This window comes from Sesamum indicum, linkage group LG8 (assembly GCF_026168435.1).
Source record: "Sesamum indicum cultivar Baizhima isolate 11 linkage group LG8, ASM2616843v1, whole genome shotgun sequence".
Taxonomy (NCBI): domain Eukaryota; kingdom Viridiplantae; phylum Streptophyta; class Magnoliopsida; order Lamiales; family Pedaliaceae; genus Sesamum; species Sesamum indicum.
Window position 1 is genome coordinate 19413635 of NC_142664.1, and position 139920 is coordinate 19553554.

Here is a 139920-nt window from a genome sequence, read left to right on the forward strand (position 1 = left end):
ATCTTGAGGTGGGCATGTCAGATGAGCACAGGATCGTTGATACGAACAACCTGCAGTTCAATGATTTTTTGATAGAAGCGACGTAAGTATTGTTGGAAAAATATTTGGTTTCAAGTAATCAAAACGACGTTTTGAAATAGTACAATCGGATTTAAGAAATCAAAAGCAATAAAGCCACGTTGGAACAGATAATATAGAGCAATCACAAACGCTATTTACGACAAGAAATTTAAATAGAAAACTTACAACGAGAATTGTATCGTAACAATTCTCAGTCCAATTAAAGTCATTAACTTAACCAAATCGCAGAATAGCTGCTTGCCTTGAAGAAAATATACGCCCCGTATCAACAGTGCACCGGGTGCAACGTAATTTCTCCCAGGATAAGATGGTTACAGTTCTTCGGTTTTAGCACTATACCGAAGAACACCTCGAACAATACTCAGAAACTTATCGAAACAAGAGACTCAAATACCAAAATTTGAGAATATGAATGCCTAAGCAAAAAGAGGGCACACGAGAGTGAATAGAGGGGAAATTGAGAATTGTTTGTTGTGTTTTCAAATGCAGAAAATTCAGCTTTATATAGAGGCTGATTCCTCCAAAAATGAATGCTGAAATTCATGGCCTTAATGGCCTTCAAATCAATTTTGAAGGTTACAACACATTAAACCTCCACTAACGGCAGAATTGCAATCAAACCTAATTAAAAAAAAAATTGAAACAGCTGCATCAGTAATGAAATGAAACTCATTCAAATCTTTGAATTTCAAAACAACTTTTGAAAAATCTCAACAATCCCCCACAAATTCATGGATTTGATCTCAAGTTTCCATGACTTGCTTTCAACAATGGTACCTTCCGGTTTGAACCACTGTCTAAGTTATCTGACGTCAGTTATCACCAGGTCAAATGGAACTAAGCCTTAAATTTAAGCCTGTAAGTGTGACAACGTATGTCAGTAACAACAAGCCACCAGCTTTGTGTTGATCTTTAGAGTTGACACTTAGGCCATGTGTCCTGATTCTGTTCATGAATGCTTTCAGGAATAACCCAATTCCTTAGTTGCGGCCAAACAACGACATTCATTTAGTTGGGCGTCTCCAGGGATGCACTGCTAGCATCTCGTCTTATAAGACTTGACCCCATTCAGAGTTAGACTCTTACTATACTTGCAGTAGCAGCACCTTCCAGAATTCCAGGGGATAGACTCCAGATACAAAGTATCAGTCTATTTGGTGCTCTGACATACCCTTACGACTTGTTGATACCACATTGAACCTTCTTTGTGGGATCTCCACTCAAAGGTTGGGTTGTCGTCGTAGATATATCACTAATGGGTTTTCAGTCCCATCCCCAATCTGGACTTGTGAACTTGTGACAGATTCAATCCTTTCGTCAAAGGATCAGCCACATTGTCCTTTGTTCCCACAAAGTCAATGCCTATTACTCTGTCTGACACTAATGCCCTTATAGACTTCAGTCTAACTTGGATGTGTCGTTTGGTCTTTTGATTGTATTTACGACTCCTCACCTTTGCTATTGTGGTTTGGCTATCACAATGTACAACAATCGGTGAAAGAGGCTGACTTACAATGGGAAGTTGTGATAACAACCCAAATAGCCATTCTGCCTCGGTACCAGTCGTATCTAACGCACATAACTCGGCTTCAAACGTAGACCGGGTTATCAAAGTCTGTTTTGCAGACTTCCAGGAGACTGCGCCCCCACCTAAGGTAAAAACATATCCTGAGCACCCATTACTCCCGGAGTTTTTGGCTATCCAGCTAACATCACTATATCCCTCAAGAACAGCATGGAATTTGCCATAATGTATGGCCAGTGACACCGAGCCCTTTAAGTACCTTAGTACTCTATCCAAAGCACCCCAATGAGTTTTGTCAGGACAACTAGTGTATCTAGCCAGCTTAGAGACAGAAAATGATATATCTGGTCTTGTGCCATTTGCCAGATACTGTAAGCTCCCAATAATTTGGGAATACCTTAGTTGTGCAACCGGAACACCACTTTCATTTTTGAATAAAGCTACAGAAGGATCATATGGTGTTTTAGCAATTCTACTGTTTTGATAACCAAATTTCTCAATTATCTTCTCAACATAATGAGATTGAGAAATGGTTATCCCATCAGTTGACCGAGTCAACTTGATACCAAGAATCACATTAGCCTCACCCATATCCTTCATTTCAAACTTGTTTTTCAAAAATGACTTGGTTTCGGTAATAATATCTAGACATGATCCTATTAACAGAATATCATCCACATACAGGCATAGAATTATCATTTTATCTCCTTTAACCTTACAGTATATACACTTATCATTCTCATTCACAGTGAAGCCAAATGCAAGAATAGTTTTATCAAACTTTTCATGCCACTGTTTGGGTGCTTGTTTAAGTCCATATAGAGACTTAACAAGTTTACAGACTTTATGCTCGTTACCATGAGCTACAAACCCCTCAGGCTGATCCATGTAAATTTCTTCCTCGAGTTCACCATACAAGAAGGCTGTTTTCACATCTATCTGGTGAATCGGGAGATTATACACCGAAGCAAGTGCTATAAGCACCTGGATTGTAGTCAATCGAGCTACCGGGGAATAGGTATCGAAATAGTCTATTCCCTCCTTTTGTTTAAACCCTTTAGCCACCAATCTGGCTTTAAACTTATCTACGGTCCCATCAGGTTTCAGTTTTCTTTTAAAAATCCACTTACATCCAATAGTAGTACACCCCGGAGGGAGATCGACTAGCACCCATGTTCCATTGGAAACAATGGAGTCCATCTCACTTTTGACAGCTTCTTTCCACTGCTTGGCTTCTGAAGAGGCCATAGCATCTTTGAAAGTTATCGGATCATCCTCGATGTTGTAAGTGACAAAGTCACTTCCAAAATCCTTGACGATCCTAGCTCTCTTACTCCGTCTAGGTTCATCTGACTCCTCATGAGTCTGATTAGAACTACTAGGACCAACCCCCACATTTGACATCTTTTCCACATGTTCAGGAATAGATGTGGAGGTAAGTGAATCATCAAGCGAAACATTAGAAGGTATTCCTGTTTTTAAAGGAAATACATCTTCTAGGAATACAGCATCACGATATTCGACTATTGTGTTGACCTCAATGCCTGGAATTTCTGATTTAATAACCAGAAATCTTAAGGCATAACTTGTCTCCACATAGCCCAAGAACACAGCATCGACAGTCTTAGGACCCAATTTCTTTCGTTTGTGTTCTGGGACTAGCACTTTTGCTAGGCACCCCCACACTCGAAAGTATTTCAGGCTTGGTTTCCTACCTTTCCACAACTCGAAAGGAGTACTCGTATTGTGTTTCAGAGGGACTCTATTCAGAATATGGCAAGCCGTATTCAAAGCCTCTCCCCACAAATACTTTGGTAACCCAGAGGTTAGTAGGAGACTGTTAATCATGTCTTTGAATGTTCTATTCTTTCGTTCAGCCATTCCATTAGACGAAGGGGAATAAGGAGGAGTCTCTTCATGAATAATGCCAAATGTTTGACAATATTCATTGAACTTACTCGACTCATATTCTCCTCCTCTATCGGACCTTAGCCTTTTAAGTTTCTTACCAGTTTGGGTTTCTGCTTCATTTTTAAACAAAATAAATTTTTCTAAGACTTTATCCTTATTTTTCATGAGAAACACATAATAGTATCTACTGCAATCATCTATAAAGGTGATAAAATATCGTTTGTGGTCCCTAGTCAAAACTCCATTGAACTCACAAATATCAGTGTGAACTAAATCAAGTATTTCTGAATCCCTTTCAATTGACTGATAGGGTTTCCTAACTTGTTTAGCTTCTACACAAATTTGGCATTTGTGATTTCGTTCAATATTTTGACTAGGAATTAAATTCAAATTCATCATTCGTTTGATCGAATTGAAATTTAAATGACCTAACCTACTATGCCACAGAGTAGAAGATTCAACATTCAATATAATAGAATCAGAAACATCAATTTTATTATTATCAACTCGAACTTTGAACAAGCCATCATCTAAGTAGCCTTTACCAACAAAAATACCAAATTGCTGAATAACAACTTTATTAAACTTGAAAACCAATTCATATCCTTCCCTAACTATTACAGAACCACTAATAATGTTTCTTCTGACAGTGGGTACATGATGAACTCTTTTCAGCGACAGAATGCGCCCTGAAGGAAACTTCAAGTCCACGCTTCCTATCCCAAGTACTTCAGATGTACTGGAGTTCCCCATGCTTACTGTCCTTCCACTGATGGCCTGATAAGACACAAAGAGAGATTTATCAGCACAAACGTGCACATTCGCTCCAGTGTCAATCAACCAATCATATGGTTCGTAAATAGTCAAGAGTTCGGGTTGTACAGATACATACCCATCAGTTGCTCCTAAGGTGCTAGCTCCGCTAGAACCTCCCACAACCATGTTGACAACTGCCTGCCCAGTCTTGGCCTTTTTATTAGGACAAAGCTTGGCCCAGTGTCCAACCTGCCCACAGTTCCAGCATGGTTTGTTTGCTTTTGGTTTCTTATTTTTGGAGGCCTTGCTTTTATTGATGGCTTTCGAGTTCGTGTTAATCTTATTCACTTTTGGTTTCCCCACTATGAAATTGGCCCTTGGTTGATGTTCAACAGGCATCTTGTGCGTTTGATTTCTATGTTCTTCCTCAATGCTGATAGCAATCATAAGATCATCTAGAGACAATCTCCCTTTTTGATGCTTGAGTGTCATGCCAAAATTTTCTCAAGATTTGGGAAATTTGTCCACTATAGACATGACCAGAAACTTCTCGGGAAGCTTCATCTCAGCATCAGCCAGAGCATGCTCAAGGTTGATAATCTCATGAGTCTGTTCAGCCACAGACCGGTCCTCAACCATTTTATACTTCATGAACTTAGAAACAGAATACTTTTCGAGCCCTTGCTCTTCAGTATTATATTTCCGGTCCAACTCATCCCACAGAGACTTAGCAGTGTAAGAATCAGAACAATAGACATCGAAGAGCGTATTTGACAGGGCTGACAAAATCGCTCCTCTGCCTATTTGATCCCTTTCTGTCCACTGCGCTATCTCAACAGTTTTGGGATCGGTATCAGTAGGTTCAGATCTGATCACCTGAATCACTGACAAAAGTCCTTTCATCGTCAACCAAATTTTCATTCGCTGTTGCCAGCGTTTGAAAAATTGGCCCGAAAACTTATCCGGTAAACCGGTCAAGTCGACCTTTTGTGTGATCGGAATTGCAACAGAAATCGGCTCGGCCATCTTTTAGTACTTTAGGAAACTAAAAGTAATATTTCAAAAATGCTTTTGGAAAAATAGCGTTTTCTACAACAGTTCCAACACAAAATCCGATTTTTCAAAACCTGTATATTTTCTTCAAGATTGTTGGAAAAATATTTGGTTTCAAGTAATCGAAACGACGTTTTGAAATAGTATAATCGGATTTAAGAAATCAAAAGCAATAAAGCCACGTTGGAACAGATAATATAGAGCAATCAGAAACGCTATTTACGACAAGAAATTTAAATAGAAAACTTACAACGAGAATTGTATCGTAACAATTCTCAGTCCAATTAAAGTCATTAACTTAACCAAATCGCAGAATAGCTGCTTGCCTTGAAGAAAATATACGCCCCGTATCAGCAGTGCACCGGGTGCAACGTAATTTCTCCCAGGATAAGATGGTTACAGTTCTTCGGTTTTAGCACTATACCGAAGAACACCTCGAACAACACTCAGAAACTTATCGAAACAAGAGACTCAAATACCAAAATTTGAGAATATGAATGCCTAAGCAAAAAGAGGGCACACGAGAGTGAATAGAGGGGAAATTGAGAATTGTTTGTTGTGTTTTCAAATGCAGAAAATTCAGCTTTATATAGAGGCTGATTCCTCCAAAAATGAATGCTGAAATTCATGGCCTTAATGGCCTTCAAATCAATTTTGAAGGTTACAACACATTAAACCTCCACTAACGGCAGAATTGCAATCAAACCTAATTAAAAAAAATTTTGAAACAGCTGCATCAGTAATGAAATGAAACTCATTCAAATCTTTGAATTTCAAAACAACTTTTGAAAAATCTCAACAAGTATCCTCGTCTAGAACAGTCGGGCTGTGGCGGCGCTTCCGGGAGAAAGATCAGGAGCGGAAATAGAAACTTCCAGTTGTCAACAGACGTTCGCTTATTCATCTGCCACGTTTATGTTTATTGGATTATTCATATGCGAATCAACATTAGTTTCGTGAGATCATCAAGGCTTATTCATTAGCACACTTGATGAGTCAATAGTCATCTGTCGCATACTGCATACATCGAGTGAGCGGCGCTTAGTGCATATTTCATGGAGTCATCTTAGCTTTTGTTGTTGTTAGAATAAATGATTAGAAAGTCAATTAGATTCGCTACTCTATAATTTTTTAAGTATTTTTTTTTTATTTTGTAATATTGAATTAAATGAATAAGAGTAAGTATTCATTTGGCCATACTTTATTGTTCTTAGTCCTGTCATTTTCATATATTGCAATAAAGCCCACATATCACTAATTAACCAATAAAGTTGGGTTGCGCATTTGATGACAAGTATAAAATCAACTTTCGGGGGTTGGATCTGAAATCTTCCAAGTTGAAAATCTCGAGAATGAGCATTGAGGATTCTATTGAAACTTACACTAAGTATTACATTCATATGATGGATTTCGTATTTCATAGGCGACAGATGTATGATGTCTATGTAATTTTAGTGGGTGGTTAACAAAGATTGTCAAGCCGACTGAAGTGACTTGCGGGGAGTCGTCATATGAAAGCCCGTAAGACTTGGTTGCTGTGACTTGAACCCCTCGACTCCGATAGTATGGGGTTTAGTCCTCAAATTTGAGGAATCACACAGTCTCATATATGAGACGACTATTATATAGGGCTTGGTAAAAGATAACCATGTTTTGATGTGGTTATTATAAGCTTTGTTCCAGTATAGTCAGAACATGTATAGAGATTGGTGAATTCCAAGAGAGGATCCATCGCCTATCATGAGTCATAGTGATCTCCTATGCGTTCTGATGTGTATTGTGCTCCTAGGAGTCTGTGGCCACAGCCCATAGTGGTGATCAAATAAGAAAGTGTTTTTCTATGTTGATCAAGTGAAAAAGCATAATCAGAATATTGAGTATAAATGTCTAGTCCAGGATAGGAACCAATGACCAATTCCATACTCTAAACTAAGATCAGGAGATGGCCGATGGAAGGATCTTACCCATATGACACTCAATAGCCCTAAGGTTCACATCATTTTCACTTATTCTCTAGTACTATAGACCATTGTTAGACGGTTATTCATAATGATGGGTGCTTTCGAATTAAGTGTTAATTGAAATTGATTAATTAAATATGATTAAATTAATCTAGCGCAAAAATATTTGCCAGTTAAATTGTGTGCTGAAACAAGTGTAGGTTTTAGCTAATGGTGAACCTACAGAGTCATACAAAACACCACTAGAAGGAAGTAGTAGAATTAATTCTAAAAGGATAAATTAATTTAAAGAGTTCAAATTAATTTGAGAGATTAAATGATGTGATTATTTGAACCGGAGAACCCATGTGATGGGAAGTCCAAGATTTAATTAATGAGATTAATTAAATTTGAGTTAGATCTAATTAATTTTATAAGATCAATTTTAATTGAACCAAATGAATTAATTAATAGAATCAATAAATTAGAGTTTTGACTTGGTAATTTAATGAGATTAAATAAATCGTATTAGACTCAATTATTTGATGGATTAATTAATTGGGCTATGGGCTAGAATTTATTTGATAAAATCACATAAATTCCATATGGGCTTTTACGAATTGATTGGATTAATTTTATGAAGGCCAAACCCCATAGGTTTAATTTAATTTTTGAATTAAGCCCAATAGGGTATATATATGCGTGTAGCCCTAACTTGAATATATATATATATATATATATATATATATATAAGTTGTAAGGATGAGGGAGTTATTGCTTGAGTACTTATGGTACTAGTAGATTGTGTACTATGGGACACACATTGTACCTATTTTTTACTTGACATACAATGTATACATGTATACATATAACAAATACATGAGTTGTCTCTTGTTTGTGTATAGTGTATGGGCTTGTGTATATATTATTTTGTATATGATATAAAAGGCAACACTACTCCTCCCACACTTATCATCTTGACAACTTCTTCTCCCTCTTTTTCTCTCTATTCTTGTTCTTCTTGAACTAATTTCAAGTTAGAGCAAGGTCCTCTTGAGTTTGATATACTAAGTTAATAGTATAATCAAGTCTCTTATACTACATACACTTTACTTCTAGCAAGGTTTGGCGTTGCTGGTTTATGTTCAACGACATACTCATCACCGGTCCCTCTGTATTTGATATCCAGCAAGTTAAGTAACATCTTCATGAGTTATTCACTAAAGGACATTGGTACAGCTCGTTACTTCCTCGGTCTCGAAATTGCCCGCAGCTCCAGTGGTCTTTTTATGGCTCAAAACAAGTACGTGATGGATATCATATGGGATACTAGCTTATGTCATGCTAAATCTGCAGCCACACCACTTCCTCGTGGGTTGAAACTTATGGTTTCATCTGGTGCTTTACTCTCCAATCCCGATGCATATCGATGCCTTGTCGGTCGCCTACTTTACTTAGATTTTACTCGTCCTGATATCTCCCATTCAGTGCAGCAACTTAGCCATTTTCTCACTCGCCCCTGCGACCCTCACTAGAAGGTTGCGCTGCATGTTGTCGGCTATCTGAAGGGATGTCCTTCCAAAGGACTCTTCTTTCCTTCTCGAAATTCCTTGGCTTTGAGGGCCTACTGCAATGCCGATTGGGCGACATGCCCTGACTCCAAACGATCACTGACTGGCTTATGTGTTTTCTTAGGTGATGCCTTGGTTTCTTGGAAGACCAAGAAACAGTCTACGGTCTATCGTTCCACGGCTGAGGCGGAGTATTGCAGCTTGGCTGCGACTGTTTGCGAGCTGCGATGGTTGTCCTACATTCTGCATGATCTCTCTGTGTCGGTCATTCTTCTTATTGACCTCTTCTGCGACAACAAGGCTGCGGTCCACATTCTTGCGAATCCTGTCTTCCACGAGAGCACGAAGCACATCGAGTTGGACTGTCATTTGGTCCCTGATGCCTACAAGGAAGGCTTCATTTCACCTTCCTTTGTTCCTAGCTCCCTTCAGCTCTCTGATGTTTTCACCAAGGTTTTGCCCCTTAAATCCTTTTGTTTGCTCCTGTTCAAGTTGGGCCTTGCTCACTTCTCTTGCAGTCCCACTTGTGGGGTGCTGATGACGTATTACAACAACCAGCAACTCAATTGCAGCAGTCACAGCAGTCGCACTCTGCAAATATTGAAGGCAGCATTGAAGACGATGAAGATGTTGAACTAATTGATGCTGGATGAAATGAAAAAGTCGCACTCCACTGTCACACTTTTGTTTCTATTTATTGTGTAGATTACTGACGTGTATTTGACTCATTTATTCCTCTTGGCATTGGGCCACGTCATTGCCCAGTTGGTTAGTTGGTTAGGCATCCGTTGTATCAGTTCGCTATGTTTATACACTGCAAACAATCTTCACTCTGTTCTGTAACAGTTTTTCCAGAGAAATTGAGCTTCCATCCATGGATTTCATTTATCTCCTTTGCTGGTATTTTACTTTCTGCAAATCTCACAGAAACTTACCTGTAATATCAGATAATTGCATATGGACTAGAAGAAATTTTCATTAATTATAACCTTCCGGTAAAAGAAGTTTGATATCTGAATGAATTCCAAGTCTTCATTGCTCAAAATATTGATTCTGGTTTATGATAAGAAACTCCATAAATGCACCATCACTTCACCACTTCAAAATCTCTGCTTCTCATTCCATTACATAAAAAGCAAAGATAATTTATTGCTACTTAAAACTACTAAGAGAAACAAAGCAACTCAAACTATTTAAGAGGAGGTAAGACTGCAGCAGGACAGCAACAATCAGCTCATGGCTAGATTCAGTATACTCCGGTATTCGTTCCTGTTGTTCCTTGTGTGCAATCTGATTTGGAGGTGCTCAAGCGATGCCGCAGATGATGAAAGGCAGGCAAGGATTTTTCAAGTATACCTCAATAGAGATTTAGTATCAATGAGCTGATTAGGATACCATGAGTCCTGTTGTTGAACCCAAATCCTGATTATATATGCTACTCTTTATCGGGTTTTATATGTTAACGGTTGGTGTTTCTCGCCCAGGTTTACATAGTTTACATGGGATCCCTTCCTCGAGGGGATTATTCGACTCACGAGAGTAACAAGCTTCAAGATCAGCACATTAAAATGCTTCAAGAAGTAGTTGATGGCAGGTGACAATCATTTCATTAGTATTACCATCTTGAATTCTATAGAACGACAAGACTTTGTGATTTCAAAATCTTCTTCTTCCTCAGTTTTCTAAGCCATGCCTTAGTTAGAAGTTACAAGAGGAGTTTTAATGGTTTTGCTGCCTCTCTGACAAAGAAAGAACAACAGAGGCTAGCCAGTGAGTTGGTCATTAATGTTCTCTTATCCTTTTAATGCGTACATTATGCAAGATGCACTCGTTCAGACATTTTGTAATGAATTTAAAAGCTTCTAAAAAACTTGTGCAGGCTTCAGTGAAGTGGTATCAATATTTCCGAGCAGAACTCTCTGGCCTCAGACAACGAGATCATGGGAATATATGGGTTTAAAGGAAAATGTCAATCCAAATCCCAACACTGGAAGTGACATTGTAATAGGTGTTCTTGATTCTGGAATATGGCCGGAATCTGAGAGCTTTAGTGACAAAGGCTTCGGTCCTATTCCAGCGAAATGGAAGGGAGTTTGCAATGGTGGCAAAAATTTTACTTGCAACAAGTAAAAACTCTCCTCCCAGATTATAGTCTTTGTTGCCTTCCAAGAAGGAGATGATGCTTGAAATATGGTTGTACTATACTAAATTTATGACATCTGCTTGTTGACAGAAAGTTGGTAGGGGCTCGTTTCTACACCACCAGTGTCACTGATGGGGATTCTGCCAGGGATCTTAATGGTCATGGCACTCACACCGCCTCAACAGCAGCCGGAAACTATGTGAAAAATGCAAGTTTATATGGCATTGCACAAGGTACTGCTAGAGGAGGGATCCCTTCAGCAAGAATCGCAGCATACAAAGTTTGTGGGGAAGGGTGCAGGGATGCAGATATTCTAGCGGCTTTTGATGATGCCATAGCTGATGGAGTCGATATCATTACGATTTCAATTGGATCAACAATAGCAATCAACATTAGATATGACAGCATTGCAATTGGATCTCTTCATGCAATGCAAAAGGGTATATTGACTGTGCATTCAGCAGGAAACGGTGGTTTTTTCCCAGGCTCAGTTATCAGTGTCGCACCATGGCTGTTTACTATTGGAGCAAGCAGTATCGATCGTGGGATCGTCACCAAAGTCTCTCTTGGAAATGGAAAAACAATAGTCGTAAGTAAAATCAAATAGCATCTTGAATCACATCTGTACGACTGAAAATTTTCTTAACAAAGTGATTTGGTCAGTTCATGTCTCATCCTAATAATGTTCTTATTAACAGGGCAAAGCAGTTAACCCATTCAAAATGAATGGAACCGAGTTTCCCCTAGCGTACGGAAAAGATGTCACGAGTGAATGTGATGAAACGCAGGCCAGGTACATTTCAGCCATTTAAGTCCTTTTCCATAGTGACTTTTAGTTATCAAAATAACTCTTGTCTCAATGCAGGTCTTGTTCTCCAGGGTGTTTAGACAGCAAGCTGGTAAGTGGCAAGATTGTGTTATGTGACAGCAGCGACAACGTAAAGGTGGTTTTCAGTGCCGGTGCTGCTGGAACCATAGTAAAATCAGGAGTTGCATATGATGTTTCCTTCATCGTTCCCCTGCCTGCATCGCTTTTGCTTATTGATGATTTGAAATTAGTCAAAGACTATATCAACTCTGCAAAGTTAGATATCCAACTTCGACTCTTTACTCATAAATTGATCCAGTACTTAATTTTTGAGCCACATACTTTACTTACATTATTCTTTAACATAGCGCGGCCAAAGCATTTATATCAACCAGTGAATCCATTAAAAACACTAATGCTCCTCTGGTAGCTTCTTTCTCTTCAAAAGGGCCAAATCCCATCATTTCAGACATCTTAAAGGTACAGGACTATTGTCAAATTACCTGCATTTATATTAATTACCTTCCATCATATATTTAACGCATTTGCCGATATGCAGCCAGACATAACAGCACCTGGAGTGGAAATCTTGGCTGCATATTCACCACTAGGTTCTGTTTCAAGCTTTGTCTCCGATAAAGGTTCTGCCAACTACAGCATTTTGTCGGGCACATCTATGTCTTGCCCGCATGCTGCAGGGGCCGCTGCATACGTAAAATCAGTGCATCCAGATTGGTCACCTTCTGCAATAAAATCGGCTATTATGACAACTGGTAATTAATTCACTTCTTTACACAAAAAACACGAACTTTCCATATGCAGTTTTCTGGTTGTAGAAGCTAAAAGAAACATGAATTTGTTTCTGTTTCCAGCATGGCCCATGGATCCTACAAAACATAAAGATGCGGAATTCTCATATGGATCCGGCCATTTGAACCCTATAAACGCAACAAATCCAGGTCTCGTGTACGAAACAAATGAACAAGATTACATCAAACTGCTGTGCAACATTGGGTACACTATAGAAAGTATTCGCAAGTTATTCAACAACGATAGCATTAACTGCCCGAAGCAAGTTGACGCGACAACTAATGACTTCAACTACCCTTCGATATCTCTCCAAGTGAAAAACGGTGTGCCATTTTCAGCAAGCTTTACAAGAACAGTGACAAATGTCGGCCCTGCGAACTCAACTTACACTGCTAGAATCAACAAGCCTGCTAACTTCAACATCACAGTAGAGCCTGGCACCCTATCTTTTAAGCAGCTGAACGAGAAAAAATCGTTCGTTGTGACTGTTAAAGGGGATCGAATAACATCAATGTTTTCTGCTTCACTGGTGTGGTCTGATGGTATTCACTCAGTTCGCAGTCCAATTGTTTTGTACTAGAAAAGACTTCTTGTTGGCAAGTAATTATGCTTATGTTCACCTCATGTGGCTTGACAATTTGCAAAAGTTATGTCACACTTAATCTGCTTGGATTATATAGCAGACTTTCTTGTGTAATAAAAATACATTGAGGCACGTTCAAATGTATAGCTATCAGCTCTAATATATACTTAATGATTTCTAATTGAGGATAAGATCTAATTATTTCCTACATATATTTATCATCTGCCCAAACTTAGATGGCTGATGTAGAATTGCCTGAGTGCAGAATTAGGACAAACCACGGCGTAAACGACCACATTTTGACATGTCCAACGAGCATTGCTGACCTACAAAACAAACACTATGGAAACTTCCATTAATAATAACCTTCTTGTGGAAGAAATTAATATATGCACGATTGAAGTGTTTCATGCTCATGGTATTATATTAGTCTCCATTAATGGTGTGAACGAGTAGAGCTCGAGTCAAGCTCGAGCTTTGAGTAGTATGGCTCGAGCTTTGAGTAGTATGGCTCGAGTTCGAGCTCGAGCTCGTAATACCCTACTTTAAAATATACTAAAAAATTAGTTGTTTTTTTTAGTAGTAATATAATTAGTAAAATGTACCAAAAAAAAAATTCATACTGAACAATTTAAAATTATAGAAAAGTATCCATTATTTGGAATAATGCAATTGAAATGCATAAAAATATTTTATAGTTGAGATTAATATATGTCACAATTTGCAATAAACTTATATATTTATAAATATTAGTATTACATTGATGTAACTATCATTTTACATTGTTGAACTACATGGATTAATCGGGTCATCAAAATTCAAATCAAACCATTAGATATGATCAAACTTGCAGAAAAATATATTTGTTAAAGTTTTAGACTTATTGGTTATACGGATGTCGAGATATCGTACTCGGAACATAAGAGTAATCATTCAAGATGGTGTATCGTTGGGTCATGCCATGTAATTTTAAATCATACCGTCTAATATGATCTAATGAACACAGTCTTATATATATTTAAATTTGGTATCAATCGTGTACCCAAATTTTAAGATATCGTAATTATTGATTAAACTTTTTGATCTCATTATATGTAATAAAACAATTAAAATTGTTCAATCATCATTATTATTATTTTTATATTAATTCATAGGAATCACTAAATTTCGACATAAATTTATAAGTAATAAAATAGATTGCATAATGCATAGTTTGTATCTTGATATAAATATAAAACTCAGAAATAGATAACAGAATCATAATTGAATTACTTGTCAATTTAAAAAAAATATAACACAATCAAATATAGATTAAAATATAACATAAAGTTTATATGTGTCATATTAAATAATTATTATATAAAAAATATTATAATTCTTAAATGTATAAATAAAAGTACAATAATATTATTATCCAAAATAATATGTATGATATTGATTAATAATTATAATATATGGTCAATTTCGAGTATGAAATTGATAAAGTATTGAATATAAAATTAAATATATAAAAAATTTAAATATAAAAATATATATAAAAATAAAAAAAAATAGAAAAGGCTCGCGAGCTAATGAACAGAGGCGGTCAAGCTCGAGCTCAGAGCTCGAAAATTCAAGCTCAAAAGCTTCACGAGCCGGCTCAATTCGTCTACCACCCCTAATCTCCATAAATGCACCACCAGTTGACCACTTCAAAATCTCTACTTCTCATTCCATTTTCTAGAAAGCCAAAGAAAATTTATTGGTATTTAAAAGTGTCTCTTATGGGTATCTGATAAATATGCTAGAAAATGACATAAACACCCTTCATTAAGGGTATTATTGTCTTTTTACTAGAGGATCCGCGCCTCTCCTGTTGGGCGGGTCGCGAAGGACCCGATCCGGATCGAATAACAACTTTGAAGACCCGGACAAGCATAGCCGTCCGATCAGGACGCGAGCCAGTAGGATAAAGCCACGTGGCCCAGTCAACAGTATCCAGTTGTGCTCTATAAATAGAACCGAAACGCCGTAATTAGAGGTAACTGTTCTGCATTTATTGAGATCGAACTTTGTGATCTTCTACTTTTCTCTCGATTAACCTAACTTGAGGGTCGGAGGGTCATTGTCGGGGAAGTGCCCGACGAGCTCACTGTTCTTGTCTTATTCTCAGGGATCCCAAAATCTGATCTTGGAGAAGTTAGCAATCCGTGACGAGTTCGTACTTCTAAATCGCTGAATTCGAGCCGGATCAGTCTCTTACTGACACAGCAAATCATACTAATTATTCAGGACTGAAATCGTTGTTCTTTGTTTCAACAGTGCCAAGAAATGGCTAGATTCAGTACATTTGAGTATATCCCTGTTTGTTGTGTGCAATATTAGGTGGAGGTGCCTGAGTGACACTGCAGAAGATAAAAGGCAGGCAACCCACTTTCCTTAAACCTTCAACAAAAATTCTATACCCTCAGATTTCATATTCAGTGGCAGTATTAATAAAGCAGAAACTTACCTGTAATATGGTAAATGCTTATTTCCAAGAAGCTATGGAAGTTGCCTGCTAAAAGTCCTGAACCTGTAATATCAGAAAATTGCACATGGACTAGAAGAAATTTTGATTGTCCAACACCTGCTAGAAGTTTTCATTAATTATAACCTTCCGGTAAAAGAAGTTTGATATCTGAATGAATTCCAAGTCTTTATTGCTCAAAATGTTGAATCTGGCTTATGATAAGAGACTTCATAAATGCACTATCACTTCACCACTTCAAAATCTCTGCTTCTCATTCCATTCCATAAAAAGCCCAGAAAATTTATTGCTACTTAAAGCTGCCTCCTGCTAAGAGAAACAAAGCATATCATGCTAACTATTTAAGAGGAGGTAAGAGTGTAGCAGGACAGCACCAATCACCTCTTCTTTGTTCTAACACTGCAAAAAGATGGCTAGATTCGGTATGCTTCAGTATTCATTCCCGTTGTTCCTTGTGTGCAATCTGATTTGGAGGTGCCTGAGCGATGCTGCAGATGATAATAGGCAGGCAAGGGATTTTTGTAATATACCTCGATAAAGATTTAGTATCAATGAGCTGATTAGGATACCATGATTCCTGTAGTTGAACCCGAATCCTGATTTTGTATACTACTCTTTGTCGGATTTTATATGTTAAATGTTGGTGTTTTTTTCTCCAGGTTTACATAGTTTACATGGGATCCCTTCCTCGAGGGGATTATTCGACTCACGAGAGTAACAAGATTCAAGATCAGCACATTCAAATGCTTCAAGAAGTAGTTGATGACAGGTGACTATCATTTCTTTAATATTACCATCTTGAATTCTATATAATGGAGAGACTTTGTGATTTTAAAATCTTCTTCTTCCTCAGTTTTCTAAGCCATGCCTTAGTTAGAAGTTACAAGAGGAGTTTTAATGGTTTTGCTGCCTCTCTGACAAACCAAGAACAACAGAGGCTAGCCAGTGAGTTGGTCATTAGTGTTCTTTTATCGTGTTGATGCGTACATTATGCAAAATGCACTTGTTCAGACATTTTGTGATGAATTTAAAAGCTTCTAAAAAACTTGTGCAGGCTTCAGTGAAGTGGTATCAATATTTCCAAGCAGAACTCTCTGGCCTCAGACAACGAGATCATGGGAATATATGGGTTTAAAGGAAAATGTCGATCCAAATCCCAACACCGGAAGTGACATTGTAATAGGTGTTCTTGATTCTGGAATATGGCCGGAATCTGAGAGTTTTAGTGACAAAGGCTTCGGCCCTATTCCAAACAAATGGAAGGGAGTTTGCAATGGTGGCAAAAATTTTACTTGCAACAAGTAAAAACTCTCCTCCCAGATTATAGTCTTTGTTGCCTTCCAAGCAGGAGATATATGCTTGAAATATGGTTGTAGACTACTAAACTTATGACATATGCTTGTTGACAGAAAGTTGGTAGGGGCTCATTTCTACAAAACCAGTGTCATTGATGGTGGTTCTGCCAGGGATCTTAACGGTCATGGAACTCATACTGCCTCAACAGCAGCCGGAAACTATGTGAAAAATGCAAGTTTCTATGGCATTGCACAAGGCACTGCTAGAGGAGGGATCCCTTCAGCAAGAATCGCAGCATACAAAGTTTGTGAGGAAGGGTGCAGGGACGCAGATATACTAGCGGCATTTGATGATGCCATAGCTGATGGAGTCGATATCATTACGATTTCAGTGGGACCATCAAAAGCAATCAACATGAGATCTGACAGCATTGCAATTGGATCTCTTCATGCAATGCAAAAAGGTATATTGACTGTGCAGTCAGCAGGAAACAGTGGTCTTTTCCCAGGCTCAGTTAGCAGTGTCGCACCATGGCTGTTTACCATTGGAGCAAGCAGTATGGATCGTGGGATTGTCACCAAAGTCTCTCTTGGAAATGGAAAAACAGTAGTTGTAAGTAAAATCAACTAGTCTGCTGAATCACATCTGCGCTATGGAAGTTTCTTAACGAAGTGATTAATTAAGTTCATGTCTCATCCTAATTATGTTTTTATGAACAGGGCAAAGCAGTTAACCCATTCAAGATGAACGGAACTGAGTTTCCCCTAGTGTACGGAAAAGATGTCACAAGTGAATGTAATGAAACGCAGGCCAGGTACATTTCAGGCATTTAAGTCCTTTACATTTAGTGACTTTTAGTTACCAAAATAACTCTTGTCTCAGTGCAGGTCTTGTTCTCCAGGGTGTTTAGACACAAAGCTGGTAAGTGGCAAGATTGTGTTATGTGACAGAAACAACGGCATAAAGGTGGCTCTCAGTGCCGGTGCTGCTGGAACCATTGTAAGGTCAAGGGATGTATCTGATGTTTCTTTTGTCGTTCCCCTGCCTGCATCAGCTTTGCTTATTGATGATTTGGAATTAGTCAAAGACTACATCAACTCTACAAAGTTAGATATCCAACTTCGACTCTTTAGTACTTAATTAATTTTTTAGCAGCATACTTTACTCACATTATTCTTTAACATAGCGCGGCCAAAGCATTTATATCAACCAGTGAATCCATTAAAAACACTAATGCTCCTCTGGTAGCTTCTTTTTCTTCAAAAGGGCCAAATTCCATCATTTCAGACATCTTAAAGGTACAGCCTAATTGTCAAATTTACCTGCATTTAAATTTATTACCTTCGGTCATATATTTAACACATTTGCCGATATGCAGCCAGACATAACAGCACCTGGAGTGGAAATCTTGGCTGCATATTCACCAGTAGGTTCTGTTTCAAGCTTTGCCTCCGATAAAGGTTCTGCCAAGTATAAAATTTTGTCAGGCACATCTATGTCTTGCCCGCATGCTGCAGGGGCCGCTGCATATGTAAAATCAGTGCATCCAGATTGGTCACCTTCTGCAATAAAATCGGCTATTATGACAACTGGTAATTAATTCACTTATTTATACAAAAAACAGTAATTTTCCAATATACAGTTTTCTGGTTATAGAAGCTAAAAGAAACATGAATCTGTTTCTGTTCCAGCATGGCCCATGGATCCTAGAAAACATAAAGAGGCGGAATTTTCATATGGAGCCGGGCATTTGAACCCTATAAACGCAACAAATCCAGGTCTCGTGTACGAAACAAATGAGCAAGATTACATCAAACTGCTGTGCAACATTGGGTACACTATAGAAAGTATTCGCAAGTTGTTCAACAACGATAGCATTAACTGCACAAAGCAAGTTGACGCGACAATTAATGACTTCAACTACCCTTCGATATCCCTCCAAGTGAAACACGGTGTGCCATTTTCAGCAAGCTTTACAAGAACAGTAACAAATGTCGGCCGTGCAAACTCAACTTACACTGCTAGAATCAACAAGCCTGCTAACTACGACATCACGGTAGAGCCTGGCACCCTATCTTTTAAGCAGCTGAACGAGAAAAAGTCCTTCGTTGTGACTGTTAAAGGGGATCAAATAACATCAATGTTTTCTGCTTCACTGGTGTGGTCTGATGGTATTCACTCTGTGCGCAGTCCAATCGTCTTGTACTAGAAAAGTCTTCTTGTTGGCGAGTAATTATGCTTATGTTCACCTCATGCGGCTCAACAAATTGCAAAAGCTACATCACACTTAATCTGCTTGGATTATATAGCAGACTTTCTTAAGTAATAAAAATTCATTGAGGCACCTTCAAATATATAACTATCAGCTCTAATATATACTTAATATTCTTATTGAAAAATAAGATCTAACTGTTTCCTACATATAATTATCATCTGCTCAAACTCAGATGACTGAGTTAGAATTACTTGAGTTCAGAATTATGACAGACGATGGCATAAACAACCACACTTTGACATGTCCAACGGCATTGCTGACCTACACTACAAACACTATGAACGCTTCCATTAATAATAACATTCCTGTGCAAGAAATTCATATATATAAGTTGAAGTGTTTCTGCCTCATGCTATTATATTAGTCTCCATAAATGCACCACCAGTTTACCATCAAAATCTCTACTTCTCATTCCATTTTCTAAAAAGCCAAAGAAAATTTATTGGTATTTAAAAGTCTCTTACTGAAAACACATAGAAAATCATACTAGTTATTCAGGACAGAAATCATTGTTCTTTGTTTCAACAGTGCAAAGAAATGGCTAGATTCAGTACATTTGAGTATTTTTCCTTTTTGTTGTGTGCAATATTACGTGGAGCTGCCTAAGTGACACTGCAGAAGATAAAAGGCAGGCAAGGGACTTTTTCTAAAACCTTAAACAAAAATTTACCACCAGACAACGACTTGGGATTTTGGGGCTTAGTATTCATTTCAAATCCTGTGATGAAGTATAAGGCTACCTCTATTCTATTCTTGAGCTATTCGAGATTTCCTTCAGGATTAGTCTACTCTTTTTTTTTTTTTACTAGATTAATTTGACTGAATTATAATAAAAAATCACCCCATCAATTATTTACACTAGAGCGCCTGTAAAGCAGTCATAAAATTATCCGTTAACTAATTATACTAGTTGGATCCACAATAACGGCAAAAGTTGCTATCTCACCTGCAGAAATGTAAAGCAGCTTAAGGAAAAAAGCATGCAATTGAACTTACGTCAGAAGCCAAATATGATCGGATAGTGATTCTCTTCAACTGGATCACGCTCAGTGAATGACATGCTTTTGCTTGATCATAAACTCAAAGGCATCGGAGCAAAGTCATTTGTACAGGGATCTTCAGACCAGGTCATCTATCTTTCAGTTGCCATCTTGGCCCACGATTGGTTGCTTGGGGCTGTCTATTGGGAATGTGATCCGATTCTTGTATTATCTCAGAACTGCTGAGCTTATAAAATGTCTCAAGAGCTTTTGTAACAAATGGGCGCACTATGTTTGCTTCCATAGCAGATAAATTTTTGAGCCTGAGTGCGTAAGTAGGTTCCCTCGAGATAATTTCCAAGCCAGTCCCAATTTTATGAAACCGCACATCCTTGATGTCCTCAATGAGGGATCTTACCATGTAGATATCAGGAATGTCCTCCCGAGCATGATCAAAAAGAAGCTTTGCTATTTCTATATAATGGAATGGCAAATGCTGAAACTTGTCAAAATCCCGCTCTGCTTCCAACACTAGCTAACTTATCAACAGACATCCATTCCGGAGACCAAATAGTGCACTTGCCTCTCTTCTTCAAGGCCACCGCTAACCAAAGTGGCACTTCAGTCGCTATTTGCGGTCTGAGCGGATTCATCCTCAGGAACAGTAACAAATGTTGGCCTTGCAAACTCAACGTACACTGCAAGAATCGACAGACATACAAACTGCAGCATCACTGTGGAGCCTGGCATGCTTTCACTTAAACAGCTGAATGAGAAGACATCCTTCATTGTGACAGTTGAAGGGAGTCAAATGAGATCGATGAATTTCACTTCTCTGGTGGGGTCTGCTGGTTTTCATGTCGTCCGAAGTCCACACATCGTTTACTGGGGAAGTCTTGTTGCTGGTACATTAAGCTAATGATATTCATATCCTATTTGTCTAGTTTTACACATGCCTGTCTTAGTCTTATTGGAAGAACATACTTCATTAATAAGACCACATTGAATCATCTGGAATACAAATTGGAGTGACAGTCTTTCTGCATAATGAAATCACATTGAACCACCTTGATCCGTTTGGTTCTACTTCTGAATAATCGCTTCATTTTAGGATGGGCTTCTAGATATGAACAATTGGATAAGTATTTCTAGATACTTTGAAATGTCTAAAAATATATTTGTATCCATGGAGTAGGAGTGCAAGAAAAAGAATTCAAAACCCACTAAAAAACAGTTCTCCCAGATTATCTAAAGATGTGACTCACACTAGAAAGCATGTGTATGTCGCAAGTCAGTTTTTCCCCCAAACAGAATATAAGATCATAATGCATGCCACTAAACATTAAATCCGACAAAACAAAAAATAATGGTTTTACATCATTCCTGCTGTGACATTGTTCAAGAATCAATATGAAATAAGAAAAAGAAAATGTACAAATACATTATTAGATTGTATTTCAAGACATAAAAGAGGGGATTTTCTTCAGATGCACTGGGCTACTCCATGCGTTCTGCCAAAACAGTTTATACAGCAATATTACAGAGTATATCACTCGCCCCCTTACTTTTATACAACATACTAACAAATATATACATATAATAATTTTTGGTAAAGTATACATACAGTTGTTAGGAGCATATGCAGCATATGCAAGGCTGTGAAAACCCATCGCTTAGCTCCAATTTGGATGAGTAATCCAGTTTCAAGCCTCACACTTCAATTTCTCATTTTACCATGAGATGGTCTTATTTTCTGTTTCCTTTAACTAAGTTGAAGACCATTTCGGTTCAACAAAGGCCCAAAGCCGGATCCTGAAGCAGCAAACATGAGGACTGTAACAGCATTTGCAGAATAGTTTTGAGATGTCACTAATATACCTCTTCGATAAACTTATATAGGCTGGAGACAATAACTCAAGTTCGCATTTATTCATGATGATACTTCCCAAACCTTGTAATCTCTGCCCTCAATGGCCACAGACCAGTTTTGTGCACCATTTGAGGGTTCAAAATGACCAGGTCCAATCTTCATTGCCAACTTTTCATCAACAATTGCTGCATAAACATCTCTCTCTGCCTTGACTATTTTAACCTAAATCAAGAGCAAACATTGAAGAAAAATAGGTGGTCAGGAGTTTTATTCTACTCTGGGCAGTGGGCAAACAAAATAGCCAAGAATTTTATAAATTCTAATGAGAAAAAGTGAATGTTGAAGAGGCAAGATATCTGTTCAGATTGTATTAAGCAGAATTACAATGGTGCAGTAAGTGGTTTTCAGGATATATTAACAATTGATTAAGAGATCTGCGGTACCAGAAGAATCAGTTTCAGGTCAGGCTAAACAATCAATTGCATATTTTAACATGCAGTAGAGATTATTTAGTCTCTGGAATTAATGTTGATTTTAAAAAACTAGCAATAATCTGATCCAAAACCCAAAAATTAGTGCATATACACAAGTAGCATCAGTCTCAATCAAAGTAATATCATGTTATCAAATGATGTGATGCCATGACGACCACACAGAAATCGCACATTCCACAAAAGGTAAAAACAAGAAGGATGAGAACTTCCAAAACTTACTGTGCTCCGACAGTGGATCTTTTGACGCTTTCTGATAGAGATGAGTGCCAATATTTGGGATTGATATTCGGAGAAAATGTGATCATAGAATACCGATGGTGTTCCAGGGTGAGTTAATATATAGGCATAACCTTGCATTTCTTTTCCACCTGGGAATCTCCAGTGACCCTTCATTAAAACAAAGAAAAATAAATCAGGAGAAGTAAAATGGTTTGTGTTTTCATTAGTAAAATAGCTCCGAGAATTCAAATATCTGAAAATACATGAAAGAAATCAAAGATATGTTCCAGGGGGGTCCATATGCTAAAAACAATGAGACAGACGTACAAATAACATCTACCTGTTGAAGAATAGAAAAAGAACCTCTTTAACTCTAGCAAGACAATGTTAATTAGCTAAACCAGAACAAAGTCTAGACAACTCAATTAATAGTAACAGCCGCCAATTTATGAGCTACCACACATGCAACAATGAAGCACAAAGTAAATTTGTGTGGATATAAAGAGGTTCAAATGGTATGGATTATGAAGAGCTCCAACCTGAGTGGAACCAGTATCGTGATTCTCAATAAAAGTAACAGCCCTAGATGGCCACCATCCCACCACTCCTGGAGGTTTTCCTTTCTCATCTGATAATCGCCAATACTCACATCTTTCAAGTGCCTATAACCCATAGCAATTCACAGAAAAATGGTTACACAGTGCACTGGAATGTAAGACTTTATTTGAAAAAACAGGAAAGATATATGCTTACTGAATGAAGAACTCCTTTTGTCGTGACATCAAATGCACCAGCAGTTCCATTCGTAGCATTAATCCAATCTACAATTCTCTGTCTATGTGCATCTTGATTATGATCCATCTCACCGTAAGTATAACTAAGAGAATCCCAGAACTCCCCCACAGCAAAGTAAGGTTCGCTTGCTTCCAAGTAATCTTTGACGTAGCCGCCCCAAAAACCCCGCACAAAATCAAGCCTCCATCCATCATAGCCAATTTCTTCTCTGTATGTCCAAGTACCAGCCAAAGTCAATGTAATCATCTTGTGTAACACCTCATTTGAATATACATTTTATGCACTTTACTATAAGTTAGCATAGAACATGTTACAAAAAGATGCAAGGAAACTAAACTGTCAACATTTCATACTCTGTAGTGAGATTTTCAACATTGCTCAAGCGATGTGAAGAAATTCCAGGCATCAGCATATAATAGTGCAGTCAAAAATCAAAATGAAACATAAATATTTAGGCTTAAATTAGTATCTTCAACCCAACAGCTTTGAAAATTTGAGCACTTAATTTCCTTCTTATTAAAACTTGACATGAACATTGAAGAAAGGACAATACAAACTAAAACTCGATTAACTAACCTTAACCAGCATAACCATTCTTTGATATCCTTCCTCACAAACTCTTGAGAGTGATCAATGTTAGGAGCCGCATGGAAGTTATCTCCACTACTCTTATTGCCCCTTCCCTGTGGGTCATGAAACAGAGACAACAGTTTAGAGTTGCAGCATAATACAGCAACCAACGTAGGAGGTTTGACAAACATGGATTTTCATACCATAAGTACTTCAAAAATGCTACATATCAAAACCAACGTCCAATTCCATCATAGATCGATACAAGCTAAATGGTTAATAGCGTCAAAATTGGCGGTACCTATATGCAGTATTAACATGACAAGCCTCACTCCTCGCCACTTTCAAGGAAGAAAATAGTAGTGCCTTAACGAATGTTTTATCATAGACCGAGAGGAAAGGTTGAATAAGTAATGCTATATTGAATTATAAAGGTGAGCAAAGAAAAATCCTAATTAGAATATTAAATTTGTTGACTTGAGAAAATATGAAAGGAGTAATTAAGACTTCCTTTTTCTCTTCTCTTTCTATTTGAGCTGGATGCTGGAATATTTTGACTGTAATTTTAGAAACATGTCGGAATTATTTATTTATATTTGAGAACTCCGGAAAGGTCTTTTGGAAACAAAATTTCTAAATGAAATCAAGTAGGAGGATATCATACCTGGAAATGCGGATCATCAGCAACAACTGCACGATCATCCCAGTTTAACCGACCTCCAAAAATATTCCAGACACCATTCTGATTCTTATATTGTGCACAACGGTGGTTTAAGACAACATCCCCAAGTACCCTTATACCCACTTCATGAAGTCTCTTCACAAGAACTTTTAATTGATCAAGGTTCCCATACCTACAAACATCATTATTGTCATCATTATCGAAACAATTATCACCAGTGGCGGCCAAATGGTTTTATTAGTAACTAAAGCTGTGTGAAAAGTAAGTTGACTCCCAAGATACAAGTCGTATGGTTCCTATGGTGAGTTGATAAGTTCGTTCTCCATGCAGCTAAGCTTATCAGTGCATTTGATTTTTAAATCAGAGGAGTGAGATTATTTTTCTTTCTCTTCCCATTCATGGAACTAAAGTGCAGGGACAAATATTAACTGCACATACTAGTTCATACCTGGAGTTTAAGTTGTACAAATCCCGGGGCATGTAGCCTTCAGGAGACACGGAATCAGTAGGTGGAGGTAACCATATCACAGTAAAACCAAGGGATGATAATTCCGAGGCTTTTTCATGAAGCTCCATATACCAATTTCCTGATTTATGAGATTCCCAATTAAATCCCTGGCACAGGATTTCATATCCTGAACCAGTCCCTGAAGATATTTTTACAGGGGGTTGTAAATCCTCATCTTCTGACAGATTGGTATCTATAAATGTAGGCATAGAACTTCGAAAGATACTATAGGCTTCTGCAGCAAGCTTCTCAATTTCGTGGAGAATGCTCTCTTGTGCTTCTACGCTTTTTGTTTTTCCATGTTTTTCAGAGGAAATGTCATTCACTAAATTCCGTATCTCATTAATGATACCATCTGCGTAGGCTGGACCTGCTTGATTTGAATCAGAAGTATCACCAAATTTCTCTGAAGAGCCAAAATCCTTAAGCTGTTCCTCATCTTGAGAATGAGTTAGGCCAGAATCTTTATCTGTAACCACTGACCTTGTCAAGGGTATGAAAAAATCATCCCCTTTGCAATTTAACCACGTGTTTTCGTTCAGCTTCAGCACAAAAACAAACGCCGAGAATACATCATCCAATGTGAATAACCCCCAAGAACCACATCCATCATCTTTTTGCTGCAATGGAAAATCATAATATTCAGTGAATGTAAAAAATAGAGCACCTATTCACTGATTCAGTGAAGGAGATCAGTGGATAACCAACAGAATTGTGGTGGAGGTTACACAAGCTAATAAGTAAAAACATGGATCTTTTGTAAGGTAAAGACATCCTTCTTGCCTGTGCCCCTACAATTGGAACTGCTTCCATGGTTAAGAATAAATCATACTCTTTTCTAGGACTTCAGAGGAGATTTATCTGGGTACAAGTCAAAGAATCATCAAAAGTAGGACATATAGACAAAAGATGATATTCGTCTACAGACTATGCAGATAAAAGGCATTCAGTCTTTCGGTAACCCGTCCTTAATTTTTTACATTATAACAAAGCGTGCAACTGCCAAGCATCAAAACCATTTCATCCCCAAGAGGTTTGGGGTGCTTGTGATTAAGATCTCATTTCTTGGCAAAGAAAAATTTGACAATATCAATTATTCAATTCCACCAACATGTATCCTGATGATAAAAATTATAATATCAGGAGGCATAAGTTAAAGCGTAGCTGGAGGTAGGGGCAGAGCTCAAGAGACTAAAGTCATCTGTCAAAGGTTAAAGTTAATGTGGCATCTTGCATAATATAGACTCATAACTCCAGGAAAGCTGTTCGAGTGTCATTCTACATTCGGTTTAGTAGGGTTGGCATTTAACAAGAGCACAAGAAGTGAAAAGAAGAAATAAACCAGATAAAAGGGCCACATAAAGTAAAGGAAACCTATTTCCCATGTAAGCCATATGTTAGCATGATTGACAATATTCAGATAATATCTAATGGGTTAATTTTTTTTTTGTTTGGTAGCAGTCAAGCATAAAAGTTTCCTCAAGTTCATATGAAGTGCTAAAAGTAAAGTACATCGAAGTATAAATTGAACTTCATTGCAGTAAGACAGTGTTTAATACTTAGATTTACCTGCAAGAGAGTCCGCAGAGCCTTATTCTTGAACATGGTTGTTTCAGGAGGATATGGCTCAGGCGGGATTTCCCAACTCTTACTTTCATCTTTGTGAACACCCCAGTGTAGGACTACATCTCCAGGTAAATCAGTTTCTATAAACAAAATATTTTTGGCTCTCTCGAGGCAATACCTCACAGATATGCTCATTGCGTTATCAGTAACAAATTCTTTAAAGACAGAGTGCTCCTCATAAAAACCTTGAAGAGGCCTCTTTTGCAAGTTAGATTCTACAATGTCATCCCCTTTATAATCAGCAGTATTGGATTTAAGAATCACGCTGGATATTTGTCCCAAAGCCCCTGCAAGAAGAGATGAATTACTTAATTGCCAAGCAATAAGGAGAATGCAAGGAAGTGGGACTGGAAGAAATTACAAAAAGCAGAGAGTACTATGACATTATCCTTTCAAACCTCTTCTCTCAATGGGATTAGTAGCATATATAAAATTATTTTAGACAGTAAATATATTTTACAATCAAATCAACTTTGACCAAAATAAATCACCATATTTACCCTTGATCCACCTACCAACAAAACCACTTGAAGGAAAGGCTTATCAGAGTGTATCTAGCAAGCCTCGAGTAAAGTATCTCAAAATGAAACAAAAAATAAATAAGTTGGATAAATATAGTAACTTGGAGAGCATCCCACCATGTCTAGATACAGATAAAGATAATGTTATACATACAGCATAGAAAATCTAAAGCAACCTGGCCATAGTCCCAAGCTCTTCTTGGCTCCTAAAATATTGCCATCATCTTGAAGATAATCAATTAGAGGAATTTTAAAATCCCTTCCTCTATGCTGATACCAATTCCCACCTTCTTCATCCTAGAACGTTAAGCAAACATAAAAAGGACAAGGTTGTATGAGCTTTAGAAGTTAGTAGGACGAAATTTAAAATGATTAATCAGTTAATGAATGAAACAATTCAGCCTAGCAACATTAAAGCTGAATGCACCTTCAGTACAAAATTTATAGCTGCAATTGAACTGTTTGTACTAAAGTCAATCTTCACTTCATAAAATACTTCTCCTTCCGATAGTGCAGGTGATCTTCCAAGAGGAGTCTCAATTGCATAATCCTGAAAGGTATACAAGTACGTGTAAGAACATCGAATAGATAGAAAACATAAGAAATAAATCAGGAACTACGAGTTAAAAGAATCAATAGTTACCTTAATGGGAATAGAACCTGGAGGTCTCATATCGAGAGGCGGTTGATCCCATTCGCTGCAACAATGAGAAAGAAAAATATTCATCTACGATTATTGTACTTATCCCACGCAAAAATCCATCATGATGCATTAAGTAAACACACTCAATTATTGTCCGAGTAGCAGAATCATCAAAAGACAAAGACTACAGGTCGTGCTTGTAAAAGTAGATATATTGTAGCATCATATATCTGAGATCACAGACAACTTAACTCCTATATATTTACTGGTCACAAGTATGTATGCATATTTATAACATAAAAATTCTATGAAGTACTACCACTAACCTAATGCATACCTGCCAACATCACCAACGTAATTAACTCCCCAGTGAAGAACCCACTTTCCAGGTAAATTACAACCCACGGTAAGCTTCCCATACTCTTCATTTTCTCCATGGTCTAATCTGATTGTTATCTTTCCTTCCAGCTGTCATCCCAAAAACAATTCAAATTGTACCAATTAATATCCACATTTAAACGTAGTATACTCCATTTCATAATTTCAGGCGTAGCAATAACAACATCAACAGCAAGTGATCCCGATAATCAGGGAAACTAATTCAAACTAAGGAAAATAAAATATTTAACTGAAAATTTCAGAAAAGTTTGAAGCTTTGATTGTCTCCCACGTCCTTTATTTCAATTATGATTCCAGAAGAGCAATTTCCGAATCTGCACCTTTTCTCCTTCTTGGCAGGTCCCCAATATTCCCAGAAAAAAGACATAGTATAGTGGATATCATGGATAGCTATAAATTTGCAAAGAAATCAAAACCGCAGAAAGAACCCAAAGAAATACTCAAAATCACACTTAAAAATATTTAAGTTAAAGCCTTGATTTATCATTTCCTAAATCCGTAAACAACTTTTCTTCTCTATTGGTTGAATTCATCAAGAAACATGCATAAACATGCAAATTTTACAAAACCCATTAGCACAATGCGCAAAACACAAATAAGGATCAACAGATAAGCACATAACTACACAAATATAGGCCCTTCCACAAACATGAAAGTCCAAAAATCCGACACCTTTTCAGGTCTCTGTAAACGGAAAGTTTCTCTGAAAGTGACATCCGATGATTCGGAGGTTTCAACGACGGAGGATCCGGAAGAGCTTAAAGCGTTGAGCGGGCAGGAATGGCGGGTGCCAACATTTCCGCGGCTGTTTGGGGTCTGCCTGCAATTTAGGTGAAAAGGTTGGCGCCTCTGGGAAATAAGCTTGAACTTTGAGACAGGTTTGAAAGACGTAGCCCGCCGGTGGTGGTGGAGGAGGAGGAAGCGCGGGTCTGTCGTAACTACAGACATTTTCTCATGCCTCAGCAGAGATGGAGATGGAAATGGAGTTATTTGCAGATATTTACACATATAAATGTTCTTTTTTTCTTAATTTATAATATATATATATATATATATGTATGCGAGGTGGCGCAGATAACACTATTATATTATAGTTCTAGAATTTTCAGTTATGGTTCTTAACTTTTTGTAATTATAAAATCGCCCCAAATGTTTCTACGGTTCATGTAGAGATTGAAATTTGAAGTGATACCTGCTATCCTACAATAATTACACTAACCTCCACTATGATTCTGGATATTTACAAATTTTCCCTCATTACTATCAAAATTACATGTTTCCCTCCAATTTATCGATCGTCAATCTCAAATAATTATTTTATTTTTAATTAAAAAAAATCAATAATTTCTTTTTTTAAAAAAAAAAAAGATTGAGCATTTTCCGTCAAATTTAACTAACATTAGTCAAATGGGGATATATGTAATACTGATCGTAATGGAATAAAACTTGTAAATACTTATAATAGTAGGGGAGGATGGTGTAATTAACTCAAACTTCTGTACTAATTTTAGCTTTTTAACATAATTTAGAAAATCGATAAATTATTCAAATTTTGCTATTAAAATGATGTGTTAATTATTATTTATTTTAAAGCTAAAGTCAAAAATAGATCTAATTGTAATTGTCCATTTAATCTACCATCCAAAAAAAATCTTACGTATTGCTAAAAAAAAAAAAAAACCCTTAATGATGCAGAGAAAATCAAATGCTTACTTTTATTTACTTTTAAGGCAATATTCAATCTTCAAAAAAAGTAAAGAATGTCGATAAAATCAACAAGAGACGTTTTTTCTAATTCTAATATTATGTGACTGTATGGTATATGGTATGTGATTGAATAATGTGTACAATAGTTATTTTTAGATATATCAATGTTGACGAAAATAAAATCCCAAGAAGGGGAGGTATTGGTAATATGGAGAAAGGTGAGGGACGAGGCTGCAAATTGATGATTAGAGTCCAAAAGAGAGTGCACTTTTCGTGAGAAAATGGGATCTCAGTGCACATTGGATCAGCCAACCACATCCACTTTTACGTGGATCCGAAGCCGCCTCCTCACTCCTTTCACTTACAACTCATCATCCCTATAATTTTTATTTTTTTTCTTTTATGTATTCTTGTTTAAATTTATATTAAAATTATTAATTTTTGTCGCACGTCGTTCTATAAATATATTTAAAAAAATGTGATTTCAAATGAAGAAAAAATAAAAAAAAATTATATGTAAATAATGGTAAACTGAAAAACTAATAATTAGTAAATTTAAAAATAATTATATTGTTCGGATAGAATTATTTAATTATTATTTAAGAGAAAGGACTATTTGAGTGTGTCATTTTCATCCATGGCACTCCACTAGCAAATTAGGTACTGCTCATATATAATTTAGTACAATGTACAATAATCATATGGAAAACAATCCTAGTGCATAGCCCAATTGCTTTGATATTTAACGTTAAATTGTGATAGAAGATATATTTTTATCTGCTCATTGTCCGGTCGATCGTTAAATGTAAATCATTCGAGTAATACTCAGAGTCAAGATATGTGGAATTCAAATGAATTGTTGAAAATTTGAACCATAAAGTAGTCGTTATGATGCAGTCACCACTTAATAAAGATATATGTCGCGGGCCAGACAATAGTAATAAATCATATAAACTATTAAGGGTTTTTTCCATTATAATAAGGGAGCGTTTACAACTGCTTAAATAAATACTTATCAGCTAATTGCAAAAAAAAAACGAAAAGTGTTTTGGGAACTCTCCGTTTTATTTGGAAGTCTGAAAGAGATGCATAGATAGTTGAAAAGTGTTTTGGGAACTCTCCAATAATTAATGAAGTGTCTTGAAAAGCTTCACCAATCCCTCTATAAATAGAGGAGAAGTGATGTGCTCTTGACTAGTAATGGCAACAAGACGGATTTGGGATGGGTTAATTTGCCCGGACATGATAATCGCCCCACTTTGTAAACGTTGTCCCCTTAAAAACCAGGCTCCGCCCCACCTCCCCGTCCCATTTCACTCGGTTTAAATTTTTCATAATTAAATAATATCAATTTAAATTTAGTAATTTAACATAATTTTTTTATTGAAGTATATAATACAAATAATACATTCAACTAATGTTTTATTTTTTTCAATAGGTACTATAGTTTATATTTAAATACTTTAACATAGTTTCAATATCAAATTAATTGCATAAGACAAAGTATACACTCAACTAAATTTTTATTTTTTATTAAGTAATATCATTTTAAATTTAGTAACTTAACATAGATTTTGATCTAAATAAATATATAATACCAAAAATACAATCAAGTAATTTTTTTATTATTTTAATAACTAATATCATTTTGGATTTAGATACTTTAACATAATTTTTCTTATACAATGAATTATATAATATTTCACCAATAATTAATGTCCAATTTAAACTAACATAGTTTTATCCAAAATGGATTATACAAATATACATTCAGCTATTTTTTTCTATAAGTAATACTAAACATCATTGTAAAATTAGGTAATTTAACTTTTTTTTTCATCAAAATAAATTATATTATATAAATAATACATCCAACTATTTTATTTTGGTATTTTATACATAGAGTTGGATGTATACTAAATTATTTAAAAATTTACCTATAATATCATAATTTTCTATTAATAATGTATTACATATATATAAATAAATAATAAAAAATATTAAAACAATAGACCAGGGTGGGACCGGTACAAAATCCGTAACCCGCCTGGATCAAGTCAGATAAAATATTTTAGGACCCCAAACCCAATAATATGAGTACTAAATTTGCCCCGATCTACCCTGAAAAATTGGGTCCAATTATCATCCCTACTATTGACACACACCACATAAGACAGAAATCCATTTTGAGTGAAGAAGTTTGAGAAATCTTTATATCTCTCAAACTTGAGTTAGTAAGTGAGGTTTACAAAATAGTGAGAAAAATTCTATTGTACCCTATCCTACTTGGATGAGAATTTCTTTTATAGAAATTTTAAATTTTTGTTAGAAATATTGAGTGTGATCCTACTTTGATATAGTAGAAGTTTCTCCTTTGTAAAGTTGGGGTCGTTTATACACTTTCTTAATTTCTTTTGTTCATATTTTTTGGTCACACAAAGAGGAAAAAGGTTTTGTAATCTTCCACTGCTCTCATTTCTGTCTTGTCCCAACAGTGGTATCAGAGTCACTGGTTCAAATTGTAGCACCCTTTATATTTTTCCTAAATATTATACTTAAAAATAACCCTATTTATATACACATAAATATACACATAATCCAGGGATAATATATACACGTAATCTCAACGTCACAACAAACATAATCAATCTACAAAATTTGATCAAATTGCATTTTTGGTTCCATTAGATAGGGCCATTATCACTTCTAGTCCCCTGCTTTACTTGGCCGACACTATAGTCCCAAAGTTTCCAGAGTTTTAACAGTATTGGTCATTTTATCAAATTCTTTTGCTTTTCTTTGATAATCTACCCTCAACATTCTTTTGAAATAAATTAAGTCCTCATAAATTCATACTTTGTTATGGCCACCTTGTTCCGGGTATTCCAATCCTTGGTTTTATGGATTTCCTCCAACCTCTACCGCAACAAATGGTTTGTAGGCACTTGGCTCCTTTAGCAACAAACATCACAATCCTATTTCGTTTCTTATTTTAGGGTCTAAAAGCACTCTAATATAGGGACTTAATATAATTTTGGACAAACAAGTTGAATAGAAGCCTTACTTTTATTGAAGAAATATAAAAATTATTATATAGATATTATATCCTTCGTTGGAGGAGACAACTGTTTAGTTTCTCATATGATATAGGACTTGACTTGTTGGGGAAACCCCCATAAACTTAGAAATTTGAAAATACAAAGACTCAAAATTTGAAACATTATGCTTTGAAGAGTTGAAGAGGATTTCTGACGATACCCATATGTTTCATTGTTGCTTTATTTATAGGCGTCCACGGACTTCAAATCTAGACTCCAAAGTTGTTTTTTGATGATGTCACTACGTTTGTCATCATCTTATCTCTTTCGGATGATTATCACCGCGTCCTTTCCAGCTATTAGTCATAATGGTTTGTTGGCCATGTGATTGCTAGTTGGCTTTCCTATTTTGCTGACTATTGGTCTTAGTTGTTTTTTGCTGATATTCTTATTCTTGATTTTTTACATCTTTCAATCTTTACTTCTTTTTGTAAAAATTCTTTCTTTTTTCCTTGTCCTGGTTTGGTTTGAATTTTGTTTGTGTGACCAAATTTTTGTTCTGAATATGGGCTTCTCTTATTTTTCACAGGAAGAGTATATATGATTATGCCATTGCCAACATGCAACATGTTACACATTTTCATCCTCGTACCTTCGGTCGCTGGTAGCTTATTTTTCTAGATTAATATCCCCTTCTTCTCAAATAAACTTTTATGCGGACTCAATGCTCTTTCCCGTCATGGAATTTAACAGGAACGATTCATTCATTTTGTTTGAGAAAATTTTGAATGGATACTTGACTTTGTCCATCTCAGTGAGACAGACCTATAATTCCAAGCTCTTCTGGTAGAGATATCGTTTTCACTAATAGTTGATACTAGGGGAGCTTCTCCTGAGGCAGCTTTGATTTTTTTGAAAGCCACCATGTTTGATCTTTGCAACTTCGTAAAATGAAATGTTGGATGAAACCCTCTTCCTATAGTTTCTGGAGCAACTACTACGAATTTTTATCTCCAGAATATCGCCTCTCTTTAGGTAGGGGTTATTTTTCCATGAATCAAAGACCGCCCACTAGTCCACTTTGGAAGTTTTGAAATTTTTTAAAAACTCAGTGACATAGTATGACCTGAAGTTAGAGCTCCAAAATTGTACCATTCTCTGACCTCCTCTGGTCTGGTCCCATGCAACACCCAAACCCTGTTATATTTTTTTGAATGTTTTGATGATGATCTTGTTTGGATTTATTCCTTCGCGAAAAATTAATTTTTCCCACATGCGCAAGTATTCCTGCCAAACAGTAGAATAAAAAGATATCAACTCGTTAGTATTAGACCTAGAGGTGCATGTCATCGATCTAAGGCTAATCTCTCCTTCTTTTACCCTAGAGGTGCTAGGTTGACTTGAATCATCAAGAGCTTGCACTTCCTGTGACTTAATCGCTTCCGCTTCACCAGAGTTTGGCGATGGCCTTGTACAATTGGTACTTGAATCCGATGCTACAAGTTTAGATCCCTGTACTCTAAAGGCATGTTTAAGATAATGCTCCATCAACTCGTGAGTCATCCCGAAGGTAATGCCTTCCGAATTGGTTCTTGTAAATTATTCCATAGCGAGGTGGATGCTAATAAGGAACTCCTTATGGCGATCTGGACTGTGTCTAGATCAGCTCGTTGGATTTGTCCTGCAACTTGGGCATTCACCACTAGTTGCCCGAACTTTTTGTCAAGCTCCTTGAGGTTTTATCAAAGGTGCCTGAGTCTCAACATGATGGCGTTTGCTCAGATGCCTCCATCTCTCGTCATAAAATCTACAAGAACATTTTCATGAGATTTTATAACAATAATATTACAATAATAATATTGGCATTCAGCTTGCCATCTGATAATACAAGCTTTCTTTATCTTTATTCTAATTTATTTTTTAAGAAAACTTTAATATTAGTATTATCAACTTTTAACGTAAATTCTTTAGCAAGTAAAAATAAAAGTCATTTCTTTAAAGCCTTCCAAATTGCAAAGAATTCATTCTCGTTAATGTATCAAACTTTAATTTGTTGTTTTGAGAACAACCCTCTTGTATATGTATAAGGTTCTTCCCTTATAGTTGTCTTTTTTATGACCACTACTGCCCATCTATAGTCATTGGCGTCTGTGTAGACTACCATTTCGTACTCGTCCTATGGTATAGCAAGCTTTGGTAGGTTATTATAAACCTATTTCAGCTCACGGGCCCCTTTTGTGGGATTTCTTCCTATTTCCACTTTGAACTTTCTATTTCCTTCAAAAGTGGTTGGAAATCCTTCCTATATCTTGCAAGATCCTTAATAAAGATTCTTGCAAAATTAACAACTCCCCAAAAAATTTGTAATTTCTTCTTATCCTTGAGTGCATTTGAAAAATTGTGGATTTTCTCCACAATATGCTCCTACAACTTAATACATATTTCGTCAATAAAAATTCTTAAAAATTCAATTTTATTGACCTCTATAATAACCTTCTCTATGGCATGCATCAGAAATATTTCAAAATATTAAATATAGTCTCTTATATTTTTAGATGCAATCAAAATGTCGTCAATGTAGATAAATATAAACTCAAAATAATCTTTAAATAGGTTATTCATTTTTTTTAAATATCTAGGGTGCATTAGCTAAACTCATTGGAAGTACATTACAGATATAATTATCCTTGTGGTGTGGATAACGCTGTAAATTTCTTTGATTCACTCTCCATCTTAATCTGATAAAATCCAGATTTGCAATCAAATTTAGAAAATACTTTTGTACCTTTAATGCAATTAATTAAGTGCTCTGTAATAGGAATGTAATAACCATCAAATTTTAAGATTTTATTAATCCCTTGATAGTTAATAACCAACCTGAGTTTACCTCTTTTTATCTGACCATGGTTTCTTACTAGAAAATCAGGGGGCTACTGTAAGTAGAGACTCTAGGGATGAGTCCCAAACTGATATCAGGGGCTACTGTAAGTTGCCTACCTAGGCTTGAAGATCAAGCAACTCGATGTTAAAATGATATTTTTTCATGGTGATCTTGAAGAAAAAATATATATGGAACAACCTGAAGGATTCCAAGTTTCTAGAAAAGAAAAATTGGTATGTCGACTTAAGAAAAATCTTTATGGGCTTAAGCAAGCACCAATGCAATGGTACAAAAAGTTTGATTCTTACATGATCCGACATAATTTCAAAAAAACACTCGCAAACCACTGCGTCTTTTTGAAGAAATATCTTGAAGATGATTTTATCATACTTCTACCTTATATAGATGACATGTTGATCCTTCGACATAATCGAAAGAAGATTGTTGTTTTCAAGAGAGCCTTGGGTGAATCCTTTGAGATGAAAGATTTGGGACCAGCCAAACTAATTCTTGGAATGAAAATTTATCGGAACGGGATGAAAAGGTTGTTGTGGTTTATAGGAAAACTACATTAAAAAGATACTTGAAAGATTCAACGTGAAAGATGCCAAGCCGGTAAGTACACCTCTTATTGCACATTTTAAGTTGAATTCAAGTTCCTTTATGAAAAAGAATGGAAAGAAATGAAGAAGACCCCATACTCATCTGCCGCAGGCAGCCTCATGCATGCAATGATCTGCACTCGACCAGATATTACATACGTTGTTGGTGTTGTTAGTAGATTTCTGAGTCGCCCTAAAAAGGAACACAAGAATTCAGTAAAATGGATTTCTCGATATCTCAAAGGAACTACAAAGAAATGCTTGTGCTTCGGCAAAAGAAAGCTTGTGCTAGAAGGATACACAAATGTTGATTTAGCTGGAGATAATAATTCCAGAAAATCAAGATCAGGATACTTGACTACTTCTGGAGGGGGAGTCGTCTCATGGCAATACAATGCAACTACTGAAGCTTGCAAGGAGATGCTTTGGTTGAAAATTTTCTTACTTTAACTAGGTCAATAGCAAGAAACATATGTGCTATATTGTGATAATCAAAATGCTATTCACTTAGCCAAGAATCCAACACTTGGCTCTCGATCAAAGCATATTGATGTTCATTATCAATGGATGGGGGATGTGATAGAAGAAAAGCACTTACAGTTGATAAAGTCCATATGAGTAACAATTGGTAACATGTTAACCAAAGTGACAACGACAAAGAAATTTGAATTTGCTGCCAAGGAGCTAGTTTGGCAATGGCTTCCAATTAAGGCGGAAAGGGGAAGATTTGTTGGATCCCTTCTTAATTGTGGGAGTCAAACAAGAAATTAAAATGATGCAATTTTTCATATCCAATTCTAGAATTTTCATATCCAATTCTAGAAACTCTCCATTATTCTTGAAAGTCTAAAAGATATTCATAGCGAATTGAAAGATGTTTTTTGAACTCTCCGTTTTCTTCGAAAGTCTAAAAGACATGCATGGAGAATTGAAAGGTATTTCAGCAACTCTCCAATAATTATTGAAGTGTCTTGAAAAACTTCACCAAGCCCTTTATAAATATAGGAGAAGTGATGTGTTTTTTAACACACACCATATAAAAGAGAAATCTACTTTGAGTGAAGAAGTTTGCAAAATCTTTATATCTTTCAAACTTGAGTGAGTAAGTGAGATCCACAAAGTAGTGAGGAAAATTCTATTATAATCCATCCTACTTGGATCAAAATTTCTTTTTTAGAATTTTATTTTATTTTTTGTAATTGCAACTCTTTGGGCCCAATACCAAATTGTAATTGGGCCAATACTATGTAGCCCAAAAAGAAGTTTGAGATTTGGGCCACTTAAGTATTGGCATTGATGAAGAAGCAAGAGCCAGAGCATCTTAAGGAATTCAAACAAGCATATGCTCCCCTCCTCCATTCACAATTTTTAGCATATTCTTTTGGACAATATTATTTATTTATTTAATAAAATTTCATTTAAGGAGAATTAGCATATATTATATATAAAAAATAAAATAAAAAAATATTACCTATAATAATTCCTCAAACGTTCGATACTGCCAGGTGTTATATTAAATGTTGTTAAGGACAGTTTGAAATTTTAAATATCTAAGAAATAATTTTTTCTTTTTTTATTTTTTAAATTTGTGCTAAAAACCAATTTTTTTTAAAAAGAAATTAGAGAAATAATGAAAATAGAGCAATTAATTAATGAGCTAAGTCATAGTCAAAGATGACTTTTGCTTTGTTTTTGCTCATCACAAGTCGCAGCTGTGGAAAATCAACGGTCCAGACAAAAATCTGAAATTTATAAATTCTGAGATGAACGGCTGAGATAATTGGACGCATTAAAATAGGGTCTGAAATGCTTTTTCCAGCGATGTAGAACTAACTCGCTCTAAGTAGTCGATATGCACTAAGCTAAGCCAAAGCCAAAGAAGCAAATAACAAAACCACCACCGCTTCCTCTTTCTCTCTCTAGAAAATTCTCTCTCTCTAAGTTTCTCTGTGGAAAAGAAATCCTAAGCAGGAAGAGAAAATGGTGTTTGTGAAGGGTCCTGGGCTTTACTCTGACATTGGCAAGAAGGCCAGAGGCAAGTGATTTCTACGGGTTTCTGTCTCTGTGTGTGCGTGTTTATGTTATAGTATATATTTGGAATATTAGGATTGTTTAGGTGATTTAGATGACGAAATGAATGTTTTTCCTTTTCTGTTTTGTGTTTGTGTATTTAGATCTTCTTTACAGGGATTATCAGGGGGACCAGAAGTTTACTCTCACTACTTACACTTCAAATGGGGTGGTGAGTAGTTGTATTTCTTTTCTGTTTTTGCTATTTTTGTTTTGTTTCTTGATTCTTCGTATTGAATTCATTCGTATGTGTTTTTTGGAACAAAGATTCAGCTGTAAAGAAGTGTTTTTTCTTATGTTGTGTGTTGAAAGTAGCCCGGATAAAATATTTCGTTTTGTTCATTCTTTTCCATTTTGATGAGTAGTTTGTTGAGTCTTTGATAAACGGTTATATGGGAAATGGTGGAAAGTATTTAATTTTGTGTTTTTCCCGACCCCCCACCGTCCCACGCAGTATTTCTTATCTAAATTTTTGTTACCTTGGAATGGATTCAAATGGAGTCATGCATGTTCTTGTGTGGTATTTATCGGATTCTTGATCGTTTATTTACTCGAGTACTTGTTAAATGCAATTGCTGTTTGTGGTGATTGTTTTGCATGCACTGGAAGTGTGAAATACTCTATATTGACCCGTTGAAAAACTCATTCATTATTTGGACTGTATGGCTGTGGTGGATTCTGCTAGGATAATGGTTTTTATTTTTATTTTGATGAATGGTTGTATTTTTCATTTATTTATTTTTCATGTTCATTGTTTTGATGGTTGTGGTACAAAAGCTACTCGTTGCATATTTGATTTGTTCAGTGTGTCATTTTCTGATTTTTTAGATGTTGGTTTTGTCTTATAGGCTATTACTTCATCGGGGACTAGGAAAGGTGATCTGTTTTTAGCTGACATTAACACTCAGCTGAAGAACAAGAACATCACAACTGATGTAAAAGTGGATACCTACTCCAATGTAAGTCCTACTGTTTTCCTTGGTGATATCAGTTGCTTTTACCCAAAAATCCTGGTTGCTATATGCAGAGCTTATATTTCGAACAATTGTTTAATGTATCTGTATTTAGACGTTACTCCGGAGACTGTAGGCTATAAAATTTTTATATGTTTCATTATTGTTTGTTTATTAATACCAGGAGGTAAAGAAATAAGTTGATGAACTCAGTTCGGCTCTAGCATCATCTTGGCCACCTCAGAGCAACCGTTGCCACAATTTTCTAAGCTCTAGTGACTTGTGACCCATAGAGTTGAACAACTTTTTTTCCTCCATCTAGTGGATGGGATGTGAAAATTGGCAATCTCAGTGTTTATAAGGGAAAATTTGCATTAAAAGGAATACACTAAAGGAAATCATGCTTCATATAGAAGATTGACTATGTAATCCCTATTTATATTAATTGTTTTCACATCTAAGTAGTTACTTTTCCGGTCCTCAGGTCCTTGAATGTATTGAGGTTTCTGTTGTCACCCCTTTTTCCTTTTTCTGATCGTAAATATATAATTTCTTGTTCAGTGTTTGTCTCTTGTCTAGATGCGGAATATTTCCGTGTAAATGGTGAGATTAGCTGATATAATTTAGATGTACTTGAAACTTTGATGGCTTTTTGAATGATCTTAAACCTAATATGTATGCTTGGAGACTTTTCATATTATAGCATGCTTGAAGCTGTGTTTGTTTTACTCTCCAGCAGGCTTGGTTCCTTGATGTTCTTTTGACATTTATCGACCAGAATATTTCCTACACAATGTTGTGCATGGACTGATCTGTGATATGTGCACCAACTAGATATTTATACATGTAATAAAATCAATTCGTCTAAAGATTTTGTCCACATATGGAAATCCTTTGAAATATTTTACCATTTTTTTACTGTCTTCGCATAGGTCCTCTCCTTTCTTTGTCCTTTATATTTGTTATTCAACTAGATTTGCATAAAGGCAAGCTTTCTGCAATTAGATGATTAAAATATCATTGGATGTTGATATGTTGAATTGGATCAGTTTTCTTGTGTCATTCTTTACATCCTATTATCTTGATTGACAGACCTATTTAAATTGAATGTATATTTATCAAATCATCCTCTGTTTGTTTAGGTTTACACAACCATCACTGTTGACGAGCCTGCTCCTGGAGTGAAGGCTATCGTTAGCTTTGTTGCTCCTGATCAAAAGTCTGGCAAGGTGATTTCACCGTTTTATGTGGCAAATGATATCAATATTTTCCTGGTGTTCTTTATAGCCTTCTGGATTCTTCAGCGCTACTGCTGTGTAGATTGTAGTCTGATGGGATAGAGATCCAATGTCTTTTTCTGGTGATTGTGGTAACAGGTGGAACTTCAGTATTTTCATGAGCATGCTGGAATTAGCACTAGCCTTGGACTGACTGCAAAGCCCATTGTCAACTTCTCTGGTGTTGCTGGCAATCAAAAGGCTGCTTTCGGGACTGATATCTCATTTGACACAGCTACGGGGAATTTTACTAAATGCAATGCTGGAGTCAGTTTTACCACTACAGACCTAATTGCATCCTTGATGCTGTGAGTACCTTTAAAGTTGAAACAAAACAAAATGAAGTAATCCTTTTTTTGGTTTGGCTGCCAATGATAAATTGTCATTTGCTGAAGGCCCTGATCCATCTTCATATTTCCAATCATTACTTATAACATTTACTCGTGGAAGACTCTGCTATGTTTTTGCCTTTGTGTTTGGCGAAAGGGAGAAAGTGTACTTTGCATGTTGTCTGTTGCTAGCGAATATTGTTTCAAGTTTTTATTGCCATATCTGGTGTGGGACTATGGTTGATCATGTTTACTAGAAAATATAGCCGAGCATGAGACGACCTTCGCTAATATTTTTCTTTTTCGACCTCTGATTTCTACAGGAATGACAAAGGTGAAACCGTCACGGCCTCTTACTTCCACACAGTAAGCCCGTTGACAAATACTGCAGTCGGGGCAGAGTTGACGCACAGCTTTTCGACCAACGAAAACACTCTCACAATTGGCACACAACATCTACTGGATCCCCTGACCTCTGTGAAAGCTCGAGTGAACAACTACGGCAAGGTGAGCGCTCTCATACAGCACGAATGGCGTCCAAAATCTCTCATCACCATTTCAGGTGAAGTCGACACTAGGGCTATAGAGAAAAGCGCAAAGGTGGGACTGGCTGTAGCTCTTAAACCATGAGATCCAAACTTGTCCAAGTAAAAGTTGACAACATTTCTTTAAAGACACAGAGAAAGCAATAAAGTCAGATAGCGTTCATTCCAGCAATGCCTCGAGCTTGTAATAGCTGTCTCATTTTTCTTGTGTGTCATCAGTCATGGTTCTTTGGTTGTAAGAATAATTCTTACTCGAGCCACAAATCTGGCGTCACATTTTGACTCACATGCATGATTGTTTAATTATTGTGCTGAGGCTCTAATTTAATGGTTTTGTTATCAACCAACTTGTGCATTACCATGCATCCTCATCCAAACATATCATATTTATTATAGGGTTAATTACTTTTTTGGACTGCACATCAATCAAAGTGTATTACATTTATGGTTGATTAAGTGTAGATTTTTTCGAATTATATTCTTCCTTAAAAGAAGTTTTAAAATTACACTTACATCTTTTTTGAGAATTCATTGTTTATACCTGATTCTTTTTCGTTAGGATTTGAATGAAAAATATTGACGTTGATAAAAAAAAATTATATAAATTTCATATATAGTTTTACTTATAAATGGGTAGATGTAAATATAAAGTGAGCTTAATATTATTATATTTTTTTTCTCTTGTAAGTATACAATTATTACACATGAATGTCTAGTAAAGAGTAAAATCTAAAATTTATGTAATTACTTTGTTAACATCAGTATTTTCGGTCCAAATATTAATGAAAGAGCGTAAGGTATAAACTTGTGAACTCTGGGAAGTGTAGTAAGTGAAAATTTGAAATTTCTCTAAGAAAAAAAGTATAAATTTCATAGTTTTAAAGATGATTAAAATAAAATTAATTTTTATATCTATCATGGTTTAAAAATGAAAATTTCTGACATGTATTGATCTTGTAGATGAAATTGAGTTTGAGGTTTAGTTGGAGTGGAGAGTTGACAAGATAAAGATGCGGCAGCTCTGATACAGATAATGATGGCAACACATTATTATATGTATGTCATCCTCTATACTCTATCCTCATCCCACCACCATTATTCACCCAAATTCCTCACCTAAATAATTTTTTATTTATTTATCCTTTTAATTTATTCATGTTTCCAATTTTACTCAAAAAATAACGTTTTTATATATGTAGGCACACTAGAGTTTAATAATTATTTCAACTTTTTGTTAGCATAGAATTCTGAAAAAATAATTTACTATTAACCATTCTAAGTATTTAGGGAACAGTTGGTGGCGTACACGTCACTGATTTCATGCACCAATTCCAACTGAAGAGGTAGGGAAAATACTGTGTAAGAATCTGTGTTGAAGACTGAGAAGAGGAGTAGAAATTGATTGGAAATGATGCTGAGATTTCAAGCTCCTTCTCTCAAATCTTCTCCATTTCTCCCCTCACTCTCTTCTTCATCATCTGTTTTCCTCCCTAATTCCCGGACTGATTTCATTTCCCTGGAAACACGGAATTCGATTTCCATTGGAAGAAGACCCAATCGGGTTTCTACCATTTCAGCTTCCAGTGATCATCATGGGTCTAACCAAGATCGTAATTTTCGGGTATTCCTTCACTACTCTCCCTCAATCTTGTGAATCATTTATTTATACACGAATTTTGGTGCAGGTTGTTTTGGGGTGTCACACTGGTTTATGTGTGTGATCATCGACTCCGCAAGAATCAGTTTTCTAGTATTTTATTGTAAATCGTGTGGTTAATTACCCTAAAAGAAACAGTATTTTTATGCATATGAACTTATATATGCTTGAGTTTGTTGGGGTTGTCTTGTTCGCATGTATCTCATGAAATTGATCAATTCTGTATGATAATCCTGTTGCATGTCTCCATGGAGCTATTCTTGATTCAAAGTATGATAGGGAAGGGACACAATCACGAGGTTTACTTCGTTGATGTTCTCTGAGGAAAAGAAAGGCCAACAAACAGAAGGAATCTTATTATTTTCAATGGACGGGTGAGGATTCTGCTTCTGGTTTGCAGGGAGGGGAATCTTTCTTCAGGAGCATCTTGGCAGCTATGGAGACTGTTTATCTGAAGAGGAATCCCACAGCCAAAGCCATCTTGGAGCTTGTTCGTTCTGTTGTTAATGATCGCATATGCTATGATCATTTTGCTTTTAGGACATTCGGGGTACTGTATTTATGTTTTCTCTTTTTCAACGAAGGGTATTCTTTTGTTTTTTCTTATGTCCAGGATTTTTTAACATCTTACTTACTAAGATAATCTCATGTATGGAGAATCTTTGAGGAAAGCTTAAGCATTGCAATTGTTTTTACCTCAGGTAAATGGTCATGGAATCGATTCTATGGCTAAACTTTTCCTGGATTTTGGTTATGTCCAAAGAGAAGAGTTGAGATTCCCAGCAAAGAAGTTGAAAGCCTTTTGGTTTTCACCCCCCAATGTTCCAAATTCTGATGTTGGTGGAGGTGTTAATGGACCCTTACCAAGGATATTCATATCCGAACTTCTTGTTGATCAAATGACTCCAGAAGCTCAGGTTATCTAGAGTTAGTTCGTTGTTTGCTTAATTGCTCAGGATTTGGTTATGTTGCACAGAGGAAATTACATTTTTTAAGCTTATCATATAATTCTTGTAGTCCTGTTGATTAAAACTTTGTTTATGTTATGCCTACTCCTGTAAAGTCAATGTGTTCCACTTATCGCTTCTTGTTTGCAGGAAATAATTGAAAAATACACTAAATTATCGGGAAATGGGAAAAGGCATGCAGCTTCGGCCAGTGCACTGGGATGTTTGACATGGGAAAAGCCCTCATACTCTGACTTTCAACAGTTGGCTAGGTATATAATATCCTTAATATGTGAAAGAAATTTGGGTTTTCCTGCCTGTAGAAACGAGGACCAATACTAGTTAGGATTTGTGTTGCATTTTTACTATGTTGCTCTGATGGAATAAGCTTTCAGTTACCTATTTCATATCTGAACATTGTGACTGTATCCTGTTTCATGTCCAATTCAACTGCACTTGCTACTCAAACTACTGGATAACTTGTGAATTTCCAGGGAAAGTGAATATGCTGCCTGGACTCTTGTCAATGGATATGCATTAAATCATGCCACTATATCTACTCACCGGCTCAAATCACATTTAAGAAATATCAGAAATCTTAATCAGTTTATCGAGGAGAATGGTTTCAAGTTGAACTCTGAAGGAGGCTTCTTAAAGGGTCAGTATGTACTAATAGTTATGATTTTGTTTATTTCTCAAAAGTTAAATGAAATGACATACTATTTCATCTTCTGTGTTCCAGTGAGTCCTGATGGTCTCTTGTTACAAAGTTCGACGGTGGCAGATTCAGCTTCCTTCGAGTTTGCTGAAGGAGTCACAGAGTCTATCCCACGCTCGTACATTGAGTTTGCTGAACGTCTTGTCCTTCCTCAGTTCAGAACTCTACCAGAGGACAAGGTTTATTTAGCGTTTAACTGAATATTTTGCTGTTCTCCATATTATTTGATCTTTGATCTCTTCCATAACTAAGAAGAAACAAAAAACAAACAAAAGAGACTTATGGGTAGAAGTTCACTAATGTGTCCTTAAACCTTCTGCTGTGTTGCATAGATTGAAGAGATCCACAGACGAGACGGCTTTGAGGTCGGAAATGCTGACAAGATATTTGAGAGCACATCCAAGGATCAGCTTTCCAGGAAGGTGGCTTGAGACAGAGAACGCCATGTACTTTGCTTTGGCACAAAACGATAGTTCAAAGACATCTTAAGGATCTTGATGGCTGAACTTTGTTACATTGTACATAGTCCATAAACTGCTTCTCTGATGTGATAAGCCCTCTATATTCACCGTAAAAAGTTGAAGGAGAACAATACGCTAACTGTTTTCTAGGAAAGTGTTCTCAGCTCAGAGCTTCAGCAGAGGTGAGCATGTGGATTTGCTCTTTCCTACCCTCATCCTCCTGTAAACTCCTTAAAAATTTATACATAAAGGCGTTGCATGCAATTTGCCAAGATGTTCTTGGACTTCAGTGACAGAATGTATGCTGCAGGGAACATTACTCTTTCCAGATTTTGACTGGCTGCGTTTATATGAAAATTGATCTGGTTAGTCTGCTCTCTTAAGGGTCGGCGTTGGGATTTTGTTTGTCTTCCAGTCTGAATCTCCATTATGCTTTTGACCATCAAAGGATTCTTCACCAGACAAGTTTCATGTATACCAAAAATTATGATGGGAAACAAACTTGCAAAGTATTGTTGAGACACTACGCTGAAGTAGCACTAAATTACACAAACCTATGTGTCTGAAAACTGATCACTGAAAAATCAACCAAACCATTCATTCTTTTAGGAAAAACACTAAAGAACGACAAAAGGTGCTGTCGGTGGTGGTTCTTTTTTTTCTTTTTTTTTTGGTGGGGGTTGGTTAGAGATTGAGGATGGATTTGACATGTAAACATTTACTTGATACACTTCACCTCCGTTCTCATTACATTGTCTCCAAGTGGGAGTTCTGTCCCTCTTAAGGTCACATAACAATAGAATCCGTATCTTTTCCAGTAATCCGACCAGAGGCAAACGACATACTTCCATATTGGCCTTAAGGACAAAAGAATGGAAGGCTGACCCAATTCTATGGTTTACTGTTTGGTTTTGGTGAATTGTGAGCAAACTGATGATACGGTGAAGCATTAGTACCACTTGGAATTGAGAGGCTTCTTGGATTTTGCTGTCCGTTTCTTGAGAATGAACCCTGAGTTCTAAGGCTATTTTTCCCATTGGGGCTGGAGCTGGCCCGGTCAGCTTGCATCGTCTGGAAGTAGTAAGATGAGCTAGCCATATCCTTGAGGTTTGGCAAAGGCTTCAAAGCTTCAACAACTTCACTCATCAGAGGTCTGGCTTTGGGATCCCGACTAAGGCAGCGGGCCGCCAATTGTGCAGCTTTTTGGGCACCTTTAATCGAAAAATGGCCTTCTAGCCGAGGATCTATCAGACGATAAAACCGTCTCCTCTCACCCAGATGTGGCCTAGCCCATTCCACAAGGTTATGTTCCCCATTAGGCCGGTTTTTATCCATTGATCTTCGGCCCGTGAGCATTTCAAGCAGGACAACACCAAAGCTATAGACATCACTTTTTGATGTAAGATGCCCTGCGACAGAAAGAGATAAAAGTCTATCAGATCAAAAGCACGACATTAAGAAAATGCAAAAGTCATCACTTATAAGAGCCAAAAAGAATCTCTACTAGAGGTCATTGGTTCAAGAGGAACACACTGTCGTAGATAATAGTACAAAATAGACTAAGAGAAAGATTAACAAAATTTAAGATATCAAGTCAGACCAATGCAGAATCAAAGTGCAATGCAGGTCAGGGGAGGTAGGAATTTCTCACTACCACACCCAAAAGTCAACATCTGGATAAAGCCAGGCAATGTGTATATTTAGGAGAGTGGCGCAGCTCTGCTTGTAAAACTTGGATTCAATAGTTTTATCTCAAACTTGGTCAAATGTCATTTCTCACACCAAGAACCACATTCGATCTGCTTCTTCCATCTCCATTCTTTCAGCTATCTTGATAAAATGTTTCAATCCAGACAAACCAGTAACCATTGTTTCTTCTCTCATAATGTTGCTCGTATACAGGAGCATCACTAAGTGCGGAAGCAAGATTGCAATATAAAACAAAAAAGTTTACCTGTCATGACATATTCTGGGGCTGCATAACCGTATGTTCCCATCACACGAGTAGAAACATGAGTTTTTCCTTCATCTGGAGCATCTTTGGCAAGTCCAAAATCAGAAAGTTTTGCATTATATTCCTGAAGAATAAGTCAGAGAGTCATGTAAGTCTCTAGCAAGCAGTAAACATCCAATAGGAAGGTTGTGAGGTTTAGAGTGTTGAGAACTTACAGCATCCAGCAGGATGTTAGACGTTTTAAAATCACGATATATCACCGGTCTTTCGGCTTCCTCATGCAGAAAAGCTAGCCCATTTGCAGCACCTAGAGCAATTTTCATTCTGATAGACCAAGGAAGTGGCAGAGACCCTACAATGAACCATGTTAGGATTTTGCACCATATATCAAAATATCATTTTAGCTCTAGCAAAGAAGTGAAACAAATGCAATATTGATGCAGTTTCATACTGCCTTTTGTTGTGTAAATGTCAAAGATTCCAACCCAAGATGTTAAAATATGGCGAGAAAAGGAAAGATGAGCATAAAAATATGATCCTGAATAGGATATTATACGAGTCTTTCCTATAATCAAGTCCACTGGTCGCATGTAAGAACCAATAAAAAGGTTAGGCAGGCAACTGAGACTATTGCTTGGAAGTGATAATATAGATTAGCGGCTGCAAGGTATCAAACAACAAAATCTAATAAATATAGAAAGCGCACACAGATCTCATCACTAGATAATGTTTATAATTTTCCAACTAAACTCGGGAGAGAGCAAGTTATACGATAAAAACTCTCCCAAGACAATCCTGCATGACAAAACATGAACTTCATGATCCATTAACACAAAGTGCAATAGAAGATGTCTAGGTACAACATACTTCTGAATAGATGGTTCTCCAAGCTTCCTCTAGGCATGAACTCATAGACAAGCAGCCTCTGATCATCTTCAATGCAGTAACCAATTAATTTAACCAAATTAGGATGAACAAGGTCGCCCAAAAAATTCACTTCAGCCTACCAAATAATAGAAAGTCAAAATAAGCCAACATAAGGACTGATAAAACAGATAATAGAAACACTTCAAGAAAATCAAATTGAGAAAGGGCCAAACCAGCCATTCTTTGTGACCCTGAAGTCCATCATGATTCAGGGTTTTGACAGCAACAGTAAGTCCTGTCCCTGGTTTAACGGGTGCTGTACCATTCTCTTCAATCCATCCCTTGAACACACAACCAAATCCCCCTTCACCAAGAAGAGATTCTGGTCTAAAATTTCTGGTGGCCAACTTAAGGTCATTAAAAGTGAACTTCCGCAGCCGAGAAGAAACTTTAAGCTCCTCCTCAAGTTTGGTGCTGGAAGAATTGCTTTCAGCATTGCTTGTGGTGGTGGAAGGGATTACAGTGGCAACTGGTTGGTCTCTACTGGTATCATTTGTAGATTTAGTTTCTGCACATATGCATAATGAAACAACAGATAAGAAGATATAAACTTCTTGCATGATAACTCCAAACTATACTGTTACAGATTAATTAATTACGCTATACCAAATGATGACAGGAACTTTTTGAGTGAACTACATGGAGATAAACAATCTAGTAACACTACAATAAGACAACACATGCGTGGATAACCAGAACACTAGGTGCTGAAACAAGTTATACCACCAGCTTAACAGTCTCTTTCTAACAATTACCCAAAAGTGTCAAAAATGTTGACTGAGGATGCTCAAGCAACGGGGCATACAAACAGATTGATTATATTTTGGATTCCTAAAATGTATGGTTTTGAACATACATTTTAAATGCCAATGGTAAGGTGAATGCATGTTAAAATGAAAGTAAGTAGAAAATAAACACCAATAACTACCAAAACATATAAAGCATATGCTGCAATTATTTTGAAACAAGGTTTATAAAATTCAATTTCCAACAACAGAGGATAGAATACTTGGATCAATAACTAATCCAAATAAAATTCACGGAGACCAATAATTATGCATTCTTCCAGTTATGCAGCTAGGTTCAATTCAATGCAATACATTTCCACAGCCATATACAATTTGGCTGGAATTTCATCTCACCATTAATTATTTTTCTCATGAGCTCATATATTACTTCAGCAGTCAATGTAATCAACTACCCTTGGTTGTGGTTTCCCTCTAAATTTATTCAATAGCTCTTTCTTACAGCAGTCGTGGGCCTTCTTTGAGCATGGCCAAACAACATGGAAAGCTTCTCCAGTTTTACTTCCTACTTGTGTTGCATCTATAATTTCATGTAGTTATAGAAAATTTTTGCCAGCGGCAGCAAGACAAGTTCCCAATAGTCCTCAAACACCCACAACTTCCAAATTGAATAACCTCGATGACTCGTGGAATGAAGAAGCTCATCGAATTGAAAAGGAAAAATGGTCATTTTGTCTAAGATACACATTGAGAAAAGAAATATAAACATGTTTCCCAAGTTAATGATACCTTGCTAACATCCGAATATTACTTTCAAACCCCAAAGAATCTGACTTATAGTGGTCTGGAGACCACCTAGAACTAAAGACTCTGAACAATCTAAATCACTCCGCCAATGTTGCAGCCACAAAATACCCATTGCTTCCCCACCCTATTCTCTTCCTTTTTCCAGGAAAAATAATTGATTCGAACCGCAAAAACAAACCTTGCAAACTATTAAATGTCCATATGATGGTCAGTTTCTGTGAGATGCCAGCTCAACTTCCATAGATCCAAAAGATGATATATTTTTGCTTCGCCTGCCCCTTTCCTTCTCTATTACTCAGCAATCAGTATAGTTTATCAAAGCATGTTAGAAAATGTATTTAGTACAACTTGCAAATACAGCAACTACATACCACTCCGAAACAACAGGAAAATAACTTGTTTAAATAAAAGAAAGAATTTTGAAGCTCGCATCAAGCTGCACTGGAATCTAAAATGAGCAATAACAAAAGATAAATAGAAAGTGAGGAAATTACCGTGGGTGCTGATGCCACTAATAGAGCTATCAACTTTAGATCTTGAAGAAATACAGCAGCCAAAAAACCTTAACCTGATGCAACATCCAGTCTCCTCCACAGCTTCATCATCTTTTTTCTTCCTCCCCTTTGATTTCTTCACATCCCAAGACTCCACTTTTAAGCCATCATCACCTAATCCCATCTTTTTCAGACCCAAAAATCATCAAATGCCCCGAGAAATCCGAATTTCCAACCACCCCCCACCTCCCTACTATATAAAATTATACCAAAATAGTCCCACAACTGAGTCCAATTTCATAAGAATTCCCCAAAGAATCACCTAAAACAGCTCAAACCCATTTCAGAAAATAAGTCAAATATAACAAAGGGAAACCTGTCTTCCACTTGCAAGAAAACCCAAATCGCCAAACGAAAAACAAAATACTTTCTTCCCCTCAAGAACCGATTTTTATTCAAAAATCCAACAAAAATGGGGGGGGGGGGGGGGGGGGGAAGGGAAAAAGAAAGCGCAAAAGAACAACCCGAATAGCTGAAAAGATTACAGAATATTCTTTCCACTTCAACAGCTAATTCCTGATCAAACACCCCGATAGATAGAATCGACGAATAAACTCAGACCCAGTTGAAAGGAAGAACTGAAAATCACACTGAGTGGGGAAAAAAAAGCTCAGTGATTGCAGATCACATGCTTGACCTTCAAAGCAGAGAACTTTGCTCCTCGACACTGTGCAACAAGCAAAGCTGGAATCAGATAATACAAGTATAATAGTGACAATAATCCCAGTTCCAAAAAGTATTACTATCACTTCTACGCCACCACCCCAGAAATGCCTCTCTTGAAAAAGATATTGAAAATCTCAACAAAAAAATACTCGATAGATGCTGACCAGTTCAATGCTCAAGAAACAAATAAATTATATATATCCTGCCACTACACACACACACTCACATATATATATAATTATGATAATCAGCAAAAATACATTTTAGAGGATATCTTGAGTTGTTTGTTTGTGCTATGCGTATGTGTGTGTGTATATATGCAATTTAATATATGATGATGATGATGATCTCTATACCAAAAGTTGAAAAACGCATTTGACACTAAGAATTATGAGTACTTACTTTTTCATAGAATCTAATAAAAACACTAATAATAAAGCAAATGAGGAGCTGCCCGGCGGGCAGGAAATTCCAATTCCAAAAATAACCTTCTATCCTACTTTTTCTAATGTTCTTGAAAGTGGATGCCACCTAATATGGGAAATTCCATGTTCTTTCTCTTACTTTTAAACTTAATTTAATTAACTATTGTTGGAAACAATTTTATTTTTCTAAAAATGAATTTGTTGATGTTATGTGATAATCATGTAGATAATTATATATGATTAAATTATTATATCTTTATGAAATTATATTTAATATGATTTTATTTAAATAGTATTTAGATGGTTTATCTTATTTAAAAATAAAAGAATGTAGTATTAACTTGTCATATGTCAAAAAATAAATGAGAAAATGTGATTAGTCAAAAAAGAAAAAAAAGAAAAAATCCAATCGAATGAAAATAATGGAACTCATATAAAACTCCAAGAAGATTATCAATTCACCAAAAATTTCAGCCTAAATTCAACGTGACATCAAAATTACTATTTTCTTTAATTGTATAGTCATGAATAATATTAATAATAAATAATATAGATTTAGATATAATAATAATAATAACAATAAGAACAACGGTAATTATTAATGTATAGAAAAGTATTATTTTCTTCAAATATTATTGCTATTAATTTTTAGAAAAAAATGTAAGTCACCCGACTATAATATTGCAAATAAATAAATTATTTTTTTATAAAAAAAAAATTATCTCTCTATGTATTTTAAATACAACAATTTATCCCTTACACAACGAATAAATCATTTTAATTTTAAAAATACAGAAAATAAATTATTATTATTATTATTATTAATTATAAAGAAATAATCCATTCATTTACAACATTACATTAAATAAATTATATTAAATTAATGTATAGCCAAGGTAGGGGTTAAGTTGGGAAATTGGAGTTGTTGTGAGAGAGGGAGAGGAAGAGGCAGAGGGAAGGCAGCCAGCCGTGAGTTTTCACTTTTCAGGGTGAGAGAAGTGGAAATGGGCGGGCAGGAGAGATAATAAGAGGCGGGAGCCACCATCACGGTGAGGTGTCAGTTATCCTTGCATGGATTTTCTCACTCCCCTCGGCGGCGCGTCGACTTAATCATGCCCTTCCTCCTTTTATTTTTCTTTCTCCCAAAACAAAAGCAAAAAAAGGAAAAAATCAATATTTATTTTTTTGTATATATTTATTTTGAGTTCTCCTTTGATGAATGTTTAGGGCATAGAGGATTTTGCTTTGTGAGTATATAATATAATAAATGCTAACTATCTAAATTATATATATATATATATATATATATATCCTATCAAGTTCCTAAAAACATTTCATTCATTTATTTTCTCGCACTGCAAAGTAAGCATTATGATGCAAGTGCTTATATTGCTTGCTTGCTTCGGTAAAAGAGGATATTACATATTTTACCTAAGTTTTAGACCATTTTCAATTTTAATTATTAATAGTTCAAATTTTGGTTTGGTATGACTCAACACTTCAATATCTTTCATGCTACAGTCCAGACCATCACATCCATAAATTTTGTTTTACATCCAACGTCAGGTGCTGGGAGATGTATCCGTAGATCATATCATAAACAGTCTTCTGTAAATAACTGCAAATTAGATTGCAGCTGCAGCTCAATGGATATTAATGCCGGTAATATTCCAATGCGGCGTATAAATAACCTGGTGTAATTTGATGTTATCGGACATTATTGTTACGTGCGCAAAGATATATTCCAATACGACTTAAATGGATATGGATTAATTCGGATGAGTATCCGCCAATACTTTGAACTATATCGAAATTTTATATATATCACAACGATGTATGTGCGACAACCAGATGCGCCACAATTTCCTAACAACCTACTGACTGAAAATTTCCCAAATGTTAAAACATAGCAATTACAGAGCAAATTTTCAGGCTGGAATTCCAAATGTAGAAGGAAATAGCTAAATATTAATCACAATCTATGATTTAGGACAACTGATAATGAGAAGGCTTGCAAGAATAATACATACGAAAAGCTACACATCCACATTGATGGAAGAGAACTACTGCTGACAAACGATGAGTATAATCAACTTCAAAGCTGGTGTTTCTCATGAATCTACCATTGGAATGGATGGACAATAGTTTCTCCATCTACTCTACCTCAGACTGGATCTATGAGTCTCAAATCAATCAAAGGTTTCATCAGTATGAATCCTACCATCAGATGCAAACTGGATGCTTCGCATACACGGATCAGTATTACCCTGAACTTGCATGTGGAAATGTATATGAAATAGGCCATATATCAATCCAGAATTACACAACATGAGAGCAAAATGCACGAGCTTAAGTGGACAAAACTGGAATAACCAACATGTTTAGCTCATATGAAGAGAGAAATACGCAGCAGAGTCATGCAGCAATTTTCGTGTATCTTGCCAGAACCATGATAAGATCAGTAATTTAATTGTGATAGTGACTGCCTTAGAATATACCAGTGGCAATGCTCGAAGTTGCATTTATCTTCAGAGATCGCTCAGGTACATAGGTAGTACCTGCCATACCAAAATAAAAGTCCATTTGTCAACTTAAGAAACTGGTATTGGCAATTCTATGAATAATGAAGTAGAGAATTTTAACAACCATTCAGTCTGTAGCATCAATAGCTTTCTTCAAATCTCATAGTTGATAGAAGACTTCTACAGTTAATGGGAGCGGTTGCAAACCGGCTTCTCATCTCAGACAATATTTTTTTTGCATATGTATTTTATACATAAGCTTTCGTCCAAAATACATTTCAAACATATTTCACAACTCTAAATTAGGGCAAAAAAGAATACAACATCGACTCTAATTATTACATTTTATCTCTTAACTAACACCTTCTGTCCGTCACTTAACTATCCGCATCACACTTTATTGCATATCCAAACATATTAAAAATCTATTTTTTATCTCATTCGAATTGGTCTCATCTCATTTATTCTCATTGACACGCGATGAGATGTCAAGCAACCCCACCAACATATCTCATTCTTCTATCAGCCGCAAAATCTCATAGAACTACACGTGTTCTTTAGACCAGAAGTTTATACTTGTACATGTCTATGTCTAGCTCTTCTAGGACACTAGTGAATGTTGAAACCAAGTTTTGATGGATATATGCATTTCCAGGCATGCGTGTGAAGTTGATCGATAAGAAAGTACCCCACTTGAGATGCTATGAGTTAAATTACTCTTGATAAAGAACTGGCGTAGTTGTAATTGATCTAATTATAAGTACCATTTCAGGGAAAGGAAAGTCATGCAAGATATATGATTGAATCAAATCCTAAAACACCCTTGGAAGACCTAGCTATGATAATTAAAGAAGACCAAATAGAGATCCATAACCTCTCAACCACAAATACCAATGTTTACAGAATTGACAGCATTATAAGAAGAAATCAAATGTAGCTGAAAGCTGCATCTCCCAAGAGTTCTGGGGAGATGATGACTGAACTGAAGGCTTAAGATAAAACACCAAAAACAGCACATACATTAAATTTATAATTATGAATAGGTACCATAAACAAACAGCTAAATGGTAGAAGAAATACAAGAATCAACCTAAGTTTAGGAGCTTTAGGTTAAAGCACAAATATCACATTTACCCATTTGTCATTAGTAAACCATATCCTTCATACATCACTCCTGTTATCTAAAACAAAATTCATATTGATAGAAAACTGCATGTTTGTCATTTTTACACAAAATTGATAGATAGACTGGGGGCGAGAGATGACCGGGAACAATTAGAATATTCTTTTACCTTTCTCCTTAACCTCTATTTGTAGAGAATCAAGAGTGATTATGCCATCAGTCAAAGGAAGTACTTCAAGCTTGACGGTTGCTGTAGATTGAGAAGGGACGTATCTGGTGCAGAGAAGAATAAAATCTTCACTGACTGAGTAAGTTGGAAATGAAAAAAACGAAAATCAGAGATAATATACCCCAGTGGAACTCTACTCTGCAACCATAAGTGGGTGCAATCTGGATCACTCTTTGGAACCACATCTGATACAGGGAGAGTTCGCTCATTATTGGAAACTGATAGTGGACCATCTTCCACTTTCTGTCCTTGATTCAGAGTGAGAGATGTCTGCCGATGCACCATAACAGCTCCTTGACTATCGATTGGGCTAAAAGGCGAGCAGAATGAATTACTCAAGGGCACTACAGAAGGGGGAGAAGTAAATGAAGCTGGGGCAAGGACTGTTAATGTCAGATTGTCGGATGTCATATTTGATACTTGAAGTGTTAAAACCTGAAAATTTGAACCACTTAAGATGAAGCTGCAAATCAATATCGTAAAAAAAGATCACAGTAATTCTATAGAACCTGAACTGGAAGCTGGTTTCCATCAGATCCAAGAGCTTGTCTGGACATTTCAGATGCCACGGAGATCATAAGATCCCTTGACATACGAGGCCGCCAGCTTGTTGGCTGCTTAAAGAACAACTTTGATTCTACAAAACATGCAGACAGAATAAGAGTACCATAAACACAGGGCTCTTCTTACCAAGCTATTGCAGAAAATCATGTAAATTCTGATTCCATACCACTATAATTGCATCGACATGATACAAGAACTGCATACTGATCAGTAGGTGATGCACTATGTTTCCCTTCAGATTTGGAGGATTGCCAGCTTGATGCAGCATTTCCAGCTGGTAAGCGTGATGGTCGTAGGTTACCATCAGTGTGACCCTTGCCATGCTTCCAGTAGCTACTTGCCAGTTTAAGAATAAAAGAATGTTCTTCACCTCTCCTGCCAATTATACACCACAACAATCGACCCCTTAAAAATCGAGATCAAGCAACAGCTGTAAACCAACAGCAGTAGACTAGATTCTTTCGCAGGACATACACAATTATCTGCAGATGATATATCGGTTGCTTTTGGAGAATGAATAAATCTCATAATGGATCATGTAGAAGTTTCCTGCTTACATTTGGCTGAGCAATTCCGTTTCGAGAAAATAGTTCACATCGGTACCTTGTGTCAAAACTTAATAATCTCTCCTCAAATTCCAAACTCACCATGGACTCAAGTAATTCCATCATCTCCCTTCCAGAAAAGCAATTACCAGCAACATATTTTTAGCAATAATTTACAACCATAACATGTTACTGCTGTTTTGACACAGATCAGATTTTGGTCATATATGTAGCATCTGGCTTGGGTTGAATTATGAAATTCTCAACCTGAAGAGGTAGACTAGTCCTAGCACCATAGAGAACTAACGCATTTTATGTGGAACACCTCACAGATTTGATATGCTTCCACATTGTAGTTGTTACCTGTATCTGAATTAAATGATAGATTTGCCATCTAAGGAGCACTAGGATCAAAACTTCACATTTTCGTTCACAAATGTTTGAGAGATATGGTGAGAAAGACTGCAGTCCTGAGGCCACATTACCAGCAGCAAAATTGTCCAGGCCTCAGTCACATACAGCATAAGATACTAGCCCCAAAGACCAGTTTTTGCAGGAAGCAAGACATACAAGATTTGTTATATCTAATAGGTAAATCTCCATGTTCTCAAATAAGAATTTTAAATGTTTCAGCATAATTGCAGTAAATTACAAAGAAATGTCAAAATTCTTTACATACGTAAGCAGTTACTAAAATACCAAAGAAGAAAGTTAATTAGACAAGTTTATGCAGGTAAAAGACAAAACCTGAGTGCCAAATTCGGTAAACTGCAGTTGTTCCCAGATTCGATGCAAGCCATAGGTAAGAAAAATGGTGGTCCACTTTTTGATGGCTCTTCAAAAACAATTGCGACAGCATCTATAAACACCACAATATCTGGCACATGTGCAGGCGAAACATTCTGCAAAGAAGTTTTGATATCATAAAACCCTAAACGGAGTATCACATATTTCATAATCAAGCCTTCTCGGGTTTCTTTTTTTTTTGGTTGAGAGTACACTTCATACTAACTTACTAGATAAAATGGGAAGCAAGTGAGTGAGGTTAGGGTTGTGCAGGGGCAGGGATGTGGAGGATAAAAGAAACTATACCTTTACATGGACACAAAGAAGATCATCTGTGTTGCAATCAACAGAAAAAGTATGAATTTCTACAGGTTGAATTAATTCTATTTTTCTCCTCCACCTTCTTCCAGGTGTATAAATTCCTTCGAGACCACACCGAACAGAAAATCTCTCTTGTTGCAAAGGCACACCACGAAAAGATAACAATCCCTCATTTCCACTTTTTCCACTTTCCACAAACTTATTGAATGAAAACTGATTCCAATCTTCCGGGTCAAATGTAGGTTTAACATTGGGAGTTGTGACAGCTTGGGGTGGTGTCATATTTGGTGGAAGTGAGGACATAGAATGACTTCTGAAATGACCAAACGAGAAAAGCTGAGAACTAGAAGACCCAGATACAGCAGGTTTTGTGGGTGTGCTCCGAATACTTGAACTAGAACTCAATGTAGGAGGAGATAAAGGACGAGCTGGAGGAGGAATAGAATTATCCAAAGGAAGCAACCATTTTAACAATTCATCAGAAGGATCTTGATTCCAAGAAGTAGGAATATCCTGGTTAAGAGCCAGCTCTCTTTGTTGATACTTTTCGAACTGAAGTATCTCCAGAATGGGATCCTTAATAAACTGAACACCAACAGTTACCTGTAAAAGTACCTGCATCCTTCCAAACAAGAAAATGAAAGTCAAATAAGTTGTGGTACATACAATTCAAGGCTGCCACTGAGAGAGAAATAGGGAAGATCTAGAATAGTTCGTGTATTACACAGGAAAAGCAGTTAAAGCTTCACTATGCAGGTATTGGAATGGAAAATGTCACACTATGCACCAAATTTAAAAAATAACATTTTCCTATTCTTCTTTTGGAACATGACATTTCATACATGAACCAATCCAATTTAGTGCAAAGGCACCACTGCCAGCTGTCTGTAAATGTAAAAATGTGAGACAAATGATGGAGGCAGCTAGTGCAGCTTTGTGTAGGAAACTAGATGTATCGCAAACTGCAGGAGTGACCTTTTCGATAACCAACATAGAAGCAATTTCACGCATCTAATTTGCAATATGCTTGTTTATAGCTCAGTGAGGAAGCATAATCATGCATGGTCCTTCCATTCAATTCAAACAATCAGAACAGACTAGCTGACACAACTAACATAACAGAGCAGTTTCTTTGTAAGGAATAACCAGCTAAATATTAATTACAGAACTAGGATGTGACCATTACAAAAGATGTCCCAGCTCACACTTCAATAGTATTATCAAATATTCCAACCATCATATAAGATTTTCCAGGGACATAACATTGTGCAATATGAGAAGAAACGCAAATATACCCTGCTGATAGATTAGCAGGAAAAGATATAACCTGCAATCAAGAATCAGAGTTCATCTATAAGATGACTCAATGCCACCAAGTTGTCCATCCGGCTTCCATAAAAATGAAAGAATAACAGAGACTATAAATTTTTCTAAAGTTTCTGTGAAAACTCACCACTATGTCTCCATTTGCAAGGGACCAGCACTCAGCACCTCTGGCCAGGCCCCCAGATGTGCGGGCATCAAAGTTTCCTCTGTCAATCACAGCATTTATAGGATTCTTGTTTTTTGTGGTAGTTGCAGTTTCTGAAGAATCTCCTGTCAATTGTTCTTCAAGTGTGGCAGAAGATTCAAGACAGGCTTCTAGAGCTCTTCTGTTGGACCAAAGTGTTTCATTTGACTCTGCAATTCGGGCAAAAAAGTGCGAATTTTTAAATCTTTGCAACAACTGCTTGGTCTGTCTTTCATGATCTTCCATCCTAAGGAGAGATTCACCAGTTGAAACAACCTTATGTGAATCAATCTTCCCTTTTGTCACAGTTTCATTGTGCTGGATATCTTTATCACTGGGACTTGCATCCACTTTCTCGGAAACTGAATTTGTTTGTCCTCTAACATTTCCATTTGCTTTCTGGGGGCTTTTCCCATTTTTATTCATGACAGCAGCAACTTTAAATGGTGTAATTATTTCTGTATCCTGCTTATAAGCAGACAAACATGCAAGAATTCGGATTTGTTCACCTAAGATAAGGACATACATAAACCTGTAAGGAAGCGAAAATCACAGAATAGAAACATAGAAGTGAAAAGTACCCATAAAACATCATTATGGGGAAAAAGGCCACAAACACACGCACGCAAACGGATACCTGGAAAAACAAAGCTGCGATCCAGGGAGCGAAATGAAAGTATATCTGGTGCCTCTGTCCAATTATCAGGAACTTCTTCTGAAAAAAAACAAAATCATGAGTTAAAATAGTTCATGTATTCCAAACATTTCATTAAAGCAGCAGCTCCAGTAAAGCTCTAAATAAACTTCATCAGCACATCCAACACACCGCCACGTCGCCCTACACATTTGCAGGAGGCAAGGTTTCCAGCTTTTCATTTGCCCTCACTTCGAAATCACAGCTGCCCCCACCATGACAAAGCATCCACAACCCCTGCCGGTCACTCCAGCAACACCAAACCAGATCATATCATCTTTCTCACAGCCACCTTTGTTTCCTTCTGCCACCATAAAGACCACCTTGACCTCCATCCACATTTAGAAATTTACCATTGCTGTCACTACCACAACCCAATTACAGCCTTATCTAATCTAAGGAGGTGTTGATTATTTAGGAATCTAAGATAGAGAATAGGTGATGTTGAGAAAGAAATCAGATAAAAACAAAGGGAAAAACGAAATAGATGTGTCCAGTGAACTCAAGCTTGAGCTGGAATTAGAGCTTATTGTTCACAAGCTAGGGTCGAGATAAATGCTTCTGCAACACAATCTGGCTTGAGCTAAGATCATAAGTTCGACAAGCGAAAGTCCAAATTTTGTAGGAGGGGCTTGAGCTCTGCTCCTCTCGAGTCCTAATTGTAAGCACATCATGATAGGGGGCTATTCAGCGTGGTTATGAGAAATGCTCCAGGTATGGTAAGAAAGAATTTTCTTTCTTGCTGCTCCTTTGCTTCACGCATGGTAGGAAAATCTTTTTCTTTCTTTCAATACTCCATTTAGTGACTGTAACTTCAGAAGTTCCTATTTCTTTTACCCACTAAGTAAAAGACTTGACACGAAAATGGAAGGTCATACCCAATAGCAAACTCCTAGTAGAATATATCAAGTAAGAACATACAAAATAGAAAAGTTAGGGGCAGAATGTTCAGTTTACTTTAGAGGAAAGGAATATCAGGCATATGAATCATACACTTGACTACCACTAAATTTACGTATGGATGATCTGCTACAGATCTGAATCACTTAACATTTCTACTATCCAAGCTGGATTTCAATAAACAATGATCCATACCCATTGGCGTCCCAAGGCCCAAGATGTCATTGAAACTGAACACAACCAGATAAAGACTTGAAGGAGATCATCAAAGAGTCCACTAACAATTTAGCTTCTCTCAGGAGCGGTATGAAATGAAACTATTAATATCTAGTTTCCAAGACAAGGATCAAAGGATAGACTTTCAGGCACAGTGCTTGGTTTTCAGGTCACGTATACGAACTATATTAAATGTCTTTGAGTCAACTAGGCACATGGATTAGAGAAGTAATTCTATAAGAAAATTTTTCATCTTAATCAATATGTGTGAAACAAGGAGAGATGTCTTGACTTGATCTAGGTTCGTTCGTCTAGAATATGAAACATTTCTGGAAGGTAGAACTTTCCTAGTAAAATTATAGTTATTCTTTCTCTGCATCCAATGGTAGACGACAAGATTATTCCTTAACTGGCATCAGAGAAATGGAAGACCGAAGAGAGTGACTTGTATTATAAAATTGCAAGTGTCAGAACTTCTGATCGTAACTTCAATCTTCACCTCTATTTTAGGTTGCTACATTTTCTAAATAAGAGATCTAATGATTTCATCATTACTATGATTAGATAATAACTATTCAAGACTGTCATATTAGAACAAAATAATTAAATCATGATGATGAAATCAATTACGAGCAAGCAAGATGTCATACTATACGGAATAATTATCATGCCATCAGCTTCTGTAACATCTGTATGGGTATCAACTTGAGAGTTGTTCTTTCCACTTGAAACTGCCATGCTGCCATTCTCGTCCCTAGACTCGTCACTCTCTGCATTTCGGGTTTCAGCGGACGTACTTCCGTTATACGGATCTTCAACAATAAGACCTTCTAATGTGGTAGCAGCTTTTGAGACATAATTTGCCTCTACTTGAGCCTCTTTAACAGACTGCATCTCAGGAGTTGCAGTCTGGTTATTAGACCTCAGCATCAGAAAATTCATATTTTTTACCAAGAAATTTTCTGCAACATCAGAAATGATGAAAAGTTATAATTTCAACTGTTGCCCAAGTGCCGGAAAAGAGACAAAAACAAGATACGAATAATTTCTCCATCTAGAATCAAGATTAATATAACAAAATTTTACTTCAAAAATCCCATATGCATATACTCCGTAAGGAATACCATGCTATCTAACCAAAATAGCTGATCCAAACTCCTAACATCCAATGTCATACGTACGCAAATGAAAAACTTAATCTTTTCCGTGTAACATGTTCCAAAAATGCATTTCCTCGCACCAAAACCTAAATTCACACAAACGAAAATATCATAAACACGCAACTCAAAACCAGAAGACAAAAATCAACTTCAACAGATAAAACCCCTCGCTTCTGCAAGACAGACCTAGGTCTTCAAACTTCAACCATTCAATTGCATAAACAAGTTGCATACTAATACTTGCAAACCAAAGGACAATTCCACACCCTGAACTGGACGCAAACATCAATTTATCCCCTGAATAATGAAAGTCATCGGCAACTCACCTGATCGGAGATTAACGGTTCGTCGGAGCAGCGGTTGACCGGTTAGATTAGGAACCGGGATCACGGATGTCTGCAGCGACGATAAAGTGCGAGATTGAGGGCTGGATCTGCTGGGCAGCGGTGGGGTAGCTGAAGTAGAATCAGCCTCCCACAGTAGATACAGTCGTCTTCTCGGTACTTCACTCTGCCATTACCATGTTTAAAAACTTTTCTACTTAAATTCAAATATTCACTTTTATTTATTTAAATAGAAAAAACAACTTTGGATATATCAGTTCTCCCACAGTCCAATCAAGTCAAGATAGTATTTAGTCGAAAAATAAATTTTTCATCTGAAAAAAAAATTCAAATGTATTTCATTATTATCAAAAAAAATGGATAAAATGCAAAAATCCTCCATGTTTTCGTGAAAATGCTAACCCCCCCCCCCATAATATAATAATAGATTGTATGATATTCTATGTTTCATAAACTCAGCTAACCCTCCCCCCTTGTCACTTTCTTGAGTCTTCCCTATTTGATAAGTACGTCTGAGGGATTAATCTTGCCAAGAGAGGATTCCTCATATTCATGTATGTCGGAAACTGAATTTATCATGTAGCTATACACAGACATGTACACATTTTTCTTCAAAGATCTATGCATATAATCCTCTACGTTCAACCTATGATACCCTATTGCTGCAATTGCATGACAGCAAGGGTATCCGTAAAGCTGGACATCTCACAATTACAGTGTCTGCCATTCAAATATACCATATGATTCTCCATATAATGTCTCACCCCATACTTGTTGTCGCCAGCCTAATTAGGAAAACAGTGTATGCTCTCACTTATTTGCTTATCAATCTTTCTAATAATGTTTGGACAAACCACCCCTTTGTACTTCTCCATCCCTTCTCTATTAATTTGTATCCTAGTCATGCATCTTCTTATCCACTCAAACATATCAATAATAGCAAGCTCTTTAGCCTCTAAGATGTAGCTATTAAATGATTATGATATGTTGTTAACAATTACAGCACACTTTGTTTGTATGGAAAAAAACATGATGTGATAGAATGTTTTGTAGCCAATCATGTGGAGTGAATTGATTAGGTCTTTTTGTCCACGCCATTTCAATCTGTTTCATCACTTTTAAATGTTGTTTCACATTATATATAGAAGCAGTTTTCCAGAACAATTTTTTTAGCTCATGCCCCTTAAACTTCACCTTTAAAATTGTTGTACTGCGCGTCAAACAATACCTATGTTCAGCATGTGGAGCAAGTGTATCAACTACATCAAATAACCCCTTCTGCCTGTCAAATATGAAAGCCCACCCCCTCTCATCAGCAGACCTAATATTCCTTAGCAACAGGTTCAAAAACTACACCTAACTATCTACCTTTTCAACCTCAATATATGCAAATCCTATTGGAGATATGTTATCATTCACATCCCTTCCCACAACTGATAATATTGACCCTTTTACACACCTTTCAAAAAGCACTCATCTAACCCAATTATAAGTTTGCACCCATTCAGAAACCCTTTCCTTAACCCTGAAAAACACACATACATTCATTGCAACACAAGGGGAGTCAAAGCCCTGTCAACCTTCAACAAGAGTGCTAGTAAGGTTGTGTTTGGCAATTGTGGCACAATAATCATAAAGTATGCGATATCGTTCTTTTATATATGCCCTCACCAGTCTAATGCATGTCTTTTTGCCCTATACGCCTTAAATAGAGCATTAAACCTGAAGCTCTCTTCTGATTTTGTTTTTAAGGGATTCTAAACCCTCATTAGGATTATCCCTTACAGTGTCTTAAATCCTCCTGCCAATGTATTTATAATTAGTCTGCTTGTTTTCAATAGTGTGTGCATAATTGTGAATTCCTTTGATTGATTTTATCTGAAATGTGCTTGTTTGCAATTCACAACCCTTTTTACATTTGACAGTGATTTTGTGTCTTTCATTTTTGTTCAAATGTCAAATTCCACCCTTTTCTCACAGCCCAATCCCTCAGCACATTTTTTAATGTTTATCTTGTTGGAAACCGCAACCCAACAGTCAATTCTCATCTTATTATCATGCCATCTAGGATATTCTGAAACATCCTCATCTGAACCCCTTAAGGAATGCACTCATCCTCACTGTTCAAGTCACTAAACCATCCATCCCCCTCCACATTATTTTCTTATGCCAGCCTTTTGTTTTTTCTCAGCAACCTTCTTCCTTTTTTTTTTATCTTTCAAAAAAGCCTTAAGTGTTTTGTACAACTTTCTAGCATGATCAAGAGGCCTATTAGCAAAAATGTCATCATCTTATGGAATCTCTAGGTCCTCAAGCATCCAAGATGGACATTCAGATGCAGACGATGAACTAGAACTAGATTCAGGCTCTAATTCATCATCTTGTTACTCAAATGTAGGACCATATTCATCATTGGGATGAGCATGAGGATGCTGCTCACGCCCCCCCCCCCCCCTGATTAGCATCCATGTTTTGTTCTTCATTTTCATCATTCAAATTCACATGCTCCTCTGTTTCTGTAATATTTTCATTTTGGACATCTTCATGATTTTTATTTTGAAATTCGTAATTATTTTCCCTCTCTTCCATACCAGAAACAAGCTCATTAAAAGGGATTGAGGGCACTTTTTCTTGAGTTGTTATAACAGGGTATCAAGTGTCAACAAGGGACCTTCCTTATCTTATATGTATATTGGAATAATAGGAAGATTTTTATAAACCCTACTTAACTCAACTATACCTTTGTGCCCATGATCTAAAGACATCCCAAGTAAACCCCAATAGACAAGAACATATACCAAATTTTTGTCCCCCGTTTACAAAACACTGATTGAAAATCAAAGAAGTGGGTGTTTACAGATTTACAGGATTCACTTCTTGTTGTTGGTACCCTATCTTATATCTATATGTCATAAACAAAAGATTATACTTCCAAGAGCTTTTGAAACACATATAATTGTTGTAGCCTTTTTATATCTTTGTAAACACATAACTGTTGCATCTATTTTAGTTAGTCATCACCAAGTGAAAATGATTACAAATGTTCAAATAACCCAAACATAATTAAAAGACCCTAAAATCAAATTTTTGTCCTCCATTCACAAAAAAACTAATTAAACAAGTGGGGGACCAATTTCATTGCAAAATCTGCCAAAACCCTCATTTTTCCAACCGTTCAAAAAATCCCAGGTTTCATACAAATGGGGGACTAGATTTCTGATCAATTCTTCATTCCAAACACTACAATACAAAATAATAAGCAAAAAACTTGCTTTTTTTGTGCCTCTTTTTAGATTCAAAATTTTCAATTTGCTCTATCCTTTGTCACAAATTCCTTAAAAATATACCGTGCCTTTACCCACAATGATGTAAACCAACTCTATTTATGTAGTGAAAATCACAAGCTTCCTCCCAAGAATTTGCCCTAAATCAAACCTAAGAACCCTAGAAACTTTTTCCCCATTTTCTCTCTATTTCCTCTTTCTCTCTATCTGAATTATTTTCTGTGAAAGGAGTTATGTGCCAACCTCTCAATTTTACTGAAGGGCATAACGGAAAGTTCACTCTTTTTTCTAGAACAATTACTCATCAAAGTTAAAAGGGGAGAGTGTGCTGAGTTGTATAAAACATAAGGTACCATTTTACCTATTTACATATCATGGGGGGAGGGGGGTTTAGCATTTTCGGCGAAAACACAGAGGTTGTTTGCATTTTATCTCAAAAAAATAGGACAAATTGCATAACATCCGCACTGTATTTTGGTGAATAGTGTAAAATCCCCCTCTATTAATTTTATAGGGGAAAAACTCCATGTATTAGATATAGCAAAAAAGCCCCTTTTCCATTATAAACTAACAAAGAGTGATTGACGCTCACCTATATAGTAAGTGGGCTTCGCTTTTTACCCTTTTTAGGGTTACTCTATGTATGCAAATGTCCATTTTACCCCCTGTTTTTATATGTAAAAATATTTCACCGCTTCCTCGTCGTCTCCCCCTTGCTGCCGCCGCCTATTGACCTAAATCTGGGCGCCGGCGATGCCGTGGCAGTCGCCCCCTTCTAAGGGGCGACATTTGTTGCTCATCATCGCCTAGATTAGCACGACGCCGTCGCAGAGGCTTCAGACCCCGCGCCGCTGTATCTGTACATATATACATAATTATATATATTACTTATATAATTATATATAAATAAAAAATATATTTTTAAGTTATTTTAGATATGGACCATTAATTTATTAACTATTGAAGATCAAGGACTACTATAATAAGAGTATAACGGACAATTCAGCAAAAAGTTTAACACCGTTAAACCTAACTTACGGAAAGGAAGAGTGTGCATAATTTTCAAAACATAGGAATTTTTTCGCCTATTGTCTTAACAAATGGGAATTTTCAACCAAATTTTTAAAACACAGGAATGTTTTTCGCAATTTATCCAAAAATATATATCACATCAACTAAAATAATTATATTTTATTCGTACGTACATAGTATTTTTTACAAATCAAATTAATTATTATTATTATACTTTTATTCTCCAGCAATCACAAAATTCTAATAGAATTTACGTCTCAATCAAATTCAATGAATATCGAGAATTCTCGTTTAAACCAAACTCAATTGATATCATTATTCTTACTGAGATGAGATAAAAACACCAAAAGTTATAAAAGTTGTGCAAATTCAATCTTGAATTATCATATTTTTTATTTTTTAATATAGTTACCTAATAATTATGCTGTATTTAGTAAAATTCACTAATTTAAGTAATTGTAGATTGTGAAAACTTCAGTTAGTGTAGCACCCTCTTCGCTACAAGGGTTATATCTACCATAAACGTCATACTTATAGTAATCCTTATGTTTACAAATATAAATGCACAAAATAATTTAATCCATATGTATATATAACCCCAACGTCATAACAAGCGTAATCAACCTACAATATTATATATGCACATCAAACACCACAAGTAGTCCATCATAAGTAATCTCTACGCTTACATTCTCTCTATACAACAAAATGTGATTTGTACTTTAACTGACAAAGAGGAGAAAACAGCATACTGGCCTGACCTGTCGGAGTATAGCGCGTAGACCTATTCTTCAACAGTCAGACACCTCAAAGTCTACTCCTGAAAGAAAATATCAGCAGATGGATGAGCATGTCACTCAGTAAGTAAATAACCAGCCCTATCCATATATACATATCAAACACAACCCAAACAAGATAAACAGGCAACACGCATGGGATACAATCAATTTAATTCCAACATAATCAGCTTTATTACACCACATGACTATCTCATAATAAGACAATCAACCAAACTCCATTTTTTTCCTAGTTTGCTTACCAGAAGGTGATATTGTGTTTTTTCCATCAACTCAATCTCACTGTTATATAAATTCAAGTGAATCCCCTTGACAGTCAGCTCATCAATCTCATTTCGCATCATAGCTATTTCAATTCGCATCATAGCTCTTTTATATCGCAGCATCGTTCTTTTCATATCGTATCAAAGCTCTTTTCATATTATAGGCTTTTCAACACATCAAGGGATATTCACACCACAATTATATTCAATTTCCACCACTCCCTCATTTCCACATATCACAATTCTTGTAAGCAACTAGTAACGTAAAACAATATATTAACATATTTTCATTCCAGACATCCACAATACATCAAACAACAAACATAATATTTCAACGCATTTCCTCATTCTACGTACACAATATCGTTTATCAAATCAAATCATCCATCACTTATATACTTCAGATATTTCAATGTTAGCATGAATCACAAATTCATATAACAGTAAAACCACAAATAAAGGAGACATATATAGATAATACCAATTATTTACTTACCTCTCCTTACAACGCTTTTATCTATCCAATAGGTAGTGGTTCGGTCTTTTTACGCTACCCCGATCCTATAATGAGTTATACCACATACAGTTAATATATCGAGAATATCGTAATTTCTTTAAAGTATAATATTGAATATCATTTGTACAATTTCTAATAATTCTTTAATATTCATTTCTATCGAAATACAAATCTTCGTTTTTCCTCTTTATTAACATACCATTTATTAAATATAATTTTCGAAATATTTCTATAAATTTTCTATCAATTTCTCGCTATTATACTCTTTAATCGAACAATAATACGTATAATTGAATATTTAGTTAATAATTCCGATGAAATTGTATAAATTAGCTATAGTTATATTCAAATCTAATGAATTTAATAATCTAATTAACCAACGATATCATTTTTATATCCGATTTGATATTTAATCCGACACTATTTTAAATAGTCAAACTCGTAAAATATTCCGACTAAATAGTACATCGTTTAATATAAACAATATTTAATAAAAGAACTAATTAAATTATATAATTATATAAATTAATAGAAAATAAAATGACAATTTTCGTACCTCTGTTATTTTTCGTTTTCGGCCGATAATTGAAATTCTCACAATTTGCATTTGTGTGTATGTTATGTGTGTATACAAAACAATAACAAGAAAAAGAAAGAGGGGAGTGAGGTGGTGGGAGGTGGGGCCCTCAATTCTCTCTCTTTCTTTCTTCACATGTATATATATATATATATATATATAACTTACTAATATATATATATATATATATATATATTATTTACATATATATAATATTATTATTATTTTGTTTAATTAATTAGACTTTTCTCAAAATACCATTACGTCCCTCCTGAATTTCCTTAATTAATATAAGTTGCTCCCAAATTTTATAACGAACTCCAATTTAATTCGTTCAAATTTTATTATATTCCAATTATGACCCATAATTTATTTACTAATCACTAAGTTTCATAAAAATTTACCAATTAATCCCCCAATTATACATTATAATCTTTGGGGCGTGACAGTTAGTTTCTTGTTTGATAGAGCAAAGGTATTATCAATTGTAGTTTGTGAGTGAAAATCGTTTTTCCATTTTTATTTTGTAAACGTATAATATTTGAAATTAAAGTATATATATATATATTTCATATGGGTGCTTTTATTTCTAAAATAAAAAATTTGATGACTGCATTGCAATTAGAGTTGAACCACAATCACGTTGACGATGTTTTTATTTTTATTTTTATTTTTTATTAATAAAATCCATATTAATAATTAATGTTTCATTTGAATTTGTGGATTCTTTATTTATTGTGGAGTCTTAAAACTTGCAACCTACTTCAAACTCTCATTTATGTTAAGAATTTTTTTTGTTGAGGAATTTTTTTTTTTACATTTTAAATAATAATTATAAATTTAATGCATGATTAAATACATTGTAGTATTGTCTCCAAAATGATTTTGTTAGACTTTATCTTTGGAATGAAAAAACATAATATATAAAATTTAAATAAAAATTTTAGAATTAAGTATGTATTATTGGTATATTGTCCTCAATTTTCAAATTTCTCATGAAATAGGAAAAAATTTGAGTACAAAAGATTTAAATAGTCTAAGTTGAAAAAAATTGCAATTAAGAGTTAAATGCATATACTAACATGTTGAAAATACATTCATTAGACTTTTATATTCGAACTGATAAATTTTAATAGATAATTGAAGTAATAAAAAATACGAATTAATTATATAGTATTAATATATTGCCCTCAATATACCAAACTGTTACAGTATTTTCGTTAAGTAGAAAAGTTTCAAATATTTTTACTATGTAGCGTTAATAGTAAATATCTTTAATATCAATGGTTTCATAAGTTAAAAATTATTTTTTAGTAGTAATTATTGATTAGATTTGACATATATTATATATTAAATAATATATAACATATACTATAAATAATTTTTTTTTTTAAAAAAAAGAGAGAGGAAAGAAGAAAAAGAAGAAAAAAGAGAAGAAGAAAGAGAACAAAAGAAGAAAAATACTTAAAAAAAAAAAAAAAGCTGCTGCAAAATATTTTGCTTGGCTCAAAACGAAGCAAAATACATATACACCTAGTCAAGGTGTAGAAAATACTAAACCAAACATGGATTTGGTTTTGGTCATCTCAGAGATGGGCCTAAAAGATGCACTAAAACACAAATCCAAACATAGGGATAGTCATCTCGGATAAACATTCTAACATACAAAAACTCCAAAACAAAGCAATTCTTCATCTGAATTTCCATTTTGATTCAACATTTGTTTACTATAATTTGAAGATGCATGAAATACTTCTTCAACTGCTGTAGTTCTGAAGGCCAATTCATGCAAATGGATGAAACTTAAAAGACCTCAACTTCAACTCAAATGCATGATTTTGGATTACAATCTGGCCTTCAGGAAGCCACACCATTGCAAGTTCAAGATGTGTCAGCTACAGGCAAAGCCTCTATAAGGAATTTACAACATGACTTCACCTTGGATTAATCCTATGCAGCTTGGTGGCGCCCCAGGTGCCCGAGATCTGGTGGTGACCAGAATCTCTTTCTCTTGGACTTTGCCGCCCCTGCAGCGTCCGAGAACAGCTACTTCAAGAACTGGTTCCGCTTCAAGGGCCTCTTGAATTCTTACAAAATTCTGGTGATCAAGAATCAAGTATCACTGCAGCTAGTGAAGAACTATGCTGCAAACGACAACCTTTTCTTTGAGCAATTCGCAAAGTCCATTGGTTGAGATGGAAACATTTCTCCATTGACAGGTTCAAGGCGAGAACTGCAGGACAACTAATACATAGGATGCACACAAACAATACTAAGGTTGTCCCAGTATCTGTGTTGTATTCGGTTATTTTTCTTAACCTTCTCTGCTTCAGAAGAATGTGAATGTTACTACATTAGAAGCATTTATGCTAATGAGACCCCCTCATCAGTCATTAGAGAAAACTTAATTTAGCAGTAGTTGAAATTATTTAAAGAGAAATAAAGGATTAATTTAGCTGGGCAGTAGTTGAAATCATTTAAAGAGAAATTAAAGATCACCAAAGAAGTACAAGAAAGGAAGTTCCGGTTAGTATACGGACATCCAATACCTTTTCTAAGGTACAGCATTTCTAACTTAGTTTTACGTGGATCCGTGTCTAGTTTCTGATATATGGCCAAACAGAAATAATGCAACCAAAGCTGTTCAGATTCTCCATGTTTATACTTCATCTAGTTCCATGGACTGTAGCATACATCTTCCTGTTGTTGTTGGTCTTCACGTCACTCTGGGTTGCAGCATCCAACAAGATGATCATCCGATGTTCCTGGAGAAACAATGTAGTATATTCAAACTAGTGGGGCAGATTGTTATTTTGATATTTTTTCTGAGATACACATGTGTTGGCAATAGATGGTATCGGGCAGCAGACTAGAGCAGGCCGTGCACCAAAGTTTGCTTCCAGAGAGTGTTTACTCTAGCCTTGACATCAGAAGCCACTTTTCTGGTCTGATCAGCCTTGGCCCTTTTTGCTACCAAATCCTCTTCTGCTGCAGAGATCTTCTGTTCCACCAAAGAAATCTTCTGCTGCAGATCAGAAAGTTCTCTCTGATAAACAACCAACTCCTTCTCCAGGCTCCCAATGGATGCATCATGTTTTGCCTCGTCTTCCTTAAACCTCAAGTATTCTTGGAAACCGATCTTGGTTTGAGAAATATATTCTAGCTTCTCACGAAGCCACCCAACATTCAGTTTCTCACGCTCAAAAAGACGAACTTGGTCAAGCATGTCATTGAGCTCTATATTTGTGATATCTAAGAATGAAGTCTGCTCTAGTCTTCTATAAATAGCACATAGACGTTCAAGGAAGAATGCAAGAATGGTGTCAGATCCAACATCACTTTCACTAGTAATATCACCATATTTTTCGAAGATAACTCTAAGCAATGGAGCAATCTCTATCTTTACCCTGTGCCCGTATATGCAGTCAAAGGCAGGATCAATAGCAGACTCAACTTCCTCAGGATCATCATCTAAGTCCTCTTGGAGCCTTCTTGCAAACTCAGTGAGGTTAATGCTATGAGAAGCTCTGGCTTTTTCTAGGAACATAGTCAGTGGTGCTCTTTCTGGTCTTTCCTCACCATGGGGCACTCTGCAACTTTCGCTTACAGGCCGATGCACGTCAAGAACGTCTTGAGGTCCTTGACATTGTGAAATCAAATTGGTATTGAGATTATCAAGGTACAGCCAATGCTTACTAACAGGAGCAGACTGATCAGTAGATCCAGGTGAAACAAACTTGTCAACATTCGGTGCAGCATTATCCTTGCTTATCAACTTCAAATCGCCAATCTCATACCGATACCGCAACGTGCCTTCATCTGGACTTGAAATGACAGCTGAATCAGAGACGACCTGCATGTACTGAAACTGAGACAATGTTGCCTAGCATCATATGAATTTTGCACGATTGACATCAAGAGAGAGCATTTTGTCGCCATGGCAAGTCAACTATTGCATCATTATCAGAGCTAGACAAGACAGAATCCAAACCTTGGGAGGGAAGCACAGATCAAACAAGAACAACATAGAGATGCACAAATCAAAATAAATATATCATAAGCCAGTGCATTAGGTTTCACATACTGAATGTCGAGGAGGCTGTTGTGAAGTAATTGAATCAACTCCATCGCTTGTGCCATCATTTGTTTCATTCAGAATTCTTGTTGCCTGGGTCACGCTATGAGACTGACTGCTCGGAATATAGACACTTCGAACAGGATGCCTCAGAGTAGCACATTCAGCAAGAAATGCTCTGGAGCGTCTCGTTGGGTATCTGGGAGATGCTGGAGAAGCTGCTACAAATTCCTATTCAAATAGTGAAAAAAATTGGAAATTCAGACATTCACAGCATGTTTTTGCTGTAGCAAGGATTGTTGCTATTTTTCTTACCTGATGATCATGGGAAGTTTTTGGGTTGGTGGAGCTATGAGAGAGACGGCAAGAATCTTGATGAGTTTCTTCAGCAGCAGCTGCTTCTACTCCTCCTCCTCTCTTTCTTCTTCCCCTTCTCCCTGGCGCCATTGCTATGGATATTTTCTTGAAACTTTCAAACAGGCTAAGACATTCCTTCTTCTTCAAACCCTCTCTCTCTCGGTTGCTAAAACTGAGAGAGATACGGACATTGATACGCGTGTTGCTGTGTGATTGCATGCATTTGAAATGCAAAAGGGAAGGAATGGCTACTGCAGTCTCAGTCTGTACTGAAAGGTTTCTCTGACACAATACTTTCCAAGGGCCTGATTGCAAGGGGTTATTTTTAACCCTGTATCAGTTTTTCTTGAAAATAAATCAAAATTAGTATTTTTGTTTTACAGTTTCAATTTATAAATAATATTTTAACCTAGTGATTGAGTTATTCCCATGAAAATATTTGAGATCATGAGTTCGATTCCTACCAAAAGTGTCAGTATTTATCTCATTTTATATGAGTGTTTGTCCCATTTTATATAAGTAATTATAATTTATTTACAATCATATTAATATAATAGTTGAATCGATAGTTATTATAATTTGTTGGGCAAAATCTCACACCTGATCCCATAAGATATGATGATTTTAAAAATATCCCACACTCTATGAAATTTTAAAAATAGTCCCACGTTCGATTAAATTTTGCAAAATGAGGACAATTTGATTGCATATTTGTCCCGCTCAATTAAGACAATTTCTCCTTGGCTATGGAAAAAAGAAGTTTGTTATTCACGTACTTGTTCTTTATTCCCTAAAGTCCTCATTTCTTTCTTATTTCTTCTCCATATTTACTTGATCAATTAATATATATTAAGAGAAATTATCACTTTTTAACATATTGAGATTGAGATTAAGACAGTGACAAAATATAATGATAGCAATTAAATATATGGTCATCAATTGTTTGGCCTAGTCACAATGACAAAAAACCTGTATATGCTAAGATACTGTTTCTGCCTGCAATCCATTGTTTATGTATATGCAAGCCTACACTCAACAATTTAACCAAAAAAATTCAAAAAAACAGGTAAAAAGTAATAGTAACTTGGAGAAATAATTTGATGACTGCAATCTTCAAATTCAAAGTCTTTTAAGGATTCAAGGTTGCTTCTTCTTCTCCCTCTGAATCATGGTTTTTGTTACGGCTTGCTCCAACAACAGCAACTGCAGCACTTAAGCTGGACATAGTGACAAATTTCCTGCCACCCTTCTGTTGGAAACCCATAGATTGTACAGCAGTTTAGAATCCATTTTCTTTCAACTCTCTTCAGTTTTCATTTGCAATTTGAATGTGAATGTAACAGCAATTTTCTTTTGCAATGCTGATTCAATTTTTGATCGGTTTCTTGTGGGGGGATTAATTGCAAGTATATTCTCTTAATTCTATCTTTTATGGCTGCATTTTGGCATGCCTTTATATTTCTCACTTGAAGCACACAACAACTAACATCAAACTCTCATTTGAGATTTCTTTCCTTTTCTCTATCGGCTTCTATAATCTCTCTTTTAAGATGTGAGCTATAAAATTTTGATTACGAGCTTCTGAATGTTTAATCAAGGTGTTTTTCGGTGTAGTGCTAAAACTGAAAAAACTGTAACCGTCTTATCCTGGGAGAAATTACGTTGAACCCGATGCACTACTGATACGAGACGTGTATTTTCTTCAAAGCAAGTAGTAATTTTACGATTCGGTTAAATTAGCGACTTCAATTGGACTGATAATTATTACGATAATTCTCGTTGTAAGTTTTTGAATTTAATTTTCTTGTCGTAAATAGCGTTTGTAATTGTTTAATATTATTTGCTCCAACATGGCTTTAATTGCTTTTGATTTCTAGATTTAATTATAATATTTCAAAACATTGTTTCAATTACTTGAAGCTGAAATTTTTCAACAATCTTGAAGAAAATATACAGGTTTTGAAAAATCGGATTTTGTTGTTGGAACTGTTTTGAAAAATGCTATTTTCAAACTCGTTATTTGAAACGCTGCTTTTAGTTTCCTAAAATACTAAAGATGGCCGAACCAATTTCTGTGGCAATTCCGATCACACCCAAGGTCGACTTGACTGGTTTACCGAACAAGTTTTCGGGCCAGTTTTTCTTTAAACGCGGGCAACAACGAATGAAAATTTGGTTCATGATGAAAGGACTCTTGTCAGTTATTCAGGTGATCAAACCTGAACCTACAGATACCGATCCCAGAACTGTTGAGATAGCGCAGTGAACAGAAAAGGATCAAATAGGCATAGGAGCGATTTTGTCAGCCTTGTCAAATACGCTCTTCGATGTTTATTGTTCCGATTCTTACACTGCTAAATCTCTATGGGATGAGTTGGACCGAAAATATAATACTGAAGAGCAAAGTCTCAAAGAGTATTCTATTTTTCAAGTTCATGCGGTAACAAATGGTTGAGGACCTGGTCTATAGCTGAACAGACTCATGTGATTATCAATCTTGAGCGTGCTCTGGCTGATGCTGAGATGAAGCTTCTCAAGAAGTTTCTGGTCATATCCATAGGGGACAAATTTCCCAAATCTTGGGAAAGTTTTGGCTTGACACTCAAGTATCAGAAAAGGAGATTGTCTCTTAATGATCTTATGATTGCTACCAGCATTGAGGAACAACATAGAAATCAAACCCACAAGATGCCTGTTGAACATCAACCTAGAGCCAATCTTATAGTGGGGAAATAGAAAGTGAATAAGATTAACTCGAACTCAAAAGTCATCAATAAAGGCAAAGCCTCCAAATATAAGAAACCAAAATCAAACAAATCATGCTGGAACTGTGGGCAGATTGGACACTGGGCCAAGCTTTGTCATAATAAAAAGGCCAAGACTTGGCATGCAGCTGTCAACATGGTTGTGGGAGGTTTTAGCGGTGCTAACACCTTAGGAGCAACTGGCGGGTATGTATCTGTACAACCTAAACTCCTCACTATTTACGAACTATATGATTGGTTGATTAACACTAGAGCGAATGTGTATGTTTGTGCTGACAAATCTCTCTTTGTGTCTTATAAGGCCATCAGTGGAAGAACAGTAAGCATGGGGAACTCTAGTACAACTGAAGTACCTGGGATAAGAAGCGTGAACTTGAAGTTTCCTTCAGGGCGCGTTCTGTCATTAAAAAGAGTTCATCATATACTCATTGTTAGAAGAAATATCATTAGTGGTTCTGTAATAGTTAAGAAGGGATATGAATTAGTCTTTAAATTTAATAAAGTTGTAATTCAACAATTTGGTATTTTTGTTGGTAAAGGTTATTTAGACGACGGCTTGTCCAAAGTTCGAGTTGAAAATAATAAAATTGATGTTTCTAATTCTATTATATTGAATGTGGAATCTTCTACTTTGTGGCATAGTAGATTAGTCCATTTAAATCTCAATTCAATCAAACAAATCATAAATTTGAACTTAATTCCTAGTCAAAATATTGAACGAAATCACAAATGCTAAATTTGTGTAGAAGCTAAACAAGTTAGGAAACCCTATCAGTCAATTGAAAGGGATTCAAAAATACTTGATTTAGTTCACACAGATATTTGTGAGTTTAATGGAGTTTTGACCAGGGACCACAAACGATATTTTATCACCTTTATAGATGATTGTAGTAGATACTATTATGTTTTTCTCATGAAAAATATTGATGCAGCCTTAGATAAATTTATTTTATTTAAAATAAAGTAGAAACCCAAACTGGTAAGAAAATTAAAAGACTAAGGTCTGATAGAGGAAGAGAGTGTGAGTCGAGTAAGTTCAACGACTATTGTCAAACTTTCGACATTGTTCATGAAGAGACTCCTCCGTTTTTTACATTCGTTTAATAGAATGGCTGAACGAAAGAATAGAACATTCAAAGATATGATTAACAGTCTCATACTAACCTCCAAGTTACCAAAGTGTTTGTGAGGAGAGATTTTGAATACGGCTTGCCATATTTTGAATAGAATCCATCTGAAACACAATATAAGTACTCCTTTTGAATTGTGGAAAGTAGGAAACCAAGCCTCAAATACTTTCAACTGTGGGGGTGCCTAGCAAAAGTGCTAGTCTCATAACACAAACGAAAGAAATTGGGTCCTAAAATTGTCGATGTTATGTTCTTGGGCTATGTGGAGACAAGTTATGTCTTAAGATTTCTGGTTATTAAATAAAAAATTCCAGGTATTGAGATCAACACAATAGTCGACTTTTGTGATACTGTATTTCTAGAATATGTATTTTCTTTAAAAAACAGGAATACGTTCAAATGTTTCGCTTGATGATTCACTTACCTCCATTTTTGGATTGATCAAATTTCGGGCTATATTTGAATTGATCAAATTTTATATTTTGGATAAAGAATTTGAAAAATAACTTTCGAATGACTCCATATAAAAAAAAAAAAAATCAATCAATATTCAACAAAACATAATTCAAATTTAAAGTTGAATAATTTGAGTTTGAATTTAGAGTTATTCAAATAATTTGTTCTCAAGATTTGAAATTCGTGATTATATTCATCAATTCAAATATAACCTACATATAACATTCATTTGAATTTTTTTTCTAAATTATTCCCACAAATTCAAATCATTCTCTCCAAATACAATTTTGTATTAAAAAAAAAGTCTAAAATAGAAAACCTAATCCAATTAATAAATTGGGGAAAAGAAAAAAAAAAAAAAGTGTGGACTACACAAAGCATGGATTACGTGGATGGATAAGTCTTAGCCTACACTTGATGTTTGCTTGTGCTACTTTTGTAGTAAGAAAGGTTTATGTATTAATATTTTACTTTTGACTTTCCCTTTTTTTTTTTTCCTAAATCAGCTTAAATCCAACCAAATTAGGTCAGATAGAATCAAATTAATTATATATACATCCATTATATGATTGATTATTTTTAAATAATATTAATTATTTTTAATAATATATTAATTATATAATAAATTTATTGTAACTTATTATATAATCAATTCAAACTTAACTAAATTCAATTAGAATTAAAATTTCTCGTTCATATACTATGACCCAATTTAGCTACAAACCAAACAACTTCGGTCATTGTTGGAAGCATAACCCCCCAAATCCATTATTATAAAATTAATATTTCATCTCATATTATTTCCAATAAATAAATAAATATATATATATATATGATCGCATATTAAAATTTATATTATTTTTATATCTATAAAGCGTATATCTTATATACATGACGTGTTTATATAAGAATACAAAATAAAAATGGATTAAAAAGTATTATTGCACATAATTTTTAATAAAAAGAATTTTTTATCTCGTTTATTTTGGGTTTTTAATATTTTATTTTTTAAAAAAATAATTATTTTATCTCAAAATATTATTTTTTTCTCTTTTATATTTTCTCTGTATTATATTTAAAAATTATATTTATTTTATTTTATTCATCTCTATATTTTTATTAAAAAAAAAACCCTATTATCGTACCAATTTTTTGACGGTACAAAGACTGGAAAAATACAGTCCCACCTGCAAATAAACCTTCACCAGAAAACCCCCCACCCCAAAATTTATGAACTATGATTTTTGCCTTTTCTTATTAATATCTAATATATGTGGTTGACAGAATATTTTTTTTTTATTAATTTGTTTCATTTACTTGCAAGGTGGCTTCTTGTTATTGGTGGAAATAAATAATTAAGATATTTGAAATTCGACTTCGAAAATAATGTTTGTTTGTGCGACCTATTTATTAAAAATATTTATATAAAGTATTTTTTAAAAAAAATTGCTATTTATACTAATTTTTTCAATATATTTAGTATAGAAAAATATCTATACTATATATTAAGTAGGGTGAGGTAATCTATAATAATTATCATTGGTTGACGACATGTATATGCATTAAATAAAATACCTTTAAGTATATTTGATATAGATAAGTACCCTATATTGATTGGAAACGAGAAGTTTAAGTGGCTTATACGTTCTTAAACTTCCTCTCTCTAGTCACCCGACTTTTCATAAAAAGTTTGTGATGCTTGTACAAAGTCAGAATGAACAATACCTCAAGCAACAGGGCACTGATCGTATCTCAAGCTACATTATTTGCTGTCCGTTTTGAAAACGAGGCCAGGAGTTTGAGCAGTTTAAAAAAACCTTAATGCCTCCTCTCGTAGCTAGACGTCTTTTCAAGATAAAATCGTAAGACCCACGTAATACGCTATACAAAAAAACGGAAAAATTATACACATATCGAATAGGGTTGAATCACTAGTTTTAATCATTGTTTATGTGTGTGATATGCAGTGAATACACAGAAAGTTGGTATAATAATTTTACCCAAATATGATATAAGCAAGAGGAAATTAAATAAAATGCCGTAGCTATTTATATCAGCTCTGACATATCTTAGTCTAAGAGAGTATCTGTCTGAACTTATGAACTGCTCAAAATATCTTATATGATAATTTTAAGCTTATAAGTTTTAAATATTTATTTAACTAATTTTTTTAAAAAATTATAAAATTTTAAAATAAGATGTTTTGGATCTTATAAACTCTTAAAGAAAGTTAATTTTTTTTATACAATCTTATAAGTTATATGAAATTAATATATTATAACACAAAAATATTCCAATTCATACACTTACTTTTTATCTCTCTCACACACACACGCGTGCGCACACACTCTCCTCTCTCTCTAGGATTTAAAGATTTTTTTTGCTATTTAATTTTTTTAATATTTGAAAAAGAGAAAATAATTTATTATTAAATAATAAATTATTATTAGTTAAATAAAAATAAAATTCATATTAATATTATATTTTCTGAAAAATATAAATTCAAGACAATATAAATTATAAGGTAAATTACATTTCATCATCCAAACTATACACATTTTACACTTCGTCATCGAAACTATTTTTTGTGTCAATTTACCATCTCAATTTTGTGAATTTTACACTTTGTCACATATGATCGTCTTTTTTTTTTTCTACTGAAAAAAAACACATGATGTGCATATGTGAAAAATATCACATGTGTACTGCAAGTGATGAAAAAACAACAAACTTGATTGAAAAATAATTATAAATAGCAAAGTGCAAAATTTCGTAATGTTAAGATGGTAAGTTGACACAAAAAAAAATATTTAGATACCAGAGTATAAAAATGATCTAGTTCCGATGTTAAAACATAATAACAAAAAAATATCAATTATGTATCTATATTAATATTTGACTAGCATGAATGTACATATATATATATTATTTTTAATTAAAAAATTTAGGTAATAATTTCGTCATTTCTTTTTTGTTATTGTAAAGCAACTATCTATTAAATATTTATTTAAAATTAAACTAATGTGTACTATTTATAAAAGTATTTTTAAAATTTTTTAAAATAAAATATGTCAAGAAATAATAAATTATTTGATTATAATGGTATAATATTTATTTTAGTCATTTTATTAATTAAAAACTTTTAAGATGTTTTCATATCTTATAAGCTTTAATTCAGTCGAGGAAGTGATAGTATAGTCTGATTTTATTCCATATTTTATTGAATCGAATAAATACTAGTAAAAAATATTAATTTATTACATTTTATATTTTATCTAAGGATTTAATACAATTTATTTTTTTATAATATTGCAAATGAACAAATTACCCCTATGAAATAATAATAACAATTTATCCCTTATATATTTTAAAATAAAATAGGAAGGTAAATTGCTTCATTTTAAAAATATAAAAGGAAAAATTGCTGTAATTTTTAAAATATAAAACATTAGCTATATATATATTTTATAAGGAGGTAATTTGTTAATTTGCAATATCACATGGGATTGTTTGCATTTTTTTCACTATTTATCCCTAAATAAAGTTTTTTATCAAAACGCAATTTTCTTTTAATCAAGAATAGAGAAGAAAGAAAAAAAGGGGAAGAAGGTAGTGTATGATATTATATTCCATTTCTGAAAATGAAAGGTCGAAAAAAAAAGAACAATAGTCTCCTCATTCTTGATACACACATTATTGGTGTGATTATTTGTTTAAGTTAGATTATTCGAGCTAAAAATCTGGCCCATTTTGTGATTCTCCATAGTTGCGGAGCTCAACACTCCAACTCTCCTCTGTTTCTCTCTCTCTCTCTCTCTGTCTCTTTACACGGATTAAGCATTCAAGAGTTGTTCCAAAGCGATTGATGGGCATGTCTCGACCCTTTTTGTTCATTCAAATCAGTAGTTCAATTCAGATATTTTTTGCTATTACAAAGATCAACTTGTGTCCCTATTCTTGTTTTTCTCCTCAATTCTGCAGTCTCACACTAGGAGAGCTGTAACTGCAGTTACTACACAAAGTACTGTTCTTGTATGGCAAAAGCACTCAATCATTGCTTACCAATATTTAATAGAGCAGTCTCCTGTTATTCTGTCTTTTTTCATCCACAAGTTTCTGAAAAATCTATGAGCTTTCTTTGATAAAGTCAAAATCTTTTCCTGGTATCTGTGTTGCTGTGTGGCTTTTGTGGTTTTATGGGTTGGAACTGTAAAATCTTGAGTTAATTGAGGTTTTGAGAAGCTGAAAGTGACACATGGGCTTGGGATTACTTGTTGCTCATAAAGATTCAAACTTTGAGGGGAAATTGCTGAATTTGATATGGAACCACAACTGGGATTCATTGAAAAGTCGTTTGATTTGAGATACTCAGATTTGGTGAGGGAAGCTCTAGATGAATTGCCTGATTGTTTTACCATAACTGATCCTTGTATTTGTGGGCACCCTATTGTCTTTGCTTCAAAAGGGTTCTTGAAAATGGTGGGTTATTCCAAAGATGAAGTGATTGGGAGGAACGGAAGGATATTTCAGGGGCCTGAAACTGATAGAAGATCGGTTATGGAAATTCGCGAGGCGATTAGGGAGGAGAAGGCTATAGAGATCAGTTTGTTGAATTATAGGAAAGATGGGACACCATTTTGGATGTTGTTTCAAATGTGTCCTGTTTTCAGTAAGGAGGATGGTAGGGTGATTAACTTTGTGGGAGTTCAAGTGCCTATTTTGAGGAAGCTGAGGCTCTCCGGAAATGGGATTGTGAGGAGTGAGATGAGTTTGCGCGAAGCTGGAAACGGAGCTCGGGAGATTCTGTTCAGGTGTTGTAGGAGTGAAGTTTGCTCGGATTCAATTTTGGAATTAGGACATGCGTCGTGTCTGGAATCAGTATCAAGTAATGATGATAGAGGTTTGTTTTTAACTACCTTCTTTTTGCCTGGAAAGAAGATATGGTATGAGTATCAATTTTGTTAAGTTAGTAAAACCTCGGGTACTTAGATTGGTTAGGTAATGCTTTGTAGCTCTAGTGTTTTAGTTTTAGTTAGAATCTTGATGGTTGATGCTGAACTGATTGCTGTAGTTCCTAACTGTTGTTTCCGTTCAGGAACATGGAATATTGTTGTCATTGAATGCCATAACTTTATGCAAAATAGTAATTAAATAGAGGCCTTGCTTTTCATTTGAATCTTGACTTTTGTCTTCATCTCTTTCAGTTAGCGATAGTTTATTAACCGATCAATTATACGACATTATTTTTCATGGATTTATGTTATCCTCTATGATCTAACATTCATTTGATTGTATCGTTGAAGCCTATTCACCACCTACATGCCCTCTACAACGAGTCATTCTGGAAACACTCTAAAATTTACCAATTTAAAATATTGCAGAATTTGATATTAATGAGCCTTGCGAAGCAAGTGAGCTGGAGAAGACAAAAGCCAGCACTGCAATTAGTAACATTTTGTCCGTGCTTACACACTACAGTGAGCTGACAGGCAAATTGGTATGCAGAAAAAGATATTGCTTATCTGGGAACAGACAGCTTGGTGCCTCCTTAAATATATGTCTTGGTAGAATCAAACAAAGCTTTGTATTGTGAGTTTGTTCGTATTCGGATCCTATTTCAGTTAAATGTTGTTTTGGTTAATGGCATCTGCTCATATTACTACTACTTTTCTTGGTAACATGCTATGCCACAGAACTGACGCACTCTTACCTGACATGCCTATAGTTTATGCAAGCGAGGGATTCCTTAAACTGACAGGTAATTAAAAATACCAACTGATCTGCAAGGCTCTAACTTTTTATCCATTCAAATGAAAAGTGTTCTAGCATGGGAAGTCTGAATTCTTTTTATGCTGAAAATCTGAACTCATATTTTCGAATGTTAACCTTTTGCTTCCTTTTGGATAGGCTATTCTAGGCATGAAGTACTGGGGAGAAATTGCCGATTTTTGAGTGGGACTGATACAGATCCGACAGCTCAATTTCAGGTGAGGTTGCAATCTTTCATAATTTATATTCTTTATCTTTTTAATGTTTTTGACTTCACTACAAAAGCTGGACTGTCTCTAAGATACTGGCTCTTCTCAAACTCGTGAGTAAATTGGTTACTGTTTCAGAAAGCTTATGTCCTATCCCCACCTCTCCTCCCAAAGGAAAAACATAAAAAAAAAAAAAATTGAAGACAAAGTAGAAAGTATAACTTCTACTCTATGTTTGCAGATGAAGGAATGTATTCAATACCAGCAAGCTTGTACAGTACGTATCCTAAATTACAGGTTGATGTCTGACACTACTTGTTAGAGATTGTTTCTTTTAAAATTCTTCTCTTCTTACCTTACATCTTGCTTGCTGCTTCCAGAAAAGATAGGACTTCATTTTGGAATTTTCTTCACATCTCCCCAGTGCGGAACGCTTCAGGAAAGGTAATTTTGTTTGCACATAAAGCTTTTCCTTTTGTAAAGCTTTTACTCATCATCATTTTTCAATTGTTGTGTCTTTCTCTTTATCAGCTGATTTCTTTCATTTGCACTAAAGATTCCCTTTTTGCAAATCATTTTAATAATTCTCATGATGTTTCTGTTGGACAAGACATTCATGTGCAATCCTAATAAAGCGTATTTTCCCTGAAAAGCAAGTAGCTGGGCATAGTTGTCCTTCGTCATATAATGGTGGAGATTGATTTTGACCTATACATTATTGAATGCTCAAAGAAATGACTGGAACAAAGGGGAGCTCAGACATGATTCACATGCTAGTATTCTAATTGGTTTTTCTTACTTAGGATCTGAACAGGCTATGAATACAATCTTGAAGTTCAGTTGTACTTTCAATATTTCAACATGTAGATGAAGAAATGAAGGATTTATAATGCATACTTCCTACACCATTCAACTCCGTATCACACATCGGCTATCAATCTTGCACTCTGTTGGTGAACTACACATTCGACATAACTAGACAAATAATGAGATGATACCAAGAGCATGAATTGTTTTTTTCTCTTTCTGGATTGTGTATTTTATTGTTGAGGTGTCGAATAAAATTCATCTCTATTTCAATCATTCTTTTTTAATTATTATTTAGACTTAAAAGTTACCTTGTTTTAGAAATTAGCTTCCAGTATTGAATATCATCTTGTTAATTTTGGATAGTTTGGTCGTACATTAGTAAGCTCTTATGCTAAGCTACGTTGAAAAACGAATGAGACTTCCATTTGCTTTTTATTGCTAAATACTAAATTCTGCCTATTTTAAGAACCTTGTTTCATTGTGTCTCGATTTGCTTGGAAAACACATGCAGGTGGCATTCTTTGTCGGAATACAGATAGATGATCATTGTAAGAATCATGAGACAAACAGTTTGAGTCCTGAGATGCAGCAACTTAGTGTTGTTGGCGCTGTCAAAGTTGCCGTGAGAAGCTTGTCGATGGGTGCCAGTACCTCCTAGTCGGTAAACATTATTTGTTCACCTTGCCATGTGTATTATGCTGTGTAGTCCGTTTTGGTTGCGCGATCCCTCCTGCAGTAGATGTAAAGGAGATTCCCATAGTTAGGTTGCATTACTGCTGGATCTTGTTGTTTGTGCTTCAAGACATCTAAATCTTCATTCTGATGATAATAATGAAATTTCTGTGATTTCACTCAATTTGAAAGCTTCTTGCACTTCCTGTTGTAGGCAAAGTCCTCCACACACACACACACACCTGCGTTTGCGTATATGTATATCTTAAGACTCCACTGGAGTATATATATATATATATATCTTAAACCTACAAGACAACATCATTAATCATGAAGAAAGAACAAAGAAGATTATGCTGGAAATGCATGAGATCAGAGTAGTTCTCCATTATATTTCAGCTTGGGGTTTGGACTAGCCTGAGTGTAAGTATACAGTATCAATGACTGCACCGCTTACCGTACGTTGTTCTGACATGAAACAGAGGCTTCTGCTGTTTTACATTGTGGGTGCACAACATCAAATCTACATTTGCATATAAGGTTACTCTGCATGCACCTCCAACACCAAATACTGCATCCACTGGCTGTTATATGGTGTTTGTGGTGCACCGGGGAGTCCCGAATCATTTCGTCTGGATTTGGATGAAGTGGGTTTTACTGGGAAGCATCAAATTCTTTTAAAGGATTCTTGATCTTTACGTGCTAGATATTGAAAAATTATCATCTGCACGAGCATTTTCATGTTAAAAATGAAAATCACGTCGTGTCAGTGTAATACTAATATTGTCTTTATTAAAAGTTGAAAATGGTGAAGGTATGTTGAATGAGAATGATCAGTAATGCGATTATGAAATGTGCACAAATCGTGGTTTTATTAGAGACAACGGTTCTTGATCTGCAAAGAATGAGAAATTCAAGGGAAAAGAAACTACAAGCAAGTTCCATTTGAACAGTGAACTAAAATCATTTTGATAAATCAGTATTACATCAGTGAGATTTGACACGATCTTACAAATCAAGAACTTAGATCAAATCTTATCTACATCCTCTTGCTGTCTGATCTAGCAAATCTTCGAACATATTTTCCTCCGGAAAGAGTTCCCCTGGTGCTCGATTCTCGGCCCGTTGAGGGACATGAAATCTCGGCATCATTTGCCAGCTTGAATTCCATGTTTCTGCTGTCTAATTGTTGTTTCCTAGGACTTGTTTTGTGTTGATCTGTACTTGTACCTTGTAGCCCAGAAAAGATACTGCATGAAGTTCAGTCCACTTAACGAGCACAATAGCCAGTAGAATCTGTCGAGGTGGTAGTCATTCAGGTTGCTGCCGGAGAGCCATGGCTTGTGCCTGGAGCCGCCTGTGACACCGTTAACTATTGATACAATGACCGTACTCAGGTAATATCCCATTGCAAGTGATGCAAAAGATAAAGAAGTCGCCAATGATCTCATGCTGAACGGTGCTTCTGTGAAGAAAAACTCCAGCAGCCCTGCTAAGGTGAAAAGATCAGCCGAGCCAAGAAACAGGTACTGAAACGCGATCCAAAGAAACGTAACAGGCAACGGCTTGGTGGAGTCGAGCAGTCCCGAGTTGGTAGCTACTCTCTTACGCTTGACTTCAACCACTGCAGCCACAGCCATGGCTATAATGGAGAGAACTAGGCCGATTCCAATGCGCTGGAGGTGAGAAATGCCCATCTCGGATTTTGTCACTCGACGTGCAAAAGGGATGATCACGTGATCGTATAACGGTGCAAGGATCATTATGAAGACAACTGGGAAAACAGGAAGAGAGGCAGGTGGGACGTTTAAGGATCCGAGTTTCGTGTTCATGGTGGCAGCTTGTTGGACCGAAAAGGTGGAGAGCTGAGCAAGACAGCAGTTGAGGACTATGGTGCAAGCAAAGATGGGGAGGATTCTTACGACAGTCTTGACTTCTTCCACTTGTTGTACAGAGCATTTCAGCATGGCATAGCCCGGTTTTCTTACCACTGCTCTATTGGGAAAATTGAGGCTGTCTGATGGAGACTCACATGATTCTGAGACTTTGATGTTATCTTCTGCATCTATTTCCTCAGACAATGGGTTTGGTGAAGGGCTTGTCGCCATACTTGCAATAGCATTGCTTGAACTTCTCGGCGTAAAAGTGTTCAGTACAGACGCAATGAGAACCTGTCGAACAGATCAGAGTACTTCAGCAACAATAAAACTAGTATTGAACTTCAGCGCAATGGCTGATGAAACGGACTACCCCAACGTACCTTGCAGATCGTCGTTAGTGGACTTCCAAGTGGAACCTTATTCCTATAAAACGTCGAACCACCTAGAAATATCGGGACAGACAGCAATATTATCAACGTGGAAACTCCGAACCCCCATTGCCATCCCATGTTGTCTTCAATCCAGACAACTAAGGTCACTGCAATAAGGGCACCACACGAGAGTGCAAAAACGAAGTAGTTGAAGAAAGTTGATCGTTGTTTTCGTCCTTGAGGTGTATCCTCGTCAAACTGCTCGGCTCCATGGGCCGGCAACGAACCCTTGATGCCTCCCACTCCAAGGGCCACTAGATAGAGGCCTAAGAAGAGCAATGCAGCCTTTGCACCATGAACCTGCTGGCATGGTATGTCTGGTCTAGCATTGTCACATTTTGGTGGTTTTAAGGAAGCCGATTGCGCTTGCACCGTTAGTATTACGAGACCCTGTTTATTATATTATTCAATACATTCAAATATTAAACATTAATTAAACATGTCGATGATTCAAAAAATAAAAAAAAAATAAAATACACTCCTTTCCTTTGTCTTTGATAATTTAATTCAATTAAATCCGATGTTTAATCCATTTTCCACATAACCCTAAATTTTGTAAATAACGAAATGTGGTTAATTTTTTCACTATTACTTTTCACATCTTTAAAAAAATTAACGTTAAGAATAAAGGACCTCATACTACATAGAGAAGTTTACAAACGTTTAAACACTACGAAATATAAATAAATAAATAAAAATAAATTAATCTCAGCATTATAAACAATTATAGTAAATCAATATTATGTATCATGCACGGTTAAATAAAACCAACGTAAAAAATTTAATTTTTCGCCATGGTGAAAATATTTGCCATGATCATTTAGCTAAGGTGTTAATATTTTAATTTTGCTAGCAGAAACAACAACTTGACAGCGTCCACGACTCGACTGCTGAATTTTTTTAAAAAAAAATTTGTGTCAAGTCGTGAACGCTAATTTGTTAATACATTTTAAATAATAAATAAATAATTAACCCCTATAATTTTTACTTGTAATTAGTTTTACATTTTGTCTAACCCAAATCACACTTCTTCTAGTAGGTGTGGCTCCCATGGGTTGTCCCTATTTTCGTGGCTCACATGAACACCCCATCAAATCCATGCTACAACCATCACATTTTCGGATTGAGTTTTTTATTATAGAATTTATTTTCCTATTCTATTTAATTTAATATACGCATGTTACATATTTAAAAATAATATCATATATTTTAATTAAAAAAATTATACAAATAACGTGTGCATTTTTAATAGAATAGAAGATAAAATAAATTTTACAAATTCAAAATTCCATGTCGCATCCCCTACTCATTAGAAAAACGGAATATTATCCATACTACAAAGACCCTATTTGAATATTGGTAATTCTTGAAAATAAATTAAGGACAAGCAATTCAAGCACTCTTCAAACGCGTACCATGTCTCAAGTTATCGACTCCCTAAGTCCCTCTTACAATGATTTGCAAGACGAATTATACTACTGAACGCATTTCGGGTGTGGCAAAAGTCACTTTTACCCTTCAATTTAACTATCTTCTCTTGGACAACATGTTTTTTTATGATCAATTCAGTAAATACGTACAACTATAAAGAAATGTGGTCCTCCTCCAACTTTCCATCCTCGATATGTCTGTTTCGTACTCCAATATCTTTAATTTTTTAAATTTCATAGTTCATTACTCATTTCTTAACCCCCCACCCCCAAGAAGTAAAAAGAAAAGAGAAAAAAACCTCAAAATAATTAAGAATAGTGTGTCCAAAGGGAGGCCATGTGATGAGTTGTGAACATAGTATTTATTATGTGTGTGTGCATTAATGTTGTAACAAATTCTAGTTGACTAAAATGTCACCATGGAAACGTCGTCGTTCTCCCTGCGTATAAAAAGACAGAAAAGGACAAGAGAAATAAAGATTGTAACAAACTCATCCATCCACCAACTGGGCAGCCTAGTAATAGTAGTAGTGGCTGTCGCAACTATTTTTGTCCTAATTCAATAATTCATCAATCTATCAACTCTATAAGATTCATAAGTTTGACACAGAGATACTTTCATACAATTAATAATTTACAAATTATTTAATTTCATTTTCCATTATGTAATTTTCATCACTAATTATTAAATTGCAGTACGTATCTGTATTTCAAGTACAAAAATATAATTTTTTTATATTCTTTTCTGATTCTGTTGTATGCTGTTCAGCACCGCGATCTAGAAGTCGGCCATGTTTGTATTTCAAGTGCAAACGTAAATTTTTTGTTGTTTGGCCGATCTGAGATTGAAGCGCCGGCCAAGATTTGCATTTCAAGTGCAAAACACAAAGTTTTGTGTTGTTTCATTGATTATTCGATAATCACTTATGAGATTATTCTGTCTAAATTATGTATATTCTGATAAAAATTATAATATTACCTAATTATACATTATGCTTATTAAAAAACTTGTTAATTCATTCACTATATAACTAAATTATGTTTTTGCATAATCAATTATGATATTGTGAGTCCAAATGTCGCAATTGAATTTTTTTTAAAATCAATTATTCCAAAATTATTATTATTTTTGTAATCAATTTTCTAAAATCAAACTATTAAAAACCCAAAGTTTCATCTCAAAGTGTTATACAATAAAGTATAATATTAATCATTAATGTAATAATGATCAGTCTTTATCCAGACGTACTAGGAAATATGTAACAAAGCATATTTATCCCAAAAAAACAAAAAAATATAGTCTTAATAAAAAAATATATGTTAATTTTTTTTTCTTCAACGACACGTAAAAAATTAGTCATAAATAAATAAAAGATAAAAGATTAGTGAATCAAGGGCAAGTACGTACTAGGAATTCAGTAGCAGCACTGATCAAGTAGATGCGGTAAGTGGTTAAAAAAGCATCGGAGAAGAAGCCACCGAGGAGGGCGAGAAGAAACGCCGTCCCCATAAAATTGGTGACGGCGTTGGCAGATTCCGACGGAGAAAAATGCATGTAATGCGTGAGGTACAACACCAAGTTGCTTGCACTTGCCAAGTATGCCAGGTTCTCCAGTACCTCCACAACTGTTCCACATATTCATTACCAATATATATATATACATATATGTGTGTTGCAAGAACATTGCAAGCACAAAAACGATGTCGTTTCAACTAGTTCTTGTTGTTGAATGTGAGTGTTTATTAGACATAATATTATTTGATTGATGAAAAGAAAATATAATTATATCTTGGAGCAAATTAATATAAGAGATTTTAATTCAAATCGGGTCGGATGCAAATCGCACAAACGACCGGTAAAATTAAATGTAATTATAAACTAATTACTGATATATATATATATATAATTATAAGTTGTTAATGGTTGATCAGTTCATGCAAGAATTCCAACAATAACTCCAATCCAATGAAGATGTCACTTTTACACGTTCACTGTGTGTGTGTGTGTGTTGATGATGATGTATGAAAGGAGACAACATATATATATATATATATATGATATGATATGATATGAAGATGAAATAGGTGGATGTGTGTAAATGAAAAGAATTACCCAAAACAAAGAAGGCAGGGGTGATGCCACCATGTGTGCCCCTCAAAGCAGGTTTCCCCCTCCAATCCACATATCCATCCCATCTTGATCTGCTGCTACTCTCCACTTCCTCCTTATCATCCTGTTCATCATCATCATCATCATATATAACCACAACATGCATGATCAGCTGCAAGCAATTAACATCACTATTACTGTACTACTCATAGGTTGCATCACCATTTCATTTCATCCATCCATCCATCTCTACATAGTTACAACACTACTACCACATACTATGTATGTATGTATGTATGCAATGAAACACGTATAGTGTGTGTGGGAATGAATGAATGCAAGAAAATAGGAGAAATTATATATAGGTAAGGAAATCACCATTGTTTGATATAGAGCTTGATGATGATGAGTTGAGAGCTGTGTGTGTAGAATTATAGTATTCAAATTAGGGTTGAGATGAAGAGAGAAGAGTGATGATGATGATGGATGGAGCAAAAGGGTGTGGGCTTTCGGAAGATTAATGGACAAGATTGAATGCATTCATATTCCTTTTATAATCGCCACAACTCATCAAGAAATAGATAACAAAAAAAAAATTAAAAAAAAATAACATCTACATACATACATATATAGGCTTAAAGGCAATTTTCGTCTCCTAATTTCAGTTCATTCTCGTTTTAGTCCCCTAAGTTACTAGGGTTCTCTTTGGTCCCATAAAACTGAAAAATCTCAATTTTGGTACAAATTTGGTCGGAAAGTTGAGTCACTCGCCGGAAAAAGTCACATGCCAGGCATGTAACTTTTTAAATTGGGGCTTGCATTGTGATTGGTTGAAAAAGATGATATGGTAAAGATATAGCTTGAAGTTAGGAGCCTAAAATGAGAATGGTTTGAAGTTAGGGGATGAAAATTGCCTTTAAGCCTTTTATTTTCAGTCAATCGCAATGCAAGCCCCAATTTAAAAAGTCACATGCCTGGCAAGTGACTTTTTCCGGCGAGTGGCTCAACTTTTCGATCAAATTTCTACTAAAATTGAGATTTTTTCAATTTTATGGGACCAAAATGGAATCTTAGTAACTTAGGGGATTAAAACGAGAATGACATGAAATTAAGGGACGAAAATTGCCTTTAATCCTCTATATATATATTATATGGAGTACTTTTATTTTCTTTTCGTTTCTGACCTAATTGTTACTTGTGTTTGGATTAAAGGGAATAAATTGTGAATGATTTGATTGGGGAAAACCTAATCTAGGAAAGAATTTTTCACAATCTTATTATCTAACCAAATAGAAAAGAACACCTTAGTCGCATTTAACCCAAAAACTAGGACAACAAATGTGAAAGCGTTACTGCCCCCACGCTCACATTTATGGCATACGCGTTCTTCACATGTCACTCCACACAAAACTATTTTCAAATTGTTAATTGTATGGTTGTGCTCACACAGTTACACAAAAGTGCATCAAGATACAAAGATAAAAGGAATTTATTCTTGAAATTCTTGGCTACACCTACACGCCTTCCATGGGATCCCCTTCATTACCCACAATTTGTCGCACACGAATCTACAACCGCCATCGCAGTTCACAACGAATCAAACTATTCGATGCTCGAGTTAAAATCGATTAGCTAATAAAACGTCGCCATCGACGTGTGTGTATATAGATTTTCTTTTTATTCCCATAAAATCTTCTTGATTACCCTCAATTTTTCGTAGACGAATCTTCAACCGCAATCGCAGTTCATAACAAGTCAAAAATTGTTCGATACTCGACTTAAAATCGACTAGTTAGTGAAGCATTATCATCGATGTGTGTGTGTGTATATATATATATATATATATATAAATGTATGTGGATAGAGTGGGGTGTGTTTTGTCAAAATTATTAAGTGTAAAATATGGGAGGATGGAATATAATCTAAGCTTGTAATTAATAAAGTGGAATTAGGGTATTTTTAATTATAAAAAATTTTGCTTTTTTTGGGGGGTCAAAAAGGAAGAGTGAAGGTAGTGAAAAATATTGTCTTTATGCCTACAAAAAGAAAGGAATTCTACAAATTCTCTATAGTTTACCTCAAATGGCTAAAATGTGAAAATTCAATGAACTTATATATAAGTTCAGTGAATTTTGTGTGTTGGGATGATTTTGAGGTCGAGTCTGAGTTCATTGGCAATTGCGGAAAATGGATGCAAATGGACGGACCTAGAGAAATAATTTTTATTAAAAAATAAAATATTAGCCCTGAAATATTCAGTAAACCCTACCAAAAATAATAATAAAAAATCATACATGATAAATCAATACCAAAATCGATGCTGAAATTTACATGAGGTTAATTAATATTTCGCTGTGATTTTAGCTGTAATCGAAATATTTTTCATGGTTTTTCAGGACTTGCAGGAACAATTAACAGCTAAATTGTTGCTGCTCAGCCATGGTATTCTATGAGTTTTTACTTTTAATCTTGATTATTAATCCTAATTAGAATTTAAATTACCTAACTATGATCGTTTTGTACTTTGGCTTTTAGTATCTTTTTTTTTGTCAACTTACCATCTCAATTTTACGAAATTTTGCACTTTGTCATTTGTAACTATTTTTTCATCAAAAAAACATCACATGCAGTGCACATGTGATATTTAAAGGTTATGTGATGAGATATTTTTTACATATGCACAGCAAGTGATTTTTTTCTGATAAAGAAATCAGCAAAAAAGAACAAAATCATATATGGTAAAGTGCAAATTTCTTAAAATTGAGATGACAAGTTGACATAAAAAAAAAAATTTAGACGTCAAAATGCAAAAACGGACATAATTTAAATGATAAATTATAATTTATTCTTAACTATAAACTAATATACTAATACTTGTCGTATAATTGATGACGGTGGTCAAACCTAACTTATTAATTTATATTACAATCTTAATGGGGAAGGACAATGAAATCATAAAGTAGTTGTAGTTGAAGGGTTGAACATTCTTTCAAACATGATAAATGTGCATCATTTTAATTTCAAGTTGAATTACTTTACATGTCATATCACCCCATAAATGTGCCTCCACACATCCAATCAATTCTAGGTACAAATATTATTTTCAACAATAAATTGATAAATGCTTATTTTAAACTCTAGCCCACGTCCCCTATATATATATCTCTGAATGGCTGCACAATTATTTGGTAAAAAACAAATAAAAAAAAATGATTGGGTGTATGATAAATTGGTAAGCAAAACAAGAAAGTGATTGTAAATTTATTGACAATAGGAAACAACGTAAATTACATCAAACACTTTTTAGTTAAATCTACTTATCTAAACATTCATGTCGGGATGTAATTCAACACGTTCGACAATTGTCATTACTGATAAAAATGTAATACATTTATAGTGACATCTATATATATTTATCATAAATATATTGTAGCAACGTATGCATGTCGTTAATTATTAATAGTTACAACTTCATACATAACTTTTTAAGCCGTATCAATTTTTTACATAATATGCATCACTGTTAAAAAAAAAAAGGATTTTTAGTTAATTTAATTAATTTATTTATTATTTTGAAAAGAATAAAATGTAATTAATTGATAATATTATGTTTAATAATTTCTACACATATTTAATTTTATTCTTTTTTATAGTAATAATGTAATAGTGACAAGAAATATACGGAATATGTTCAGATTAAATTTGTTCGAAGAAAATTTATAAGTTCATACATCTTATAAGACATATATTCACTAGTCGATAAAGAATCGTCGGTTCGAGACTTTGTTTTTGCTTTATGGGCCCATACTACACTTCAGCAGCCCAAGTAATAGTTTTGAAAATTGAATTAGGAAAAGCCCAATTAATGGCAGAGAGGCCCTCCCACCTTTATATTTTTCTTAGTTCAAGATTTTCCTTTATTTTTAATTTTTATTTATTAGTGAAGGAAAAATATTAAATAAAACTAAGAGTTAGTTACATCTAAAATCCTTCCAAAAACATTAAAAAAAATATAATTTTTTGTTACTATTAATTACTATAATAAAAAACAGAAAATCATAGCAAATTATTGATTTTTTTTTTCTGTAAATGTAGCTAAAAGATTTGCTATAGTTAAACCATGGCAAATGTCGGCTGTGGCTACAAACTATAGTGAATATTGATGAATCGTGATAAAAGTTTGAATTTTTGTTTTGATTTTATTTAACAGTGGTTAATAGTACTGTTTTGCCATAATTTTTAGACATTGGTCATTTCTCATTCAACATTATGTATAATTGATTATCGAAGGTACATAAGTTATTTTTATACTTGTAAGGATGCAAACGTAATATATATAGAGTCAAGATGGTATAGTGGTAATAAGACATTGTATCGAATTATTGTCTGTGCAATTTTTATACATATCATTTAAAAAATATTTTTTAAAAAAATTATTAATTATTTAATAAAGTATATGCAAAATAATTAGTTAATATCATATTTGTAAATAAATAGTAATAAAAATAATTGAATGAATTTTTAAAAAAAAAAAAAGCTACTCAAAGATAATGGGGGAGTGGGAAGTTAGATGGACGGGGCGAAAATTAATAAATTAAATAAAATATTAAAATTGACATACCAAAATAGTCGAGACACTAATTCGCCCCTTTTCAATTATATATAATATAGATATTGAACGATATATAAAATTAAAAATTGTGCTCATTAAGTAAATATTTTTCGTACAAATTCAAAAAAAAATAGTACAAATATAAACAGATAATTTTTAAAAAGAATATAAATATAATTTTATATTTTTAAAAGAGGTCTGCTTACAATTTTACGCCTTATATTTTATACTAACCAATAATAAAATCACATTATATGCATATGTTATTTTCAACTAACCCAAATATTTTAAAAAATAATCCATACATACAATAATAATAATAAAATTTTATTTAAAAAAAAAAGGATTTCAAGTACCTAGGAGATCTACATTGTCATTTGACTTAGAAAACAATTGTGTAATATTGGGATTCACTCTCTGCATCCCAATGCAAAGTTTATTTATTTATTAAAAGGGAAAAAAAAGGGGGGAGGGGAAACAATCGTGTGTTTTGTGGCAGGTATGGAAATGAAACGTGATTGGGCAGGCTCTATACTGCATGCATGCAGGGTGTTGGTGATTGGCCCGCAGGATTGGATTGCAGGAATTGATTCTCTGATGTTTTGCTGAAGTTTAGGTGCTTCAATCACAGCGTCTCTCTGTCTTCTAGGTACTTGAAAAAATCTCCCACCCATCTTATGCTTAAATCTTTTTTTTTTTTAATTGTATATATTTAAATATGGTATTTTATCTCAAATTAAATTGTATTTTTGATCTCGTTATTAAAATGTAACATTGAAATAAATATTCAATTTTGGAGAGGGTAATTTAGGACACCCAATTTAAATTTAGAAGGTTTTTCTATTTTTTATTTTTGACTGTATTGTAATTCAATGGAGAGGGTTTAACCCACGTAAGTCTCCTATTCAATGGTGAAATTTACACAAACATCCACTGGGCATATTGTATTAACACCCCCTCAAGGGAGCATATCTGTAATTTTATAAAAGGCACGTGGTGTTTGTGTCAGGAGGCATAACCTCAGGGGTGCTAATGTAATTTATCCTAAATTTGATACATATATATATATATATATGACTCGTGTTATGGCCTCATCTGTAGGTATAACAACTAATAGCGAAATCATAATTAATTAATATTTGACACAATTTTTTACTTTTGGTCATAATAATTAATAATAATAATAATCGCACATAATTTATAGTAAGTATTTATTGTATTATTCAATATTAAAATTTAAAATTGATTTAATATATCAATATTTTCAATCAACAAATGCATTTAAATGAGATAAAAAAAAATTATTATAACAGTAGACATACATTCAAATTGGCATGATTTATGACTAATTGAAATTAAGCACATGCTAAACAAAAGTCAAAAGTGTGTGCAATAATTGTACTAATCCTTGGAGATACGTGAGATGTTTGTTAATCAACACAAAGTGTTTTAGGGCATATTTGTCCGGCCGGTGACATTAAATTATTATGTTTGCCCTCACTAACACATGATTCACTCATTTTTTCTCACACGTGGGATTATTAATTAATAATTTTTTAATATATTTTAAGAAGTATGAATAAAAAAATTGGATAAAAATATATATTTACCCTCGATTGATTTATTATAGGACAAATAAATCTTTTTATGATTAAATTATCCTTATACATCTTCACACATTTATGGATGTGATGAGATATATAATCACCGTTATAAGGATAGTTTAGTTACAAAATATTTGTTTGACTTACAATAATCAGTAATAAGTTAATCGTGGATAAATATCGATTTCATTCAATACTTTTTGTTAATATCAACAAATTTAGTGAATTTTGATTAATCGAAGGACCTAATTTTTAGACGAAAGCAAATTTTCAAAGTATAAATATAATTTTTCAAACCAAATGAATTTACGTAAAAATTGCACCTAACTTCAGGGGAAGGAGAGTATAATTATCCTTCTACAATGTCCCAAGCCAATCACTGACTCAATGCACCAAGCTTCAGGATAGGTGGCTTGTGTGGGCTCGGCGGCTCAAGCCGGCAGAGAAAATATAGGAGTGATGCATTTGCTCCGAATTGAGGTTATGAAATTTTATAAAATATTTGTAATTATAATTTTATAACAAACATTATAATTTTTTTAAATAAATAATATTTAAAAGTAAATGAATAGTTTCTTATATTTTTATTTTTTTTCTTTTATAAAAAAAGAGAATTAGCTTGCAAGTTATTATTGTTTTGTCCCTGAATTTTATAATTAGTATTTTTAAAAAATAAAAATATTTTTTCTACTTTATATATCATTAAATATTTTATAAGATGATATGAGTTCGAATTTAGGTCAATTATAAAAGATCTTGAATCTAATATTAGTTAGAAATCTGGAAAAATACCATTTTTTTTGTTTCATAAATTAGGTCTGTTTCATTTTTTGTCCCATTTGTTATAGGGTTAGCAATTTTGGTCCCGTAACTTACAAAAATTATCACTTTTTTTCATAATCCACTTTTTCATTAGTTTTTTTAACGGAGATGGTCACGTGCTGTTAACTTTTGTGTGTTGGAGGGAAAATTGCCACCCCTTTTTTTGCCCTAATTTTTTTTATCTTTGATTTTTGTCTTCAATGTTAGTTATACTTTCCTCCAATATTTTTACCAAGTAAGAAATGGCGGTAATTTTCTCTCTAACACACAAAAGTTAACGGCCACATGCATATCTCTGTTAAAAATTAACGGAAAAGTGGATTGGGACTAAAAATGATGATTTTTGTAAGTTACTGGACCAAAAATGCTAATTCCGTAAAAAATGAGACTAAAAGTGAAACGGGCCTAACTAATGAGACCGAAAATACCATTTCTCCTTAGAAATCTTGCCAAATTGTCTTGCTACTAAATGTTCAGAATAATACTAGCTAGGAATTCTCTAGTTCTCACTTATAATGATTAAGTTAGTAAGTTGTAAAAACGATAAATTCTGTAGGGTAGAAGAATTGTACTTCCCATCTAGGAGCTTATATTTGTCGACGTGATCAAGTTGCATGATTTCACGTAAATCATTTATACAATCTTAACTCAAATAGTTAAGGTGAATTTGTATATACTCGAATTTGGATAGTGTTCGATTTGATACATACTCAACCTGCACGTGGATTTAGGATCTTCTATGATGCAAAATATGTTTGGGTTCGATTTCACCAGAAATATGGGTATTGTCTCACTTTATGTGAGTTTATTATATTTTTTTATTATTTTTAATTATATTGATGCATTAATCGAATTAATGTGTTAAGGGGCGTTCTATTGGGTTAATCGAACCAAATCAAATTCAAAGTTCTATTAATTGAAATTTCGATCCGCCTAAATGACGTACTAAATACGGAACAAAAGTATTCGATTTGATTCGATCAAAGTTGAATTTATTTTGATTAGATTTTTAAACTGATTAATCGAAATTTATAAAAAAATATTATAATGGTTAAATTATTTATTATAAATTGTTAATAATTGTAATAATTGATAATGTATTAAGTGTAAATTTATTATTTTTTGTTATAAATATATATTAAGATATTTAATATTTATTTATTATTTATTATTATATTAATATATATTTCATAGTATAATATATATTCGGTATTCAGTTGGATTTGATTAACCGATATAAAAAATCAAAATCAAATTCGATCAATTTTCAGTCGATTAGCTGAAAATTACACACTCGTATAATTTATTACTTGATTTATCAAAATATTAATACAATAATATAGCTACTACTTAAAAAAAAGGTATTTGGATCACAAAATATTTAAAAAAGATTATAAATCATCCAAATATAAAATTAAATATAATGAAATATACCTAAATAGTTTAGGTATCATGAGATTTTCTTGGGGGGTGAGTCATCAAAGTGTCCCTAAATACCAGAGCTGCCGATTGATGGCGATTGATTGGACATGTTGCCTTTGTTTTCTTCTGCTCCTTGTCTTCTCAATTTTCTCTTTCTTTCTTGCTTTTACTCATTTACCCCTCTCTTTTATTTTTTATTATTTTATTAAGAAAATTCTTTATTTAATTGTTATTTTCAGAGTTCGTCTTCATCAGTTAAAATAAAATTATAAATAATGAATTTGCAAATGTAATACACCCATAAATCTACCCACAGAAACAAATGCGTCTTTAGACATTATCAAATACATTTATTTGGCAAAGGTAAAAGTGCTACTTTCCCAACCTATGTGCTATCCCCCTACATTCTTGTTTCTTCACTTAACGATTAAACCAAGTTTGAAAAATTGGGCATACAAAATATATATTGAAAACAAATTGAAGATATTTGCCCATACTACCTTTGCCATAAACCATCAATTTCAGACCAATGGGCACTAAATTGTGTGCTGTTCGGATACTACAACCCCCCTCCTTCCCTTTTATTTTCTTTTTTTTTAGGTGATCTTGAGTTCATTGAACTCGAGACTAATCCCTACTTACGATTCATTGTTATTGTTGGCTTGAAGGAATTTTGCAAGCGATGTGGCTTGCACAAAAAACTTCTGGCTAAATAAATCGACTCCATAGACGTGAGCGTAATGGGACTTTACATGCACTATAATATTTAGCTTTATGATTACAAAAAAATAAATATTGGATATAAATTATACAAATTTAGAAGGGGTTGGGGGGAAGAAAATTGGGAAATTTTTGGATTTATATTTAAAACTTTAATAATTAAAAGCCAAAAAAAACTTTTTTATTTTTTTGGCTTTTCCTATTTATTGCAAGGATGAAGGGTATTTTAGTAATCTGAAGCTGTATGAGTTCCAGCGCAACAAGTAACAAGGTGCCTGTTATAATCCTCATCAAGCATTCAAGCTTCTCTTCCCATACGCGCATCTCTCTCTTTCTCATCTCTTTCTCTCTCCACTGCATAGTTTTCTTCACTCGAATTCGTCAGCCTTTCTCTCTCCTCTGCTCTGCTGCTGAGTGATGGGTCTGAGCCCTCGTTACTCTTACACTTCCCACATCAACATTATGCTCACCACCACCTTCTTTCGTCACAAGCCTTAAAAGAAACTTTCAGCGACTGCTCACGAGTTTTTCCTGTGCCTGACAAACGTAGATAATGTTCCTCTGAGAATTTCGCCATAAAAATTTCAATCTTTTTCAGTGAAAAGCCATGGAGGTCTACGATGATTCTCGCATCTCAAATGCTTTGTTAAAGAATGAAAGGCTTCCTTGCACTTCTGAAGTTCTTGATTCTCTCTGGGTTCAAAATTCTTCCCCTTCTTTTCATGGTACTCTACTTTTTCTCCCACACAAAAGTTGTATTTTTTCTCTTGGGTTTGTTTGTTTGTTTGATGCTTCTTGTTTGGTTTCTGGGCTCTTTCTTCCCTTTGATTCTCAGCTTTTCTTGCGCATTCCCCATCACTATGTTGTTGTTTTGTGGGTAGTCAGTTGTTTGCTTGTGTACATTGCTTTGTGCTGTTGAATTCTTGATATGAAAAAGTAGCTTTTGTTCATACTGTTTGTGATCCAACGATGTCAAGTTTTCAAGTATTTGATGAGAAATTGACTATGGATTGCTCTGTTTCAGCCTCTGCATCCATGGTGAACTTTGCAAATGTCCAAGGAGAAACCAAAACTGAGAGGCCATTCCTCCCACAGATAGATACCAAAGCAGAGAATTGCAATGAGGGCGCCCTTGACGGATGCAGCTTCCACCACCCGGAGAAGAAACGGCGGCTCACCCCGAATCAAGTTCAGTTTCTTGAGAAGAGTTTCGATGAGGAGAACAAGCTTGAACCTGAGAGGAAGCTTCAACTTGCTAAAGAACTCGGTTTGCAGCCTCGACAGGTTGCAATTTGGTTCCAAAACCGACGAGCCCGGTACAAGACCAAGCTGCTGGAGAAAGAATTTGACTCCTTGAAATCGAGCTACGATAGGCTAAAGGCCGATTACGACACCCTTTACAAAGAGAATGAGAAATTGAAAACTGAGGTAGCAATTTTGTCCTCTCAAGAACTCAGAAGCAGTTCTTGCACCAGTGTTTTCTAACGAGGTTTTCGTTCTATCGAACAGGTTAATTCGCTGGCGGAGAAGTCGCGTTTGAGAGACAATGGGAAGCCGAAGACGGAACAATGTGATGATCCCATTAGTCCATTGGATTTACAGCCAAATAAGCCAATTTGCTCCCAGAATGCTGCACAGACGGTGGCCTCCAAGCAGGAAGACGCAGCGAGCTCGGCCAAGAGCGATGTATTCGACTCGGATAGCCCGCATTATACCGACGGGAATCATTCAGCAGCATTAGAGCCTGCAGATTCTTCACATGTGTTTGAGCCAGATGCTTCTGATTTCTCTCAAGATGAAGATGATAGCTTTAACAGGAGCTGCCTTATGCCCTCATTGAGCTTCCCAAAACTGGAAGTTGAATGCTTTGATGATCTACAGCCGAACTCGTGCAATTTGGGATTCCCTGTTCAGGATCAAGGGACATGGTTCTGGCAGTATTGAGTTGAGAGGATCAGGATTGGATGTAGGAGGGATTTTTGGTTCTTGCATGTTGATGTTGTTGTGTTGATGCCACGGTCTGATCTTGTTGTGTAAATTAAGGTTTGAGGATCAATAATGAAAGGTTTCTTGTTTTCTTGCAAGAAGATGTTGGAATGGAATTGCCCTTTTCTTGAAGCATTTGTGCTCTGATTTAACACAATTTTAGTTTCTTCTGCTAGTAAGTTTCAATCATTGAAATTATTATGGGGTTTTGCTCAGATTTTTAGCTGAAATTAAGCAATCATTAGTCACTTTTTGAGGTGGAAATAAAGTAAATCAAACATGTTTGATGTTTTGCTTATTAGGATAATATATAGAAGGAAAAAATTTAAAATAAAAAAGATTTACATCTCATTCTACATGAATTTTGGTATAATTAAAGTCTGATCCTTACATGTGTTTTGGTATAATAATTATAATGAGATTGATCAAATCATAATATATTACATAGTAAATGTATTATATTTATTATGCATGAATTTGAACCATATCTATAGTTTGGAAAGAGTTATTAGTATAATCTGATTCAACCTAACATTTCTGACGATCTTATATATTTTATCCTTACGATCTATTTAACTTTAATATTGAAGGGTTGTTACTGGGGCCTTCCTCACATAATTCTGACGACTTCTTGCTTTGCAGGTCTCTTAACATAAAACTGTGAGACGTCTCTTGGGCGTCCACGAAACACAATCCACATCATCAAGTAGATATTAACTTCACTAAAAATAGTAAGGACAATTATAACTTAGAATTGTTCTCGAATTTACTGTATTTATGTATGTTGTCAAAAATTCAAAAATAAAGAAAGTTTATGCACATTCAAGAATCACCTCAGTTCATGCTTCTAGAAGGGACATAATCAACCTAGACACTTCTCTAGTCATTCATATTAAAGTATAAAATTACGAAAAAAAAAAAAAAGAAAAAATGGGAAGAAAAGTCAAATATTTTGAAAGGGTTTACTCCAACGTTCTTCCACTTGCCATGACTTTTTGCTCGATTTAGGTAATTACTATTTGATGCTGACAATTTGTCCTCCACATTTTTTTTAATTTTAAAAAATAAGAAAAATTCAAAGATATGTTGCAAATATTGATATTTTAATGCATGTCCTCATTGTAGTATAATAAAATTTCAGTACCCATATGTTCATAAGTCCTTTTTTTTTTTTTTTGGCCCCTCCTATAAGCATATTGTTGAATAAAAAATTCAAAATAAGATTTTTAAAATAAATATAATAGAAGATCAAAATGATAATATGTAAGAAAAGTTGTACCTATGAATGCAAGACAACTATTTATAGTTTTTCACTAATCTTATAATTTCACATGAACCACATACACCGAAATGATAGGATGATCATGGTGAGTCCATATGTATTGAAGTTCAAGATGCACCAGAACCAAGTTGTAAAAATCTTGAGTTAATAAAATGGAATGGATCTACAACTTGTTTGAAAATTGTAAATATTATTACGGGTCGTAGTGTGACTTTTATAAGATATACCCCCCACTTCACATTCTTAAAATCTGGTGCATGCGTGTACACTTTTAAGATTGTTGGTCTTATTTCTAGTGTTTTTAAGGTTGAGACGTATGTTCTGAATCTAATTAGAAATAATTAAATAGTTCAACGATGACACTTTATTCTTATAAAAGATAGATATGAGTCAAAAAAAATTTAAAAAAATACACGAGTTTATTTTATATGAAATTTTAAATAAAATAGAGGTACAGATATATGTACAACAAGTATGAAAAATTCTTATTGAAATTAGGTTCGGTCGAACCAAATCAATCATATATAATCGATGTTTTTTCTTGAATTATACACCAATTACATAAAAATATATTATAGTTGTTATATAATTAATTTATTTAGATTTGAAATCTGACCCAAGTTTAAATAATTTTATGAAATTGCATGGGATTGGCCAGAACCTTAAAACAAACACATCCTTGAAAAAGTTAATATAAATGCAAATAATCAAAATTTTATATTACTTTTTATTTTTTTTTGAAATAATAAAAAAAATCTGGACGGCGTCGAGTGATGAGCAGGGAGATTCAGGCAGCTGGATATTTAAGTTACCCAACCCGATCACCGCCACGTGGTCATCTGCATGCACGTGTTACGAGAGCAGAAAAAGCAAGTCTTCGTCAAACACAGCACGCAACCATGGAGAAGCGTACAGCGCGGCCCATGGGCCCACCACTGGCCTGCCTATTGGTGTTTGGGCCGGCTACGTGGCTAGAAAGACTGGGCCTGACCCACATGGGCCCACCCTTTCGCTTTCCCTCATTCTATCCCCATTCCCAGGGGGATGTATAGATAAGAATGATTAAAATGCTGCAAAGAAGGTGATGTACTCAATTTCCCATTGGGCCCCAACCTCTTTTGGACTCAGTACTCACTCCGTTTATTTGGATTGGACAGACGTGTAATTACATCAAATTTTTAAAAAAATAATAATATAATTATTTTTTTTGTATTTATATTAGGTATCGCGGTATATAATACTTGCGTATATAATACGATAGATATGATATAAATTTTAAAAATAAAGATTAGCATATGACTCGAAACGGATCAAATGATTAATATGAGTTTAAGTGATACGAAAGTCTTATTGAAAGCTGAAAGATGACATGGACCATATGAAATAATAAAGATATAAATATTTATGAAAATAATTGGTGTTTTAAAACATTTGATATTGGGCTGTTATGAATTATCATTTGTGTGTGGGAAGTGTCGTTGCAGATGTTGTTAAATTAGAATTTCATTTTAAATGCTTATCAGCTTATATAGCTATAATTAATTATTTTTAAAAAGTAAAATTAATTGTCCTAATTGTGATAAAAATAAGGATTAATTGTACTTAGATCCCCTTTGAAAATATCAAATTATACATTTTTTCAAATAAATTCTAAAATTATACTTACACTCTCTTTGAAAATTCACTGTTTATAGATAATCCCATTTCATTAGTGCTTGGAAGAAAAATGCTAATGTTAGCAAAAAATTATATAAATTCAAATTTACCTTTCATTTAACATTTTCATGTAAGAATTTTGTATTTATAAGAGAATAATCATAATGATGTTAACCTCACTCCCCCCCACCCCACACACACACACACACATATATATATATATATATATTATATTTATCTCTTTATAAATATAAAAAAAATTTATATAAAAATATTAAATATGGGGCAAAATTAAAATTTTATATAATTTTTTTTAGCATTAGCATTTTTTTGTCCAAACCCAAATATAAACGTGCAGAAATTTTTTTTTAGAGGGGGTATAAATTAGTGAAACTTCAAAACTTTTTTGAAAATAAGTGGAATTTCGTATTTTCAGACAAGGTTTAAATATAATTAACTCAAAAAATAATGAAGTGAAAAATGAGGAACGACACGGTCGAGATAAAAAGACAAGCTACTGTCAAATTACAAAAACGATCTGTAGAATGTGTGGGCTCAAGAAAAGTTTTGTTGATGATGATGTGAGAGGTGAGCGTGCGGTCAGTCTCAGGATTTCGCACCGTCCACGTGCGGACCACATCTCCATGTCAGAAGCTTCAAACAGTACTACTGCTTGCACCAGCTGCCGGTGCATGCATCAACTTCTTTTATCCATCTCAGTTTCTTTTCTTTCTTCAACAAACCCCTCTAAATCTGCTGTCTATGGACCAGAAACTTTTATTAGATGATTGATATGCCATTTTGAGCCCGCATGTTGATTTACTGATAAAGAAACGTACTCTAACGAGATCCCCATGTCGTGGGGACACTATGAACTCGGGTTGATTTTGAGTTCTTGATCGATGATGATTCGGATTTGTTGATTGCATTATAACCACAATGTAGGTATCCATATGCATCAGTCGTGGTAATTATCGAGATTGACTAAGAAAAAGTTGTGGTCTTAGAAATGAAAGTTATGATTTAAGCCACGAGGGCATTTTTTGTAATAATCCAATGGCCATGAATGCAGTGATTCGGTTAAAATGGGACAACCTTGGAGTTAGACTAGTGAACATGGTAATGATGCAGAATATAGTATAAATTCTTACACAGTTTCTTGACCAGTAAGCTGGACATCAGACAGGATCAATGTGATATACTCAGAAAAAAGTAGATTAGGTTTAGAGTGTTGGTGATGATCAGAGTTGATTCCCTAGTCACTATCATTGAACAACAACACAGATGAAGCCATCTTGTTGATCAAATCAATCACTTCTCCCTCCACAAGGACCACACATCTGAAAGCAATCTGTTGGGAGAGTACAAACAGAGGAGTGTGAATTCATGTTCAGGAATATGATGTAAGAGCTCATTGTTTCTCATGTTGCAAGATCAACATCTGGTTTGTGCTAAAAATGCTATTGACATATGCCATTTGATCACACTGATAAACAGAGTGCAGTTGCGGAGGTAAATTATAGCTGCTAATGATCCACGTCTGAACACAAGATGGCAATATATCAGTGAGCAATTCAACCATAGCAAGTGAAAAGATATAAAATTTTGAAGGACATGATGTGGAAGAAACCCCTTTAATGTGCTCGTTGCAAAACACAATGAAACATAAAGCCGTTTTACCATTGCGTGAAAGAAAATGCGAGAGGGATGAGATGGTATGAATCTAATGAAACAACATGGGATTGTTCCGGAAATGAGTAAGAGTACTTGTGCTTCCTGAGCATCGAGAACCATCCTTGATACGGATTGGAAGAATAGATGTGGCCCGTGTGCTGAGGGAACTTTTAAGATCATAGAAACATGATTTTTGTAATAACTCCCAAGAATAGCATGTTTTTGATATCCAGAAACATCTAAACGCATTTCATTTTCTTGGCCATGAATATGCAGTTTATGAATAAGCAAAAGAACAGAGCATGAATCTGAAAGATGTGGAAGTTTTAGAGCGCTGGATCAATGTTTCATCGATGAAGTGTCTGACAAACGTCAGCAATACAGCCATCTGAAGAAAATAAAATAGCACCAGAAACGTCACTGGAAGATGTATTTAGATACACTAGTACACTTTGGTGCAAACAATAACTGAATTATTACTAAAAACAACCAATTTAGAAGAACCACCGACAATATAGTTGCGTGCATATGTTTTATATTTTGTAAACTTACTAGTTTAGCTTTGTCATCCATGTATAAGCACCTGGTAATAGGGTGTTCAAAAAGTCTACAACTAAGATATATTTTCCACCATGCAGACTTTCACTCTAGGATCAACTGTGCGATCGTGCTCTTCAGGGATCTGTTTATTTCACTAATCCACATATGAGAAAACTAGTGGTCTCTAGCTTGAGTTGATTCAAAGTAAAGCTAATCAATGGGGACCAATCAACAACACTAAAGGTTTCACCGAACTTAAATAATTGTTTCTCGCTCTTTTATCTTCTCTTTAATATGTTGGTTATGTAGTTCACGAATGCAGCAACGGTCAGACTCATGCCTAAATCTTGAAGTTTTAACAGGTTGATAAGCACTTATACCAGAGCACTACAAAGCTGACATAGACTTTCTTGTTTCTTCCTTTTCCCATACTCAACTTGGGTACGAGATGTTCAAGTTCTTAAGCAAAGAAAAAAGAAAACAGGAGTTTATTCAAAGTAAACAACAATTGCGTAGAACAAGTGATAATAGTAAAACTTCAAAAATAAGGAAAAACAGCAAGATTCACCAAGCCAGAGCTCTCACACCATGCATGCTCTACATTAGATAGCAAGAACAATTACGCCTTTTCTTTTCCAAATTTTGCACATGACGTTATGTGAAGATGGGGCCTAAGGAAAATGGTTGGCTCAAAGCAGTTGTAGTTTGTCAAACATAGATCTCACTACTTAAGCTGGGCACTTGCACCATTTCTTGAGGCATTTGACATGGTGCTGCATGGTGCTGCTCTACATGCATATATAAGTATGAGTTGGCTTAATTATGAATATTCCAAAGATTGGTTCTTGTACTCGGACATAATTGCACTCTGCTAGTCCATATTAATAATGTCATTTTTATGATTAGTATGAATTTGGTAACAAACTTGAAATGACACCGAGCTATCAAATTATAACTAACCTAATATAGTCTGCTGAGAAGAATAATCCCAGTTGCCCGGACCTTGCATCAATTTGATGAGGTCAATGAGTTTTTGAGACCACGAAGGATACTCCACATGGATGTGGAGATAATAAAAAGAACTGTACCAGTTACTACGGCATATTTGAGTCCGAGGTTAACCAGTAAGTTTACCAGAAGCCCAGCTAATATGACACCAAAAAAATTAGCCGAGACAGCTGGCCAGAATGGCATGTCCAATATAGAGGCAATAAAGGCTCCAGTCCAAGCTCCTGTTCCAGGGAACGGCACTGCTACAAAAAGCATCAGACCAAGCCATTGAAACTCTTTGACAGGACCTGCCTTCTGTTTCGCCCTCTCAAATAACATGTCTAGGAATCGAGAAGCAGCTTGATTCTTACCAGTGAGAAACGTTGCAACTTTTTTCAGGTACAATATGATAAAGGGTACTGGAACCATGTTCCTGTGCATGCAGCACCAAACATTAGGAAAATAGGAACAGAACGAAATCACCCCCCAAAAAATAGTTGTTATATAGCACAATTCTTATTCAGAACATGTCTTGGTTGATTCTTTTGGGTTAATGAAACCAAAAAAGTTTTGAAAACTGTGAACAGCGATGATTATCCGAAACCATCAAATTTTCAAACTTTACTAGCACACAATCTATCTAGAAATATGAAATCAAATTCATTAAAGAAACTAACATGGAAGCTGATTTTCAATATAATTTAAAGAAACAGGAGAAGTGAATTCTATAAAACAATAATTCTACTAATACTAGGCTAATTTTTGAACAACAGACACAAAGTAGGTATATTGATGAACTAAAAACACTGAATTCTACCTAGAATGGAGAAATGTGAGACTGACCCAAGAATAGACAAGACAGTTAGCGTCACGGGCTTGAGTTGCAGCCAGTAACCAACAGGAATAGCCCCTCGGAGCTCGATTACTGGAAGCGTAGCCAAGGCAAAGACAACAGCTTCATCAGGCCAGCCTGAAGCCCGCAATGCATTAGCAACCTTCACACCAAAGCCCGAAGTCCTGATAGAATCAGCACCACCAACCACTGCAGCAGCTTTAGCATCCCCAGAAAATGCATACAAACCAAGAGACACAGATGTCCACAACAGGACCCAAAATAGTAACTTCAATGGAGTTTCTTCAGACCCCAACAAAGACTCATCCTTTTCAATTGTCTCAAGAAAATCATCTGATGAAATTCTCGTCGCATTGATTTGGGGATGGCTCAGATGAAATAAAGTTTGAAATGAGAGCGAAGACTCTGACTTTTTGAGAATTGGCCGGTATTGCAGTGAAGAAAAATGCGTTCTTGGAGTTGAGAGTGGGAGTCTATGGCAATTTGAACGACCATTTGTTAAAAGGGTCGGTGAGTGTGATAAAATGGACGCCATTGATGATTGGAATATTCAAAACGGAGAAGTACTCGTCAGCTGCATTTTCATGTTCTTGGTAAGAAGGAAGGATCATTCGGGATTAGCAAATCATTTGCAGAAAGCATGACACTTTCTTGTTTACTAATTTAGTGCAATTGTGGGGTTTGTGCAGGGATGAAGAGATGAGATTAACGACCTATTAATAGTGTGGAATACTGCGGCAAGATTAAGATAAGAACGAGATTATAACAAACAAAAACAAAGGGGGGATTAACCGAGGTAGAAGTTAAGCCGGTCAAATACTGAATTTGGACCAAGTGTTTGGGTTTAATGGAGTATTTCACATTTGATATAGCAGAATGTTTGACAAAAAGAAATCTCTGATCGATATATTCTATGAGATGCTGCTACTTGGTTGTGAATGGTGAAGAAATTAATTGGTGAATGGGATTATACTTTCTTGATCCAAAAGAAAAAAGGAAAAGCGAATAAAGGTAGCTGTAGTTACAAAAAAAGAAAGCCCTGAAACTTAAGAGCAAGAATAATTGGGCCAGGCAGTCAGAAAACCGTTGCAAAGACAACCTGCTCCAAACATAAGTCGCAATCGAATGGAAACCGCAATGGAGCGAACACAGCAGGCGCTGCAAGAAGACGACGAAGAACAACAAGAAATATGGAGCTGGGGCGCCGGTACTGACGGCCAGCTAGCTACTGGACGGCTTCAAGATGAGCACAGCCCACAACTCCTTTGCTCTCTTTCCGCCTTAGGGCCCATCAATTTTCTCTCTTGCGGCGGGGCCCATGTCATTGCTCTCTCCCCCGGTATGTATACTCTCATCTGAAGAAAAAACACACACTACATATATTTACTATGTGTAGTTCTTGATGGGTTTTGGTTTCTGGTGCAGGTGGAAGAGTGTTGACGTGGGGGAGAGGCACTTCTGGTCAATTAGGCCATGGCGAGATGGTTAATAGTTTACAACCGAAGGCAGTGAAGGCTTTGGAAAGCTTTACTATTACTCATGTTTCTGCTGGCTGGAATCACTCTGGATTTGTTTCAGGTTGTTCTTTTCTTGGCTTAATTCACTGATTAAGTATGATCCCACTTTCCTTTCAGTAACCATTCAATCTCTAGTTGTTTGTTGGTGGGAATAAATGATTATATGGTTATTGGAATTTTGGTCCCAGCTGAAGAATTGGGAAAATTTGAGTTAGTCTCCACTGATTGAAATTGCTTATTGCTGTTCAGGCAGTGGTGCCATTTATACATGTGGAGATGGTTCGTTTGGTCAACTCGGCCACGGTGAATTCAAATCACTATGTTCTCCTGTAGAAGTCTCATTTTTCAGTTCTAAGCACGTTGAGCAAGTTGCTTGTGGTATGCGTCACTCACTAGTCTTACTCAGAGGTAAACGCCTGAAGCCTTCAATTCCTTTCCATTTCATTGATGAGAAGAAGTTGGAACCAAGATATCTTCATCATTATAATATTCATGTAGTTATCATTTGGCTTGTGATGTGATTATACTAGTTAAGGGATGTAGGATCTAGTAAGAGCGCAATGAGTTCGTGGTTATGATATATTGAAGAATTAAGCCTTTAGCAAGTTCTGGGAATATTTGAACAGATAAGAGAGTCTTAACTTGCTGATTTTAATATTTGCACGATGAAATACGATCCAGCTATACTTGGAGATTGAGTTTTAATGTAGAATATACGTATCCAAGTGGATGGTTATTCTTCGTGCAGTACCCCATAGCACATATACTCTGCTCATGTACAGACAAAAGAAGGAAGAGGCACATAGAATCTCATATTAACTATACATTAAAACAGTTGATGGAAATAAGTGTGGATGGAGTCGTTGAATAGCTAAATTTTTATCCATAGTTACTTTCTCCGACCTGGTGCAAGGTCAAGTTCGTTCAGTAGAGAATTTTCTGCAATTTGATTCCTGACATTTGTGTAAATTAAGTCATAAGTTTCCATAAAGGGTAGTTTATGTGAGATGTGTGGTGTTCTAACTTGACATTCTCAACTTGATGATTGTCCTGCAACTGAAGGTGTCTAGAGGTTCCTAGTCCTTCCATTAAAATCTGTTATATACTCAATATAAGTTTGCTTTCGTTACAGTAGCATCCTCAAAGCTTCTTGTTGATCTCTCACCAAAAGGCGTTGCTTGATAATGTCTATCTGACAAACCCTGTTAACGAACCTGGATATTCAAATATCTTCCTACATCAAATTTCAAAGACACTAATTTGATTGTGACATTAACAGGTCTCTTTTAGTGGGGAATTTCAGCTGGAAAATGTTTGAAACTACTACCATATGCATGTCTTTGCTTAGTTTGTCATGTGTTTGGAAAAAAATGAAATTTTATAGTAGATCGAGGTGTCGTAAACAGTAGATAAAATTTGTACTGGTGCAGGTAATAAAGACAATCAGGTTTATGGATTTGGGTTTGGAAAGCGTGGTCAATTGGGCATATCTACTGAAAAAGTCAAATCAACAAGTCTACCGCAGATTACCATGGGGTTGACAAATGTTAGGATCGTGAATATTAGTGCAAATGGAGATCACAGTGCAGCATTATCTGGTGAGTCCACAACATGCCTCTTGAATGGCTTTATATTATTTGCGAGTTGCAATGGATTGAGAAATTTGTTCTTAACAGTAGTCACAATCTTATACTAGCAATGATGTTACTCCACCTTGACTGATTTGATCATCCTGCTTTGTTCTGGCACCAACATTACAAATTAGCTGATGGAAGCCTATATACATGGGGAAGAGGGTTTGGTTGTGCTTCAGATGCATGTATTCCTCACCATGTTGATGTAGCTTTGTCCTTGAAAGAGGTTGCTCTAGGATGGAATCATGCACTACTGTTAACGAGTATGAATTCTAATTGAACCGTCTTTCTCACAAACACAAAAACCACATGGAAAGGGAAGACGTTCTCATCATGAAACATAGATGTTTATTGCTTTATGCAGGTGAAGGGGAAGTATTCATGCTTGGTGGTCATCGTCATGGTGCTCTCAGCGGTCCCCAAAAAACATCCTTGACGGCTGATGCATCCGGTAATGTCTGCAATAATCGAGTTCATTCTTGTAACTGAATTTTGTGTTGTACACATAATTGGAGGTTGCCTGTTCAACTTTTATCTGTATCTTATCAGTAGCTTGCTTTCTTAGCTTTTTGAATATCTTCTCTGCCATATTAAATGGCAGCATAAGCTGTTAGAACAGTGCTTACAATTACTGCATTTATATCGGCATCAATATATCAATTTTTATTTCTTATGATGCGGAAATACTTTTGACCCATAGTTATTCAATTTTTACTGTTACAGGAAAATTGAAGGAAGGCATCGTGCGGATAAGTGCTGATCATAGTGAAACGAAAGTCGTGCAGATTGCTGCAGGAGCAGAACACTCGGCCTTAGTAACAGGCAAGAAATCATTTTAAGTTCTTGCTTATGAAATTTCAAGAACTCTAAGTTTCATTCTTCAATTGTGCAGATAATGGATCATCATCAGTAATGACATGGGGTTGGGGAGAGCATGGTCAACTTGGCTTGGGGGACACAAACGATCAGGCTATTCCTCAGGTGGTTAGCTTAGCTCATATATCTGCTGAGAAACATCCTATTTCTAGAGTGTACTGCGGCAGTGGATTTTCCTTTGTTTTGAGGACATACGACTCGGATTCTCAAATGAGAGAAGGAACTTGAAGATTTGATAGCATATTTGACTTATAATATTCTTTAACGTCAATACAGTGAATCCGCATATTGTAATTGATATCATTCTTACCTACCTTGATTACAACAAGGTATTATTTGCTGGACGTTCCATCTCTCTTTCTCGCCCATCTGGTAATAACTTGTTCTTGAATCTCACCATTCTTCAGCCTTTTTATATCAGCTTTGCGCTCTTCACTTGTGTGTTTTCCACAGGGTAGATTATGGCTTACAAGCCAATCTTGCAACAAAAAAAGGCGAAATACTAGCAAGAAAGAATCTATATTAATTTTCCTAAGATACAAAAAATGTTGATCAGTTGATGTCTACATGGCCAAAGCACAAAATAAGGCAAAACAGGTTCTAGCAAGATTGTACAAATGAAAGCGGACTACTGCCTGCGCAACAGTAACAAGCTGCAGACCCTTCCGTTTGCGGAAAAAAAGAATGGAATCCAATACCTGCAAGCTCACTTCTGCTTACACCAACATTATGACAAGATATCCACCAGTTTTTCTTTTCTTTTTCTATGTAAAACTGCAAAAAAATTCTTCCTTACTTCTGCTGTGTGCGCTTGCTGATTCATGCAACAATAAGAATGTTATTTTCATATCCATTATTGTTCACAATAGGGCGCAGGGGATCAATTTTCCATGTGCCATCAACAATGAACTTGATCTGCAGTTATTATCGAAAGTCATAATGTTGGTATGAACAGTAACATGGAAAAGTAGTCGAGATATAGGCATCAAACTACCTCATATCTACCAGGATACAGCTTTAAGTACAGAGAAAAGATGCCTGTTCTTGATTTCTCCATCTTTCTCTGGAACAAATGCAAATCACACTCATCAATCAAAATTGGTAACTGCAAACCACCATCAGCATAAGTTACAATTTTTGGCATCCACAAGTTTCAGTAACAAATGTTTCCCTCTCTAGTGGCTGAAACAAGACGTCCCTTGCATAATACTACAACTTATCTTTTACTCGGTCGACTAAGGCCTAGAAATCGGTTTTTGTCTCAAACTCTTAACTTACAACAATATCCAATACTCTAGAATAACATTGAGTTGTAAGCATATACAAAAAGTGCCTGAAAGGAGCTGGTTTTCTTCCAAAGAGCCAAGGCCAAGATTCTTAGGAACCTAACTTGTACACGCTTTTTGATGGAATCTGAAAATATTTGCTGCAGAGAAATCTGTTTAAGGTTAGCAAGTTATATAGGGAGAATCAGGTCGTTTTTTGTGCCACTCCAGAAACACCTTTTTGCCTCTTCTCCCTTTTCAACTTAGTCTAACTATTTCTGGTTTTTAAAGAAGGGAAACTATCCAATGCATTTTGATACCAGTGGTGCGCCCTATTGTTGGGAGCAAAGAAAAGGAAAGAAAGGAAGTTAGAAAAATTACAAAAGTAATACCGAGGATGGGCATGTAGTGCCTTGGAGATTCACGATAAGAAAGAAAAAAAGAAAAATTGGGATGGAAATATTCCAAGAGCAAAGGCCAGCAGTGCCACTATGGTGATTGGAATGCTCTAAAGTAACAGTAAAAATGTCCCTCACATACATGAAGTTACACTTGATACAGGCAGCAGTTTGATCAAAGGTCTAAAATAGTCAGAGCGTGGGGGAGAGGGAAGTGGAAGCGACCATCAGTGGTGATACTGGCTGGTTGAACGCAAGGTGAGACATCATCCCCCTGGTTTATTTATCTCTGCAATCACAGATGTCACCTTTTACCCCTCAAGAATCGCATTTTAGAGCTCCTATTGCCATTTGCCGAAACAGGACAAATGGAGCTAAATGATCTCATCCTTAAGGTCGAGTGAAAATCTATATCCTTCAGTGAGCTAGAACTGAATAGTTGGCTACAGCTGGGCATATATTACAGTTTAAAACTCCTACTGCAGCCATGAGGGGCCAAACAGGTTTGACATAAACATGCATACAATGATGACTCGAAGTATGTATTTCTTGGACGTACTGATAGGTAACATGAGCTCCATTGAAGTTCAAACATGTTAAGAAATACTAACCTGAGTTGCCCATCCATCAAAAGATCCTGCTAAAAAGACCTCTGAAGCCGAATTAGGCCACACTATACAGGTGGTCCGAAGAAGTTGCAATGCTTTACGAGCACGATCTATCTGCTTCTGCTTCACGTCTACTATCTTTTGCGCATTACTGTGAGAATACAGCAGGATGGACAATTAATATCGGAAAGGAGTCGGTCAACAGCGAGACTATCAAATGTATTAGACATACTTTACTGCTAATGCCATTTTCCCCTCCAATACGGCCAGCTTGGCCCTAATTGACCTGAGTCTCTCCTGAGCACTCATGAATTCATTCTGTTGGAATTCCCATGCATCAGAAAGCTTCTGCAAATCACTAGAGCTTCCAGATACCTAGCAAACAACAGGTGTTATGATGAACAAGAGAACCACACAACATTTTCTAAATAAAAGTCAAAAGCTGGGCACTCTTCATATCTGTCAAATTCAGGTTACAACTTATCAAAGATTATCCTTATTCTTCGTGTTATTCCTTTAAACTCAAATGTATGGGAAAAACACCATTAAACAAACTCACTTGAAATGAAATTCTATTTTCTTTTCCATTTATTATGATACATGCAAAAAGACATTCAAAGCACTACTGCACGAAAAATTGATGAGAGAAACAAAAATTACACAAAATAGGCTGCACACCTCCTCTGAAATGTATTCCTCTTTTTTAGATCTCAAGGAATGCAGAGCTTCGGTGAGCTCAGATTCCAGATGCTGAAGACGAGTTCGTATTTGATTGAGATTGATATGTTCATGTTTGTCCCAAGCTTCAGCATGTTCCTCAGTGTTTACAGTTGTTCCATCATGACGAATTTCTTTATCACTTTCCACAGGATTGTTGCTGAAAGAAATCTCAGCGGCTGCATATTCAGAGAGTTTTAGAACACTGCAAAAAGGATGTAGTGAAACCATAAGAAATCAAAGACTACTAAAAAGTTGAGTACCTTCAAACTCCGTATGTTGGAACCCTGCTTGCTGATTGCTCCATGTTCTCCAACTTTTGGCTGGGCTATTGTTGTTGCCGAAGGTATGAAATGAGGCTTTCTGATGGAAACCATGGCTGAGTCTGCCGTTTTCTCCAAGGTCAGTCCTAGCTTTTGCAGTTTAAAAAGCACCACATCATGTTTTAGAATGCAATTATTTGAGCTATGAACTAAATGAAGACAAATAGATAACCATTCCGTGAAAGGACAATCACATTTACCATATAGCTTCTCGTACTGATTCACAGAACCAAACTTACCACTAGCTTCAGATCTGTTGTTTCCTGAATTTATAGAGAAATCACTATTCCTCTGCTTCTCCAATCTACTCAATATACCTTGAATCCCTACCTCTTCATCAGCACCATTTTCTCTAATCCAGGACAAAAATTTCAATATTATTCCCCAGAAAATCAGCTTCCACAAAGACGCAGTAATCACGGATAAAAATATAAGCTCTTAATGTTCACATAAGTACCATTTTTCTTTTATGGGCCTATGAGCCAATCAATAAATCACAGAAAGAAATCCATAACCCCGCAAGAAAGAGTACCTGATTCTATATTTTTATCATTTTTTTCAAGTGATTACAGTTGGAAGTTAAAAAAGATATGGTATCTACTAGCACAAAACAATCAAAGAACCAACAGTATTCAACATGTTATCTGCAAAACAGAAAAAAGAAAGAAAAGAGACAAAATGACCATAAATGCAGCACATTATCTAGTAGAAACTCCCAGAAAAAGAAAGAAAAAAATACTCACAGTGATCTACCCAAGGACGCCGAGGCCTCCGATTGCAAAGAATACAAATTCGCAGAATTAGACGAATTGACTTCATAAGAAAAGCCATCTTGTTTGCCGTGGGGAGAAAAAGAATCGTGGTACTGTTCTCTCAAAGAAGCACTCTCTTTACAACTCTCAACTCTCCTCTGAAACTCTTCCAGATCAAAATCCACTGCTTCCTCAACGTTATCTCCCACATTTCTTTCATCCCAACCGAGCGAATACCACCCGCCTTTCTTCTTTATGGCCTCCACCAAATCCACTCTTCCAGCTTCCATTAACTCATCCATCGTTGGAAACATCGTGGGTTTCGGAGATTTCGCCATGAAATCCATAATCTCGGCTTCCAATTCTATGTCCCCTTCACCCTGTTTACACCAGCAACACCAAGAATTATCAAGATATCTCTCAAAACTCCACGCCCTCTTCACCTCTGTAAAACCGAAGCACCGACTCACAATAGCAGCTCCCTTGTATTCTTTAGCCCTTTTCTTGGGATTAAACTCAAGAATCAAAGAAGGGACTACAGAAAACTTCACACCCAAGATGGAGTGATGGGACTTTGGCATATGACTATGATTGGTGCTGAGCGAGAGCATCCTTCAGGCATTTCGTCGAACACTTGTGCTGTTTCTTGTTCTCGGGAGGAAGGAGGAGGAGGAGGGAGATGAGCAGCGAAGCAACGAACAATGTGCCACTGAAAAACTCGACATGCAATTAATGAGCTGTGATAGAAATTAATAACTAATCTTGGAGCGGTGTGTAACAGACTCAACCTCCATAATTACTTATACACTATTCATTTATTTTTTCTATAATTTCTGATTTATCTATACTGTTAAAAAAGGAAAAAAAAAAACCAACAACTTCTTGTTATATTGTAAATAAAGAGATTATACCCTTATAAAAAAAAAATTATTTATCTTTCTATATTTTTAAAAATACAACAATTTACCTTTTTTATATTTTAAAATGAAATAATTTACCTCCTTAGATAGGGAGGTATGCTTCGTTTTAGAAAAACATAGTGGGTAAATTAATATTATTTTTTTATAGGGGTTAATTTGCTCATTGGCAAATATCACAAGGAGGTAAACTGCACTAAACTCAATCGAAAAGGGGCGAATTGATGTCTCAATGTTTTGATATGTCAATTTTAATATTTAATTTAATTTATTGATTTATTTATTATAACATTTCCGCGAATCTAACTTTCCACACCCCATTATTTTTCAATAGTTTGTAAATCTAATATTAATTTATTATTTTATATATGTTTTATTAAACAATAAAATTTTATAAATGTTTTATTTTAAATTGTATTTGTAAAAATTACAGACACATACAATTTGCCACAAATTATTAGTACTATTTATTGAGTGTGAGGGCTCAGAGTAACCATCCATGATATGCAGACGACAAACTTACCGTCATATGTATTTTTCTTTTTTTATAAAAACATTATGTTCATCTACATCTAAGATTGATAAAAAATTGTTAAGAAAATATTAGTTATGATTTTTTTATTTTATATAATTAAATAAATATATACATAAATCCTGATGAGTTGGAGAGGGAGAAAAACTTTTCAAATAAATATGGAATAATTACATCTACATCCCCTAATTTATATTTATTTATACAAATTACCTTTATCTTCTAAAAAGTTACAATACAACTACCAAAATCTCAACATTATTTAAACAAATCACATCTGTTTTTTAAAAAATTACACATACATCCTATAGAAATATCAATATTATTATATGAACTATTTTTACTTTTTGCCGATCGTAGGTGGTTTCTGTAATAACACAAAAAAATAGGCCTAATTTGCGAAAATAGACTATAAATCAGGAGTAAAATGTAATTGTCCAATAAATAAATACACAATTGAGAAATAGCAAAAGAGAGGGACAAAAGTGAGAGTCTATGAAAAAAGAGAAAGTTGGATAAAGTGGAGGCATAGGGGGGGGGGGGTTGGGGGTTGAAACAGGAAAGATAAAGATAATAAATATTAATTAAAGATTTAGTACCATTAAAGTTGATCTAACTGTCTGTTGACGTGTTTTTAGTTGATTTGAATTTCTGTGCTGATTTACTTTTTTTTTTTTAGTTATAAAAAAATATAAAATAGGTCGTTTCTTGCTTATTAAATAGTAAATAAAATTTAAAATTAACATTCAACTCATGTGTATTTTTGCTTATTAAATTTTTCTTCTCTTATTTTTGGTAATTTTTAGACGTTAACTACAAAATTTTGATCTCTTTTATATTGTTCAATCAATGTCTCTAATTAGACGTGGGGCGGCAATTACATTGTCTAAATCACTGTAAATCTGTAAATTATTCAGTTTCATTATTTTTATCTTATGTGAAACAGTAATTACATTGTCTACATCACTGTAAATCTGTAAACTGTTCAGTTTCAATATTTTTATGTTATGTGAAGCAGTAATTACATTGTCGGCATCACTGTAAATTTATAAGACGATTAATAAATTAATAAATCTATATATGAAGCAAAGATGTAATTAAAATTTGGATTCTTTAAATATTTTAATGAACAAGGATTAAAAGTAAGTAGTATTGAAAAAAGTGGACATCAAATGATTTATTGCCCACTTCCGTAAAAAGTTAAATATTGGAGCAAAAAGCATAAATCATCCCACTTGCCAAAATTGACACCAAATTTGGCAACTTTCTACCTCACTACATTCCCACTTCCAAACTAATCACAAATAAATTCCTTTCTTTTTTTTAAAAAAAAGAAATAATAATTATATATACGTTTGATGTATCGGACAATGTCTCAATAATAATATTCATACGTCTGATAGAATCCAAATTCGTGATCCTGTATTTGATTATGGACCTTGGTCATCGACGTCGGTCCCAAGACTTTATTAATAATTATAAATAAATTTAATTTATACTCAATTAATTGAGTTTGATTAAATCCCAAATTAAATAGTTTTTTGGGCATATAATGGCTATAATTCTTGATCATAGGAGGGGGTAGGAGTGGCCATTTATGGGTTGGGATTGGGGAATGGCTACACACAAAGAGACATGCCCAAATGGATAGAATTGGAGTTGGACAATTTGCATTTAAATAAATATTTGGTGCTATTTTTGTCTTTCCTTATATATTTTGTCCCATATGAAATGCCCATAAAAATATTAAATAGTGTGAATCATATTATGTTATAGAAGAATTATTCATCTACAGCAGTAAATTGCTCTCTGATTATCCTATTGATTTTACAAAAGTGTTCTCTATTTCAATTTCAATATTTTTTTAATTATCATACTAGCAGTCTGGCACACTCGATGCGTGTGCACATTTTTTTTTAAAAAAAGATAGACATTATCTATATAGTTAAGAAAGAAAATGTTCAGTAAAATACTTTTTTATCGAAATAATATCTAGAAATAAATTTATATATAAATATTTTAAAAAAAATAATAAAATTTAGATGCTGATGGTTACTATCTTTTAAATGAAATTGCACTTGTAAGCCAATGAGAAATTTTTTAGTACGGTGACGGAAGGGCAGTTTCGTACATCTACATAATGCATACCAAGCCAATTTTTCTAATATTGCCCCACTTAGTTAATAGTATAAATATTATTTCATAGGGCTAATTACATTTGGTTAGTGTAAATTATATAAAAACTTTCTATTTTTTACAAAATTATGGTTAGAATACTTGAAAAATATTACACTTACATCCCATCAGGTGTATTGCTATAATTTTGTAAAAGACAGAGGGTTTTTGTATAATTTGACTTAACTTTATGGGGTGTCAATATAATTTACCTTATTTCATATTTTAAATAGGGAGAAATTATTTTAATAATGCAAAGAAAAATAAATTACAAGAATGGGGTGGTTTTGGAGGAATTGAAAAAGTAGGCAGCACCACGATACCAATTTTTTCTTTTTTCTTTTTAAATTTGGACTAGCACCACGATCTAAGATCGCGGTTCTAGTCCAATTTTTTCTATTATTACCTTAATCAAAATTGCAGTGCTGATAATTATTTTATTTTTATAAAAAATAGCGAGTCGCGGTGCTGCCTATTTTTTCAATACCTCCAAAATCGTCCCATTCTTGTAACTCTTTTTTTTTTTCATTATTAAAATAATTTTCCCTTTAAATAGGAGATATTGCAAAGAATTTTTCTAATATTTGCTATAATTATAAAAACTTTCCCGTTATTGAAAAAATTACAAATACTTTTTTAAAATTAGAAATACTCTTTGTGACACTTATTAATAAGAGAATATTTATTATTTTAAAAAATTATAATTTTTAAATAACAAAAATTATTTAATAAAACAAATATCATAATAGCCTCTTATAATATACATTTTAAAAAAATAAGATATACGCTTTTATCTGCAGTTATTGACTAAGACTACAAGGTAGTCTAAGGGCCTTTTGGAGGAGGTCCATGGACTATAATATTTTTAAATGGCCCATATTCAGACCTCAGCCCACAAACCCAAAGTTAAAACAGTCCAACTCCGACATAGTAGGCTGTCTTTGAATTGAAAATTGGGGCTTTCAGGGTAAATGAGAAACAAATACTAGGGGTGCAGTTTCGATATTTTTAAAGTTATTTTCAAATCGAATTGTCATTGAAAATTTTATAAAATAATTTTTTAATAATTTGTACGATTTTGGATGGTATGACGGTTTTGCTTGATAGTAGCAAGCAAGAAAGATCAACATTATGTATCATAGACGACGACCGACACTTTTTTCAACTTTAAGTAGATTAAACTACAAGGACATATATAGTAATCCAACAAGGAAACACTCAATCCAATAAAAGTTAAGGGTCGATTTCAGGGAGAACATAAATAAAAAACAGAAAGACAGAATAAAGAAAGCGGTAGGAGAGAAAATCATGACAATCATCAAATGGGCTTAAAAAATTAAATATATATTTTTTTGTATAAAGTCTAAACATAAATTTTATAAATTTGTAATGTGGACCTTTAATAGTATATGAATTTGGGCTTATACAATTTGAATACGAAATTTTTCTAAAAAATAAATTATTTTATGAAATTATTATATATATAATTGTAAAAAGAGCGGTGCAATTCGATTTTCGATAGTTTGTTTTTAAGTTCTAAACCAAAATTACACTAATAATACAGCGCGACGTTACTCTAAATTTAAAATTATAATTTAAAAAATAAATCATACAAAGTAATTTGATTCAATTTAATTCCAGCGATTTTAGGTGATTTTAATTTTTTTTTTAATCATTCCTAACAAAGACAATCATAAATGTGCAACATTAATTGTACCTTACAGTACCATATCCTGAAGGTCTGAATTGTCTTTGGTAATCCCAAGTGCACACCAGCCAAGACCAAACATTTAGGTATCTTTGCCAACCCTCTTCACCTTTTTGTTTGTTCCCACTATTTCTAGATCCATTCTTCATATTCTTAATATTAAAATTTATTTATTTTTTATTGATCAAGAATTTTATGTAGTTGATAATTATTTTTCACTGAATTTGGATTATTACAGAATTATAAGTCTTAAATGATTATTTTTTTTATATAATTTTAACAAGATTTGTACGTGCAAGCAATACATATATATAGCGTGAATACAATTTACCCCCATGTGATCTTGAAAATGAGCACATTACCCCCTATGAAAAAAAATATAGCAATTTACCCCCCTATACTTTTTAAAATAAAGTAAATTTACCTCCTTATATAGAGAGGTAAATTGCTTCATTTTAAAAATCATAGGGGGGTAAATTGTTGTATTTTAAAAAATATAGGGAGGTAAATCGTTATTTGTTTTTTCATAAAGGGGTAATTTACTCATTTGCGATATCACAAGGAGGCTGCTTGTATCTTTTTCCATATATATATACACATTGTAATTACTTATGGGCTTGAAAATTTAAAGGCAATCAAGAATTTTATGATAGTTAATTTTTACTGAATTTGAATCAAAACATAGTGATATGAGTTGTAAAAATGAATGAAATGATACAAAAATGGCTAATTTGGAAGAAGAAAACAAAAGGAAAAAGGGAATTTGTGAAACACAAGAAATATGACAAAAAATGAAAGAATTTGAAGCTTAATCATTCTTGTAACTGTGAAAGTGTCCCCTCCCCATATATATCACATGCATCAATCCTCACTGCCCATCATATTGTTTAATTTTTTTTTATTTTATCAAAAAAAAAAGTTAGAAAAAAGTGATTTTGATTGAATTCGGAACAGTCGTACTTTTGTTTCTTATGTAAGCCACGAAATCAACTTTACGTATCTCTATCCACATTTATGTGTATATTAAAGGTGATGTGATTTATACTTTTTGATACTTTTATACTCGGTTTATATGTATTAAAAAAATAATAATTTTGAAATAAAAAAGATTTTTATGTCTTACGTAAGGCATGCAATCAGCCCCATGCTGTGTCTTACATATCATGTCTCTCTCCATACCTTTCTATCTCTATATATATGTACGCATATATATATATATATATATATATAACTGCCCATATTTTTATTACAGTAAAAACTGAAAGCAAGTTATATATATATATATATGGAGGGCAATAGGTTGTTGAGCTGAGAAGCAAATTGATAATGGAGTCATCACAGGAAAAAGAAATGAGGTCTTCTTCTTGGCTTGTTTGCTGGTTTAACAAGTTCCGAGGTTTCCCGACCAAGTCTCCGCCGCCGGAGAATGGATGTCATGAAACAAAAGCTGCAGCCCAGAAGCAGAGAAAGCCTGGAGGATGGAAGGCCATGCCATTTATATTGGGTCTCTCTCTCTCTTCCTTCTCTCTCTCTCTCTCACATACACACAGACACAGACACAGACACATACATAGTAACATTTTACAGTGGTAGGTGCGTTTTCACACAGTGAAAGTGCCATGGCAGGCATGTATATATACACATGTCAATACGTACACAAAATATGGAAATGTGAATTATTTGACCTCTTTCTTTTTCAAGAATTGAAGTTGGAGTTCAGACAAGAATTAAGTTACTAAACCTGACTAGTTATTGCAAACACATACAGTTTTACAATTATTACAGCTAGAAATGGATGTCCCTCTTCAGTTGATGATGATTCTTAAAAATGTGTGTGTGTGTGTGTGTTCATGGGGGCCATAATTACAATTTTGTATAAGTCAGGGGTTAAAAATTAATTTACAGGGAAGTTTTGCAGTACTTCACATCATCATGTACTAGAAGAAAGATGCTTTTAGAGTTACTTATGTGGGAAATAAAATAATACATTTTGTCTTTCTCCGGGCCCTAATAAAATAATTAACTCCTTTCTTTTATATATATATATATGATTGGATGATCAATTTACTTAAATAAAATAATAAATATGATTATACACCATTGTGTTTGAATCGATCGATTCTAACATAATTATTAAGAAATTTAAATTCATAATAATAAATTCATTAAAGCCGTTTGAATGAATCCATGCTGCCCACAAAGAATTACAGATTCTTGAACTTTTATTTTAAACTGTATTATAATAAATTTCAAATTTATTTAATATACAACCATTTGGAATTCTTCCATCCAAATAAAATCTGAATATTTAGCAACGTCGGTAAAAGAAATTAAAAAAAATATTTTACTTTTATAGTGGGAAATGAATGAAATAATGATTAATCATTAGAGAGAGGAGAGGGGGAGGCCTACCACTCTTGGATGTTTGAGATGGAAAAAACAATAGCATTTATTATGAAATTGAAGTTTTTGGGCAGGGAATGAAACACTTGAGAGGTTGGCTGGAATAGGGCTGGTAGCAAACTTCATGGTGTATCTGCTGAGGGAGTTTCACATGGAGCAAGTGGTGGCCTCAAATGTGCTCAACATATGGTCTGGTTTCACAAATTTCAGTCCCTTGATTGGAGCCTTCATTTCAGACTCTTTCTTGGGCAGATTCTCTACTATTGCTTATGCTACCATTGCTTCTTTCATGGTACGCCAACCCCCCCAATAATTACACTTTTGATCCACTTAAAATTCATTTCAACAACGAGATGAAGAACGTCGGCAGTCTACTGATTTTTTTGAGTTACTGTCGTTCATCTGCAAATTAGTAAATTTTAAATGGACTAAAAATACCATCCACTCATACTTATTGAATTGTTCGTCTATGTGAACAAATTGAATTTAATATAGAGTGATTTATTGTATTATTTGTCAAGATGATTTTAATAAATGTCGGTGTCAAATTCTAATCATATGATAATCATGTGCATTAAAATAAAAACTTTTTTGCAGTACTTGTGATGATGACTTGGAGAGTGTGTGAGAGCAAGTAGAGTTAGGAAACATGACCACTATTGTGGTTAAATGTTAAATTATTACATGATAATTGGGTTTTCATGGGATTAAGACACTTTAGCTGCTTTGGCTCATGAACTAATTATAATTATACAAAAGTAGCTTTTGAGTAAGCATTTCAATTAATCACTTTGTTAAGGCAAACAATACAGGTAGAAGTCGTGGGCACGCTAAGGATACTTCTAGTAATAAAATCGTGCTCGAATAATATGTTTAGGTGGGGCCCTTGATATGAACCGAAAGAAATCGTGGTTTGATATTTGACAAATTAAGATGAACAAAATCTTAGCATCACCACATTAATTAATTCTTGATAGATCCCAAGTCCCAACCATCACTGCACGGCGCCTGTCACGTGCTATCATCATCGCCTCTTACATGGATTTGTTCCGACAAAGACATGCAAATTTTAAAAGAAAAATGGAAAGGGTAACTAGATTTTTACTTTTTCTTGTTGATCAATGATCGTCTCATTTAAAAGTTAGAATAAATTTAGTATTTAATAGTCTGTTTGTTTCTGTTTTTAAATTTCAGTAAAAAAAAATTATGTGTTTTGATTTTGTATAAATGTTTTTATAAAAAATGGAATATATTTGATCAGTTAATGATACCGTATTTTATATTGAACTGTGGCGTCAAATTATTGTATTTTTAAAAAGAGTACATATAATCAAGCATAGTTTTACTTTAATTACTGTTTCAAAAATTAAAAATTAAAATATACACATTAATATTTCTAAAAGGCTTAAATATATTTTTAGTCCTGTAATTTTAATACTTGAGTATTTTTATCCTTTATCTCTTTAAAATTGCAAAATAGTTATGTAATTTTTTGACATATTGTGATTTCGATCCTTTCGGTTCTTGATTTTGCGAAAGTTGTCGGAATAAATCATGTACTGCTCGTGATTTTAACATTTTTATCCTTTATCTTTTTCGGAGTTAGAAAAGCGTCTTGTAACTTTTTGGCGTTTCGTAATTTTGGTCGTTATGGTGCAAGATTTTGGACAAGTTGTCGAAATAAAACATGAGCCACGTCATTTTTTTTCCAACTTTTTGTCCGTGTTGGCAAAAGTGAACCAATCAGAATAAAAGTCCAATTTAAATGAACCACGTGATGCGCATATGATTTATTTTGACAACTATTGCAAAACTCAGCTTTTGAAATATCAAAAAGTTATATAACTTTTTTACAATCCTAAGAAAATAGAAGAAAAAAATGTCAATTTGCCAAAATTATAGAACCAAAAATATATTTAAGTCGTTTCAAATTACTTCTCAAGTGGGGTTACTATTTTTTTTTTTTTTTGCAAAGTACAATATTTAACATCTGTCCCACTTTTTTTTTCTCGTATCTTGCTGGTTATTATTGAGCCCGACAGACATTTGAATCTTCATCTACCTTTATGTGAATTTGTAAATTTAGCATAATTTATTTTGTATTAATTATATATTAATATATTGTTCAATTTATTGAAATAATGATATAATCACGTAACTTAAAAGAAGTATGATATAATTTTGATTAATTTCTTGATGAACAGGGGATGCTGACAATGACCCTCATAGCATGGCTTCCTCAGTTGCACCCTCCGCCATGCAACGTACAAGCGAACCAATGCAAGGGTCCAACGAAATCCCAGTTCGGAATTCTGGCCATGGCCCTCGGCTTTCTGTCCATCGGCTCCGGCGGCATTAGGCCGTGCAGCATCCCTTTCGGTGTCGATCAATTCGACGCGACGACCGAGGAAGGACGCAGAGGAATCAACAGTTTCTTTAACTGGTACTACACCACATTCACTGTGGTTTTGATCATTGCACTGACTTTGGTAGTTTACATTCAAGATTCGGTGAGTTGGGTGTGGGGCTTTGGCATTCCCACAATGCTCATGTTGTGCTCGATCCTGCTCTTTTTCCTCGGGACGAGATTGTATGTGTATGTGAAGCCGGAGGGCAGTGTCTTCTCCGGCCTCTTGCAGGTGGTTGTCGCTGCTTACAAGAAACGGAAGGTTACGTTTCCCGATGGAGACGACGTTGAGGGGGTGTATTATGATCCCCCGCGGTTGAAGGGGACTATTGTAAAGAAGCTAGCTCTAACAAATCAATTCAGGTACTTGATTTGGTATACAGGAGGTGTTTGTAAATGTTTATTTTAGACGTTTATTAGTTTACTGCTGAAAATTAGATGAAAAAAGTGTTTTTTATTTTACAGTTTTTGCTTTTGAACTGCTTAAACTAAGTTAATTTGAGGATTGCAACGTTTGTTTGATCCAGGTTTTTGAACAAAGCTGCCTTAATAATGGAGGGTGAAGTTCTAGCAGATGGGTCTAAGTCCAACCCCTGGAGGCTGTGCAGCATCCAACAAGTTGAAGAGACCAAGTGTCTATTCAGAATCATGCCGGTATGGGCTTCCGGCATCATCTGTTTCACTGCAATGTCACAGCAAGGCACATTCACCGTCTCCCAAGCATCGAAAATGGACCGTCATCTTGGCCGGAACTTCAAGATCCCACCTGGATCGCTCTCCGTTATATCCATGATCACAATCGGTATATGGCTCCCGTTTTACGACCGAGTCCTCGTCCCATCCCTTAGAAAAGTCACGAGGCTCGAAGGGGGCATCAGCCTGCTCCAAAGAATGGGAATCGGCATTGTTTTCTCCATTCTGTCGATGATCGTTGCAGGACTAGTGGAGCCAATGAGACGGGCATCGGCCATAATGCACGCAGGAGAAGACGGCATCGCGCCATTGACCGTCTTTTGGCTAGCCCCGCAGCTAATGCTGATGGGGTTTGCAGAGGCATTCAACATTATAGGACAGATTGAGTTCTACAACAAGGAGTTCCCTGAGAACATGAGCAGTGTGGCTAATTCTTTGTTTTCTTGCACTATGGCCGGGGCTAGTTACCTTAGCGCCATGTTGGTGAACATCGTGCACAAGACGACGGGCAGACACGGCCGTCCCGACTGGCTAACGAAAGACATCAACGCTGGGAAAGTTGAAAATCTGTATTTTCTGATTGCTGGATTAGGTGTGTTGAACCTGGGATACTTCTTGTGGGTGGCTCGTGGATACCAATACAAGAGTAAGTATCGGATTGATGACGATGATAAGCATGATTTCGACGTTGAGCTTAATAATGTAGTTGAAAAATGAATTAAGTCAGTTCTTCTTTGATCATCCAAATTATGAATATATGTATATGTGATCATCATAAATACACGAGTGAGTCTTATAAAAGATGTTTACTATACTTGAGAATGTGATGAAAAACCATTAATTAGCAATGTTGTGGAGCAAGGGCAAAGTCTTATAAGTGGGCTACAAATAAGGTCTTGGATCCCCATCCACATAAATTCGATATCGTCGGTGTAAATCTATACCCACATGAGTTGTGAATCATTGAATTAACACATGATAATGTTATTATATGTGATTTAACGACTGATAACTTGTGTGGGTACAATTTAACCCTGGGGCATCTCCAGGCCTCCCAATTCACTTTTTGGATGCATTTAGGTAAAAACGAGCTATTTTCTATATTTATTTTTAAAATATTTTAAAAATTATATAAACTTATAATATCTTATCGCATTTTTAGCGTACGTCATAATCCCCGTCCAGACACAAACAAATTTGCATAAAATATCAAAGCACTTTGAGTCCAAATTGGACTAAACATTCAAATAATGTGGGGTTCTCCCACTAGTTGGCATGACCACCTCAAATCATGCCATGCCTACAATCCCACCAACATTATCAAAACATCCATACATCACTCCCACCATTGACTACATCTCTATCTTCCGTCCCCAGCAGGCAACCCCAAATGCACCATTCAACCTGTCCAAATACCAAATTACCAGCCTGCAACTTTTGTAATAAAATCAGAGGTACTGGTCAGCTATATATGTGTGTGTCCCATCAATGAAGTAAGTAGCAGCACTCATCCTCTTCCTCATGTTATATGTTTTATCTTTACATGTATACTTTACTAGAACACTCTTTTGCATTTGGCTTTATTAGGTGTGGATGTGATGATAGATTCTCACATCACCACCACCACTACTCTTGTCTGCATCCAGTGGAGTACTGTTCCTTTTCTTGCTTTCTAATTTACAAGCTGTAATAATCATGTCACCTCTGTCTTAATGTTTACAAAGTTTATGTTGGACCAGTGCTTTGGTCTACTTCTCTTCATCTGTCATTTTCATGGATCACCCCTGATTGCCAAATCTTGTCTTTCTTCACAAATTCAACTTTCTTTCTTTTTTTTTTTGTTAAATTAATAAAAAGTTACGTCAGAGATAAATTCGCTGCGATTATCCCAATTAACGGAACCTAACTATCACAAAATATTCATTTCGTCAAAACTTATTGAGATATTGTCTAACTTAGTCAACATAGTCCCATTTATAACATATTAGTAAGTTAAGCCCAATTTTCACTAAATCAAACATTATGGGCGGACTACCGTCATCCCATAATATATACCCGTATAAATTGACGAACTTTGTGCCCGTAATGAGGTTCGGACATGGCATTCGAGTAAAGAATTGGACACTTTTCCCCATAGTACCACCATATTGATTATATGTTTCTTTTTTTTTTTTTCAATTGTTATTAAGTGTAAGAAGTTTGTAGACTTCTATAATGAAATGATATTTGAAAAGGGTATGACGTGTCATGTCAAATAAGTATCAAATATCGTATACGACGTGATATTTCTTTAATAATTGTTAGATATGCTTTTCGACTTGTTTAATTAAGTACAAATAAGGAAATATTGTTCAATATGTTTCTAGTATAGAATTTGAAAAAGTTATGATGTGTCATGCCAAATATGTATCAAATATCGTACACGACGTGATATATCTTTAATAATGGTTAGATATGCTTCTCGGCTTGTTTAACTAAGTACAAATAAAGAAATGTTCAATATGTTTCTAGTGTATGGATTTTTTTTATTTCCTCATATACTTTAATGAAATAAAATGAATAATAAAAATTTTAATTATTTCCTAGTTAATACCTTTTTATATGCAAGTTCCAAGCTATTTCTCTTTCCTTGAAATATATAATTTGCAAACCATAATATATATAAACTTGATTATTTGTTTTCATATATTATAAATATAATATAAAAATATTTATATATATTGAATAATATTTGTATTGAAACCAAAATTGAAATATGGGTCAGAATCAGACGCAATGCAGCTTTGCACGGATCCTTGATAAAGTAATCTTTACTAGCCACACATATAGTTCTTTCTTGGTCGAAGAAGAAAAAAGCGATAGTCGAAAAAAAATTAAGTGTACCTGATCACACACAAACTGATGAGAATAAAGACGTTATTTTTCACAAGATAAAAACAAATATCTTCAAAATCCCAAACCAATATTTTTTCCTAATTCTCTTCTTAGTAATCGGTAAGCTTTTAAAATGTTTGAAAATTCTTCAAATGTTTGGTCGAAAAGATTACAAATTTTTTTGGTAAGACTGAAGATCTTGGGGAATTTTTTTTATGCGTTTTCATTTGGGGAATTAGGGGCCGAGGAATTAATTCATATGGTTGTGTTTGCAATATTGAATAAATAATACGTGAACACACACGTCTTTTTTTCAGTAAAAAATCTCATTTACCGATACTAAATGACTAAAAGTGTCACATTTAGAAAATATGCAGGATTAAATATATTTTATTAAAAAATACATAGGACTAAATTAGATGGTTATATAGTATTAGGACTAAATGCATAAAAAATATAAACTTTACACGTTTTGGGATCTAATTCATGTCGGTAATCTAATTCGCCTACCAAGTCATCCAAATCGAGTCTTTTGGGATCCGAGAAGAAAAAAGATCGTTAAACTCGTTGGGTAGCCTTCAGATAAAGATCGTTCGATGTTTAATTCAGTTCAAATTGGAAAGATGTGAAGGAAATTTATAAGCTAGTTTGAAAATAATAAAAAATAGTGTACTTGTAGACAAATTAATGTTGCACTCAATTACATAATGAAAAGTAGAAAAATAATATATTAGGTATCAATTATAATTCTTGTTCTATTTTAGGTTTCAAATTCACAAGAAAAAGAAAATTGCATAATACCCCCCGTATTATAAGAAAATTGCTAATAATTTATCTGTGTTAATTAAATAGTAAAAAAACATGCTCTATAATTAAAAACTCTGCAAAAAAAACTTCTTTTCGTTAAAAAAAATGGAAAGTTGCTTACACACACCACAAATAAGAATAACATACCATTTTTTTTCTATTTTCAGCCTTCGACCATTTGGAATGGACAAAATTACCCTATCTTATGCAATTATCCCCTCTCTCTATTTTTTTTGATTAATTCTTTACCTTTTTCATATTTTACTAAAAAAATATTATAAATACTAAACAATTAGTACACATGAAATATTTATAAGTAAAAGATATTATTAATTCAAATTAAATTATTATTCATGTTTTACATATAAAAATATCAAATATTTAGGATTATTTTTAGTATTTATAAGTTTTTAAATTTAAAATACACGATTTTTTTCTAAATATCATTAGTTAATTTAATTTTGTGTCTAATATATCTTGAAATTATATTATTTATATAAATTACAGTAAATAAATTTTAATATTTAATATAATTATATTTAAATATAAAAGTACATAATTAATTTAAATATATTAAAATTTATAAAAATAAAAAATAGAAAAAGGAAATAAAAAAGAGCACAACATTGTCTTCCCCAAGCCCCCGTCCCCCCTCCCCTCTCCCGTCGCGCACCTCTGCTTCCATCTTGCGACCTCTGCCTCTGCTTCCACCTCGAGACCTACCTCCACCTCACCATCATCTCCACATTCGCTTGTCGCCGCCCACCCGAATTTGGGTGGCGACAGGCATCGTCGCCTACCTAGATATGTGCGACAACATTGTGGGTGACAACGCCCATCGCCCACTACAGTGATGGTCTGTGGAGGTGGAGCGGCGGCCCTCCACCGACATATATATATATAGCATATGTATGTATTATACAATATTATATTTTTATGATAAATTTACATCTATATAAATGTCAAATATATTTTTAAAATACATAAAATTTGAACCGTTCATTTTTAACTATTTAAGATCAATGGTTATTAAAAGTTAATTAGATCTTACGGGTCTTATGCGATCATAGAAGATCCAACAATTATTAAAATAACAATAATTTATAATATATAATGGTATAACAAAAAATTTAAAAAATATTAACAGGTTATTAAGATGCCCAAATGTCCGTACATATATGGGTTCACTATCATCGTTCCAATCTCCCAAATATTGAGTCATTAAATGATCCTAGTGCCGAGTTCTAGAACGGGTTAGGTCAAGATCCGAGTGAAAAACAAGCGGATCCTAGATTTGGTCGGGTATTTGGTCTTTCTTGGGAAGAGAGGGGTATTTTAGTTTTTATAGTGTTGAGCCAAATATATTCTCATCAATATAAAATAAAATTAAAAAATAATTGAAATATACATTACATGCATAATTTATCATTTTTTTTAAAAAATTAATTATACATAAATAATTTAATTTTTTTTCAAATAAATTGTTATGAGAAGAATAACAAGACTTTTGGGCTTGATTCTATTTTGGACAAATTCATTAATTTTGAGCTTTATTGGGCCAATTATACCTGCGCAAACGAGTTTGCGTAATTGGGCTAAATTATACGATTAGCCCAGTGGGATATAATGTTTTTTTTTTCTTTTTTCAAATAATAATAATCATTATTTTTATGATGGAATAAATTATAATATATATATATATATATTAAAAAAGCTAAAAGTGTTTGTAATATATTTTCGATATTTCATCAATTGCTATGACAAATATCAATTTACTAAAACCCAATTAATGGTGTTTTTAGTGTTAATTTCTTAATAAAATCACCCCTCTCTTTTGGTATAAGAATACTATTATTGGTCGAGGTGTTTATTCAATAAAATCGAACCAAAAATTAAATTAATTGAATTTTTTGTATGCTAAAATGTTCGACTGAATTAGTCAGTTTGGTTTCTATAATTACCCATTGCTTTTTTCCGATATTCGATAAATTGGATTTTTCTTTGAAATTAGAACAAATATTAAAAATAATAATTACCCTTCTTATTTACGCTTTCTAATATGTAAAATAACATAAATAATACAAATTATTTCATTATAAATACATATTAATAAACAAAAAATAATATTTCTGTATTTGATGTGTTTTGGTGAAATTTTCACATTTTAATTACAACTTCTTGAACTTTGGAAGGCAGAAGAAACCTATTTTGTATAATTGAGTAATTAAAAATACGTTTGTGAAGAAACAATTTAGTATATGAAAGTGGTAATGAATCGGATTTTATTCAGAAATTGACGATAATTATTTTAGTTAGTATTCATATTAACAACTTCGTCCATTAATTTTATTTGTAACAATTATAACAAAAAACATATATAATTTTATCAAAACTAATTAAAAACTTACGTAAATATTTTTTTTGCTAAAATTATATTTTTGGTCCTATAACTTTAAATCATTAGTGTTTTGGGATCTGTAACTTACTATATCTACACATTTAATTTTTTTTTTTTACGAATTTAGTTTTGAATATCTTATATTTAATCATTTTTTGTCAAATTTAGTCATGTATTGACAATTTTGGTCCTAACAACTCCTAATTACTACAATATAAAGGGGACCAAAATTGTAGATACAGGACTAAATTCGTTAAGAAAAAGGATAAAATATATAAATAAAGTAAATAATTGGACCAAAAATGAAATTTGGAGTGGAGCAAAGGACCGTATTTTGATTTCAGCAGGAATGAGCAAGCACGTTGATTCGAAAAATGTGTTAGATTACTGAACTCTCCTTAATCAATTGCACTATATATTGAGAGGCGAAGTACAGTCTCCACCTTCATAAACCCCTAACTAAAACCTCCACTCACGCACTACACACACTATGTTTTCACCACCGCCACCATTCTCGCCGGTTTCACCGATTCAACTGGCGGTGGCGGCGTTGTTCGGCGCCTCTGTTATGGCTATCTCCGCATTCTACATCCACAAGCGTAGCGTTGATCAAGTCCTCGATCGCCTCATCAACCTCCGACGCCGCCACCACCATCAACTCTCTGATGACGAAGAATATGAATATTCGGAGTATAGTGAAAACGTGGAGACTGATAGGAACGTCATTATATGGAGAAGTAAAAATAAGGTGTTGAATTCATTTGATGATCATAATGAGGATAAGGATGGTGATAAGGTGAGGAATTATCGAGTTTCGTCTTCTTTGCCGAATGTGAGTGTTTCCAAGAATGAGTGGTGCAGCGAGGGAGCTGGTGCCCCTATCCGTTCATCGATGTCGACTTCTCTGGGTGAAGTTGATTTGATTTCTTCTGATTTACCACCAATTCGGACTGATCAGAGGGACGGTATGCCCCCAACCCCCAATTATTAAACAGTATATGTTGCCACATCGTCTGCAGCATGAAATTAGCTTTGGTAATGTATTATGGACGTAGCTGCTGTAGAGTTCACTAAGTCTTTTTTTCTAGAAAGTTGGAAGTTTGTGAACCTGTGATCACATTTCAGTTATAGGGGTGAAAACTCTTTGATGTACTAGAGGATTTACTGTACTAATTGGCCATTGAGCATTTGAGAACAAGGATACGACACTACATTGAAGTCATAATACTTTGGTAATGTTTAGGGTCGTCAAGGAATCACATTGCTAAATTTGATATGTTGCTTGAATTCCTGATTTGGTAGTCTGGATTGCTCTTATGCAATCTAATACACTTGGTTTGTAGATTCATGTTTATCTCATTTTTCTATACATAGGAGAGGAGCACTACATTGGTCATTCTGGTACAAGTATGCGAGTTGGATCAGCTGGTAGGCTTGTCACCCCTAGATCAGCAGGTGGTTATACATTTGAAGGCACTGGTGATTCGGATGATGAAGAAACTGAGCTTCCAATTACTGAGGACCATATGTTGTCCTATCAAAACGTAAATTGATTCTGTACATAGATTGTCTTTTCTTTATCAATGTCATATATATACTTCTTTCAAATAGTTTTTAAGGTGACTTTTGCAATGATAACCTAATATGTAGCCACTACAAGCAAAATCTGTTTATGATTGGAGGCAGGTGGCTTTTGCAGGTTTAATAATTGCTTTTTAGGGACTTGTTGAAAACATCAGAACTATGTGGAACCGCCATATGAGTACCAGTAATGTTCTTCCTGAATTTAGCATGGATCTGTAAGCATATTGGTGAAACTAATGATAGAATCTCCTGAAGAATTCTATACTAATTTACACCAGCTGTTGCTGCTGTGGCCAAAAGACTAATTCATTTGTGTGCTTCATTAAGAGCATGGAACTAGATATACCAGTAAATATAATAATGTCACCTGGGACTTTGTGGCTATACTGAATTTTAGCATCTTTTCCTTCTGGGCCAATCCTGGTTTTTGTGTCTTATCTGGTGGACTGTAAGATTTGTGGTTGCGTTCTATCCCTAGTAGATAATATTTCCCACGCATTCGTTAACCCTTCCTTTCTTCTCCCATTTTATTCAGCAATATTTGTTTACTAGAGTGTTGCCTACTGGTGTGTATCTGTGATGTGCAGGATATAAATCTAACAACTGAAAATCAACCCATTGTTGCGACGCAAACTGAAAAAGGGATTTACGTTCACGTTCAAGAATCTGAAGCGGTATTGACTGAAGCAGAGTCTATAGATCATGCTGACAGAAAAATAGATACAGCTCCAGCAAACACTGTAGCGAATGATCCTGTATTTAACAACAATATTTTCCCACCAACAACTGCATTGCTTGGTATTTCACCTTTTCCTCAAGGATTTGAGATTTTAGTTTGCAATTTGCATCATCCTTTGCCTTTTTACCTTGTATGCTTCTCTTCTTTCTAGTTATGTGTCATGTATTACTAGGTTCTATTTCTGATTCTCTTCATAATATGAAATCAGACTCTGTGAGTGTTGAAGAACAAGAAGTGCTGAAGATGATTCATGAATGTTTAGAGTTGAGAGAGAAATATGTTTTCAGGGAAAATGTTGCTCCTTGGTCGACAAGTACGAAAAAATCTGGTTTAGCAGAGATGAAAAATGATCCATTTCACTTTGTCCCTATTGAAGCATCTTCTGTGAGTTTTCCTTCCTTCCTCAACCCTTCAGAAGCTGTCAATTTAAATCATTTATGTTTCAGATAATTTATCTGGTATCGTTTCCATGATGTGTGAGCAGCATTTCTTCAAAATGGAGGATGGTGTAGTACGTGTTTATGCCAGTGAAAGTGGTAAGTTTTGAGGAGGCTGGTCTTCGAAAAACACTTATGCATACATATCTTCAGTATGATGTTAAAAATTCTTACTTTGTCTGTTTTTGATAATTTAGATACTGAAGAACTTTTTCCTGTTGCAAGTTCAACAAGATTTTTCACTGATATGCATCATCTCCTGAAAGTAATGTCTATTGGAAACGTTCGGTCTGCATGCCACCATCGGTTAAGATTTCTTGAGGAAGTAATTTTCTTTGGTACTAATCTTTTCTAGCATTAAATATGTTATCATTTTGAATCAGTAATAAATTTGACCTGATCACAGAAATTCCGCCTCCATTTGTTGGTGAATGCGGATAGAGAATTTGTAGCTCAGAAAAGTGCACCTCATCGTGATTTTTACAATATAAGGAAAGTTGATACTCATGTGCATCATTCTGCTTGCATGAACCAAAAGCATCTTCTTCGGTTCATCAAGTCGAAGTTAAAAAAAGAACCAGATGAGGTATTAATAAGCATATTCTAGTAATGCTTGCAGTTCTATTAAGTTCCTCCGTTGATGCTCCAATGTTATGCTCTTTTTTTTGGGAAAAACATGTTATGCTTTATTCTGTTGCAGGTTGTTATCTACCGTGATGGTCAATATCTTACACTGAAAGAAGTCTTTGACAGTTTGGATTTAACAGGGTTTGTATTATGTTTATTTAAAATGCATTTTCTTTGGAGGTTATAGTTTCTCGGTTGTCCTTTCAATGGGTGGTCTTCACGCAGGTATGATCTTAATGTAGATTTGTTGGATGTGCATGCTGACAAGAGTACCTTTCATCGATTTGACAAATTCAATCTCAAGTATAATCCTTGTGGACAGAGTAGGCTTAGAGAAATCTTTCTGAAGCAGGATAATCTCATCCAAGGTTAGCTTCATATCGAACAATGTAGACATGCATTATCTTTAAATTGATTTGTCGACAATTTATTGATTGTCAGCCAAACTCGGAAATAGTACGAAGCTGAATACTATATTCCTCCCTGTAACAACTATGGGAACTGTACATCTGGTCAAGATGGATTTAGGGTATACTTTTTGCTATTTGTATTGAAGTTTGCTATTCTTGATGGATGTATATAAGCTCTTCTCCATTATAGTTGTAGCTTGATTACCATCATGTGATTTGTTCACTGTGATCAAATAATTGCGTCCCTTGATTATTATGATGGAAATGAGCAGGGAATATAAAATCAGTTACTTGACAATACGTTTTAGATTCTCTTTTCCTGCTTTAGGATCTTATCGCCTATATAATTCATCTGGATACTCATGGAGCTGCTAGAAATTATTTAAAAATAAATAAATGATCAAATGGTTTCCACATGCTTATTCTTTCAATGACTTCTAACTTATAGAAGACAAGGTCATTGCTTTTACATAGAATCATGAATTCAAATGCTCGAAATGAAAAATATATGTTGATAATGGTCTAAACGTTAACAAAGTTAATTGTTCCTCTTATTAGGGCGTTTCCTAGCCGAAGTGACAAAGCAGGTTCTGTCAGATCTGGAAGCAAGCAAATACCAGGTATTTTTTCATCATCCTGTGCAGTTTTATCTTTTTCATGAAATTATGCTTTTCATGGGTTTCTTCCATATATTTATACACATTAACTATTTTTGTACTGCTGGTGTCAAATATCGCAATATGCATAAGCTCTGGGTAGTTGCTTGGTAGTGGCAATAAACTTAACAATGAAGATAAATAATAGCTATCTTTGGTCTCATTTCCCCTAAAATACTGTTTTTAGTTTGAAAAGTTTGTTTAGCTCTTTTTCTAAAACATACGAAACAACCCTATTTCCGAAGTTTTCTTTCCTAATTTTCAACCTTCTTGTCAAAGCTTACACACTGTTTTTAAAAAGATCTAAGCTCTGTTCTCAAAGAACACTTCTATTTTACATTTGGAGACCAGTACCGGAATATGTTATTCAGCTAACTCAATTCAAACATCTTTTCGCTTTCACACATTCTCCAAGGGGATTTTCTCAAACCATTTTCAACAAAATATTTTACAAAATGAAAATGAAAATGAAATGGATCTGAAGATAGCTAAATTTGTAATTCTCTCTTGTGCCTTGTTGCTTTTTAGATTAAAGTACACTGTTGGGTTTGGTCTTAGTTGAAAATTTATATATGCTCACTGAAATTCACCTTCTGGTCATCAGTTGTCTCATACTTGAACAAGATGGGGATTTGTTCTTTCTTCTAATATTGGATTGAAAGCTTAAACAAGTCCCGCAGCATAAATACATATTGACTTCGACACAAATATGAAGATATCTGAAGTTTTAAAATATTGATAATAGTTATGGTAAAGCTTCTGAGTTGGTTGGACTTATGAGGCTAACACCTCACAGTAGTACATCATTTGGAATTTTTCCACTATGTTTGTATATTCTTGGTTATTTTCAAAGTGCACATTTTTGTTTTTCGGTCAAAGATTAAAATACCAACAAGAAATGAAGTCATGGTGGAGACACATTCTGTGGAATTTGTCTCATTGACCTACAGGGACAGCTGTATCTTTATTTTTATTAGGGATATTATCTTAAT

General features: G+C 34.7%; 17 protein-coding genes and 1 pseudogene across 31 annotated transcripts in view; 9 read left to right on the forward strand and 9 right to left on the reverse strand.

The window, feature by feature from the left end:
* Window positions 1–4777: 4777 nt before the first annotated feature.
* LOC148787294 (uncharacterized) lies at window positions 4778–5299 on the reverse strand. Its single transcript, XM_088883564.1, has one exon. It carries the CDS (start codon window positions 5297–5299, stop codon window positions 4778–4780), a length of 522 nt encoding a protein of 173 aa, XP_088739690.1.
* Window positions 5300–10157: 4858 nt separating this feature from the next.
* Window positions 10158–13178, forward strand: LOC105168634 (subtilisin-like protease SBT4.3). The gene is made up of 10 exons (XM_088884090.1): window positions 10158–10172; window positions 10322–10431; window positions 10516–10607; window positions 10717–10963; window positions 11071–11569; window positions 11679–11773; window positions 11846–12064; window positions 12157–12268; window positions 12348–12561; window positions 12661–13178. The coding sequence occupies exons 2-10, from the start codon at window positions 10337–10339 to the stop codon at window positions 13176–13178; spliced, it is 2091 nt and encodes a 696-aa protein (XP_088740216.1). The 5' UTR covers window positions 10158–10172; window positions 10322–10336.
* A 2383-nt stretch (window positions 13179–15561) lies between these two features.
* Window positions 15562–19195, forward strand: LOC105168635 (subtilisin-like protease SBT4.3). The gene is made up of 10 exons (XM_088883490.1): window positions 15562–15585; window positions 16350–16459; window positions 16544–16635; window positions 16745–16991; window positions 17100–17598; window positions 17706–17800; window positions 17874–18092; window positions 18173–18284; window positions 18365–18578; window positions 18678–19195. The coding sequence occupies exons 2-10, from the start codon at window positions 16365–16367 to the stop codon at window positions 19193–19195; spliced, it is 2091 nt and encodes a 696-aa protein (XP_088739616.1). The 5' UTR covers window positions 15562–15585; window positions 16350–16364.
* On the reverse strand, window positions 18278–21416 carry LOC110012449 (DNA replication complex GINS protein PSF2 pseudogene; annotated as a pseudogene). Its single transcript, XR_016066739.1, has 2 exons — window positions 20258–21416; window positions 18278–18548 (listed from the first exon to the last, which is right to left on the reverse strand). The product of XR_016066739.1 is annotated as a DNA replication complex GINS protein PSF2 pseudogene (transcript).
* Window positions 21417–21556: 140 nt separating this feature from the next.
* Window positions 21557–29583, reverse strand: AMY3 (alpha-amylase-like 3). 2 transcript variants are annotated; one of them, XR_848314.3, is made up of 14 exons: window positions 29241–29583; window positions 28507–28637; window positions 28170–28224; window positions 27954–28076; window positions 27703–27823; window positions 26949–27292; window positions 25320–25999; window positions 24854–25043; window positions 24196–24302; window positions 23578–23827; window positions 23364–23486; window positions 22825–22992; window positions 21866–22333; window positions 21557–21752 (listed from the first exon to the last, which is right to left on the reverse strand). XR_848314.3 is itself a non-coding variant. In XM_011088089.3 (13 exons), exons 1-13 carry the CDS (start codon window positions 29574–29576, stop codon window positions 22172–22174), a joined length of 2790 nt encoding a protein of 929 aa, XP_011086391.1. In that variant the 5' UTR covers window positions 29577–29583; the 3' UTR covers window positions 21557–22171. The 2 variants fall into 2 exon arrangements, 1 of the variants encoding a protein (XP_011086391.1); XM_011088089.3 differs by having other exon boundaries at window positions 21557–22333.
* A 9060-nt stretch (window positions 29584–38643) lies between these two features.
* LOC105168141 (mitochondrial outer membrane protein porin of 36 kDa) lies at window positions 38644–42313 on the forward strand. Its single transcript, XM_011088090.3, has 6 exons — window positions 38644–38831; window positions 38971–39038; window positions 39715–39825; window positions 40962–41048; window positions 41196–41404; window positions 41749–42313. The coding sequence occupies exons 1-6, from the start codon at window positions 38777–38779 to the stop codon at window positions 42053–42055; spliced, it is 837 nt and encodes a 278-aa protein (XP_011086392.1). The 5' UTR covers window positions 38644–38776; the 3' UTR covers window positions 42056–42313.
* Window positions 42314–43210: 897 nt separating this feature from the next.
* LOC105168142 (2-oxoadipate dioxygenase/decarboxylase, chloroplastic/amyloplastic) lies at window positions 43211–46128 on the forward strand. 2 transcript variants are annotated; one of them, XM_011088091.3, is made up of 7 exons: window positions 43211–43591; window positions 44028–44177; window positions 44329–44544; window positions 44725–44846; window positions 45069–45232; window positions 45317–45471; window positions 45625–46128. In XM_011088091.3, exons 1-7 carry the CDS (start codon window positions 43379–43381, stop codon window positions 45721–45723), a joined length of 1119 nt encoding a protein of 372 aa, XP_011086393.1. In that variant the 5' UTR covers window positions 43211–43378; the 3' UTR covers window positions 45724–46128. The 2 variants fall into 2 exon arrangements, with proteins under 2 accessions (XP_011086393.1, XP_088740390.1); XM_088884264.1 differs by having other exon boundaries at window positions 43373–43591; window positions 45069–45471.
* A 327-nt stretch (window positions 46129–46455) lies between these two features.
* Window positions 46456–51798, reverse strand: LOC105168144 (serine/threonine-protein kinase PBL34). Its single transcript, XM_011088092.3, has 6 exons — window positions 50682–51798; window positions 48808–49142; window positions 48575–48710; window positions 47923–48059; window positions 47708–47831; window positions 46456–47162 (listed from the first exon to the last, which is right to left on the reverse strand). Exons 1-6 carry the CDS (start codon window positions 50863–50865, stop codon window positions 46645–46647), a joined length of 1434 nt encoding a protein of 477 aa, XP_011086394.1. The 5' UTR covers window positions 50866–51798; the 3' UTR covers window positions 46456–46644.
* Window positions 51799–53625: 1827 nt separating this feature from the next.
* LOC105168145 (uncharacterized) lies at window positions 53626–63122 on the reverse strand. Of its 5 annotated transcripts, XM_011088093.3 has the most exons (11): window positions 62729–63122; window positions 61893–62204; window positions 60070–60147; window positions 59376–59941; window positions 57908–58537; window positions 57563–57717; window positions 56437–56645; window positions 56216–56343; window positions 55828–56141; window positions 55647–55750; window positions 53626–54390 (listed from the first exon to the last, which is right to left on the reverse strand). In XM_011088093.3, the coding sequence occupies exons 2-11, from the start codon at window positions 62182–62184 to the stop codon at window positions 54320–54322; spliced, it is 2547 nt and encodes an 848-aa protein (XP_011086395.1). In that variant the 5' UTR covers window positions 62185–62204; window positions 62729–63122; the 3' UTR covers window positions 53626–54319. The 5 variants fall into 5 exon arrangements, with proteins under 5 accessions (XP_011086395.1, XP_088740388.1, XP_088740386.1 ...); XM_088884262.1 differs by lacking the exon at window positions 62729–63122 and having other exon boundaries at window positions 59376–59897; window positions 61893–61942; XM_088884260.1 differs by lacking the exons at window positions 61893–62204; window positions 62729–63122 and adding an exon at window positions 60259–61844 and having other exon boundaries at window positions 59376–59964.
* Window positions 63123–71683: 8561 nt separating this feature from the next.
* On the reverse strand, window positions 71684–73905 carry LOC105168637 (uncharacterized). Its single transcript, XM_088884102.1, has 3 exons — window positions 73607–73905; window positions 73301–73522; window positions 71684–73069 (listed from the first exon to the last, which is right to left on the reverse strand). Exons 1-3 carry the CDS (start codon window positions 73865–73867, stop codon window positions 72086–72088), a joined length of 1467 nt encoding a protein of 488 aa, XP_088740228.1. The 5' UTR covers window positions 73868–73905; the 3' UTR covers window positions 71684–72085.
* A 7802-nt stretch (window positions 73906–81707) lies between these two features.
* On the forward strand, window positions 81708–85643 carry PLPB (PAS/LOV protein B). Of its 2 annotated transcripts, none has more exons than XR_002287604.2 (7): window positions 81708–82899; window positions 83381–83588; window positions 83693–83757; window positions 83907–83986; window positions 84219–84254; window positions 84358–84421; window positions 85299–85383. XR_002287604.2 is itself a non-coding variant. In XM_011088094.3 (7 exons), the coding sequence occupies exons 1-7, from the start codon at window positions 82320–82322 to the stop codon at window positions 85443–85445; spliced, it is 1200 nt and encodes a 399-aa protein (XP_011086396.1). In that variant the 5' UTR covers window positions 81713–82319; the 3' UTR covers window positions 85446–85643. The 2 variants fall into 2 exon arrangements, 1 of the variants encoding a protein (XP_011086396.1); XM_011088094.3 differs by having other exon boundaries at window positions 81713–82899; window positions 84219–84274; window positions 85299–85643.
* Window positions 85644–86377: 734 nt separating this feature from the next.
* Window positions 86378–91866, reverse strand: LOC105168147 (protein NRT1/ PTR FAMILY 4.6). 2 transcript variants are annotated; one of them, XM_011088097.3, is made up of 5 exons: window positions 91689–91866; window positions 91314–91434; window positions 90609–90826; window positions 87720–88160; window positions 86378–87630 (listed from the first exon to the last, which is right to left on the reverse strand). In XM_011088097.3, the coding sequence occupies exons 1-5, from the start codon at window positions 91848–91850 to the stop codon at window positions 86656–86658; spliced, it is 1917 nt and encodes a 638-aa protein (XP_011086399.2). In that variant the 5' UTR covers window positions 91851–91866; the 3' UTR covers window positions 86378–86655. The 2 variants fall into 2 exon arrangements, with proteins under 2 accessions (XP_011086399.2, XP_011086398.2); XM_011088096.3 differs by having other exon boundaries at window positions 91314–91482.
* An 8920-nt stretch (window positions 91867–100786) lies between these two features.
* Window positions 100787–102608, forward strand: LOC105168148 (uncharacterized). Its single transcript, XM_011088099.3, has 3 exons — window positions 100787–101215; window positions 101515–101918; window positions 102000–102608. Exons 1-3 carry the CDS (start codon window positions 101098–101100, stop codon window positions 102432–102434), a joined length of 957 nt encoding a protein of 318 aa, XP_011086401.3. The 5' UTR covers window positions 100787–101097; the 3' UTR covers window positions 102435–102608.
* A 3923-nt stretch (window positions 102609–106531) lies between these two features.
* Window positions 106532–110006, reverse strand: LOC105168151 (uncharacterized). 3 transcript variants are annotated; one of them, XM_011088106.3, is made up of 3 exons: window positions 109462–110006; window positions 108589–109051; window positions 106532–106765 (listed from the first exon to the last, which is right to left on the reverse strand). In XM_011088106.3, exons 1-2 carry the CDS (start codon window positions 110004–110006, stop codon window positions 108637–108639), a joined length of 960 nt encoding a protein of 319 aa, XP_011086408.1. In that variant the 3' UTR covers window positions 106532–106765; window positions 108589–108636. The 3 variants fall into 3 exon arrangements, with proteins under 3 accessions (XP_011086408.1, XP_011086406.1, XP_011086407.1); XM_011088104.3 differs by having other exon boundaries at window positions 106532–106954; XM_011088105.3 differs by lacking the exon at window positions 106532–106765 and adding an exon at window positions 106975–107476.
* A 590-nt stretch (window positions 110007–110596) lies between these two features.
* Window positions 110597–113849, forward strand: LOC105168150 (Regulator of chromosome condensation (RCC1) family protein). Its single transcript, XM_011088102.3, has 8 exons — window positions 110597–110810; window positions 110897–111049; window positions 111238–111396; window positions 112419–112586; window positions 112754–112885; window positions 112987–113073; window positions 113346–113444; window positions 113515–113849. The coding sequence occupies exons 1-8, from the start codon at window positions 110597–110599 to the stop codon at window positions 113724–113726; spliced, it is 1224 nt and encodes a 407-aa protein (XP_011086404.1). The 3' UTR covers window positions 113727–113849.
* Window positions 113850–113998: 149 nt separating this feature from the next.
* LOC105168149 (5'-AMP-activated protein kinase-like protein) lies at window positions 113999–118319 on the reverse strand. 3 transcript variants are annotated; one of them, XM_011088100.3, is made up of 8 exons: window positions 117553–118317; window positions 117010–117161; window positions 116750–116899; window positions 116448–116665; window positions 116002–116144; window positions 115773–115920; window positions 114493–114561; window positions 113999–114413 (listed from the first exon to the last, which is right to left on the reverse strand). In XM_011088100.3, exons 1-8 carry the CDS (start codon window positions 118170–118172, stop codon window positions 114318–114320), a joined length of 1596 nt encoding a protein of 531 aa, XP_011086402.1. In that variant the 5' UTR covers window positions 118173–118317; the 3' UTR covers window positions 113999–114317. The 3 variants fall into 3 exon arrangements, with proteins under 3 accessions (XP_011086402.1, XP_011086403.1, XP_088739592.1); XM_011088101.3 differs by having other exon boundaries at window positions 117049–117161; window positions 117553–118314; XM_088883466.1 differs by lacking the exons at window positions 113999–114413; window positions 114493–114561 and adding an exon at window positions 115090–115450 and having other exon boundaries at window positions 117553–118319.
* Window positions 118320–124113: 5794 nt separating this feature from the next.
* On the forward strand, window positions 124114–129210 carry LOC105168154 (protein NRT1/ PTR FAMILY 2.13). The gene is made up of 4 exons (XM_011088108.3): window positions 124114–124397; window positions 125371–125588; window positions 127501–128066; window positions 128231–129210. Exons 1-4 carry the CDS (start codon window positions 124220–124222, stop codon window positions 129111–129113), a joined length of 1845 nt encoding a protein of 614 aa, XP_011086410.1. The 5' UTR covers window positions 124114–124219; the 3' UTR covers window positions 129114–129210.
* Window positions 129211–134878: 5668 nt separating this feature from the next.
* Window positions 134879–139920, forward strand: part of LOC105168155 (AMP deaminase) — a 12745-nt gene continuing 7703 nt past the window's right edge. The window contains exons 1-10 of one of the 2 annotated variants that reach the window (XM_011088110.3): window positions 134879–135440; window positions 135850–136019; window positions 136647–136857; window positions 137007–137182; window positions 137283–137334; window positions 137433–137560; window positions 137642–137821; window positions 137936–138003; window positions 138088–138230; window positions 138831–138892. In XM_011088110.3, coding sequence (XP_011086412.1) covers window positions 134966–135440; window positions 135850–136019; window positions 136647–136857; window positions 137007–137182; window positions 137283–137334; window positions 137433–137560; window positions 137642–137821; window positions 137936–138003; window positions 138088–138230; window positions 138831–138892 — 1665 coding nt within the window. In that variant the 5' untranslated portion in view covers window positions 134879–134965. The remainder of the gene's footprint in view (window positions 135441–135849; window positions 136020–136646; window positions 136858–137006; window positions 137183–137282; window positions 137335–137432; window positions 137561–137641; window positions 137822–137935; window positions 138004–138087; window positions 138231–138830; window positions 138893–139920) is intronic. The other variant, XM_088883811.1, reaches the window with a different exon arrangement.

Excerpts from the sequence above, each read along its gene's own strand:
- LOC105168635 (XM_088883490.1), top strand. The coding sequence starts at position 16,365 with ATGGGATCCCTTCCTCGAGGGGATTATTCGACTCACGAGAGTAACAAG. Across the intron at positions 16,460-16,543 it reads CAAGAAGTAGTTGATGACAG|TTTTCTAAGCCATGCCTTAG; the intron begins GTGACTATCATT and ends CTTCTTCCTCAG. Across the intron at positions 16,636-16,744 it reads AGAACAACAGAGGCTAGCCA|GCTTCAGTGAAGTGGTATCA; the intron begins GTGAGTTGGTCA and ends AAACTTGTGCAG.
- LOC105168151 (XM_011088106.3), bottom strand. The coding sequence starts at position 110,006 with ATGGCGTCCATTTTATCACACTCACCGACCCTTTTAACAAATGGTCGT. Across the intron at positions 109,052-109,461 it reads ACTGTCTTGTCTATTCTTGG|GAACATGGTTCCAGTACCCT; the intron begins GTCAGTCTCACA and ends CTGCATGCACAG.
- LOC105168145 (XM_011088093.3), bottom strand. The coding sequence starts at position 62,184 with ATGAATTTTCTGATGCTGAGGTCTAATAACCAGACTGCAACTCCTGAG. Across the intron at positions 57,718-57,907 it reads TTCTTTGTGTCCATGTAAAG|AATGTTTCGCCTGCACATGT; the intron begins GTATAGTTTCTT and ends ACTTCTTTGCAG. Across the intron at positions 54,391-55,646 it reads AATAGAGGTTAAGGAGAAAG|GTACTACCTATGTACCTGAG; the intron begins GTAAAAGAATAT and ends TTGGTATGGCAG.
- LOC105168634 (XM_088884090.1), top strand. The coding sequence starts at position 10,337 with ATGGGATCCCTTCCTCGAGGGGATTATTCGACTCACGAGAGTAACAAG. Across the intron at positions 10,432-10,515 it reads CAAGAAGTAGTTGATGGCAG|TTTTCTAAGCCATGCCTTAG; the intron begins GTGACAATCATT and ends CTTCTTCCTCAG. Across the intron at positions 10,964-11,070 it reads AAAAATTTTACTTGCAACAA|AAAGTTGGTAGGGGCTCGTT; the intron begins GTAAAAACTCTC and ends GCTTGTTGACAG.
- LOC105168148 (XM_011088099.3), top strand. The coding sequence starts at position 101,098 with ATGGAGGTCTACGATGATTCTCGCATCTCAAATGCTTTGTTAAAGAAT. Across the intron at positions 101,216-101,514 it reads TTCTTCCCCTTCTTTTCATG|CCTCTGCATCCATGGTGAAC; the intron begins GTACTCTACTTT and ends GCTCTGTTTCAG. Across the intron at positions 101,919-101,999 it reads ATGAGAAATTGAAAACTGAG|GTTAATTCGCTGGCGGAGAA; the intron begins GTAGCAATTTTG and ends TCTATCGAACAG.
- PLPB (XM_011088094.3), top strand. The coding sequence starts at position 82,320 with ATGGAACCACAACTGGGATTCATTGAAAAGTCGTTTGATTTGAGATAC. Across the intron at positions 82,900-83,380 it reads ATCAAGTAATGATGATAGAG|AATTTGATATTAATGAGCCT; the intron begins GTTTGTTTTTAA and ends AAAATATTGCAG. Across the intron at positions 84,422-85,298 it reads TGCGGAACGCTTCAGGAAAG|GTGGCATTCTTTGTCGGAAT; the intron begins GTAATTTTGTTT and ends AAACACATGCAG.
- LOC105168149 (XM_011088100.3), bottom strand. The coding sequence starts at position 118,172 with ATGCTCTCGCTCAGCACCAATCATAGTCATATGCCAAAGTCCCATCAC. Across the intron at positions 116,900-117,009 it reads TCAGTACGAGAAGCTATATG|CTAGGACTGACCTTGGAGAA; the intron begins GTAAATGTGATT and ends AAACTGCAAAAG. Across the intron at positions 114,562-115,772 it reads TTGATGGATGGGCAACTCAG|AGAAAGATGGAGAAATCAAG; the intron begins GTTAGTATTTCT and ends CATTTGTTCCAG.
- LOC105168154 (XM_011088108.3), top strand. The coding sequence starts at position 124,220 with ATGGAGTCATCACAGGAAAAAGAAATGAGGTCTTCTTCTTGGCTTGTT. Across the intron at positions 124,398-125,370 it reads GGCCATGCCATTTATATTGG|GGAATGAAACACTTGAGAGG; the intron begins GTCTCTCTCTCT and ends GTTTTTGGGCAG. Across the intron at positions 128,067-128,230 it reads GCTCTAACAAATCAATTCAG|GTTTTTGAACAAAGCTGCCT; the intron begins GTACTTGATTTG and ends TGTTTGATCCAG.
- LOC105168141 (XM_011088090.3), top strand. The coding sequence starts at position 38,777 with ATGGTGTTTGTGAAGGGTCCTGGGCTTTACTCTGACATTGGCAAGAAG. Across the intron at positions 41,049-41,195 it reads CTGATCAAAAGTCTGGCAAG|GTGGAACTTCAGTATTTTCA; the intron begins GTGATTTCACCG and ends TTGTGGTAACAG. Across the intron at positions 41,405-41,748 it reads CTAATTGCATCCTTGATGCT|GAATGACAAAGGTGAAACCG; the intron begins GTGAGTACCTTT and ends TGATTTCTACAG.
- LOC105168142 (XM_088884264.1), top strand. The coding sequence starts at position 43,379 with ATGATGCTGAGATTTCAAGCTCCTTCTCTCAAATCTTCTCCATTTCTC. Across the intron at positions 43,592-44,027 it reads ACCAAGATCGTAATTTTCGG|GGAGGGGAATCTTTCTTCAG; the intron begins GTATTCCTTCAC and ends TCTGGTTTGCAG. Across the intron at positions 45,472-45,624 it reads GAACTCTACCAGAGGACAAG|ATTGAAGAGATCCACAGACG; the intron begins GTTTATTTAGCG and ends TGTGTTGCATAG.
- LOC105168637 (XM_088884102.1), bottom strand. The coding sequence starts at position 73,867 with ATGCAATCACACAGCAACACGCGTATCAATGTCCGTATCTCTCTCAGT. Across the intron at positions 73,523-73,606 it reads AAACTTCCCATGATCATCAG|GAATTTGTAGCAGCTTCTCC; the intron begins GTAAGAAAAATA and ends CTATTTGAATAG. Across the intron at positions 73,070-73,300 it reads AACAGCCTCCTCGACATTCA|GTCGTCTCTGATTCAGCTGT; the intron begins GTATGTGAAACC and ends CAGTACATGCAG.
- LOC105168150 (XM_011088102.3), top strand. The coding sequence starts at position 110,597 with ATGGAAACCGCAATGGAGCGAACACAGCAGGCGCTGCAAGAAGACGAC. Across the intron at positions 111,050-111,237 it reads TCACTCTGGATTTGTTTCAG|GCAGTGGTGCCATTTATACA; the intron begins GTTGTTCTTTTC and ends ATTGCTGTTCAG. Across the intron at positions 111,397-112,418 it reads CTCACTAGTCTTACTCAGAG|GTAATAAAGACAATCAGGTT; the intron begins GTAAACGCCTGA and ends GTACTGGTGCAG.
- AMY3 (XM_011088089.3), bottom strand. The coding sequence starts at position 29,576 with ATGTGTAAATATCTGCAAATAACTCCATTTCCATCTCCATCTCTGCTG. Across the intron at positions 23,487-23,577 it reads CAAAAGGAGTTCTTCATTCA|GCACTTGAAAGATGTGAGTA; the intron begins GTAAGCATATAT and ends TATGGGTTATAG. Across the intron at positions 22,993-23,363 it reads ACGATACTGGTTCCACTCAG|GGTCACTGGAGATTCCCAGG; the intron begins GTTGGAGCTCTT and ends GTTTTAATGAAG.
- LOC105168144 (XM_011088092.3), bottom strand. The coding sequence starts at position 50,865 with ATGGGATTAGGTGATGATGGCTTAAAAGTGGAGTCTTGGGATGTGAAG. Across the intron at positions 48,711-48,807 it reads AGGGTCACAAAGAATGGCTG|GCTGAAGTGAATTTTTTGGG; the intron begins GTTTGGCCCTTT and ends ATTATTTGGTAG. Across the intron at positions 47,163-47,707 it reads CCCAGAATATGTCATGACAG|GGCATCTTACATCAAAAAGT; the intron begins GTAAACTTTTTT and ends TTTCTGTCGCAG.
- LOC105168147 (XM_011088096.3), bottom strand. The coding sequence starts at position 91,850 with ATGCATTCAATCTTGTCCATTAATCTTCCGAAAGCCCACACCCTTTTG. Across the intron at positions 91,483-91,688 it reads AAGCTCTATATCAAACAATG|CTGATCATGCATGTTGTGGT; the intron begins GTGATTTCCTTA and ends AATTGCTTGCAG. Across the intron at positions 88,161-90,608 it reads GTGCTGCTACTGAATTCCTA|GGTCTCGTAATACTAACGGT; the intron begins GTACGTACTTGC and ends TATAATAAACAG.
- LOC148787294 (XM_088883564.1), bottom strand. The coding sequence starts at position 5,299 with ATGGCCGAGCCGATTTCTGTTGCAATTCCGATCACACAAAAGGTCGAC.